Here is a 144179-nt window from a genome sequence, read left to right on the forward strand (position 1 = left end):
GGATGCTGGGCACCTCAGAATAGGACGCAAATCATATAGCATACAGGACATGAATTAAAGCATCTATCAGAAAAAAATATGAGGAGGAAAATGTGTCCTTGAGCATCTCTATTGCCTAAATTGTCCCCATCATGCTTATTTCAGTGCTAAGAGCTAAGAAGGATTTAATGTTTTGTTCCACAGAAATACTGAGAATGTGATCCTTCCATGTTTTATTGATTAGTGCACACATGTGCGTGCACACTCAAACACCCCTCGTTTAAATGGGAAAGACTCCACTTTGCTCTTCACTCTGAAGGGGCCTCACATGCACTTACAGACACATGCACCTCACAGTGACTCAGGTAGTTCTTGAAGAGTTGCGGCTTTGCAAGAAGGAAAGATGCTCTGTATATCTCCTTTAGACATTTTCTACATTGAAGGATTTAAAAAATCAGTCATGTTTTCAAATTTATGAAAAAAAAAGACATAACACTGTTATCAGGTGGCTAGGACAATCTACTTGGAAAGAGGAGGGCTGTTTATTGAAATGGTAACAGTTTAGTATAAAATATAGGAAGTGAATGAGGAGGAGGATTAAAATAGATTTGCCTTAGCAGAGATGCCTGGTCACTAGGCTGTGAAAGCACACTCCATCCTCCAGGCTCTCTCTCTTTCTGTCTCTCTTAATCTTGAACTCCTTTTGGAATGGCAACACAACTTCTGAAGAGGTGCAAATTGCCTGGTCAACATCACCCAAAGCAGCCTTAAAATAATATTCTCATGGAGATGCATTCTCTTGAACTGCATGGTCCCCCCTTGGGCTGCATATGGCATACAATTCAGGTTCTCTGCTTTCTTGATGAAAGCTATAACTATGTGCTACTATACAGAGGGGAAGAAGGACTGGACTGAGCTCAGCTGAGGTTGGCACAAAACTGTACTCATGTTTACAAAGGCTTCTATTTATACAGGGTGCCTTGTGCCAACTCAGCACCAATCCCAGCCATATGGTGGAACAGAAGTAAAAGATTTCTGCTCAGAGTTCTCTACTCTTCATCTAAATGCTTTAAGCATGTACAAAATGAGCAAAATGTAGGAAAAGGGAGGCTGTGTGTTAATTTAGCATTTAGGCCATTAAACTCTGTCTTTCCTAAAGAAATACAACAATGTGGTAAAAGCTGATATAAGAAAATCAGTTGTGGCACCATGCTACTGACTGCAAAATTGGGTGCAACTGTGAATTTAAATAAATTTAAATAAGGAAAAACTGATGGGTTCAATGTGGGGAGAAAAACTGGTTGCATAGAGGTAGGGCAGTTGGTAGGGTTAATGCAGTTATTTTACAAATGAAGACTAACTATGATTGATAGTTATTATTTCTGAGTAGAGAGCTTTGCACATTTAGACTATAATGATGTTAATCCCTTCATCTCATTTGAATACAACTGGAAAATCACAAGTATTTCTTGAAATAAATCTGGGGTAAATATTAAAAATATGCATTACTATGTTTTTATTTCTAAATAAATCTAAAGATGATGACTCAAGTCCAAGGGGCTTTTGAATGTTGGAGGAAATATTTTGATAGGCTTTGACAAGAAAAGAGTATTTTTATGGAGTTTAAGAGGGCTATATGTTTTACTAAATGCTCTCAAGACCAGAGACTCTTTGTTGATAAGTGACAATTAAAGAGCCCCAAACTATGACTGAACTTCATCATGCTAAGAGGCAAAGACATAAATAAGCACCTGCTGCATCCTAGGAGGTCTAAGTTAAATGTAAAGACTGTGTTCATAGCTCCCCAACATGAACCCCCTGTTGTGCAAAAAAATGGTTCTACCTAAAGATTCTAGAAGGAAGGGAGATCTAATAAAAATGAATAATTCACATTTAGATACCTAAAAACAACTATAGAAAAATTATCTTATTTGTATTCCAAAGTTACATAATAAAAATTTCAGAAATATCTACATTAATATTTCCTGTGTTATTTCAGTTTAACTTCTTTACGTTTATTAAATGATCATTTGTGTTTTTCCTAAATTTATTCAGTTTTGAGTAAATCATGCAATGACACATCCAATTATTATTAAGTACAGAATCAATGTATATTTGTAGTAACTTCAGTTTGTTTATTGACACTGAAATTGAGGGTAGAATACCAGTCTTGAGATAACTTTATTTTCAGCACCTGTTAGCATGCTGATTTTACGTACGAAATAAGTAATTCTTACACCTATGTTCTGTTGTTTGTGATGATTTTTAGGGAAGGGAGGTAGAGAAACACTATAACTGAAGTAATTGTAAAACAAAAAAGGAAAAAAAACGCTAATAAAGCACTGTAATTTTTCATAAGATCTACAAGAAGCCTTGCAGTTAGTTCAACCAACCAGTAAGTTATCATTTTAAATGTAACGTATATTGGTAACATAAATCTAAATCTCAGCATCTAAAGCTCTAGCTCTCAATTATTCAGAAATCAATGGGTTTTTTAAACAGTCAGAAAATAAATCTAAATTGGATAAATTACACAATTTAGGTAAATTAAGGAATAATTTTAAAACTTGGTATTTTACCATAGTACATAATACATATTTGTGAATAATTTACCATAGATAAGTGAAAGGCAGCACTTTATGTTGGTATTTTATCCAGTAACAATTTCAACAGAGTTCCTATAGAAAAACAAAGAAATAAAAAAACCCCAAACAAACAAACAAAAAACCCACCAACCACATTTATTTTGTCCATGAATTCTAAGATTTTTGTAACATTTTTTTATGAGTGAGCAAAAGAATGTAAGTACTTTTAGTAAGCACAAATTCTGGAATAAATAGTCCTTTTGGGCATGTTATGTCATTTAAGAACTCACGCATGAATAGAAAACACAAGGAAGCATCTGTGAAAAGATAAATGCTAAACTCTGGTACAGAAAACATAACACTATTTTAATTAAGTTTGGCTACAGCGTACTGACTTTTTATTCTGAAGGTGGGCAGCAACCTCATTTATATGGTGAATTGGGGATGAAAAGTCTGTTGTTTAATGCGTATGGGAACTTCTGACAACATTTCTTTCAGACCATGGAATATTTAAAAAATTATATTATTAGGAAAAGAAATTAATGTATTTTGTAATGAATATATATATATACACATGTATAATAAAGATGTGTATAAAAGAATACCCCTGCTTCATACAGCTTTTTCTTAACTAGTCCACAGGTGGGAGGGAACCTCATGATGCTCTTCAGAAGTAAACTTACTACATATCAGAGGCTTAAGAGGCTTATAAAAGGTGGAAGCAAGGACAGGTGGCCTGGGAAGAATACAGGGATGCTGTCCAGTAAGCTAGGAATCAGGTTAGGAAAGCTAAGGCCCAGTTAGAATTAAACTTGGCTGGGAATGTGAAAGATAACAGAAAGGGATTCTATCGATGTATTGCAAATAAAAGACAGACTAGGGACTGATCTCCTGTCATAAAATGAAAAAAAAAAAAAAAAAAAAGTAAAACCAAAACAAAACCAACATAAATCTAACTGCAATAAATAACCTTTTTTCACCAACAATTGATGATAGGTTTTCCAAGTCCATCCCTTGTCTTGGCTCAGAAGTTCTTGAACCATACTGTAACCAGCTTAGCTCTAGAGGTCTCACTTTATAGCACCTAGTCTTTAAGCATAAATATGCCTTTAAATAAGATATACAATCTGAATCTGTCTCAAATCTATGGAAAACCCCCTTGCCTCTACTGCTAAATATTTATCCCAGCTTTTTGAGACATTGTAGTTCCAGTTCCAGCATAAACATAGATTTTGGGTATCTTCTGCACTAATCATTAACCAAGACATCAGCCCCTACTCTAATCTTAACCACAGTTTTCCTTCAAATACAGGTGTTTGTTTTAGTCAACACAGGGTACAACAATTAACTTTTTTCAGTCGCTGATAAACTGTAATACTTCCTTACAGTCATTACAGCACCTGTCCTAGATTTCTGTGAAGCATATTCAAACCAGAAATAAAACCATTTATCCAGGCCAGCTGCGGGATCATCCTAATTCTGCAGGCATTAGAAAACACAAAATTCTCAAAACTTTTCAGCACCTCTTGTACAGAACTCGTATTTAACCCTTTCCTCGACTATGCTTTAAGGACATATAAACTCCCAAAAAGAACTTCTTGGCCCTGTATGCTCTGCTCAATCTAACACTAAACTTAATTTCTTCATCTGATTCTCTCACCTTATTTCTATTTGTAAACCTGATTAAAATAGCAAATCCTCCAAAGGAACCATCATATCCAAAAAGTCAAGAGAAGTAATTTTTTTCTAGCAACATTTATTCTCATTCTGCCTCCACAAAATACATCTGAAAAAACTTCATTACCTGCTGTTCCTAGTGCTACTCCATACCATAAAATCAGCCCCACACTTTACCTTTTCCACAGAAGTATGATCCCTTCCCTTGCAGAGCTAAACTTTTCATTCAGATCAAAACCATCTAGAATTCTGGTCCTACAGACCTTGCAGGAAAGACAAAGCATTATGCCAGCTCTGCAGGCACTGTTATGATAATCCCCCTCATTTTTAAACTTGTTGACAGTAGTCTGATCTGTAGGAAGAAGTCTCTAATCACTACTGTCTAGGAGATAACTTTGTCACTATTCCAGTCTGCTAGTGTGCAGTTAAGATAAAGGAAAGGTTGTGGTTATGGCAAAATGCAGAGTTTACTGCATTATGCTGTCAAGGCCTGCTAGTTGGCCAACTGGGACTTGATCTGGGCCTGGCAAGGTTACAGACCAGTTAATTCCTAGGTTATTTTAGGCTGAAAATAAGACTGAAATTAAGGTTTGAGTTTGGTGTCAGTAGTACTACTGGGGAGAGAAAATTATAGAAATTTGGGGATATAGCCATATTATGAACGGTGCTTTTACCTCCCCTCCTCTCACCCCTTTTGCGTTCCCCTCAGCCCCCCGATTTTGAGGTTAAATTTAAGAATAGAAGCAACTGACTTCTTAAGATTATTGCTGGATCTTGCTAAACATGAGAAATTGGATGAAGGCTGGGTCTGGAATACCTATATCCTTTTCCTCCTTAATCTGAACCTCATCTCGAAATGTACATCTACATTTAGCCAGAAACAAAAATTGTTTGCCTTGGTGATTTCAACACTCATCCTAGCTCTGCATGGCTTTCAAGATGCCTGCAAGATCAAATTCTTCAGTATCTATCCTGCCAGCATTAACTGCAGCACTGCTCCTAATCTTTGCTCTCAATTTGCATTTGTTAGTCATAACTGCCACAGAATGAACCATGAGACCCCCACACCTGTTGATACCAGCTTTACTTCCAATAGCATGAGCCTTTATTCCAATACAGTATTATCAGCCACTTGGTCTCACTTTATGACACTTTGTAATGATATGAAACTGGTTGGCACTTTTATCTTACCTGAGGATTTAGGGAGGCCAGAGCTGACTGCCTAGGCTTTTGGAAAAGGTGTGAGGTTCTTTTATAAGACACAGTAAAAACTTAACTTTTTAGAGTTCTCAAAGAACAGGAAAACCAAAGTTTGAACTTACAGAGGTGGATGGCTCCAGTGTAATTACTACCCAGCTATAATTCCCATCTATTGAATTCTTAGGATCATTGATTTATTGAAAATTAAAAGTTTATAATTTTAGTAAAGATTCCACTTAGGAGCATAACAGATATAAAGTCAAAATTAGATGGGTGCTGGATGTGACACAGGTAAATGTTTTACAGCTGTTTCTCTAGCTACTACAGGTACCCTTTGGTATGGTGAAAGTGTATTTAGGGTGAATGTAAGGGTTCAATACCTACCAGGGACAAGGGCCTAACTGAAATTCATCTCCCAAGCCAGCTGAGGACTCCAACACAGCTTCTCACAGCTCTTTCACAACTCCTTTCACAGCAGTCTTATCTCAGGTGATATGGCTGCATTATATGAGAGCTGGCCTTGACCACAGGCAGTCAAACTCCTCAGAGAGGGGAAAAGAATGCTGTTGTTGGTGCACCCATGGCCCTGACAGCAAGAGTAGGTGGGAAACTCCTGCCATGAAAGCTGAATGCATGTATACTAACAGGGAATAGGCACATACAAAAACAAATCAGTCTCAGCTCATTTCTCACTTATGCTTGCACTATTATCCTCTGTCCACATTGTTGCAGCCCATGCAAGAGAGAAAGGTTAGCTCACTGATACTTCAGCTGAGATAAAGGCAACAAAACGTTCCAACACCCACAAAAGATAATTGTGGCACCAGATGTGTCATAGTCAATAGAGTCAGATCTGTCACGCTTTGTAACTAACATGGTTGATCTATCCTGTTCACTGCCTAACTCTTTAAGGTTGTTAACACCCATCTTCTGTTACTCTTTTACTGTATACTGCAGGCTTTCTATATTCAGAAGTTGTACAAGCTCCTCTATAAGTGTCCAAATAGATGTATGTCCTGAAAATCAAAACAAACATCTCTGAAAACTTTCCAGGCATCTGCTTATGTTCCCGTATTATCCTGAGGATAGAATATCTGCTTCTCTGATTGTGCCTCAGTTCTGAATCTCAGAAGCCAGTTGAAAAAATCAAGGACTTACTAAACATAAGACATCCAGGCCCTGTATATTATAGTAATACTACACAACATGCCACAGAATCCCATGAAGATCAACAACTTGATCTTTCTTAATGAAGCAAAATACACTACTGGTTCATGGATACTCTAACAGATCTTGAGAATGCTTTTCATATCATATTCATATCAAGTAACCAGTAAGATCTAGCCTTTAGTTTTAGTCAATGCTAGACCACATTTTGACTTCTGATGTTCCATTCCTGCAAGAATTCCTGCAGCAAGTCTGGGATTTCCTAAACTGCCTTCCACATATTGCATGGTTTGACAACCAAAGGTTTTTTGGATCTCAGTGAGCCATAGCCATCGCAGGACTGCTGGCATCACTCCACTGAACAGCTCTTGATCATTACTTCAAAACAGTGCAAGTGTAGCAATTCCACCCAGGGAAAAAAAAACAACAAAGCACTTCTTCCTCAAGTAAAGACATTTTTTCAGTTACTATGGAAGAATCAGGACATACACAATGGCAGCCCTGCTCTTTTAAAATCTACAAATACTTGAAAAATTGGTATGCAAGCTCTCATAATCCTTCTAGCCTGGACCTTAATTCACTGAGGTAGGAATTAACCTCTGGGGCTTAATTCAGAAAAAAACACATGAACTCTATTTGAGGGAGCTAACAAAATTAGTCCTTCTGAGTCATCACAGCATTGCTGGTAAAGTGAAAGTATTTGGAACAAGAAGGATAGATTGATTAGCTTTAAACTTGAACCCTGCAAAGCTTGCAGGGTTAGGATAAAACCAGGAACCAGCAGGCATATAATGGTTTTTATTTTATTTTCTAGAAAGTATGGATAGGTGGTTTATGAGGGTAACAGGGCTGAAGAGCAAAGCATATGCATCTACAGGATTATAACAACGGTCAGAGATCATACTGGTTGTGGGTCTTGGCTTTGGTCTACAGTAAATTCTGGTTCCCATTGAGGTTTCTCAGCAGAAGCTGCTATTTTATTTATTTGCTTGTTTATTATATAGATTTTACGAGATCTCTAGAAATAGCTGGAGGTTTGGAACCATTAGTGATATTTAACTCTGAAGCAAGTATGATCACAGTATCGCATAAGAAAAATAGTTGGTTTTCAGCAACTCAAAATAGGTTATAGTGCATGATAGGATCATGATCTACTGTTAAGCTAATAGTGTGGTTTGGAGATGGGCTAGGGCTCAGGCCTACAAATAACTGGGACGAGTGCTGTACAGTTAAGATCTTTGGTTGAGTACTGTGAAGGAGTTAAATGGCTTATGGTTAACATTTTCTGAATTTACTTCTAAATATAAAGTAACTTGTTGCTGTCATGAGTAGCAGCATAAATAACCTATGACTGCATTTCTCCACCTCCCCCCATAAATAAGTAGAGTAGTTGCTGTTAAGTAGTTTAATACTCCCAAAACACAATCACAAAAGATATGGAAAATCTGAGGAAGTGTCCTTGGGAAGAGAAATAAAAGAATATTACAGCTACTGAAGAAACAGCAGCTACTGAAAATGGAGACATTACCAGCCTCAGTCAAAAAAAAAAAAAAAAACCAAGAAATATGTGAATGCTTTGGACTGGTGAACCCTTTGAACTTAAAGGAACTGAATATGTGCAGAACTCTGAAGTATCTCTTCTTCAGTTATGAGAGGGTTTCCCAATACCTCTGTCCCATAAATCACAAGCAGATCTTGTTGTTGGAGGCTACCTAGCGCTGCCTAGACTTTTGAAGTAAATTCAGACTCGTGTTGGAAGACAAACTATCCAACTTCCCCTTGCTGACTGCTCATATGTACCCTTTTCAGGTCTATCACTTTGGCAGATTAATTGCTTTGTAGGCTTGTAACTAAGATTCAGGTGAGAGGTGGGATTGGGACTGCAGGTTATGGCAGCAGTAGTGAGAAGCTAAACCCCAAAAGCCTACAAGTGGGCTGGTTCCTGTACGACCAAAATGTTTATGACTGCAGGTTTCCATGCTGTTGTGTTATGGTTTGTTTGCTTGGGGTTGTGTTAGGGCCCCTCAAAACCTGTGTGGTTAAAATGAGGGCTGTATGCAATGTGGGCAACTGATTTATCAAAAATTATAAGGAAAAGCTGGTTCACTGACTTTTGTTAAATGCAGCACTAGGCATGATATTCTTATTAAAGTCATCTTATAAATGATGACAGAAAGCATATTTATTATTAGATTCTATTAAATTTGCAGAGCAAGGATGTTGGACACCAGCAAGGGTGAATTGACTAAATTCTGCAGTTGATATAAACCAAATGAGTTAAAAACTATGGTTAGGTTGGAAATAAAGTTATAGTTATAAAAATAGGCTCTGAATGATAAGTAACTGCTATTTTTAGGGTGTCCTCAGAACTTGGAGAAAAGTTGGAGCCAGGGACACAATTTGTAGTTGATTCTGAGATAACTGAATGCAAACAGGCTCTGGGTAGACTTAAAATGAAGCACCAACCTACAGTCTGCCAATTTGATTCTGATAAATCTAGATTGCAATGAATACATTTCTTAAATATATTTAATTAAATTTCTTAATGGCTTACACTGAATTTTCTCTCACCCATAACATTCCTGAATAGTGGTCATGCCTGTTGAAACCAAGATTCCACAAAGGCCAGCACCCAGACTTTGACAATAGGGCACATAGGAAATAGCATAGAAGTGCATGCATTTAGGGATAGATTTATCAGAAAAAAATTACTCTCGGAATCCCCAGGAGCTCATTCAGACTTCAGAGAAAAGAGGTGTCAGCTTTTTAAATTAGGTAGCCTTTTGGTTTATTTTTTTTCCATAGATTTTTCCAGTCACCTCTAAATACATTTAAACCTTTACCATTTGGATCATCCTGTGTCAGGGTGTTTTGCAGATAAAGCAGACTTTTTGTTAAGAATCGCTTCCTATCTTCTCTTTTGAATCTAAAGCCCCCAGACCTTGCAATGGAAAGCACAATCATTCCTATTCACTACTCCACCCACGGCACTCTTGATTTCACAGACTTCATCTATCACATACCCCTTATTCATATTGTTTACATGTTGAAAGTCCTAACACACTCAGTTGCCCCCTGTAGAGAAGCTATTTTACACACCTGACCACCTTTGTTAAAGTTTTCAGAACCTCCTCCAGTACTAGTATATATTTCTGCAGTGAGGAGGGAGGAGGGAAAACAGCTGCAGATTACTCTGCTCCATGGAGAGGGAAGGAGTTGTTCATACTGTGTTCTCTGTTCTTTTTTAAGTAGTTCTTAATACTGACTTGATTTTGAGCACCAGGATTACATTTTAAACAAAACTATCTATTCTAATTTCAAGACATCATTCCAAAAGAATAGTAGTCAGCTCAGAGATCATACTACTTTCTGCATAGTATTAAAGTATTAACTTTAGATTATTTTCCCCCTATATTTTCATTAACATTGGATGTATCTATGCTGAGTTTCATTTCCATTACAGTGACCACTCAGTCTTCTGAGACTCTGTTTTGATTTTTCGTGGTCAGGATTTTCTGGATAACTTAATATCTGTAAACACCACCACATTTTCCAAGGAATGCCTCATTTATGAACATGCTGGAAATTACCAATCTTGGCACAGATCCCTGAAGGGCTCTACTGGTAGATAACCTTCTTGTACTATGAAAATTTACTTCTGACTCCAACCTCCATCTTCTGTATTCTAGGTAACTATTTACCTATATAATGACTTTGGTTCTAATTCAGTTAATGGTTTATTTACATAGGAGACTTTTGAGAGATTTTGTTGACTGCATTAGATAGATTTCCCTAATGCAATCTGATTCCTTCAAAAAAAAGCACATTAGATTCTGAGGCATAATTTTCCTTTACAAAACTCGTGTTAATAATACTGAAATACAATGATAGGTAGCTAAAACCACCTGAACTATAGGAAAGCTAATAATGACAGGAAAATATCTATTTGTAGCACAGCTAAGAGTGAGGAATTCTACTGCCCTGAAAAAGAAATGAATCATAACAATGAAACGGGCCTTTTAACTAGACATGAATTGTTAAATTATTAATAGTGCAGAAAAGGAACAATTATTCAATTAATACTTTTGTTCTGTCTTTAGAAGAAAGAAGATAAGATACATGGATCACATAGGAATAAATGAAAGACTCTTAATTCACTAGTAACTGAGAAAAGATATGAGACAACATCAAAAACACATAAGCATTTTACAGAAGGTAAGATGTTTCCAGTAACACTTAATTGTTTGCTGAGGAAATATCTGGCCTTCTGATTTTAATTTGATTTATTTATTACAGTGAGAACAAAACTGTAGAAGATTGAAAACACTCATTACTTTTTTTGTCACCATTCAGGATGAGGAAATGGAGTGATGTGGATGATAATTGATTAGTCTGATTCCGGTCAGAAGTAAAGGAATACAAAAATTATTTTTAAATTTATAAATAAAGAATTAAAATATGGGAATCTACTGAAACTCAGTCAACACAGCCTTTACAAAAGAAGATAGGTTTTGTCAAACAAAGTGTGATGGATATTTTTTTAGGTAGATTTTTGTTGCCAAAAGTAACCGCAAAGATATATTGTTAAGGAGTTAAATTATGTGCTACAAATACAAAATCCCAATGCCATCTTGTAGGAAAATGACAGAATGAATTGTTACTTGAGTTTACTAACAAATCATATACAGCTGTAAATCCAGATACACCAGTAGTGAAACTGTTAATGGCATGCAAGAGAAGGCTACGTGGAGACCTCATAGCAACCATCCAGTGTCTGAAGGGGGCTTATAAAGATGCTGAGGAGGGACTCTTCATTAGGGACTATAGTGTTAGGACAAGGGGTAAAGGGTTCAAACAGGGGAAGTTTACACTGGATATAAGGAAGAAGTTCTTTACTGTAAGGGTGGTGAGGCACTGGAATGGGTTGCCCAGGGAGGTTGTGAATGCTCCATCCCTGGCAGCGTTCAAGGGCATGCTGGACAAAGCCTTGAGTGACATGGTTTAGTGTGAGGTGTCCCTGCCCATGGCAGAGGGGTTGGAACCAGATGATCTTAAGGTCCTTTCCAACCCTAACTATTCTATGATTCCATGCTATGAACTCTTTTGATATTTCCTTTTACAAAAGGATGTGTGCAGGTAGGAAGTGGAAGTATCACCAAAAAAAAAATATATATAAAAACAATTTAAGGACTGTAGAAAGTGACAAAAGAAACATTCTAACAGAATCTGGAACAAGTCAGTTGTTCTTTCCTTGAAGAATATAAAAATCTGTTAAAATGGGCAAGTAAACACAATAACTTACGTCTGTTTTCTTCCATTAGCTACAATTAATCTGTTGATGTCTGAATGGTTAATTGGGGCTGGCTTCATTAAGAACTTTTCTAGAGGCATAAAGTAAATGGATATTTCATCAGCTGAGAGAACTAGGACCAAGGTTAATGTGGTTCTACTGAGTTAAGTATCACCTGAATTTGATCTTCTGTAGGTATTCCTTTGGGTAAGATAAGAAAGAACAAAGCAATTTTCCTTTCATAGCCACAAAAATGTACCTGTTTTCCACATTATCCAGAGCAACTAATCAGAGCATCTATTTACTCTGGACACATGTATGATCAATATTGAAATACACTTTATTTTCCAAAGTATGCTACAGAAAACTGCCAGATCCATTTGCCATTCTCCTGGGATACACTGATGACAGATAGCTGCTCTGCTGTCAGGGTTATCTCACCTTGAATGCAAATTACTATGAATAAAATGAAAATAACTATTTCTGCAATGCACATAAAACCCAGAAGTTTTCCTGTTGTTTTTCCGTGCCTCACTGTTTGTCAGGTAACTGCTTGCTGAACACAGAAAGTTTTACCTTGTTGGGGGGGAGGGGAGGGAGGGAGGGGGAGGAGAGTGCATTAATTAGAATTTGCTACCAAGAAACACCCTAAATGGATCATGTTCCTTTAATTTCTACTCTTTCACCCCATTTCTCAGACTGAGAACTTGCTCTTCCTACTATATGAAGAAAGCTAGTATGAAGTTTTCAAGCAAGGCAATATTTCATCAGAGGAGCACTCCTTTGTTAAAAAGAAAGTTCTGCTGGAATATTTTACTTTCTATCAGCCACTGACAAATCACAACACAGCTCCCTAGTAAGCTGCACCAAAGAGATTGCTCTACAGACAGGCAACTGGGGACTTAACAGACTGAACAGCCAATCTTAAGATCAAGTTTCTTGGCACAGTCAGGAGTCGCAGGACATCAAGGAGCCAAGAACATTGTAGCCTTGGGAAATCTAGTTACATTCAAGCTTTAAAGACCCTGGAAGGCCTTTCAAGACTTGGTTTGTTAAGACATCCTGTTCCACATATTCCCCACGCTAGTCTCAATTCAGGGGAATTCCCAAGAGTGCTCCCACTTCTGTATTAGCTGGGTTCACCATTTAATTTTGGAAAAATCACAGGATATTCTGATTTTCTGAAATCCTTTTAGTATTTATTTTCCATTATCAATATTTTGGAGGGGTTTTTATTTGATTTTCAGATTGTCTCAAATCGAAAGATGTTTTGAAATTCTAGTAGTTTTTCAGAAAATGGAAGTTCCAGATTTCATCTAGCTCCTAATCACTATTACTTGTTCAAAACCCTTTTCCTTTGAGTATTGCCCTCTTGATCCTCTAACAAGTGGGGAATGAACAAAGAACAGGAGACAAATAGCTCTGTCTGAAAGAAAGGGTGTTTTTTTACTCTGAATCCTTTGTTTAAATAAAATAATTGCTGAGGTCACAGCTGCATTGGGCAGCATTGACCAGGGAACATTCTCCCTCGATGAGAGCCTCTAACAGAAACATCTGACTGCAGTTCCTGACTTAACTGAAACTACAAAAGTGATATTTTTGCTAAATTAGTAGGGCAAAATAAGTATGAAGATGGGCATAAATAGTCATATCTATGTGCAATACCTGATGGCAGCGACAGAAGCCCATCTGCATGTCCTTAATTACAGAGACAAGTTCTTTGGTATATCAGAACAACATTTTACAAAATTTGCATAAAAGAGAAATAACCTCTTGGTTGAATATTTTACTTGGAAATTAACATTTTAAGACAGAAACCTTTCCCTTGTGGTATTTGTCCCTAAATCATTATAAAAATGCATGAAGTCTTCCACAGATGACTGTGCCAACTGGAAAAGGTGAAAACAATTGCACTGCTTCTGTTATTCAGGCTAAGCTCAATGTAAAATCTAAATGAATTACATAAATACTGAATTGTCACTCAGATTTTTATCTTTAATGATAACAAATTGGTACTAATTCAGCAACATAACGTCTTCTCATAACTATACCTATTGTTGGTTCTTTTAGCTGTGTTTCCTTCACAGGAACAAGTTAGAGCAAAAATTGCAGAACAGGCTACTACAATGTGATTTTTTTAATACGACACTTCAATATCAGAGATGGAAGAACCCATAAAAATTGAAGATTGGTCCCGCTTCACGATAAATGTCAAATCCAAGTCAATTTTCAGTTTCAGAACCATTCGGCATTAATATTCTGTGAGCCAAATTTGGAAAAAAATGACATTTTAGCTTAGAATAAGATAAAAACATGAAGAAGAATAATAGTAACAACAATAATAATATTAATCAACCCTGCAAATGAATAGAACATTTTCACTGGCTTCAAAATGGTACTATTAAGTGTGAAAACTTATTAAAAAATAGACTTATAATTTTTGGGGAAAAATCAGGTGAGGAAAGAGGCTGAAGAGATCAATGGCAAGTAGCAAACTATTCAGGAATTATGTTATAGCTTGCTAAAAATAATGTAATGTGAGGCAAAGCCATTTTCTGTCTTAGGAGAAAGACCAGCTTGTAAAGGTCATACAATATTTATTTTTAATCTTTTCTCTTCTTTTGGGCTAAAACTAAATATATTGATAATTTTGGTCCATTGTCATACAAGATCTAGAAGCTCTTGCATTTATACAGACAAAATCTTTTTATTCTGTTCTGTAACCAAGTTGATTTCACTGTGATTCGGCCCAATTTACATTGATTGTTTGCTGCCTCCAGTGGAAGCCTTGTACAGCTGCCTAACCATAAAGACATGGAACTCTTCTTTTTAAGCTGATTTGAAGTTTTGAAGCTGTTTTTAGAAGCTGCTGCAGTTCTCAGATTCTGATGCTTATTTTATTCCAATTTAGGCCACGATGCAAAAAAATGTCCTGTCAGTTCTACCAAATGGTAAAAGTCCGCAAAGAGATGGCCTGTTTGCCACTGCCTCTATCCCTTTCATCAAAGGAAGGTTGTGCCTATACCAGAAGACAAAACTGAATGGTGCCAGGGAGGGCTCCTGGCACTGGAACTGAGCTATTGAAACTGTTAAATCCCTGCCATGTGGTTACCCTGTGACAACTGTCCCGATCGATTCCAGGGTATTGTTGGGAAGCTAGACAGTCCAGGAATTGTTCCTAATGAGTAGTTTGAGTAAGGCTGTCCTCTCACAGGCATTAAGAAGAATGGACAGAACGGATGTGGTCTATCCTGTGCCAGCTGGCTTAAGTGCCACAGACTATCAATGCTCTTGAGCACATTAGATTTACTCCCACAGATGATGCCTGTGTATGCTAGGTCCTGGACTTCCTGCAGTATGGCTGACTCAGGATGTTTTTCTCCCCCTAAAGGACAGCAGACTTCCACACAAGAAGAGACACCATTCACAAATCTGGGCTAGTGGTTGTACAATACATTATTTTTAAAATATATTCTGCATTTTTTTGTATCTTTGCATCATTTCAAGTGCAAAATCAAGAAAGGCTAGGAGTTGAAATCTTAAATTTATAGACTGGTCTTTATAGTAATCTGCTGCTGTTGAGTAAACCTAACTCTACTCTGGAAGGAAGCTTATTTCATTACAGAGCTGGTCTTAAGTTGGGACTGCAATGCTTGTTTCTGGAAGGAGAGAACCACTGGTGAACAGTGAACGTATATAGTAGGCTCACTGCTGCACAGTAGCTATAGAGCTGCTCATGGTTTCTTAGAATTGGATTAACCTCCCACCCTCCCTTAGCTGCTTTTGTAGGCACATGATCTTGCAGAGTATGCTTGCTTACAATCAGTCACTAGACCATGATCATGCCAATAGGCCCACCCTATATCTGATCTGTACAAAGCCATTCAGCTCTCCACCAAACAGTCATGGGGCTTGCTCACTTAATGAGCAACATGCCTGCCTACTGGTGACCCACAGAAGGAAAGACGTACCCCTGCTCTTTAAAGTTCCCAGTGCTTGTGCTTATCATTCAGATGATGACAGTGAGTCAGATGGGATATCCTTATGTTGCCTGAAATGGCATTTGTTTTTCAGCATAAATTTTTTAAGAAGTGGTGCAAACATACTGTGAGATAACATTCTCAAATTTAGGCTATACTATCAAAACATGTTATCATTTATCAGCAATGGCTCTAAAAGATACATGTGATCCACTTGTCTCCTCAAGCTGAGAACTGTGGCTGGGAATGAAAGAGGAAGCTATCTGCCTCTGAAACTGTTGAGTTCTTATGTACACTAAAGATATTCTCCTCCTGGCACAGAGAGATCAGAGTGAGCCAGAAAATGTAATGCACTCATCAGCTAATGAGACATCAGCTAGGGCTTTTACTCATAATCTTATTTTGATGGGGAAAGGCAGTTTCTGCAGCTGCAGCTATACAACCCTAAGCGAACAAATAGGAGTCAACAGTGAACACACATATAGAAAGCTCACTGCTGCACTGTAGCTGTAGAGATGCTTATGGACTGAAAGACAGTTTCTTAGAACATGATTAAACCCCCCTACCATCTGTTAGCTGCTTCAAAGTTAGGGGTTACCTTAGTGTCCTCACATAGGCAACAGTCTACAGCCAAGAGAGGTTTGACTTGCTTCACTGGGGCATTAATTTTATTGTGCAAAATATAGTATCTCTGAAAACCTAAATATGGAATAATTCAGAGTGGTAGTCTCTGGAGATTTCAGGCGATACTTCAAAGACCATGAGAGGCAACTAAAAAAAGTGAGACTATTCTGGTGAGATTTAAATGGTCTCCTACTAGTTCAGTAGGATTTCCACACCAGCTTTACACTGCTGCAGCATTGCAAACTTGACTGAAGACAATTCTGAAATTTGTTCAGTAACAGATGCATTGGAAAACTTAGAGCTGTCTTCAGCCTTGAATTTACATGCAGAGAATAGTTATAGCAGAAATCTGGTTTGGGGTTTCTCTGGTGGGTTTATTTTATATTTTTTATTTTTTATTTTTTTACTTTTCACCAAACATCAAACCATCAAGCTGTCCCTGGTCATAATACTGATAAATCATTTGGGAACTGTATCAAAGTTCTTCAGGTTTGGTTGCAGCAATGATTGATGGGATTTTAATCCTGTTGGCATTTGCCTCAGTTAGGAAGTGGGGAAAACCCTTAAAATGCTCAATTGGCTTTAATATCCCTAACATCTGTTCAAGTTTTCGTTTGAGTTATATACGTTCTCTGGCTGATTTTAGTGATACAGGAATTCTTAATGCCTCATCTTTACTCTCCCCAGCAGCTGTCATTGGGCATTGCCTCTGAGAGTTGGAGGCTGACAGAGATGACTGAGCCAGGTACATAAATATTATTTTATACTTATGTATAATACATTATATTGAAAACGTCTTCTGCATTTTCCTAACTTACAGCAGAAATTTTGAAAGGTATCATCTGTTGGATGCAATGTATATATTTTTCTATAGAGATTTGAAAAGTAACTGTCACACATGTATCACACACAACCATGTGTGTTGTCAGTATTTTGGAAGTCCAACTGCCATGTCAGCCCACTGATAACCACTCAACCCAACAGAATTACCAGCCCCATCTCATTCCATCACATTTATCTCTAACAGGACTGATGTATAACCTGAAGATTAAACACTGATTTTCTTCTGTGAAAAGTGGAAAGTCTGGATTTTAAACCAAAAAGAGAAACTTGACTTTTTAAGATTTTTGTAAGCCGATGTGATGTTTAAGGAAAAAAGAAAAAAAAAAAAAGAAGCTTATTTAAAAATATCATTTTGAGGTTCTGAATTCAGTAAAGAGCAACAGAAGCAAGATTTTTGTAGTCTAGCTATATGAATGCTCATTGGAATTTTATCCTAAGTGTACACTCAGTTCCTGTATTGGTTATGAGCCCGATTTAGACAATCAGCTCTGCTCTGCAATCACTTCAGAAAACGTTGCACTTGCTTTTATTAAATATAGATAGGAACGCTTATGTCTGTTATAATCAGCTGAAACAAGAGCATGCTTGAAACTGTAGGGCTCTTAGCATGAAAATTTCACCAGTCTTAGGACCGAAGAGAACACATTTTCTTGTTTTCATGTACACCATGTAAGTAAGAGAAGTCAAGACATCTTTCCTTTACTGTCTCACCATGGTGTAATAGGATGGAATTGGTGAAAACAGTGACTAATGTGTGTTATTTAACAAAGCTAGAAATTCTGCCTGGCATTTGCTCCGAATACCAAATGTAGTGCCTCTGTTTCATAACCAGCAAGGGAACATGGGACACTATACCAGTTAAAACTATTCACCAGATACTGCATTTGATCTTCCCATTCATGTATGCTTACTTCACAGGGCCCTTATTCTGAGGATCATGAATTTTACTTTAAAGATGGGGCATTTTTAATTACAGTGTAGATTGATCTGCTCACAAATTTTAATTGCAGAAGAATTCACTAACTCAGAATCCTGTGAAAACACGACAAAAAGTCACAGCAGGTGTTTAAAAATGAAATCTACCCCTCCAGGACAAGCCAAAATACTCATTGTATAAACATTACCTCCAATGATCTGCTCTCCCAGGTTTATGCTGCTTTTGGACACTAGGTTTCGTATCTCCCGCCTCCATCTTCTTTCAAGGAAAGCAAGCAGGTTTTTGTCCTGGCTGGGAAGGTGTGTTTATCTTTCATCTCTGCCTGAAGGGATTAAAACTAACATCTTGTAAACCTTGGAAGAATGCTTTCTTCACTATCCTGGCTGCTTGGTGTTGACAAGAGTCAGGTGCTTCCCAGTATCCAGGGAAGAAGTCCAAGAACCTGTGAGCAGTCACGGCAGACAGTGCATCTACTCACATTAGAAGCCACAGGAGTTGGGCAGAAGCTGGGTGGAAATCTCAGGTATCACAGTTCTGGCAATATACATGCAGAGTAGGAGCTTGGTAACATTTAGGTAACTAACATGTAGATGTTTAGCTCAGATAGAGCCCTAAGAAAACATCCTTAAGAAAACACAACCTATTGGAACATCAAAGTACCATCCTAAATCTATCTGTGTGAATTTCAGTTAACTCCACTGAAGCCATGAGAGCTGTTTCATACCTTATATAATCCAGAGTCAACAAATGAGAATACACCCTTGCTGCAGTTTCTGCATGCATAAAAACGCAACAGACTGTTTATCTATCTGCCTCCTATCCCAGTATTACTATTATACTTTGAGTCTATGTGTGTCTATTGGTAAATGTAAAGGGAATATTCCTGAGCACTGGAATGAAATTTTCTATGATGTTAACTTGTCCTTGGTGCCTCTTGGGTCTGTGCCAGCCATCCCATTCCCAGACTCACGGTGGAGTTACCTCGTAAGAGGGATTAATGCAGTTTCTGATAATGCCCACTGTTGCCTTAAAAGGAAGGAAGCTACATAAGGCATATTATTCATAAATCACAGGTCTTTCCATACCAGCTGGTCTCTGTGCCAAACATGACAGGCATGTCTAGATACACCTAACTTACTATGAAAGATGCAGCCTAATGTTCCTAAGTCAAACTGGTGTGCATTCAAAACACAGGCTGCTCCTTCCTTATGGGGTGGTGACCAAACATGACACAGAAGTTGTAGATGTAAGCTAGGTGAGAACCCATCCAGGTGTTCAGTCGACTTCCCAAACACCTCTTCCAGTTCTGCAGCTCTATCTACCTTTTTTCCAAAGAGATTACTGTGGGTGAAGGATTACTTGAAATGTAATCACAGAAACAGAACAGAAGGCTGTATACTACCTGGCTCATTTTGCACCTTCCCTATCTCCATTCCGTGACCCTAATGTGTCAATATTTGGTATGACTAACTTGTAAATACAGCCATACCAAGCTATTTCATGCAAAGGGCCTCTCTTTCCCATTTGTTGAACTGCTCATTCAATTTACGTGTTTCTTCATGAGCCTTAAGCTGACTGGAAACAAACCATGAAGCCAAAGAGAAGGAAGGATTCTGGACTCCTGACAGAGCCTTCTTGCTGAGTCTTGCCTCTGGGTGTCTTTCTTCATCCTGTGCTGCATTTGTCCCTTTTTCTTTAGTAACTTCATTGTGACAGCATGGGCAAAGATTTTTGTGAAAACACACATACATACCATTTATATGTTATCTTGAAAGAGAAATTGGGTAATATAGGTAAGAATAATAAAGCAGTAGTCAGAGAATATAACTGCATAAAGTAAGAGGGTGAAGGCTCTGGAGCACAATTCTTATGTGGCACAGCTGAGGGAACTGGGGGTTGGTTAGTCTGGAGAAGGCTCACAGGGGACCTTAGCACTCCCTACAACTACATGAAAGGAGGTTGTAGTGAGGGGGGTGCTGGCTCTCCTCCCAAGTAACAAGTGATAGGACAAGAGGAAATGGTCTCAAGTTGTGCCAAGACAGGTTTAGATTGGATATTGAGGAAAATTTCTTCACAGAGAAGGTGATCAGACATTGGAACAGGCTGCCCAGGGCAGTGGTGGAGTCACCGTCCCTGGAAGTGTTCAAACACTGTGTGATGAGGCCTGCAGTGACATGGTTTAGTGGTGGACTTGGTAGCCCTGGGGTAATGGTTGGACTTGATGACCTCACAGGTCTTTCCCAACCTGGTTGATTCCATGGAGGCGTGCAGGGCTGTGAAGCGCTCTTCGCCGTTGTCGTGCAGTCCGCCCTCCCCGCTCCCTCCGCCCGCCCTGTGCCCAAGGCGTTACGGCGGCTCCTGCGGGGAGCGGAGGGGTGGTCACAGTTATCGGCCGCACAGCAGGCCCCGCGGGCGGGCGGCGGGCCCCTGGTGGTGGCCGCGCCCCTCAGCGCCGCCCGGCGGCAGCGCCGCGCCGAGGCTGGGGACCGGCCGCTGGGGGCCGCTGTTGCCTCTGCCTGAGGAGGGGCCGGCGGTGCGCTACCTGTCCGCGGTGCTCAGCGGAGCCGCGGTCCCACCGCCGCTGCCTTCGCAGGGGGCGGGCTCCGGGCACCGCCCGCTCGCAGCCCGCCGTCTTGCGGGGCTTGAGAAACGAGCCCGCGGCGCGGTCCAACTCCGTGTTTGCCAGTTTCGGCTGCCAAGGGAGAGGTTTATCCACACAGTCAAAGTAAACAGGAAAGTTCAGGCGGATCGTGTTTCAGCCCCTCCGCTCCGAGGGGCTCCGCGGGGAGGTTGGCAGGGGGTCGGGCCGCTGGTGTTCGCTGAGGGAGCTCTCGCTCCCACAGGGAACCGCCTCTGCTCCCGGGGGGCTCTCACCCACAACGGCCACCACCTCCCCTTCCCTTGGGCTGTCACCGCTCCCGAGGGAACCGGCTGAGGGGCCGGCGGAGCTCTCCTGCCGGTGGGGCTGACTTCTCCCTCCTCCCCACCACACCCGGCCCCGATGGGAGCTCTTCCAGGCAGAGCCGCGCCGCAACCCCAGGAAGCCGCTTGGCCACCCGGGACCGCCCGTGCCAAGAATCGGCGGGCAGGGCGACGCGCCCGCTTCTGCCTCCCGCCCGCCCAGACCCTGCTCCAGCCACCTCTCTGCAGGCTTCCCGGCCGGTGGGAGCAGAAAATAGCCTTCCTCTTCCCCGGCAGCGCGCCCGCGCCCCAACACCTCCCCTTCCCCGCCGCGGCCGGGCGCGGAGTTCCCGGTAAACAGGAGTCTTCCCCGCCAGCCCCCGCCACCGGTCCCCCGCGGGGGAACGGCGGGAACGGGGCAGGGGACCGGCCGGCCGGGGAGCCGCGCCAGGCACATCAATATTTCAGCGGCTCCTCAACTCGGTTCTAATTAAAGGCTCGGGCGAGGCGCACCCCCCCCCCCCCCCCTCCCTCCCGTCCCCATCTTCCCGCCGCCGCCCCCTCCACTCCACACACACACGCTTGGGACCGTCTCTTTACGTCGGAGAGAGACGAAGGAGTGACTGAGTCCTACCCGGGAGAGCCGAGCGAGGGGGAGGGACGGGGGGACCGGGGAGGGCGGGAAGGGGGGGGCTTGTGCAAGCAGCGACGCTCCCGGGGTTGCCAAGTGGACTTTTATTGTTTTCCACCCACTTCCAAGTCGATACTATCTGCCGTCTCATGTCCATCCTATAGCATATATAAGCAGCTGCGCCGGGGCTGCCGGCGATGGAGTAGTTTGTGGATACGCCGGAGCGCAGGGACGTGAGGGGGGCGGGCGGGCCAGCCGCAGAAAACTTGGGACTCCGCGCCGCTCGCGACCTGCTGCCGTCCGGGGAGCGGCTCCCGGGGGAACAACGCCTTGGCTCCGGGGAACCGAGAGACAGGTAACTCAGCCGGGAAGGGCGAGCAGCCCTCCTTCCCCCCCGTCTCTGTACCCACCCCTCCCGTCTCGCAGGGCCAGCGGCCCGGGGGGGCAGCGCCGGTGACAGCCCCGCGGGCCGGACTCCCGCCTGAGATGGCAGCGGCGAGCCGCCGCACGGAGCGCGGGGCAGCCGGTGCATGGGGCTAGCGAGGGGGCAGCTGTTCGTCCGAAGGCGGGCGGCCCTCGGGATGAGGTCCCTCCGCCGCGGCTGGCTGCCTGCCGCTCCTTGTGGAGGTGGCCGGGACCGTCCGCGCCCCTTGAGAAAGGAAGGACGAAGGGAAGGCCGGCATTGCCGCTCCCTGCCCCCGGACGGCTGGCCCCCAGCCGCGCACCGCCCGTCCGCCGCTCCTGCCCACACCCCCAGAGCGGCGCCCCGCAGGGGCGGGGGACTCTCGGTGCACGGCTGCCGCCGCTCTTCGGCGACAAACTTCGTGGAAAGTTGTCGCCCCTCGCCCGGTTCCTCAGCTCAGCTCCGAGGCGGAGCGGGACGCACCGCTACGTCGCCGCAACCGGGGAGTTGCTCCGGCAGCGCACCGGGCAAGGGGCTCCCACCGAAGCAGCCCGCTCTGCGGCCCTCTGCTCACTTGCGCAGCCCGCCCTCCTGCGGGGCCGCGGCTCTGCCCGCGGCTCCCCCCGCTTCGTAAGCTGCGAAGCGGCCTCCCCGCTTTCCTCCTGTAACGTTTCCGATTTCACCGCCATGAGTCTCCCCACCTCCGACCCACCCCCGTTTTTCTCTTCCAGTGAAAGAGGCGGCCTCCCGCGGCAGCGGATCCTTCTCGTCTGCTCCTGCACCCTTCGGGTCAGACCGCAATGAGTGGACTGAGGTCTCCTGGGCTGCTGGGGCTGGTGCTCTTAATGCTCTCAGCAGGGTACTGCAAAGAGAAAACTGACTCCTCAGATTTGAAGGACAGGCAGGGTCTCCTAAATCTGATCATGGAGATAATTCAGGAACTGAAAAGGTACCACCTGGAGAAGGACAGTGGGATGCAGTACTTCTCCAAGCACGACTATAACTTAGATAGAAGGGAAGTGGCCGACTACGGAGGATATCAGGACGAGCAGAGAGTTGGTAAGTCACAGTCTATGACTTGGGAGATCTTTTTCCCTAGGGTGCCTTGGTGAATGAGACATCACATCAGGTTACTAATTTTATATCAACAATTCACTGCTCAAAATACCTGCAGATTCCCTTTTGCACCAGAAAGAGACACAGGTGGCTATTTGGGATAGAAAAACTCCATTCACATCTCAGAGTCTCTTAGTCTCTGGATAATGTGCTGAACTGAAAGTCCAACTTTGCTGGCTTCAAATAAAACCTATTATTAATAAGGAAAAAAAATCGAAATGGGCTGAGATCAAAGAAGTAAGGGATAAAACCACTCTTTTTCCTGAAAGTTTACCACTTATTAAAATGTTCTTCATTTAAGTGTTTCTTGGAAACAACCCTAGTAAGAATTTCCCCTGCAGGACTATAGTATGTCCTCATAGATCTCACAGCTAATCTTTCCTGCAGCTCAGCTTCTTTAGAACTTTTTGCCCTGCTTATGAGCCCCTTTTGTACTACAGAGATAGCACCTTTGAAATACTAGAAAGGGAAACAGAATACTCTGTCACAGTGCAAGCTATGACCACTTTGGGACTTTCCTCAGTCATCTTCTTACTCGTTGGAATGGCTCTTCTGTAACCTTCAGTGGAAGCCCCAGTTGCTTTGCAAGACCTTGTTCATGGTTGTACAGAGCAGTCCGGAAACAGTCATACTAAGCCACACAGTGATGGATCGTTACCACTCAGTTTTGTGATGTGCTTTTGTGCATCTAGCTGAAAGTTGATGTGGATTCTCTTACTGCCACCTGTAATGTACCATTTGCTGTCACTCTCAAACCCCTACAGCATTACTGCTGCTCATCTTACCCTTCCGACTGAAAGGAACATTAGGAGTATTTGCTAGCAGATGTCTACTTGCCTTTGCCCAAACTGGCTTTCATTTGTTAGTGTGCTGTTTGAGTTTATTGGTAGCAGGAAGCTTCATTGTACCTCTTCTTCATTCTCATTCATATATCCTCATGACTTGCACGTGTTGGTGGTTGTCATGAAAATGTTACTTCTCCATCAGATTGATTAATGAATATACAAAAGAAATCAATTTTGTTCCACTTGAGATCAGCAGAATAAGAACATTCTGTTTTATAAATACTGAAAAGTTAAGCAGGCCCAACTAAGCAGGGAACCCTGATCTGCAGGACTCTCAATCTCAGCCTGGAACATGGGCATAGTTTTTGGTCACCCTGCATCAGCATATTGTTGTGAAACAACTGGTTTGTGCTAAATTATCTGTAAATAATAAACCTACTTGAGAGCAGATTATTTAGTAGTGGTGTTACTGACTCCTAAGCAGGATTTTTCATTCTGTTATTATAATGGAGTTATTCCCAGCAACTCTGAAAAGGAACTACTGCTTGGAGTCTTTCATTTCAGTTTTGGCATCACTTTCCCAGTAAGCCTGTCCCATGGGAAATTTCTGAGTAAAGCATGTGTGTTTTTAATGCTCTTCACAACATAATTAGGTCAAATATGATAAGGTCAATTTTACTTACACTGACTAAAGTTAGAAGTAAATGAAGAATGACTTTCGAGAAGTGTCTAACCTCACAAGTGATTCAGATCTGGATGGAAATGCTCTCTGCCTTATATCTGATAAGAGGTACCAGGGGAATGAAAAAAGCTGCTCAGGCATTTTTTGTCAAATAAATAAAGCACCGTTTAGTGTATCATACACAATCAGCACTATGCTATCAGCATACACTTGGTAACGGAAAGCAGTCAAAGATAGCTGTAAATCAGGAAGACACAAGCGAGGGTTAGAGCTAAAATGGATTTCAGTAAACCAGTTTCATTTTGCCATCTGCTGAATGCAAAACGCATGGCGGTAAACCACAAACGTAGGGAGCCAGAAGAGAGCAATTTGCTTGGGATCATTTCCTGTGAATTTTATTTACTGCTAAAGGAGGCAGGGGGAGATTCCTGTAAGTAGATCAATCCAGCTTCATGACTGCAGCAGGACAGCGCTTGTACAAACATGCCTGTGACAAAACGGGATATATTTGAATATACCTTTGAGTCTTCATTACTAGCAGTATATGCAACCATGAACTAAAGTTTGTGGAAGAATTTAAATCTAGGTAGTCTTGATAATGTAATTCACAGAGCTAAAATCTGACTCTTACTTACTTATCATCATCATTAATGAGTGCACACCTAACAGACAAATTCTTTCATCATCATAGTGTATTTCACATTGCATTTTACTTGGCTTCTTATGCAAAACAAATGTTTGCAATCTGGCCTACTGTATGCAAAGGACTTTTGACCCCTGTGTGTCTGTCAAGATGGAGTGGTGATGTTTGCTGGACAGTTTATTCTCTGTCCTCATCCTGTGCCTGGCAAGCACAGTTCCAGTGCAGCAGAGTGACTGTTCTCTTTTTTTTTCTTTTTTTGTCTTGACAGAAATAGTTCCCAGAGATCTGAGGATGAAAGACAAGTTCTTAAAGCATTTAACAGGTCTGTTTTAATTTTGCATTTGTAACCATCGTTTCATGTACGTACCACAAGCTGCACTACTCTTCTTGTGAGTTCTGCTGATTCATAATGTATTTTTTCTTTCTATTTCAGGTCCACTCTACTTTAGCCCAAAATGTAGTAAACACTTTCATCGGCTTTACCACAATACAAGGGACTGCACCATCCCAGCATGTAAGTCCCAAAGCCAGGCCTTCATAAAAAACCTAGAAACTAAAACTTAATAGCTCTATAAGGTACCAGTAGCAATACAATGTTATATTACATTCTGCGCAATGAAGAATTTGGAGCGCTCTAAAATGTACCAGGTATGCTTTACAGTGTTGCCAAAACAGCATCAGTATTACAGTGAAGAAAATGGAAACACAGCTTTTTCACTGCAGAAACACAGCTTAGAATGGCTGTAAACGCAGTACTGATGTACATGACTCTGGTTCAAAAGGTGTTTGCTTTTTGTAGGAACACATAACTCCTCTCAAAAACTTAATTTCTAGTGCTGCAAGTTCAAGGTAGGGTAAGAAATCCAAGTGAGGCTATTTTGTTTTCAGTGATCATATAAGTTGAATATGTTTTATAGACATTTTATTTGACTGGTCAGCTACCAATCTGCCAATAATGTTGCAAGTGAACCTTTGCAGCCTCTGTCATAGTAAATTCAAAAAGTGTAACTTGCTTAGGCTTAGCTGATGGACACAGATAAGCAAATGCAACTTACAAGATCTCATCAGTGCTGACAGCACAAAAGAATTAAAAAAAAAAACCAAACATTAACATTTATCAGTCAGTAGATGTGACTTCAGACTCATACTGAGGTGGACCTGTTGAGTAAGCAGATGCTATTTTAGTACAGCCTTTTCAGAATGGAAGCACACTTTATTTTACTTGTCTGAGGTCAACCAGTTGGGTCAGTAGCAGAGCTGGGAATAGAAACAAGCCTTAGAGATTCCAAGTTTTAAGTATTAATAAATATTTCAGCCCAATACATTTTAAAGGCATATTTGGTAATAATTGCAGACTTTTTCCCTATTTGTAAGGCTTCACATGAGGAGTACTTGGGAAAGATAAGGATTTACACAAAACGGCTAACTAGATCACATTCAATTTACATGGATGAAGTTGGGTGTGAGGTGTCCCTGCCCATGGCAGGGGGATTGGAACTAGATGATCTTACGGTCCTTTCCAACCCTAACTATTCTATGATTCTATAGCTAGCCTGCTCTGAACCATCAAATGGTCACATTACCTTTTTCTTAAGAACCACAACGCAAATGTCATTTGACTCAGCACTAATGAGTACTCAAAGTTAAAATCTAGCTGGTCTTAAGAGTCTGAATTTGCATTTTCCTCTTGGCAGGTAACATACCCACCATCATGTCTGGATAATAGAGAATAAGTTATATGAATGGCAATTATAGTATACCCATGCTGTGAGTTAGGGATTGTTAACACTGCATCTCTAGAAAATATTAGATGTAGATACTCATTAATGAAATAATGCCTAATGAAAATCAACATTAGTCACCAGACTGTATGACTAGCATCCCCTTAAAGTAACTTTCTTCTAAGAAAATGAGTTTAACAACCTGCTTGAATTCCACATTCATACTGCATCATACATAGTATGATGTTACTTTCTGAAAATATTCTGATTTCAGGTAACTGTTCATTCTGTGTAGAAATTCAAAGGCCAAAGAAACTAGAAGTGTCTATGGTACTGCAACATGGTGGTAGCCAGTACAAAAGCTTACCTTCTAGGACTTTGTACAGAATAGCAGCATTGGCCACCTAAAAAGGAATTTACTCTGCTATCTGTCCATAACTAAATTTCACAATATTTGCTTTCAGTTTGCCATGCTGAGAAAAAAACCAAAACAATCCCCTCTTAATTTTTTAGTTTTACATTGTTTCTGCCCCTTATTATGTATCAAAAAGCAGAAGGTACACAAAGTAAGGACTACTAACAATAGGAAAAAAATAATTTTATTAGTTTTAAGATGAAGCTCCATACAGTTATGAATTAATTTGTATGATGTGGTCACCTACTCAGGCTGGAATTAACATTCCTGTTATTTGTCTAATTTAACAGTTTTTCCATGAAGAAAATTTATTGGAGTTGCATTACTTAATATTAAGTTGATAGACTTGCTCCCTGAGGGCTAGATTTTAAAGATGAATGCGCCCTACTTATTCTTCCTCTAGTATGGAAAGACTGCAGTCACATGTTTATATCCCACATTTAAGCACAAACAAGGATATATAAATTTTTGTAGGTACATACATTTGGAGATCCTCCTAGCACATTCATGCTATTTGTTTATAGATAGTACATGTGCAGAAGTCAGTTGCGCAGTTATATGTGCCACTGGACACGGCTTTCAGTAATGCAATTTTTACACACTTTCTAAGTATAAGGATCTGATTTCTATACTGTGGCAAACTAAGGGGTTCATTTACGACAACAATTTGAACAGTTACAAATTTTTACTTTTAAAGGCAAAATTGGTTACTTTAGTAATTTTATTTATGCTCTCTTTTAATGACAGATTACAAAAGATGTGCCAGGCTTCTTACTCGGTTGGCAGTAAGCCCAATGTGCATGGAAGGATAAAGGTAAGCTTTTTGATAGCAGTAATGACACTCTACTGCATAGAAAAGCACTGAAAATTTACACATACATGAACATTTACAGGAGTGTAATAACACTTGTCCTTTGGCTAAGGTATTCCCTTTCAGAGTACTTGAAGTAACTGTCTCAATCTGGCAAATACTGGCAATAAGTAAATGATACCCCCTACTGGAAGTCTTTATAGAGAAGTCCATGTGCCTCAGCTGGGAATTACTCATAGCAGCTTACAGTTATCAGAGTGAATGTGTTGTTACAGAACAAAACACAACAGCTGTAGCTTATTTTTCAAGAGTTGACTCAGTACACAATTGCAGCAGCCTTTTTATGTGTGCAGCTGTAGATCTATGGTGTGCATTTTAGGATGAGTTAATATATACATAGATATACACATGAAAGCTTTATAAATGCAGATAGGTTGCAGGTGCTTTCAAGCAATTCCATTAAAATGTATTATTAGTAGCACTGATAAACCAACTTTAAGCTACTCAGACTTTTTGGCATTTTCGTTGTGTTCACCTCTCATATCTACGGGTTTATCGATTCCCTTTTTGCCTAGATGTACCTCTATCTCCTACAAATACTTGAGGAATTTCACCACACACCAAAACAAAACCAAAAGCCAACCAACCAACGACAAAGGGATAAATAATAACCCCTGTGGATTTGTCAGTAACAAATGCTATCAAACCAAGATACTTTGTCACAAAATACACGTCTTGTAGGGAGTCTGTGAGAAAAAGCAGTAAATGTTAAGCATCTTAGTTTGTTTTTTTTTTAAACACTGACACTGTTCAGACTGAATAGTCTAAAACAGGATATAATTTAAAGAGTAGAATTATGAAGTCATGCAGGAGTAATCAACTGCAGAAATACATAGGATGTTTTGAATAGGCAGACACAGTTCTGTAGAAAATGTATGAGTTGTAGTAAATCACATCCTAAGTGTGACAACCATGTCACACTTGAAAAAAGACAACGTACTAGAATTCACAAATAGAATAATTGTTTATAAACCACCTGAAATAATCAGTGTTGCTACAATACTGCATTTAAGGACACCACACTTGAAGACCTATGGGTGCTTTTTGTGAGAGTCTAAGGAAGTGAAACATAGATGACCAAAGACCTAGAAAACTCAATTTACAAGAACAGCTGAAAGGATTTGGGATTATTTAATCTAAAGACAAGATGATTGCAGGAAAACATGATGGAGTTGTTCAGTTTAATAAAAAGTAGCTACAAGCCATTCTTTCTATCCAGTGTTGATAAAAAAGACGTACTTTTTTTTTTTTTAACTTGGCAACAAGAGAGGATTCCAGCTAGACAAGACTTTTCTAGTGGCAAGGGCAGAGGTAATACATTAGATGTAATTCAGCATCCTGAATTTACCCTAAGCTCCTCAACATTTCTTTAAGTATTTTTTGCCTGACTTCCTAAAATAAACCTAAACTAGCCCAGCTTCAATGTGGGATGTTTCTAACATTCAATAACTTTTACACTACTTGTCTTAATTTGAAGCCTGCACCTATGGAGAGGAATCTCTTACTCACAGAATGGTTTGTGTTGGAAAGGACCTTTCAAGATCATACAGCTCAACCCCCCTGCCATGGGCAGGGGCACCCCCACTCGCTCAGGTTTCTCAAGCTCCATCTAGTCTAGCTTTGAACACTTCTAGGGATGTGAATACATCATACATCATATGTTCAGGGAAACAACTGCATACAGTACTTGGACAAATAAAAGTCAGCAATAGGTAATTCCTTTTATCTAACTGGAGAAAGCCTAGTAATTCAACCTTTCAATTGTGAAATCCAGAAAGCAAGGAACAAATAAGCCATTATATAATGATACTCACCTGTGAAAAGTAAGTGACTAATGTTATTGCCAATACTAGTACGCATACATCAGACTAGGGAATTCTTTTCTCCCTTTCCTTAGAAAGTTTTATCTGTACCTTTACATCTTGTCATGTAAACACAAACTCATAATATGAAGGAACAGTAACTGAAGTAGTTCACAGCTCAAGCTGGGAGTCTATTTTAAAAAAGTCCACCTCATTTTGCCAGACAATGCCCTGGCTCAACCAGCAGGCATATTTCAGCACGAATAGCAAGCCTCACTTCTGTTATTCTCCACACAGACACAAATCACTACTATCAGCACTTGTAAGTAACCTCCACTGGTAAAGAGGAAGGCTATTATCTACCACATATGCCTTGAGATCTTGTCTTCAAGGTGTCTTCATAAAATTAAACACCATTCCTCCTCACAGCTTCTCCATTACATCAGTTCAATTTACGTGTGTAAGACATCTCCTCTCACACAGTATAATGCAGGCCTTGTTTTTGTCATGTCATGGACTGAATTATAGAAAAATGGATTCTTTTGCATTTTTCAATTTACCTTTTTCACTGTGAAGCATGTAGTTACCATTAGTCCAAAATATTTTCAAGAAGTTGCAAACTTTTGAACATGGTATCACTTGTACGTAGCAAGAAGAGATTTCAAACCCATTTCATATGTAAGATGGCTTTCTGGTATATGAAATTGATCTGTAGTAAGGCAATAGGTAAACACTTAAGAGTTTCTGCTATAAGGCTACTACTTAATATCAGTTCTAAAGCTCAGACTAATGTTTTAATATTAGTTAATAAAAATTTCTTATGTGATACTGCTCCACAAAGGTCTAAATTAGATTTCCTGTTTTGCTCAGTATGTGATTTTCATTTCATTGGATGCTTATGTGTGGCCTGGGCTACAGATGAATGATTGCTCTCTGATACTTATGCAAACTAAGAGGATGCATTTTTCAGATACACAGATATCTGTCCATTGGTTTGGGGGAAAGTTAAAAAAAGGATGGATTTGGTTTTTATTTGTATTTTAAATATATTTTGGACTATTATAGCTTTAGAGCACTCAAGACATTGAAACTAACTGTTAAGATCAAACAGGAAGAAGTGAAAACAGGAATTAGGCATCTGTTACTGTCACAGTACATACCTAAAGGTATGTGTGATACAATGCGCATTACGGAGTCTTCACTTTTCCTCATTTATCCTACACATATGTAACTGGGCTCCCTCTTCTCTTTAAGAGTGTATGTTCACATTTTGCCTGTCCCACAGCTGTAAGCAATGCAGGAACTTAGCAACACTGAAAACACTCTGATAACTGAAATTGTCTTTGGCACTCAATCTTTGTAAACCCCTCAGGATGTATTGACCATACTAGTAATGTATGTTAAAAAAGCTGAAAATACAAGATAAACTTAGAAACTTTAAATGCCTACAGGTAAAATTGCAATACCACAATAAATATCCCATTCCTATACACCATTTAATATAGCCATTAATTCAAATTATTCTTAAACCAAAATAGTATTTCAGCTCTTATGTGTTGCTTCAGGTGTTTTGTAACAATGGAACCAACAGCCTTAATTGCTTTCTCTCTTACAGTTTCTCATTCAAACTAGTATCAAGTGCCCTCAAGAAATGTCAGATGCTTTCATTTCACAAAAGAAGTGAAGGTAGAATTAAGACGTGGGGTTTGCATACTATTCAGTGAAGGCAGACCTTTTTCTAGATCCATCACATATTATTTCCCATAACATATTCTATCACTTCTGCTTGGTGACAGGAAGTACTTCCTACAGTCTTTTATGATAACTACTGTTTTGAACTAAAGAGGCAAACAGTGTATATTTGTAAACACTGAGAGGTCACCCCTCAGTCTCCTCCAAGCTAAAGAGACCCAGCTCCTTCAGCCTCTCCTCATAAGGGAGGTGTTCCACTCCCTTAATCATCTTTGTGGCTCTGCGCTGGACTCTTTCAAGCAATTCCCTGTCCTTCTTGAACTGAGGGGCCCAGAACTGGGCACAATATTCCAGATGCACCTCACCAAGGCAGAGGGGGAGGAGCTGATGGTACAACATCTCTTGCCCTACTAACCACACCATTTCTAATGCACCCTAGGATGCCATTTGCCTTCTTGGCCACAAGGGCACATTGCTGGCTCATGGTCATCCTCCTATCCACCAGGACCCCCAGGTCCCTTTCCCCTTCACTACTTTCCAGCAGGTCAACCCCCAACCTGTACTGGTACATGGTTACTAGTGTGGTATAATCCAACCTTTAAGTGGCAATTCTTCATTTTCCTTACTATGGGGTCTCTCTGTGGCTATCACCAGATGCAAAATTATGAGCTTTATCAGCTTCAATGCACGGATCTCTGCGACCTGTTGACATTAGAGCAGACTTCCACCTGGATGTTCAGCTAGGGAAGGAACTATTTTATAGCATGTGGAGGCTGAGCTACAAAATCCTACTGGCACAGTAAAGTTTATATTAATATTTAAACCACTAAATTCTTCTCTACTATAGATCAGCTTTATCTTAGAGAGTTTAATTCTATCATCATGAGCTGATGATAGAGGTTCCCAACAGAGACTTTAGTCAGAGAGCACTCAGGATCTTCATTAAGACTACCTGCCATTCTCCAGCTAAATTCCAGTCTAATTTTCCTAAACTGACGTATATAACATAACTATGTGAAAAAAAGTACAACAGATTGATTGATGCTAACAAATCTGGTGCCTTTTCAAGGGTTTCTGAAAATGCCAGGGACTTAGAAAACTGCAATTTAGCTGAGAATCTAAGATCCACAACTTTTGATCCATACAAAGGCAGGTATGGATGAGATGACAAATGAGCATCCTATCTACTTCCAATTTTTCACCCTCAGTGAGCCGCACATTCCCATTAGTATTAGCAATGAAAAAAACCTAATAAATTCTCAGTGTTTAACTTGTCAGTTGTACCACACACTGATCAAAACAGAAGCATGTTTAAGTATCACTTTTAAGCATCACAACTTAAACAGGGCACAGTAGGCGCACACATACAGAAAATAAGCCAGAAGAAAATGCAAGACAATTTATGTCATTTTCCCCACTAAGGAAGGATATTTAAAAAAAGTATTTGTCCTATCTGCAAAGCCAGAAAAAAAAAACCTAAATTACATTAAGTTTTTCAGTAACATTATTACATTTCTCAATAGGCTTTAAAAATTGCAAAGCTAAATGTTTAAATACTGTTAAAAAGTATTTCTGTATGCACCAGTGGCTTGATTTCCAATGGATTATGTCAAGTCCAACTGACTCTGCATTCAAATGATTCTGTTACCAGATACACTTCAGCAGTAGAACATGTAGAGAAACCCAAATCAAAGAATTCCTACTGATCCTGAGAGAGATGGTTACATAGTCAGATAGACAGTATGAGAGTTTTTTTTCTGTGAAAAGTGACATCAGCAGAACTCTAGTAGCTCTGTTTTATCTCCTACATGGACTTTTGGGGCCCATGAAACACAAGCTTCAGCTGAAATCTCTTGGCATGCAAAAGCATAGAACCCATGCAGGTCCTGTTGACCAGTAAGACACAGTGCATTTTTTACTTTGAAATAATGCCATTAACAGGTTGTCTTAAAACCACATGAAACTGGGCAGACTTGCTGCAAGTCTTGTAGATGTTGTCGCTGAAAACAAACTCAGCAGTTACTAGAGGGAGGATGAATTTTTAGATAGGTATAAGCAGAGACAGTTACATTTTCTCAACAGGCTTAAAGATGTGGGAGAAAAGGGTTGAAACCTGTAATTTTCTGTCAGTGATTCTGATACCACTGACATAAAAATGGTTTTGATTTCATTCCAAGAAATTATTCTGGGAAGAGTTAACAGAACGGGCAGCAAATCCTGCACTCCTACTCAGTTTGTGCTGCCTTAGTGTTTGTACATCCCAGCGGCTGCATTTATATGATCAAATTGTAGAAAGTTCTGTTTGTTTCTTGTCTGCATAAGTTCAGATTTCTTCATTAATGGGCCTAATTAAACATTAAATTATTGCTAGGTCCTTCCAGCCCTACCTTGACAAATTTGTATTACTGGCCATTGTACCATCAGCTTCAAGACACAAAGGCATAAAGATAGAAATTTGCAATATGTTAATATCATCACTGAGGCTTTTTGACTTCACAGCTGCATTTTTTAGAAAAGGCTAAACATAACCATAGCACATTTTCAATAGGTAGAACTGTATTTTCCAAATCTCTTTACCTAAAATGAACCAGTGCAAAAAGGGACCCTTTCCAAAATTTCAGCCTTGATTAACAAACAAAACAGCAATTTAGCAGTCAGGGTGCTAAGAACTAAAATAAGTTAAATCAGAACGGCGCTACTGGATCTTTCCAAAGTTACTACTGAATTCTCCGGTTCTATTGATTCAATATGATGAACACATTCTTAAAACACATGTATGAAAGTATAAAAATGATGAAAGGCAATTTTCTTTCTTTTAATCCACCAGATGTTATTACCATGAAAAGAAATACCAAGAACCAAGAGAAGTGCCTTGGAAACCAACAGGGAAACAGAACTTACTACCTTTATAACATATTCCATTGTGAACAAGAGATTTATTTTTGCAGATTGACAGACTACTTCCCATAATTCTTTTAACATGCATTTTGTATGTCATCAACAGTTTGCAGTGACATTCTTTACAGTAGCGTAACTGCCAGTAGTACTTGTTCCATCCTTTACAGAACACACTTTACAACTGATGTGTAATGCTGCCAAAAATTATGTAAACACAAATATTTCACCAAGAAAATTGATGTTCTATTGCTTAATTCTACAATTTCAAGGAATGTTTGTTTGTATATCTAGAACTACTAAAGATCTGCTCCACAGTAGTTGTGGTCACTTCATAATATCCTTCATGCTTATGCAATTTTTTAAAAGTTTGGTTAAAACAAACTTGCATTGGGGTCACATTGTACCCTAGGAGTACAAATTGCATGACAAGAAGGAATGTGATTCCAAGCAGACATATTTTTTGGGACAGTGGAGCATGGATTTTGTACACAAACACAAGCTGCCATTAATTTACTTTATATAATAAATGTATAAAACATTCCAGCGAACGTGCAATATGTAAATACTGTAAATAATAAGTGTAAGTAATAAAGTGTTTGGTATTAAGTTGTTCTCACTTTGCTTTCTGTTCACTGAATCCAGATAAACAAGCTATCTTCTGGTAGCTACTATCATTTATCCACACTCAAACCTTTTTCTGTAAGAGATCCGAGTGTAGATGGAGTTTCCCTAAAATGAGAAAGAAAGGTGTACCCACCTCAGAGGAGTCTGGTCATGTGAACACTCTGTATGGATTTGTGAGGACGGATCAATCTGTGTATTCAAGTCCAGACCACAAGGCTGCTCCAGTTCTCTACAGCCTCATAATCTTTTTTATGACCAATGATTGTTTCAGGGTTTTGTTTGCATGTTAAAAAATAAAAAAGAAAAATCTGCAGTCTATTTATGCTATTGCCAAGCAATAAACATCAGTAAACGTCCAGTAAATCATTTCAGTGTCATAACATTTTTAAGGAATCAGTGAACTCAAGAAACCTTAATACACATTTCCCTTTATTCCTTAAATCAGGTATTAAATCCAGTTGTCATAATAAAATAGTTTAAACAGGAAGAAAAATTTCATCTGTGAACTGCAGATGAACCTCAGGTACTCTTATCTTAATACTGTCATTTAGCTTCCATTTTACCCTCAATTCAAACCACAAAATGTAGAAACAGAACCAAACACACCCCTCTCCACCCTGAGAAACAACTCTAAGCTGGGATACTGGAAATGCACACTTCAGAGGCTTTATCATCTAGCTCTTCAGAAGAAAGAAAAGGCAGAAGTACAAAATGCCAGCCTAGAACTTGGCTGTATTTAGTAAAGGAGAGGTACATATTTGTTACTTGGTTTCAGTGATCACTAAATGCCGAAGTTTCATTGCTCAATGGGAGTAACACATGCATATTGAAAAACTGGTAGTTAAAGGAATCTACTGCTACACAATTCACTTGGCTGCTCACCCACAGTAAACATATGGATGGGTGGAACTCACCGTGGTTCCATGGGCTGAGATCAGATCACAGCATATGACTGAACATGAGTTGTAAATTAGTACAAATATTTCTTTCTGTTGTACGACACTTGAAATCCAGTTCAATAAAAATCTTCTAGAAAATTTTGCAAAAGGAAAAAAGTAATTTATTTAATTATTTAATAGATTAATATAAATAAATCAATCCCATGGAAGTCTTCTCTGGATTTAGCAGAGATTTGTGTGCTTTGAAAGAAGATATAACTATACTATACTTTTTTGTATTTAGTCTTGGATATAACCTTACTACCTGACATAAAACAAGCCATGGGGGAGAAGAGGGAAGGAGAAGTCTGTTCCGTAGTTTTTCATTCATCATTACATTTTTCATGAGGGGTATTTTAAACCTGTAAGAGCTTAGTAATCTGGATGATAACTTGTGTATTAATCCAATGTTCACTGCTTCTCTTGGAACCCAAATAACGGTACTGCACAACTGTCCCTCCTGAAGGCAATCCCTGCTCTGTATTCCTGTCTTCTACAAGTGGTGTAAAATACCATGCCGCTCTCCTTCCCCTTCTCCAAAAGGAACCCACTAAGGGTAAAACCAATCCATCAGCTTCTTCCTCCTAGTAGAGCTGGTGAATGATTTAGCCAATACATTACTTGCTGAAAATACACCCTAAGGCTGAAACTTTTAAAATCTTAACTGAATTTAACACAAACAGTTTTGACTTCATGTTACTTTGCAGAGAGATTCCTTAGCCTAGTGAACTTAAACAACCATACCTTTTTATTTCCCTTCTGTTACCCCAGCAGCTCAAAAATTTAAGACTTTTAAATCTTAAGTTTAATATGTAGGAAACTATAGGCTCAATTCCATCATGGTCCTACTCAGCCATGAATGGGAAAGCACAAACCATCATGTTCTCAATCTTCTGAATTATTTTATTTTCACTGGAGTATTTTAAGTGGTCATCATACCAGAGAATAACATTAGATTACACCTAAATACTTCTATTTCTGAGGTCAGTGCATAAAACCATATTTAAGACGGTTGTCCCTAGCTGCTCATCATTCTCCCTCATTTACTTTGTCAAAACATCCATAAAACAAATGGAAAATAATTTATTCCAGAGTCGGTGCTTCATCTCACATGAAATATTATATATGTCAATTGCTCTTTGTCCTGAAGTGAAACATCTATTAACTTGCAAATCCCCAGCTTGTTCTTTTAAAGTCAAAGATACTGGTAATGCAAAAAAGCACAAAGATCCAGATTTCTGTATGTAAGTGTTCCACCTACCACTTGCCTTTCTGTAAGCAGGTTAAGTTTTATGTCTGATGGAAATTTTAGCACAAAACAGAAACCTCACTAACACAAACAGCTGTTCTACAGCAAGGGTCCAAGGATGGATCATCCCCATTGTGCAGGCTGCTGCACAGGCAGTGACAATAGGATTCCTTCCTCCTCAGGAAAAACAGGGACCTCTATCAAAATACACCCCTCTATCAGAGGTGAAAGTGAGTGACAAATACAGAGGCTACTCCAGTAGCTAGGAAGGCAGACAGAGGGAAAAACACAGCTCCATAGTAAGAAAGCAAGTTTTACAGATCCAGTTTTACAGACAATGTGGTAATATGAGTTCATACCAATGTTGTCATTACTGAAAATAGGACAATTCTCCTGGTATCAGTTACATTACTGATCTTACTGATTGCAGTACACTTGTATTTCTAGGCAGAAATTAAAGGTGATATTCAGACAAAAAGACATGGATTTTAACAAAGCATTCAATTTTTGTCCAAAAGCAGAACTTTCTACTTACTGGCCTTCTGTTAACTTCGCATTACATTACAGATGGACTGTCTTTGGGCTAAACTATGCTCTCAAAGAACACTTCTGACAAGACTATCAATTCTCCTGAGTAAATCTGAAAATACTGTCTGACACCCACATAGGAACTAGGATTGCAGCCAATCTCACTGAATATATTGCATGGATTTAAGTATTTTTACTACTGTGAGATACAAACTGTATGTTTCTCATTTAGGCTTTTACGTTGACTTGTTCTGTCCTTAAAGTAAATACAATATTACATGTGCTTGCATCAGTGCACTAGGAATTGACCAAAAGACCAAAGGAAGACCAGCTGGAGAAGTCCTATTAACATCAATCACTATTTCTGAACTGTGTTCTTCTTAATTAGTGAAAATGTACTAGAACAAATATTACTTTTTCTTTAAATAACTCAGCACTTAAACTGACACAAAAATACCCATTTTCACAGGATCTGTTAACACACACAGAGGTTTTGGTTGCTTAAGCTTTGAAATAGTGCTAAGAGCAGTGTCTGTCTGGGGGCACGCAGTTCTTTTAGTCTAGTAGGCTCAATATAGAACAGCCTCAGTCCAAAGGCTGTCTAACAACACTAGGATGACATGCCCACATTATCATATATGAACTATTATCTTACAGACTCCCACTGAAAGTCATTTTTATTAACTCACTAATGGCACAATAAGAAGACCTCAATTTAGTTAGTATAGCAGATAAAGAAGCAAGAAGTTACTTTTGCAGTGCTTGTGAGAAAGCACTGGAAGAGTTTAGAGATAAATTTATTCTGAATTACATACTTTACTACAACATTGACGTGTGATAAAACAGTTGATCATCCAATCCAATTAAAACTTTTCTATGCTTTTTAATTAATGACAGAAAGCCTAAAATATAAAATGATACTGAAACAGTTTTGAACCCAGTGAGGCATAATTTTACAATTTAAATACATCAATCAAGTAAACCTTACATATTTCAGAAGCTAATTATTTTCTTTCAGAAATAAAATGACAAAGCATTAATGAGACTTCTCCAAAAACACTTTACAGCATCTAACACACTGCTCGTAAACAGTTTCAAAGTCCTTTTCACTCCCCTAGAAAAGAACAGAGGAAAAGAAAACCCGTAAGAACAGCAATAGTGGCTCAAACAAACAGTTTTTGCAAACTGGTTTCCCCATGGTCAGCAATGGTAAATAAGTGACATGAGGAGAGAATAAGACAGTACAAATACATAGTGATGGTTTATGCATATTTCTCCCTGATCTGAACTACCTGCAGCTCAGGAGTTTCCACAGCTAAGCACTATAACTTTGTACTCAGCTGTCCTGGATGAACTTTCCCTTTTTTTCTTTTCCCTTTCTTTTCTTTTTCTCTTTACTTTCACAGTAACCTGTTTCTTTGAGATTCAGAGTTTGATGAACTGCTTGGTGGAAAAAAAAAACAAACAAAAATCCACCAACCAAAAAAAACCCCAAAACCCCCACCCTCTTTCTGTTTTGAACCCACTTCCCACATATGCCATTTGATACTCTGTTCTTCTTGGGTAATGAATAGCAATTCCTTACTCACCTTTTCCCATGATATCAAGATTTTACAGAACTCTCCTGAACCTTCATCTACTTCTCTTTTCTAAACTGAAGAACTTTAATCTAATTGGTTGCTCTCAGTTGATGTTATTCAACTTCTTTGACCATTTCTGTCCATGTCTTTGCCTCTGTCTTGATTAGGGCCTATTTGCTAGGAGGCTGAGCAACTAGAGCATCATCCAATATTGAAAAAATAGATGCACTGACTTATTTAAATTTAGACATGCTCTCCTTTCCTATCCCAATACTTCATGTGGTTTTGTTAAGCCATAGAATCATAGAATTTACCTATTTATTCTAATTTACCTATTTATTAGGCATTTATTGTTTCTTATTATTTATTATTTATTTATTCTAATTTACCTATTTATTCTAATCATAGAATAGTTAGGGTTGGAAAGGACCTTAAGATCATCTAGTTCCAACCCCCCTGCCATGGGCAGGGATACCTCACACTAAACTGTATCACCCAAGGCTTCATCCAATCTGGCCTTGAACACTGCCAGGGATGGAGCATTCACAACCTCCCTGGGCAACCCATTCCAGTACCTCACCACCCTAACAGTAAAGAATTTCTTCCTTATATCCAATCTAAACCTCTGCTGTTTAAGTTTCAACCCGTTACCCCTGTCATTTAAAAAATACGTCTACACTTGTTTTTGTGTAGCATCAGATCATATATCACATGTCAGTGTGTGGGATCTCAAAAGATCATATGCCATTTACACTTAATTTTTAATCAAGCCACCAGAAAAATTCTTTTATACATACATAGTATGGATCTTCAATGATAAGTTGTTTCTGTGGATCGTAAGTCCCAAGCAGCTCAATTTTGGCCTTGCAGTCCTTAACTTGGTTGCTTTTCCTTTTCAGATCTCTGTAAAAGAGAAAATAAATTTTTTCTGTGAATTTTTCTTCAGAACTTTTTTGGCATCAGCATGAGACGCTGCTCAATGACCGTTTCTAGAGAACACAGGAAAACAATATGCATCTGGACTCTGTCATCTCTGTGGACTTTCTACTCTGCTGTTTGTTTTCATTTGCTTCTTGTTGTGGGGTTTAGGTTTTTTTTCTTTTAATTGAGTATGGAGAACATGTACATACAACTTAATTCAAAGCATAAACAAGCAGTCAGTCAGTCACTTAAGGCTTAACAGAACTTTGTAACAGTACGTTTATCAACTTCCTTAAATCAATTATTAGTACTTTCAAAACCCACCTTTAGATTCTACTGAACAAAAATAATGGAAATTGTCTAGATATTTTTCCAGAAGTATGAGTAAGCTTCTCCCATTTGTTCAAAATCAGTGTTTTACATTGGCATGTTCCAAGTATTGCTCTCCATTCTACCCCTGTAACTCCTGTGAAGTCCTATTGCATTTGGTTATCCAAAAATGGTAAATTGGTGAGCTAGACTGGTCTTCCCTCTGAGACGCTATAACATTCCATGAGTTGTCACATCCCGTTTCTTTTACATTGCCTCCCATTGATAAAACATACTTCGTTTTGAAATGGTATTTTCCCCACCTACTTATAAACAGCGGTCTATTAACCCAAATGCAGTTATAATGTACCTCTCATCATCTTCAGTTTAAAAGCAGCTCAATACTATGATTTTCACAATGCTAAACAGACAGACTTATTAAATTATTTTAAGATTACACATCTCCATAGCAGCTCATTTTACTTATCCAACATTGAAAAAGGTGAAAAACCCTGTGAATACTTAGTCATAAGCATAATCAATTTTAAGAAATTAAATTCTAATTCTTAATTCTGAGTAAGAAAATAATTTTAGAAAGTCTAGAATAGCAGTGAGACCAAAATAGTTTTTCCTTGAAAAATAAGCACTCCTCTATGAAGTTACTGCTTTAATTTATTGATTCTCATTAAATTCTCTCATCTTTTATTATTAAAATAATGTCTAACCATTTTCTTCAAGGCTTTTGGCATACTTCTTAATGAACAGGAGAGGGCCAAGTGGCTATGGTACTTAGGAAGAGGGATGTTCCAAATTTTTCTTTTCTGTCACTCCATCAACACTTAGAATCAGACTCTGAGTGCCACAAAACTGTACATTTCCCAGGGAAAATGGCTGAAGTGGGTACAAGTTTAAGGTGAAACGTAAGTGTAGCAGTAGCAATATCCCTATTATAGTTATGACATTTCTTCTGCTCTACAGCTCATATTATATAAATTGTTAATATAGAATAAGTTTCATTCAAGAATTCAAGTGAAAATAGAAGTAAGCCTAGTCATGTCTTTGCCTGACACGCTGCAATCAAAGTGTTTCATTCATGCAGGCTATGTAAGAGAGGTCATTCCACACATCTAGAAGATTCAACAAAATGATACTTAGTAAAGCAGTGCTGCTTCTGAAAGTCTGTGTGCTACTAACATGGTTTTATTTGGGCCTTGGGGTTTTTTAAACTAACTTTACACGTAACAGCCCTTACAAGCACTTTTATATTTGTGCTTTATTAAACCTCAGCTCCTTAGCCCCAATCACCAGTATGTATGTAATTAAGTAAAAATAATGATATCCAAATTCTCACACTAGGCAGCTACTTCACCAAATCTTTCTAAAGCATAAGTTGTCTCAAAGACACACTTAATTAGAACATGGCTAACAGCAACAAACAAGATTTCCCGAGCTAACAACCTTACTTATCTCACAGCTTTTTTAATTTCTATTAAAAAAATAAAAAAACCCACACCATATTTAATCTTTTCCAAATTTCCACAGTGTCTTTTAAATCCCGTGCAATTAGAAAGCCAGATCACTGATCAAGACAGTACGTCCTCATTCTTAACTCTACAGGCATAAGCTGCTCATGTATAGCAAAAGCATACTAAATTTCCACATCCTCAATTGGTGTGGATCACACAAATAAACCATTGAGTTCTAGCTCACTGCACTTATTAGAAGTGAAGAATCTATCTATTAGGATATCATCCACATAAACATACAAAAACCCTAAACCAAACAAAGAAACAAACCATACCCCGCTCACTCCAAAAAACCCACAAGACAAGCTAAACAGTAAAATGTACCATCTGCCTTCAAAGTTACTTACAAGGCATCACTAGAAGTAATCCACATGAATTTGTTTCATTTCTTCATACATTACCTTAGATTGCTCTCATCCATACAGAGTATATAATCAAAGGTCTGGAAATCATCTTTAGTAACCTAGAATTAAAAATACATGCTTTAGCATATAAACCATGTTTGATTTATGAAAACGGGAAAGAAAGTGCTTTCAAATTCTGTAGTTCTGATTTATTAAAAGAAACACACATGGAAAGAATAAAACTGTGTACCTTCATCAACTTTTACAATAACTTAAGACCTTTTAAGTGTACTCTGCCATAATTACCCACTTCTGCAAGTTTTCCACAAAAAAACCCCGAGTTAACTATTTCACCAATACAAGTCACATTTCTAATGCTTTCCAATTACTAAAACTAAAGTAGGTTTCCAGTTACGGAAACCATGCAGTGAAAATGTAGACAAATTACTTTCTTGATAGGAAAACAAAAATGAAGGTGACCTGGAATCACCTGCAATAATTCTGATCTAGAAATTTGTCATTACGTACACAGAAAAACATAGCAAATGAAATTCAAAGCTAAAGTATGATGGTATGGGTTACAATCCCTTAAAAACAAATGTATTCACAGTACTTTAGGCCATATAAAGTTCACAAAATTTATAGTGTGATGTAAAAAACCCTGGGATCTATTGTATATCTTCCTACCACCATACCATGTTTTTTCTCTTTCCTGTAGCAGGACTACTGACTCCTAAACACAAATATTAACTAAATTCTAAATTCAAGATCCAAGTTCAGAGTCAGGTAGGCAAACATTGCAGATAAACCACTAACTTAAGTACTAATGTTATCTGTATTGAATGAGGATGGCTGCAGATTTTTACCAGCATAATTGTATTTTATTTTACACTTAAGCCTTAGCATAGACCTTCTCAGACCATGTCTACAATGCACAGTATGTTAGTATGAGATATCTGAACAAAGTGTCCATAATGAGGATGCATAAATGGAATAAAACCTGTAATGAGTTCACATTAAGACTGCATTTCATGTATAGTCTGTGGAAGTTTGTTCAGTACAGGTTTTTCTGGCAGGCATCTCTGGGAAGGATGTGCCAGGTGAGTGAGTAAGTGAACAGGCAAAAGGGCAAAACACTTTATCCTTTAAGTCAGAGTTTTAACTTGTAAAAATCATTTATGTATTTTGAGAAAAGTTTTAGATGGCAAAACACCCACTTGTTTTTTGTGCAAAAAGCAGACAGATACTGATCAAGTTCCCATAACAGCAGTAAGAAAAGACATAGAAATCACCACCAGACTAAAGCCATTAAATGAAATATTCCACACAAGGAGAATTGAGCGAGTGAGGTGTGGGGGAGGGAACATTTGAAAAGAAAGGGTTAATGGTGAAAACTAATGCAGACTTGTTTATTTTCACTGTAAAAATATTTGCTGTATTCATGCAGTGCCTTTGACCTAAGAAAATATTTTTGCAGTGGAAATAGCTCTGTTTTCCTGGCAACTCTAAGCAATACCTCTACAAGCTGCTTCTGATCACTCTACAGGGCTAAATACTAGCCCCCATGAAAATATGTGCAGTGCAGACGTATGTAGGAATAAAATAAAAACCAGTGAAAGGGAAAAGCATACCTGCCACACTTCCCACACTCCCTGTGTACTTGACAACTTGATAGTTACTTCCCTGTGAACCAGCACTAGCACAGCCCTAAAAACAAGATTACTGGCTCGCTTGTGCTCATAAACCTCATAGTAATATCAGATACAAAAAGCTTAAATGAGCAAACTCCAATGAACTGAAGATACTCCTCAAAACTATGAAAACTAGTACACTGGGGGAAGAATTTGAGGATATAAAAGAATTATGCACATTTTGAAGAGAGTAGTGGAGAGTTCAAGTAGTCAAGTCTGGATGGAACTACACAGACAACAATAACTTTACATTAAAAAGAATCCCAAACATATAACCATTCTTAAAGACCATCAATGGAGAAACATGTCATCATTCTAATTTAATTCTTAAAAATTTCCCTTTGTTTAGAGAAGGGAAATCTTTCCTCTGTCTAAAAAACAAAGAGAGGCAGTGGTCCTCAAATTTATCCAGTTGTGAAACAGTGTTAAATATCAAATGGAGATTAGAGGAAGGTTGTATTAAAGGCAAATCCACGGTATGAGTCATATAGAAATCAATTTTGGTCTCAGCATGAATAAAAGTGAAACTAATTAATATCTATCTGTTTTGTGCATGAAGAATAAAAGCTTAGAGAATTTCAACTAGTGCATAAACATACAGCAACCTACCATCAACTAAAATGTTAAAATACTCTTTATTTTATATATGAATATATACATTTACTGTTATACTTCACTTTTTACTTAAAATTCAGTTATCACTGTGTATGATGGGAGGATGTAAAAAATTTAACATTCTCTCTTACATAAATCATTCTTGTAGCATTTATGCCAGTTTTGAATTAAAGATACAATCCATGATTACCATAATTATGCACAAAATTACATGAAAGAAAATGCCTTTCACTGGATGGGTAACAGTTTTCCACAGGAGTAAAGAGGATAATTGCATGAAGTACTCATGACAGTATTTAGAAGGCAACAGAAGATAAATCCCTCCTCTCTACTCCTGCAGCTCCTCTATTAAATCTTTCTTAATCTATTCTGAAACAAGCCACATACAAAATTCTAGCCTTGAGTTTGCCTCTAATGGTGAAACAAATACATTTCCATTTGTACTAACCTGACCACTTTGAAAATTCCTATTCTACACTGTTGAATCTCCCCCCTTTCCAGAAGAACTACAAGACCGTATCAGGTCCACAGTTTAGAGAATCAGCGGAGAGCATCTGACAGAAGTTTGAAAACAGTTATTTGAGTTATACAGTTAACATCAGTGCAAAAATAAGTTACCTCTAGTTCTGGGATTTGAAATTTTCTTCATGAAAGAAACTGCTTGTATTGGAATGTTTTAGAAAAAAAATCATCCTCTTAGTCTTTCATTCTATTGTCTCATTCTTGTTAATTTTCTATCCCTTTATATGTAAGGTTTTAGGCTCTTCTGCTTTAAGAAATTCTTAATTTGCCAGAATGTTTAAGCAAATGTCTTCATTACAGTGTTTTCATTCCCTCTCTGCCAAAGGAGATTACATAAATATGTTTCAAAGCAGAGGATCAACTAGTTTTGGGTGCTTTGCTTTAATTTAACTACTTATAATCCACCCTGGTAATACCCAAGAATAGTTCTCAAGTTTCCAGGTCCTGTCTTTTAAGAATGCAAACAAATTGCACTGTTTTGACAAACACCAACTGATTAGTTTCAGTACCATTTAGCTTGTGTAATGATATGTATTATTTATCATTACACAATCATGTAATAATAAAGCACTGATAAAGAGTAAATACAAAACTTCTAAAAGGAAAAGAACAGACTTCCCTTATAATTATTCCAACAATAAAACACTGAATATCTGAAACAATGTTGTGCTCAATCCTGTTTCTTATTATATAACGGAGATCAACATAAGGAGGGGTCAGCAGAGGGCAATTGACTAATTGAGGGAATTTATTTTTGGAAGTTAAAAACCTAAACATGTAGTCTTTGAAAGTGAACAAAGTAAATATGACCTCAGTGAGGTCTAGGAAAATTCTGAAGGGAACAGAAATGGAAGGTAATAACAAGATTACTTGATCTTCTTGTCAATACAAAAACTAGTGGCATAAACTCAAGCTAACTAAAGGTCAAGCCCTAAAGGACTATCTTATATCCAGAGAACAGTTAACCAAAGTAAGTTATGTGCATTTATTGTAGTGTCAGAATTATTTAAATAGATGCAGACACATTTATTTCCAGTCTCTCCGGAATGCAGCATGTAAATACACATTCTTTTGTTCATGAAAACTGAGATGATTTCATTAGAAGACAAACCTGCATTTGAGCTAAGAATGCTTCAAGAGTACATTTTCCTCTGAATTTACCACCAACCATGCTATTAATCTGGGGTTTGAGTGCCTTCATTATAACTTAGCACTCCTTTTTTATTTTTTTTTTTGTAAATGGTCTTCATGCAAGAGTAGCAGCTTTTTGTTATGGATGAACAGGTATTCTACTCCTTTTTGGACCTGTTAAATAAAAATACAATTCCTGTCTCTAAGCAACATCACAGATTACTAGAGTAGGTCCATTTTAAAAAGCATTAAAAAAAATTCGTTTTTCATAAAAATTCCCAAAATACTAAGTACTTGAATGCAGGATTTTTCCACAGTTGCTCCTATGTTCCCTTGTTATACTTCCATTGAAGCTTAATAACAGGAAACTCACTAAGCTCAACTTTAAGAGTTAGGCCACTTCAGAGTCCTTTGAAAAATGAAACATAGTATTTGTTACTTGGTCCTTAACCATGCATTGTTCAAATGACTTATGTGATTGTAATGGTTAGGACTAAACAAAGCATGGGTATGAATAAGAAAGAAAATATACTCTCTTCTACCTGCCGTGCCTTATGTGCTGTCTCAATGCCATGATTTCTTAGACAGCTTAAAGCCCTTGTATCTGGGGAGCGCCCCACGTTCCAGTCTGAAACAGCAGCGCTGTCTGTCATCCACTGTAACAACAAAACAAATATACACATATATTTAAAGAAAATTAAAGTACAGTACCTGCCTGGCAATATGATTCATGGTAATGCCATGCTTCTTCATGCAATTCTGTCCTCGATAGTCAGGAGGGCTTCCTATTTCATAGGCAGATGTTGCTGCACTGTCTATCCTCCACTACAGAAAAACAGATTTATATTTTTATGTTTCCTTTCTCACTGTTTATATTTCTAGTAAACTGGCTAGGAGACAGTTATTTCTTAGGCAGGAACAGAAATAAACAGCTTACCTTATTTTCAACTTTTTCATCAGTTACAAGTTTTCTAAAAACTGCTTCAGCTATTGGAGAGCGACAAATGTTTCCTATAGAAACAGGAGATTAAAGTGAAATTTAAGACAATTAAAACCAAATAATCAACAATTGTGTGGATTTGTCAGCACAGATCAAAGATTTTTAGTTACTCAGGAAGAATGTGGATTGCTTACATTATTATAACCCAAAAGATTCTGTAAGGGTGGAAGCCCAGAGTATTGTACCTGGGTTGCAGCCATCTCCAGTATCAATACAGACTGAGGGATGAAGGGATTGAGAACAGCCCTGTGGAGGAGGAATTGGGATACCTGTGAGTGAAAAACCGGCTATGAGCCAGCAGTGTGCACCCACAACCCAGAAAGCCAACTGTATCCTGAGCTGCAGCAAAAGGAGCATGACCAGCAGGTCAAAGGAGGTGATTCCCCCCACTGTACTCCGCTCTGGTGAGACCTCTAGCACAAAAAAGACTGAACAAAAAATGGCTGAACAACCTGCAGTAGAAATGCTCTGCTGCTGAAGGTGTAAATAAGTTAACCACCTAAGGTAGGCCTCTCAAAAATGCACACAAAATTACATAATCTTTGAAAAAGAATAAAGTATTTCAACAATAAAAAGTCTATTCAACTTTATCACCTGCATTTTCGTACTTCAGAAACCAAGTAACTAGATGACTATTCATAATATTTGGTATGCCACCCAGATGCACAATGAATCATGCAAACAAATCTTCACTTTCCAACAAAGAGAATGTATGACTTTGCTCACCTCTTACTTTTGAGCAGGTAAGTATAAAAGACCACAAATGGCAACACTAATTTCTATACCTTTAAAAAAATCACTCTGCTACTACTGATAAAGGTCTTTTCAAATCTCAAACAGTAAAAAAAAAAAAAAAAAACAACAAAAAACAAACAGATCAGGTATTTGGCCTCATTTTCATTTTCATGCCTGTATTTTTCAAACTAAGTATCAAGGTAGATACTTTGGTGCTAAAGAGAAAGAAGCTTCTGCGATCTGAGCATTTAATAACTTGCCATCAATCATACCACCTATAAAAGCCCAGCATGGGAAGTGAGCCACTAATAGAAATTTGCTGTAAAAGTTTTAGAAAACATCAAATCACTAAATGGGCAAAAGGAAATGGTTAACCATTGAGAAACGGATTTTGCTGAAGCATTCAGGGAATTTTGATGGCAGCAAATCTTCTTCCAGGAGAAAGCATACTGTTTCTTTTGTCTGAAGTAAGTTATTCTAAGCAGAGAAACTAAATCGGTTTTACAAGAAAAATAAAGCATGCAAAGTTGGTTTTCTTTGTAAAGTAAGCAAGAAAACAGGTAGCACTTAATGATAAAAACATTAAAGAATGTGGTAATATATTAAAAAGTTAATCTCACTTCTTTAATTGAATAAGCGAGTTAAGCATTAACCAATATAATTTTAACAGGAAACAGAAAGAACATGTAACATACATGAATACTCCCTTCCCACGGTAGCCTGAAACCTCCAGATTCCCACTTAGTATTTATTCTTGCAATTCTACGCTCATCTGATCTTTGTTAACATCACTATCTAGGTTTCTTTCCTTTAACAGATAACAGCATAGCTGTGCTAAACTAAACAAATCAAGCTTTTGGTCTCCTCATGAAATTAACTGACTCCTTATCCAATCAGTCCAATTAAGCCAGCTCTGCGCTTGTTCTAATTTGAATTTTTTTTCTTGAATACAGGCAAATAAAGCCACAGACTACACTGCAAGAAAAGTTTTTTACTTATTTGTTTTAGAAAAGAAAAAAAAATCTTAAATACTTAGGTCTTTTGAAAACAACCTGAGATAACTTCTACAATCACATCTGACTCCTTCATGGGTATCAGATCTATGATCATAATCCCCTACTTCTAATTTGTCCATTCTCTCTTTCTCCTGTTGCATCAAACAGGTTACATTTAAGTCTTCTTTCTAACCTATTAAATTCTGTTTCTATTACATGCGCTGTTGAGGACATCTACTGTATAATATTTTTCCTCTGTATGAATGATCCCACACAACTCATGCATGAACAGTAAGTTTTATTACTACACTCAAGATTTGGGTAATAAACAATAATTAATACTAATGGCCCTACTAGTTCATTAACCAGCTGCCAGAATTCCAAAATGGTACTTTTGGAATAAATCCTTCATTTTTTTTCTGCTTGTTTAACTTTCTGCTTTACCTGGATAGAATGACTTACTCCAGATTTTCACCTTTCTATAACCTGTTCACTTACTAAAATACCATTGTTGATGGTATCAGATAAAAAAATGTCATGAATGGCACCATGATCACTGACTGATTAAATATATTTATTACTACTTCTAGCAAAAACTAGAAACTGTAGTTACAGTATATCTGAAACAAACACGTAACCTAGTTTGTGACTTAAAAATTAATGTATTCCATGATGACACATTCCAAATATTACCAGAATTATTAACACTATTATGGAACTGCAGTCATCATTCAAATCTATTCTTGAGGACTATGGCCAAATCCTAAAGCTGACTTAACCTCTTTTCTCCTCATGCTCTGCAGTATTATTTTCATCCTAACCAACTCTGCCTATTCATGCTACTCCTTGTGACTGTTAATAGTTCAGCTCATCATTAATGCAAAGCCCTATCTTTTTGCACTGACATATGTCAACCTCAATCTTTGATTTCCAGTCACTGTCCCTTTCCAACTCTAACCTTTAACCATTTTGGATTTCATTTTACATCCCACATCTGTCTTTCCAGGCTTTGCCAAGGTTCCTTACAGGTGCACAGTATTTCCAAAGCTATGGATTGACAGCTGTAACTGGGGAATGAGGGGGGATATCTCAGAAAAATATTTGTAAGGAGATTACCTTCCTCCTTGGTATTGAGCTTTATTTCCTTTAAACATTATCTACACCCTATCTGTGCTCTCTGTTCTCCTCTGGTGTTCCTTTCTCCTTTCTCGTATTTCTGACTGATGTGCTCATGCTCTTTTTATGTAGAAGATAACAGTACTAAGTTCTCTGAATCTCCATCTTCTCTGTTTTTTTATATTTCAACCTCTTTTAAGTTGCAGTGACATTTTCAACCATAGAAAGACAGTACCTAAGGTACCAGACAGTCTGCCCAATGAAATAAATCCTACAAACATCTCCAAATATGCTTCAGAGATAAGAGACTTAAATTTCAATCACAGAATCAGTACTGGAATCATTTGTTGATCACTTTTATGGAGTCATGCTTTCTTACTCATTTGCTAGGAACAAGGACTCCACTGATGGCTATTGAAGCCAGTGCTTGATTTTTAGACTTCTTACTCCAGTTTCTGCTTTGATCCATTCCTATACAGAAATGGAAGCACTGCTTCCACTGACAGGAAAGACAACTTGAATCCATCTCATGCTCAGGTCCGTAACTCATCTCTAGGTACTGCTGATCTAATCATCTATTCTCTCAATCTTCATTGTTCCTTATTCAGCTAGCTTTTTCAGCGCTTCCCTAAAGCAAACAAAGTTTTTTCTCTTCTTCCCTTGTTTCTCTGTCTATTGTGTTACAGAAGTTTTACTAGCTTTCATCCTTTCACATTAAAAAACCTGCTTTTAACTCTACTTATCTTTCCATGCACAGTTCATCTAAGTGACTGTAATAATGCTTCCTAGTGCCATTTGCACAATCCATCAGGTTCCCTTTGTAAGAAAGTATTTAAAACTTAACTACTCATTCATTCAGTTTTATACTGAGATTCCTGTCTGAAGTTCATAATGAGTCCTAGTTCTTTATGGTTAAGTCTATCGCATCACACTCAACATTCAGTTAACTTTGTAAGGAACCACTCAAGACTGATGTTAGTACAGATTCCCTGGCTTTTACATTCACAGTCAATTTCCTTGAATACTTACACTCTATCTAAAATACAGCTACCAAAACAACATCTGACTTTCATATATTCCCCCCCACACACACTATCAACACACAGTGGGATTTCTCTCAGATGTAGAATATTAGCCAATGCATGTATATGTATCTAAGAAGAACTCCATTTTGGCTCAAGAGATCTAAATAGGGATGTCTACAGGAGCACTAGGTTTCAAAGTCCCTTACCAATCAAGGCTTAGTCAATGTAATCAATATAAATAGCAGTATGACTTGCCAGGATTCATGGCAGTCAAAACATCAGCTATTTGCTCATGTTCACATTTTTTAAATTTTTCCCTGCAGCAAGATTAACGATACTGAATTACCAAAGGAGGAGGGATCACGCCCAAAAGTGAGTATGTGAGTGAGGAGTGAAAAGGGGCACTCCTCAGTTCAGTGGAGCTGCCTGCTGTGAAGGAACTCTGGTCTTAGCAGCTGAAGTCCCAGGTATTGTGAACACAACTCCTTGAATGGTGTGTGAATGCTCAGGCAGCAGCATCTCCCTAACACAGCCAAAGCTGCATGAGCCAAAGCTCTGTTCAGCCAGGCTTCTTCCTTGCTGGCTCATCTTTCAGCACATGTGGATGGTGATTACTGCTGTCTTTAGAACACAGTGTTTGGAAAAAAAGATGCATATTAATTACATATTTTTCTGCAAAAAATGTTTGTCTAGACCACTGGTTCCCAAAGATAAAGCAACTGGCAATGCCTTACTAAATAATGTTTTTCTTTAATTATTATTAGGAGCTGATTTTTCTCTAAGGTAAACATCAGAACATATTTCACAAAACTGAACTCTTGTTTTGCTATTAATCTTCACTTCTCCTGTTACAACAGAAAAGCAGGTACTAAAAAAAAAAATATATTAACCAATGGTTTTGTAACAAAAATGTCAAAATACCAGGGATTCATAGGGATCAACTCTCAGCACATAGGTAAGATTAGAAGAACTAGGAAAAAGATAATGTTAAAATCCCTCCTAGATCAGTGCAAAGAGCTGTCTTGGCTTGTTATCCCCACGAGGGAGCGGAAACAAATGTTTAGAGAAAGCATGTACATAATGGGCATGGCTCTGTAATCCAGGTAGTCAAGTCAGCAATTTATTGATTTTGAAGATGCAGATCATCTTGCTTATGAGTAACCAATTATCTTAACCCTCAGGAAAGCATCCAAAACATTTCTGATCCCATTTACACTTCTGTTTGTCATGACCTCTTATGACATGAGAGTCACAACTTAAAGCATACAGAACATCTTTAAAAAAGTAAATAAATACTTAAAAATCCTAGTTCTTCATTAACAAAGTCCTTCAAAAAAGAAAAAAAAATCTTTTTTTTTTCCATGATGGTCAGAATTCCATAGCTCAAAATGACTTCCACCTCCAGCAAGTTCCTTTTCTTAGGTACCATATGTACCCTCTTCTTATAGAGACTGTTCCCTGAACTTCGGTCATTCTTATCACTGTTTCAGCTCCCTTTTTTGTGCCAGATGCTCAGCCCATGTGGCACTGTTGCAGTATTCCCTCCCTGCTGTTCTAGAAGCAAAGCACTGAGCAGCCTATTTCAGAAAAGTATTCCTCATCACACTCCGTGCAGCAGTATTTAACTCAGAGCTCACGTTGATTCTCCCCACACGCAACCTTCGTTTTTATTAATGCTGAGCTCCCCGTGTTATTTCCTACTGATTGCTGCTTTACTACCACAAAGAGGCAGGCGAAAACGATAGATACTGATCTATGTCTCCCTCCCCGAGAAAGCAGACCCGCAGAGCCACCCTCGTCCTGCACGCCTGGGTTGCGGGCCGGGCCTACCCGCAGTCCGCCGATCCTCGCCTCACCGCGCTCCCTACACCCCCACTCGGGACCCCTGACCGAAGAGCGGCGGGAGGAAACCGGAAGATACGCGGCAGAGCGCAGACCCGACTCTCCTGTCCCCTCGCCCCGCTCACCCAGGCACACGAAAAGCACCGACTTCACCTCCCCCGCCGCCATGTTCGTTCAGCCACCCGCAGAGAGGACCTCACCGACTGTCGTGCCGCCTGCGCCGCACTTTACGGCACCGGCCGTTACAGCCGACCGCGCTTTTTGCCTGATTTGAGTCAAAATTAAAAGAGGTGAATTGCGGCACTCTGCCGAGCATCCGTGCATGCACTGGCGGGACCAGGACCGACACCGGGAGGGAGGGGGGGACGGGACGGGACGGGACGTAGCCGTTGGCGGGCAGGCGGTTGGCGGCCTGCTCGGCCCCGCCCGCCTCACCTGCGGCAGGTGTGCTGCTTGGTGGGGCCGCCCTGGCACAGTCCAGTGCCGCGGCGCAGAGGAGGAGCGAGGTGAAGGGAAGTGAGGGCTGTCCGGCCCAGGCAGGAGTGAGTATTGTTGGGGGGGGGCAGGTGGGCTCCTTAGCGAGGGAAACCTGGTGGGGGGCTCCCGCTCTCCTCGGCTGCTGCCCGGGCTTCCCCCGCTGAGGCGGCGGCTCCCTTCGCCCTGCCTGCGGTTCCCTCGCTCCCCTCCCGGGCAGCCGGGTGGGCTAATCGTTTGTCTGGCGGGCCAGGCTTGGTGTACTGGAGGGAACCTCCTGTAGCTGTACTGGAGGTGCCTCCCCTGTAGCTGCGGGAGGTACCTAGAAGGGCTGGCTAATAGGCTACAGGGCCGGTCAATCCCTGGCGGGCAGCTTGGGTGGCTGCCCCCGGTCAGGCTGTTGCCACGGAACAAAAAGCAGATGAGCAACAAGTAGTTTTGTCATTAATTTGCCATCTCGCCCAACGCTGTGGCATGTAGCCCATCCTCCAAGAAGAAATTTCAGAGGTGTCAAATCTGGTGTCGGCCCCACCAAGCTGCTGGTGAAGTTAAGAACACACAAATGCTTTGTTTTCCAGAAGAGGTTGAGTGTTGGGGATTTTTTTGTACATGGCTTTTCCTGCAGGGTTATCCGTGTACCTGGCTGCGTAAGGTGTGGCCAGGACTGGATTCCACTGCTGCTTTTATGATTTGTTTACCTTGGTTTTCAGTCAAAATTGATTGTACTGTGACTGTATCCTGGTGGCCAGTTATGCTAACTTGATGGCTTCTTCAAACCAATTCAGCAGCATAGATAGCTGGTAATTGAGAAGAGAAATAAGGTCTTGAATTGTGAAATGACATAGCATGACAGTCATCTGCCAACATTAAAAGCAAAATCTTTGGAGGTTAAACAAAAATAGCAGGTTCTGAAAATTGTGCCAGATCTTTGACTTACACATGAGAGCAATGATTAAGTAACCTTATAACCTGAAAAGCTTGTATAACATTTTCAGTTGAGTGGAACAGATAGCACATTTCCATTTATGCAACTTCATATGCTTACCTGCATATGTCACTTGTTTGTTTGTTTGTTTGTAAATGCAGTTGTACAACTGCATTTTTAAAATACTTATTTTGCCTTGAAATGCAGTTACTGCTGTTCAGAAACATTGACTCTATATCCATTGCTCCCCTCCCTGTGCACTGCAGCATTCTGCTGTCTCACAGGCCTGCTTACTAGTGTGAGGAATTAGAGGTGGTGGACCCCAAAGGGGACCATGGCACTGCTCAGTTGTCAGATGTGGCCTTAGCAAAGGAGGGAAGGGTGAGATGAGTCAGTTGTGTAATTCTCACACGTAGCTCTGCCATGTTATACAACCTGAGAAGTGTAGAGTGCCCTTACCCCTGCTTTCTGTCAGGTGGGTTGCCTTGAGGTGTCAATAGAGGAAGCAGATTCGCCACCAACAACTTTCTTTGCATGTCTGGGTCAGGGGAGATTGAAGCTGTGTATAGAAGCAGATGCTTTGAAAGGCCATTCTGGAGGTCTTCTAAACCCCAGTATCTGTGTGTATGTAATGCGTAGGTGTATGTCTAGGTCTAACTTTGAGATGAAGTATTTCATTTTTTGCAGTCCTGGGGAGGATTGTTATCTTAAGCATTCTCCTGCATTCTCAGCCCTCAGCAGGGGAGGAGAGTCAGAGTCTATACCTTCTCCAGTTAACGTCAATTTCATACCTTTGGAATGAACTGTAACAGAATTCACTATTATTCTTTGTCTTATATCATGGTTTCTCACCACTAAGAATTCATATTTCTGATGTTATAAGCTCTCTGTATTTCAATTGGGGTTTCTTAAACATCCATTACATTGTTATAAACAAGCCTGTAATGCAAGGCTACTATGAAGAGCAGGCAGTATTAACTTAGTGGGAGAGCAATGCTATTGTGAACAAGACAATCTAAAAGCTTAGGTAGAATGAGGGTTCTTCAAACCCTCAAATAACAAATATCAAGCACTTACATTTCTTTAATGTTTATTTCTTTTAGTTAGAAAAAAATTCCTGTGTGATTAATTGTAGAAATTAATTCATTGTGGGAATTGGTAATTTCTTAGATTTGATGTGTGCACGTAGAGAATTGGGACATCTATGAAGTGGGGGCATGAGAAGGTTAGGATGATAGTGATGGTTTTACTGATAGAAGTTTTGAATGTTTTATGCAGTAAGTAACTGGAGTCTGTATTTTCTTAATGTAGCTAATTTTTTTCATGTAGGTTATTGTAACACAGAACTATCATGTACACATTGGGGTTGTCATAAGTTACATTTTTGTTCTCTCTATGCTTCTATCCCTGGTGAGGATATAAAGGATGTTTTTAGGATTTTTTTTTTTTTTTTCAGAAAAGCAAGACTTTGTTTTTGAGCTTTCTTGTGCAGAGGTTAATGTATTTGTTTACAGGCTTGGATTGCCCTGAAGTGTACTCTTCATTATTAAAATGAAGTTAGCAAGCATAAGTTGGGATTCCTTTTGGTGTTTCTCCCTTACTCCCATATATAAATTTCATATATCATGCCAAATCTTGTATTCACACAAGGAGAGACAGGCAGAACTGAATTCCTAGCTCTGACTTAGCTTTGGCTATGCTACGTATCTTGCTTGCTGGGCAGCACCCAACCCCTTTGGTACCAACTGCTTACACATCAAACATATTATGACAAGTATATATGAAAGACTTGCTAAAAGGGTTTCACGTAGACGGTCACCCAGGGCCTAGGTGGCAGGGTGAATAGGTGTGGTGGCATGTTTTGAACAAAAGCTTGCAATTCTTGTAGTACAAACTATTGGAAGAGTTTACTTGTTAGTCTCAGACAACCCTCAGGGTAACTTTGCCTTTGGCGCTTGTTGTAGAGCACACCACTGGCTCTATATGCTTGAAAATGCTGTTTTCTGACTATCTTTGTACAAACTGAGTGATTTCTTCTTCATGACCCTTGACATTCCTTTTTAATATTAGAGTTCTTGAAGGCTGAATTTAGTTGCAACTTTATTTTGCTCATGAGGTTTTTCCTGTGCGCAGGCTGTCATCAGTAGCTAACTTTAGTATTTTATCGCAGGTACACCAAGGAAAAAGAGGCTAGATTTAACATGGATTGGGGTGGTGTGATGTTAATTTTCAGGTCTAAGTACCATTTCACTTTCTCCCATTGTAGTGTTTGGGAATAAAAATATGATTTCTTACATTTCCATCTGTCTTATGTAAACCTTAAACTGCTTCCAACTCCTTGTTTTCTGTATGCTGAAGGCTGCAGGTTCTGCAGAACTTTCAAATCTGTTCTCCCTCCCCCACCACATTCCTGCCAGCACCGACTTAATGTCATACCATCCAGTAAACTTGTTATGCAGGGCAGGGAGGCGGGAAAAAGTAGTTACAGTAAGAGTGCAACACTTCTAGGGTTATGAACCAAGTGCAGCTCAGCTGTTGCTCTGCAAGGCCATGTAGTTCCTGCTGTAGTACTTTTACCCTGCCATAATTCTGTCTCTGACACAGCACTGACTTCACGCTCCAAGCCTGTTGAATCATAGTATCATAGAATAGTTAGGGTTAGAAAGGACCTGAAGATCATCTAGTTCCAACCCCCCTGCCATGGGCAGGGACACCTCACACTAAACCATGTCACTCAAGGCTCTGTCCAACCTGGCCTTGAACACCGCCAGGGATGGAGCATTCACAACCTCTGGGCAACCCATTCCAGTACCTCACCACCCTTACAGTAAAGAATTTCTTCCTTATATCCAATCTAAACCTCTGCTGTTTAAGTTTCAACCCGTTACCCCATGTCCTATCACTACAGTCCCTAATGAATAGTTCCTCCCCAGCATCCCTGTAGGCCCCCTTCAGGTACTGGAAGGCTGCTATGAGGTCTCCACGCAGCCTTCTCCAGGCTGAACAGCCTCGACTTTCTCAGCCTATCTTTATATGGGAGGTGCTTAAGTCCCCTGATCATCCTCGTGACCCTCCTCTGGACTTCTTCCAACAGTTCCATGTCCTTTTTATGTTGAGGACACCAGAACAGCACACAATACTCCAAGTGAGGTCCCACTAAAGCAGAGTAGAGGAGCAGGATCACCTCCTTCAACCTGCTGCTCATGCTCCTCTTGATGCAGCCCAGGATACTGTTGGCTTTCTGGACTGTGAGCGCATGCTGCTGGCTCATGTTCGTGTTCTCATTAATCAGCACCCTCAACTCCTCCACAGTGCTGCTCTGAATCTCTTTTTTGCCCAACCTGTAGCTGTGCCTGGGATTGCTCCAATCCAGGTGTAGGACCTTGCACTTGTCATGGTTAAACTTCATAAGATTGGCATCAGCCCACCTTACAAGCCTGTCAGGGTCCCTCTGGATGGCATTCCTTCCCTCCAGCATAACAATGGAATCACATAGCTTGGTGTCATCGGCAAACTTGCTGAGGGCACACTCAATCCCACTGTCCATGTCACCAGCAAAGATGTAGAACAAGACCAGTCCCAGCACCGATCCCTGAGGGACACCGCTCGTTACTTGCCTCCAGATGGACATTGAGCCATTGACCACAACTCTGCGTGTGGCCATCCAGCCAGTTCTTTATCCACCGAGTGGTCCACCTATCAAATTGATGTCTCTCCAATTTAGAGACAAGGATGTCGTGTGGGACAGTGTTGAGCGCTTTGCACAAGTCCAGGTAGATGACATCAACTGCTCTACCCCTGTCCATCATTTCCTTAGCCCCATCATAGAAAGCCAAAAAATTGGTCAGGCAGGATTTCCCCTCAGTGAAGCCATGCTGGCTGTCACCAAGCACCTTGTTGTTTTTCATGTTCCCTAGCATGCCTTCCAGGAGAATCTGCTCCCAGATTTTGCCAGGCACAGAGGTGAGACTGACTGGTCTGTAATTCCCCGTGTCATCCATTTTCGCCTTCTTGACAATGGGGGTTATATTTCCCTTTTTCCAGTCGTCAGGAACTTGACCTGACTGCCATGATTTTTCAAATATGATAGCCAGTGGCTTTGCAATTTCATTTGCCAGCTCCTTCGGGACCAGGGGATGGATTTCATCAGGTCCCATGGACTTATGTACGTTCAGGTTCTTAAGATGGTCTCGAACCAGATCCTCTCGTACAGTGGGCCCAAGGTCTAGATTTTCACAGTCCCTGCATCCGTCTTCCAAGACTTTGGAAAGTTGAAGAAAGTACTGCATGAAAGCTGGTAAAATTTCAGGCATTAAAGTGATGAGAGGAACATGGTAGAACATGACATCAGCGTAAGGCTTCCTTGTATGGAGAGACCCCATTTTCACCTTTTCAACTTTGCTTCCATTGCCTTACACTGATGCATTTTCTGTTGTCTTCTACCTCACTTGCTGTTCTCCAGGTGCCTATGGCAGAATTGTACAACATAGACAATTGGCATGAACCTTTGTGTCAGTAATTATTACTTTTTCATTCTTGGCTACTGCTTTCGTAGACTCCTTTTAGCCATACAATTAGTGTTTTCCAGCAGAATGATCAAAGTGTGTATTCTGAGGCTTTCCTCTTTCATGCTCCTTGGGGTCTTGGGGAAGAAGTATCTGCTTGTTGCTGTTGGCTCCAAAACCATGAGAAAGATGCTCAGGCTCTGACAACAGAAGTCTGCTGGATTTCAACTAAAGGGAGTGGTTATTGTTTTTAATTTATGCCATCCTTTTCCCCCAGATTTCTTTTCAAGTTCTGCCACTATGTCCTTGGACTCCACAGACTTTTCTTGCACTTTCATTGACCTTGATTCTTTGCTGCCTACCACTGGCTTCAAGGGTTGGAAGTAGTAAATGCAGGGAAACTGGAGATGTGTTTAATGTAGTCTTCTCCTTGTCATCCAGCCCTCTATTTTGTCTCACTTTTCTTGGGTTAGGCAAAATGCTTAAGATGCACATCTTGCACACTTTTCTAGGAATTCCAAGTACCAGATGAATCCCAAGGCTGGAGCTGGCTACCACAGTGTTACACATTCATGAAACCAAAATTACTTTAATCTCTTTAATTGTAGTGCTGAATGGAAATCTCTTGTTTAGGCTCTTTTCTACCACTGCACTGTCTTGCTTTTCAGGTTCTTCTTTCCCATTAGATGTCACGTAACCTTTCTTGACTATGCTAGTTCTTATGTTTACAAATGTTCTTAATTATAGATTTGAACAGTCTCTGTTCATACAAGCTTTTTAGCATTGATGTTGCTGCTGTAACCATGGGTATTAGCAAACCAGGTATGCTTTAATGTAATCTTGTGCTTTTACTAAACTTTTTAGTGAAGTGAAAGCGAAGACTGAATTACTGTCTGAGGCTGAGAGAAAACAGCAAATACCACCTTATTTTGTAGCTAAAAAAAAACCCCAAAGCCATTACCCACCCATATAGATCCTATATAGATGAGCAATGTATGTATGAAATCTGCATGTGAGGTGTTGTCTCCACTTTATCATCGATCTTCTTTGAAACTGTATTTTTGATGTTCAGGTTCTCATAACACAACCATGCTTTATTTCATCTGTTCGTATTCAGCAGAATTTTGATTATACCGGAATAAGTTACAGATTTAAAGTAAAAAGACTTTATTTATTCTTTATTACACCTTGCTCAGATAATTTCACCAAATGTTCAGCCAACACATTATTACTGTTAGTCAGAATGTAAATTAGATGATGACGCACTTGCCTCATCACCTTACAAATTAAGCAGTTAATCAATTTTGGTGTGATATTCCCCCATGGGGTTTGTGTTGCTGACTCACATATGCTCAATCTCTTCTCCTTTCAACAGCAAGCAGGAGTGCAAATGAAGCTTGCTCCCAGCTGAACATTCACTGGTCATGGCATTCCAAATCCATCAGTCAGTATATCCTCCTGATAGATATTATTGTCATATTGCTCCTGGTTACCTCTTTCCTGAGCATTACTTGCATACAAACCAGAGAATTATATATGCATATTTAAAAGCTAATAGTGAAGACAGTGCTACAGTATTATTCCTTATGTTATTGAAGGGTAAATTAAACATGGATCTAATGTTTATGCCTAAATATTTCATACAGTATTTTTATTTGAAAGCAGATATTTCTGTAACATCTGTTGAATAGATTTGCAATATTAAATCAGTTTTTAAGAAAATATTTTCATTGTTTAAATTTTAAGCTAAGCTTGAGGGGAAGAAGACAATTTAATAGTTGAACCGAAGCTTAATCCATTTTTCATGTCACAGAAATCCCACTTACACTGTTGGCTGTTTATACAGTGATTAAAATAAGTAGAAACAAGATTTTGTTCCTAACCTTCACTATAATCTGTAGTAATTTTATTTCTATTGTATTCTGGGACAGACACCACCATTTCGGAGTACAAACCACCACTCACTTTTTTTTTTAACTACATAAGTAGTTTTGAAGCCTTTGACATATTTGTGTAATTTTCCACTTTTTACTGAAAAAGCATAACATTCTTTGTTTTTGAACAAGGTTTTATGAAACTGATCTAAAACTTAATGATACAAGTGGGGCCTCATCCATGCTTTATAGCTAACCATTAACCTTTGCCTTTTAAGTGTTAATTGTTGTCTGTGTCCTTAATTAATGTTTAATTCTGTCAACAAAATACTGAGTATGGCATAGCCCAAGAGGGAGAGCCAAGCCTCCCCCTTTCTTCAGTGATAAAAATATTAGATTTCTTTTGCTATGGCTTTAGAATTTGTAGCAAAAATGGGAGTCCAGCCAGGCTTTATCAAACATCATATTGTATATAATTAAGCTCAGGGTGTTAGCTTGTTGTTGTGAGGTTTTTTTAGGCAATTCATTAGTTCCTCAAGACCCCTGTAGGCATCCTGCCAGTTCCTTAGTATCTGTGTAACATTATGGAAATAAATAAAGGAACTCAAAATGTGTCGCTGTGAAAATAATCATATGGTAGCCACTTGGAGTAACTATTGGTTTTCAGCAATGAAAGTGTTTAATCAGTTGGCTTACTGATCCTGTCAATTGTTGTTGAAACCTTTCTGTGCCATGCTTTCTTACCAATTAGTTTTAATTTTATACATTCTGTTGACTAAATTAACATTGGGGCGTAAGTCATCTTTCTTGTAATCCTTCTCTACAGGGTGTAGCTTTGAGCTCTTCAGTTGGCAGGCATTCAGCCTCCTCCTTTTCTCCTTGCTTCTCCCCTGCCTCTGTGCTTTAGGACAATCACCTGTTTCTTAGACCACTTATGAAAGTACACAGATCTTGCTCCATGCAAAGTAACTGGCTGAACATTGTTGTCAAATCTGCTTGTTGTTTTAGTCCAGAAAAATAATCCTGCATTGCTTCAGTCTGCGGCAGGAAGGGAAGAAGCAAGGGACAATGGAAGTGTGAATTCTGTGCTTACCCAGGGATGCAGAAGCAATATTGGTATTGGAAACAAATAATATAGGGAGAAAGTGGAGTTTCTGCTATTATTGTGAGGTTGGGAAGTTAGGCTATTCTCATACTTAGTTATATTGCACAGGTAGATGAGGCATCTCTCTCCATCTCTCCTATTTCCTGGTAATAAAGGAACTCCACATTTTGTGGCACAAAAGAAGATATTGGAGTTGAAAATATGTAATTTTCGGTTTGCTTGAGTAATGCTATTTTTATATGCAATGCTTTCATTTGAAATGCAATATTTGGAATCATAGTGCATATAAATCATAGAATAGTTTGGGTTGGAAGGAGGCTTTAAAGGTCGTCTAGTCCAGCCTGTCTGCAATGAGCAGGGACATCCTCAACTATGTCCGGTTTCTCAGAGCCCCATCCAACCCAATCTTGAATGTTCCAGGGATGGGGCATCTACCACCTTGCTGGGAAACTTGTCTGTAAAAACACCATCCTTATAGTAAAAAAATTCTTCCTAAGTAGCAACATCAGGATAAAAAATAAGCCAGGTAGGAAAATCATGGAGTCACCCTAGGTATCTTGTGAAACTTTGAAAGTACACTGAGAAGGGTTATTGTGACATCCTCCCTCCTGCCCCAAGGTGCAACCAAAACATGATTCTGAAACCACTTCTGTGTTGAGAATTGAAGGAATGGTGAGATGGTAACAATATTACTTTTGATGGCTCATGAAGTTCAACTTTGAATGGTCTTCAATTAGATAATAAGGCCTACATGCACATAAACATGCAGCTACTGTTTTCTGGTAACCATCAAATCTTTCTGAAGCAATTCTGAATTCTAAATTTTTTTTTACTCTTTCAGAATTTTAGGTGTGAAAATATCTCATTTTCTTAATAGACTTAGCTCAGGATTTCTCTTCTAATCCTTTTGAAATACGAGCTTTTTTCTTCCTTTTTTAGTAGTAAGAAAAATAAATTGGAGATATTCCTCCAAGTTCTGAGATTGGGCATAGAGAAACAAAGGAGAAGAAGGAATGCATGTGAAGATAAGGAAGAGGAGAGTGAGAATAGTACAAAGTTTCTTTGTAATCTAGAAGCTGGTTAGTGCTTGCTTTTGCTCCACAGAATGTTTTTTTATCTTAGCCATGTGTTGGGTTTTTTTGTTTGTTTGTTTATCTCCAGTGTATACATGTCTTATTTTCATTGTCTTTAACTCTGCTAGGAATCACACATTGTCAAGCATGTAGCTGTCCATTCTACAACAGTAAAAGGGAAGCATGTCTTCCGCATTAACCTTACCAAATTGTAAAAATAATTAAGTACCATAAAATGTGTACTCAAGACATCTATACCTCTAAAATATAAGTGAAAACCTACATACAAAAGTGTGCATCTGACTATGTAAGTGGACAAGCACTGTGTGTTACAGTATTATGAGCTATAATAGGATCATAGAATAGTTAGGGTTGGAAAGGACCTTAAGATCATCTAGTTCCAACCCCCCTGCCATCACCAGGGACACCTCACACTAAACCATGTCACGCAAGGCTCTGTTCAACCTGGCCTTGAACACCGCCAGGGATGGAGCATTCACAACCTCTGGGCAACCCATTCCAGTGCCTCACCACCCTTACAGTAAAGAACTTCTTCCTTATATGCAATATAAACTTCCCCTGTTGAAGTTTGAACCCATTGCCCCTTGTTCTATCACTACAGTCCCTAATGAAAAGTCCCTCCCCAGCATCCTTGTAAGACCCCCTTCAGATACTGGAAGGCTGCTATGAGGTCTCCACGCACCCTTCTCTCCTCCAGGCTGAACAGCCCCAACTTTCTCAGCCTGTCTTCATATGGGAGGTGCTCCAGTTCCCTGATCCTCCTCGTGTCCCTCCTCTGGACTTGTTCCAACAGTTCCATGTCCTTTTTTATGTTGAGGACACCAGAACTGCACACAATTCTGCAAATGAGGTCTCATGTGACCAGAGTAGAGGAGCAGGATCACCTCCTTTGACCTGCTGGTCACTCCTTTTGATGTAGCCCAGGATACGGTTGGCTTTCTGGGCTGCAAGCGCACACTGAAGCTGGCTCATGTTCATTTTCTCATTGACCAACACCCCCAAGTCCTTCGCAGGGCTGCTCTGAATCTCTTCTCTGCCCAACCTATAGCTGTGCATGGGATTGCTCTGACCCATGTGTAGGTCCTCATGCTGATCCCTGAAGGACACCACTCGTTACTGGTCTCCAGCTGGACATTAAGCCATTGACCACAACATTTTGTGTGTGGATATCCAGTCAGTTCTTTATCCATCAAGTGGTCCATCTATCAGACTCATGTTTTTCCAATTTAGAGACAAGGATGTCATGTGGGACAGTGTCAAACGCTTTGCAGAAATCCAGGTAAATGATGTCAACTGCTCTTTGCCTGTCCATTCATTTCCGCAGCCCCATTGTAGAAGGCCACCAAATAATATACTAAATAATAATAATATGCTAAATAATATACCAAAGTAGTAGCTTTATAGTAGTAACTTTAATATACTAAAGTGTAGCTTTTGTATGTTCTTGAGAAGAATGGCATTGCAATTTGCTTTTTGACTCCCTTGGTGTATGTCCATACAAAAGTAAAAATCTTATTTTTTTCTCTTATGACATTGGTAATATTTTGTCTCAGACCTTGAAAATCCAATGTCAAGTGCAAAAAGTAAGTAATGGAGATGTTTTCTCCAGCCCAGTTTGTTAATCAAAAAAATCAAAAACAATTGTTCATGTTTTGTTTGGGCTACACTAGCCTCTCTCCTTCCTGTGTCTGCATAGCCAGGATCCATCCTGGAGAAGGTTTCCAACCAAAGAGGAAGCGCATGTTCAAAACTCCTGCAAGCTGACTTACAATTCTAGGGTTATAACTGTTAAGAAAAAATTGTATATGCCAATAGATTTTTCTGAAGGTCCTCAGAAGCTTCAGTGTTTAATGTTTTGTCTTCCCGTATTCTTTCACACATGGAGATCAGGCTATCATCTTAACTTCCTGAAAACAGAAGGTATTATTAGGGGATAGAATTAGTATGTCTTCCCTCTGTTGCTGCAATGCAGTTTAGAGCCTGTGGCATGCTGTATACTTATTTCCTTCCCTTCCCAGAGGCTGATACTTCTGCACAACCTTGTGATGTCTGCTGTCACTTCACACTCTCCAATGTTATACCTGCTGCATTTTCACCAAAGCCAAACGTGTTGCTTCGAGTTTTTGCAGGAGAAGCTAGTTCAGAGATTCATCTGTCAAAACCTTTCTTGTTCTGGCAGTCTTCCTTCTTGCTTGGAGAACATACTGAGGAATATAGCTAATTTTAAAAAATAGAGGTATAATTCCTATTCTAGGCAATGGAACCTGGCCAGAAACTTGGCTGACTTGCCAAGTGTTTCACTTAGTCTGGGCTGAATTGCTGCTCTCCACACTTCATTGATTTAATCTCAAAATGTATTTAGGCCTCACCTTCATGGTTTTGGGTGGGAGTGTTGCCTAGAGTGAAGAGCTGAATTAATGTTCAGGGAACACGCACTAAAATAACTAGGCCACTTTTGACTGAAAGTTCTCTACGCACAGTCTTTTTTGTGCTTTCGTGAGTTTAAGAACAGTGGAATTTAATGGAAATACTGTCGATAGCTGTTTTTAGGGACAAGGCATAAACCTAGATGTATCTTGCCGGTAAACTTTGAAGTTGTGGGTGTTGATATGTCCAGACAGGACAAGAAGAATAATTTAAGTTGTAGATTGAATGGGCTGTAGTAGATAGAAGAACCAAGACTAACTCATATCTTTTTATCTGCAATAAGGCCTCTTTTTGACAATCTACAGGTGAAATGTTACTGTTCATACATAAAGTGCTATTTTTACTATAGCAGATTATTACTATCTTATCATCATTGATTCTGTTCACTACTTGATTAATGACAGCTGATCTGATAGATCTAAATGGATTCAACACTTTTCTGTTGAATTTATAATCTCATGGATTTGGGAGGTAAATTTCAAGATCTTTTGTGTTTGCTGCTGTAGTCTCTAGCTTTATAAAGCAAACAATCTATCCCAAATCCCTGCTTTTTCCTGCGCTGAAATCTTTAGAGGTGCTTATGTTGGGTCACACTGGCGAGAAAATATTGATAAGCCCTTCAAGAGCAAGTAGATTTCTAAAGAAGATGTCTAGGTTTGAAACAGAATTTTGTTCCTTTTGAGAACATACTGCAAGTTTAGCTCTGTAAAAGAGGTTCCCTGAAGAGCTGGTAACTTTTTGGTGGTTGCCAGTTTGAAGGACAGCAGAGTTGGTGATGATACAGAGAAGAGCAGATTGATCAGAGTGATGGACCAACTACGTTGAGGAGAGACTATGAAGGCTGGGCTGAAGAAGTGGAGAAGGCTGCGGGGCTGTAGCTTTTTGTAAAAGCATGAAGATAGTGGATTTGTTAAATAAAGTAGTTGTTCACAAGAATTAGCGAGACTTGAACTAGCAGGTGTTCACTGTAACTAATAGATTATTCTAAATCAAGTATTTAAGTATACTTATACAAGTATAAGGTAGTGAACTCCTGCTGCAGATGTTCATGGAGGTGAAGAGTATCAGCAGGTTTGAAAGGTATTAGACAAATTCGTATGCAACAAGCACATCAATAGTCACAGGAAAAACAGGACTGCTGCTGCAGGGGTTCTAGAGGCAAAGGGTATCAGCAGGTTTGAAAGGCATTAGACATATTCATATGCAACAAGCACATGAATAGTCATGGGAAAAACAGGGTGCATCTGCTACATCCTTTGCTGTTACCAGAGTGGACTCTGGGGAATTACAAAGGGAATAGATAGCGGAAAAGAACTGGGCTTGTGGCATCTTCTGTTGCAGCCATCAGAGAGAAAATGTAGGTCTGATGCAGAAGATCATTTATTGTATTTGCTGTTTCCCATTTGTTTGGTTTACCCTTTATTTTGTGAAGAATCACTTTTCTCATACAAATTACACTTTCTATCTTTATATGAGCTACACAGAACTGACCATAGATATAATTTATTTTTTTTATGTTTTACAGTGAATAACCCTATACCATCCAACCTGAAGTCAGAAGCTAAAAAGGCAGCTAAAATATTGCGAGAATTTACTGAAATAACTTCTAGAAATGGACCTGATAAAATCATACCTCGTGAGTAAAGAAAATGTTCTGATTCGGCTAAAACCTCCAGCACTTCCCTGTGTTGCACTCATGCTCTTTTTACCAATTCCGTCTGTTTTTACTGACCATAACTTAGAGAGGAATGAAGATCTGCAGTGCCATACCTCTTATGAAAGCATTTTGGAAGTGAAACAGATTCATTTTGCTGTATTCTAGTCAGACACTGTTAGCTGGGAAAGATCTTTTGTGTGTTTACAACCACAGGGTATCTGAACAGGAAAGCTTCTCTCTAGGGTGGAGAGACTGTCTCTCGTGCTTACCCTGTGAATGTGTTTTTAAGGGAGAACCTGGAAGACTTGCTCTAGTTCTTGAGAATATCTGTGTTTATTAGAATTAGCTGGAAGAAAATAAGTTGAAGGAGAGAGATCAGAGTATCTTTCTCCTTTGATACTCTGATTTTCTGCTGTCCTCTTTATTTCTGCAGTTGTTATTCTGTGTTTCTACTAGTGCCCTCCATCTGGTACTGTTGGTTGTGGCTTTGAATTAATAACTATTATGTTCCAGCAGGTCTGTAATAAGACTTGCAAGATGATGACACTTTGCTTGCCACAATATATCTGACGATATAAGCTCATTAGGCTCCTGTATGTCATTGTGATTTAAATTCAGACTGCTTTCCTTCAAAATCTGTGAAGACGTGGATGTCAACTGTCTTGCTAAGGGTACTCACAGTGTTCATGGCAGTATGCAGACTAATTCTGTGTGAGCTAACCAGGATAGATGAAGCAATTGTGACAGTTTAGGGGCCAGTATGCAGGCTAACATGACCTGTGACAAGTTTTGTGGTTGACTGTGAAGATGTGGGTTTAGCTCCAGCCAGCCACTCGCTCAGTCCCTCCCAGTGGGATGGGGGTGAGAAATGGAAGAGTAAAAGTGAGAAAACTCATGGGTTGAGGTGAAGACAGTTTTACAGGTAAAGAAAAAGCTGGCCATACAAGCAAATCAAAACAAGGAATTAATTCACTTCATTCACTTCCCATTGGCAGGCAAGTCTTAGCCATCTCCAGGAAAGCAGAGCTCCATTACTTGTAACAGTTGCTTGGGAAGATAAATGCTGTAATTCCAAATGTCCCTCCCTTCCTTTTTGCTCCCTCAGCTTTTATTGTTGTGTATGACTCGGTGTGGTCTGGAATTATAGGTTGAGAAGGTTGGGGCTGTTCAGCCTGGAGAAGAGAAGGCTGCGTGGAGACCTCATAGCAGCCTTCCAGTATCTGAAGGGGGCCTATAGGGATGTTGGGGAGGGACTCTTCATTAGGGACTGTAGTGATAGGACAAGGGGTAATGGGTTCAAACTTAAACAAGGGAAGTTTAGATTTCTTTACTGTGAGGCTGGTGAGGCACTGGAATGGGTTGCCCAGGGAAGTTGTGAATGCTCCACCCCTGGCAGTGTTCAAGGCCAGGTTGGATGAAGCCTTGCGTGACATGGTTTAGTGTGAGGTGTCCTTGCCTATGGCAGGGGGGTTGGAACTAGATGATCCTTTCCAACCCTAACTATTCTATGATTTTAGGAATATCCCTTGGGTCAGTTGGGGTCAGCTGTTCTGGTTATGTCCCTTCACAATTCCTTGTGTACCACCAGGCTACTCTGGTGGGGTGAGGTGAAGAGCAGCAAAGGCCTTGAATGTGTGTAAGCTCTGCTCAGCAATAACTAAAACATCTCTGTATTACCAACACTGTTTCAGCACAAGTCCAAAACATAGCTTCATACTAGCTACTACAAAGAAAATTAAGTCTATCCCAGCCAAAATCAGCACAAGGCATCATTATCGGTTCAGCTCTTGGCAGTTTTCTTTAAGCTTTTGCTTTGAATATTTGACTCTTCTGTGTTCAGAATCATTAAATGTAAAGTTTTATTTTCCCCTTCTTTTAGAAGTGTTCTTGCAAGATCTTGAACAAATTATTTTGCTGTTTTAGCTCACGTAATAGCTAAGGCCAAAGGCCTTGCAGTTTTGTCTGTTATCAAAGCTGGATTTTTGGTGACTGCTCGAGGCGGAAGTGGAATTGTATTAGCTCGTCTTCCTAATGGAAGTAAGTGGATATTTTCCTTTTGTACTTCATGGGATAATTAAAAGAGAATAATAACAATAAAAAAAATCTTCAGTAATTTTTTTCATAGCATAAAACACAAGCTGTGTGAGGAGTCAAGCCAGTAGGTGACAATGTTTGGTTTGAAAGCTATTTTCAAAATATTGTACATAATTTTTAAGAGATGTAAATGCTTTCAGTATCTTCGTAGAAAAGGTTGAGATATAAAAGCGTACAGATTAAAATTCATAAGAATGAATTATATCCAGTTATGGACAACTGTATGATAAATAATTTGTAATAAAGGTTTGTTTAGATCACAAGGGTTTGTATTTCTTAAATTCATTCATGTGGGATAAAGCAGTATAGTTACGTGATTCTATTATAGTGGTTTTGAACATAGTTTTAAAGAGATAATTTGCTAGCGGTTTTTAATTGTAATAGTAAAATTAGTATTCCTTGTAACATGTGGTAAAAAATTTGTAAATTTGTCTTGTTTTGCATGACAGCCTGGTCTGCTCCTTCTGCAATAGGAATTGCCGGTCTGGGTGGTGGATTTGAAATTGGAATTGAGGTATAATTTTTCATTTGAAATACTTTTTTTTGGTAACTTTTTTTTGCAAGAAATAAAAATATGTTGACAAAGATCTAAATGTTAGTGAGCTAATAGAATCTATTTTTCTATGTTAAAAAGCTGTTACAGAATTCATATATATAAAAGACAAACAAAATAGGGATTTTGGTCCTATCAGTCTAATTACTTGAAGAGATTTAAATGAAAACAAGTGATATAACAGCTATTTACTTGATTTCTCACTTCTAAAGACTGAATTTTTCCCTTATAGAAAGCTTCCTTTCAGTATTCACATGTAAGCCGATTGGAATTAATTAAAAGTATCCTAGACTTTATACAATATCAAATGCTTTATGAAAGAGTGCAAGGACTCCATCTAGCAAGAAACAGTGAAAGGAATTGAAGGCTAAGTAAAATAGAGCCTAGCTAATGTTACTGTTCTTCATGCATTTCCCACTCAAACTTGGGATTACTGACTTTGGGAACACCAAAACTGATTGTGCCTCCTGTTTAGGAATGCTGCAGAAAACAAGCCAGCTTGCAGCCAGAAGAAATGATCGAGTAAGGGACTCTCAACATGTTCAGAGAAATCCTGTTGATCTGAGCCCTGTCAGCACTTTGCCTCTGCTTCCTGTCTCTTCCTCCTCACAGCTCTCACCCTTGCTTGTTTCCATCTTTCCTCCTCTTTTCCACCCTAGCCTGCAGTCCTGCCCTCTTTTATTTGTTTAGCTTCTTTTCTGCCATTCCCACAGAAAATCAAAGTAACAGTATGTTTCCAGCAAGATCTCTTGTATGTATGTTCTGCTCTTCAAAAGAATCCGTGCATAGCTGACATGTGTGGTCCACACCAGCTCCCAGTATGTCTCTTACAGCTAAACAGCTCTTGACAGCCAGTCAGCCAGCACTCACATAATGAGCAAAAGATCAATATTTTGTTGTATCCTCTTTGTTTGCTGTGTGATCTCAGGCATTATTGCTGTGCACTTTTAAAGGATGCTGTGAATATGAAATTATTGATTTTTTTTTTGTAGGGATTTTTCTTCGGTGTTCATGACTACAGGTTCTGAACGCATTGCAAAACATTGAGTTTGAGCTACAACATTCAGGGGGTTAGGGGGGTTGGAGGGAGGGGTTGTTGGGTTTTGGTGGGGGAGATAGTTTTGCTTTTATGACAATGAAACAGATTTTTCACATGTTTTGATTAATTTATGAAACTTTTCCTTTAATCATCTCCATCTGATATTTTAGATAATGTAAACATTATTGATACTTACTCAAATAATTTTGATACAGAAGCTGCTTCTGAGATGGTGTGTTTTTTTTCTGAGCAATATTGTGCCCTTTATTTGAAATTTTAGTCAGCTTACAAAATACTGTTTCCTTATTGGCATTATAGTAACACAATCTTATTTATTTCTTCTAGAGAAGAGATGCTATTCAGAAATACTTAAGTGGCTTAGGAGCCCAGAGTCCAATATCAGCATCCATTACCATCTATAAACTTAAACCTTGTAGAAATCAGTTGAATTTTATTCCTGTAGGAGAGATTATAGTTGGCACAGTTGTAGTGGTAATTACGAGTGGTTTTAAGCAACAAGGAAATCACAGACTTCAGAAGTCACTGTAAGCAACTTGGTACCTCAAATTAAAGACCAATTTTTAAACTCATCTAGATGCTTTCCTTGAAGATTTTCTCACTATAGATTAATTTAGCTTTAGCTGTGGATTCAGCATCTTAATGGGTTAGAGGAGGTAACAGCATCATGAATGACATTCTCTTTCCATCCTTGGATGATTCAGAATGTACTCATGTCAGCCATCTTTTCTTCTGGATGGGGTGGAGGTTATCGGAGGCTAATAGTAAAGGCTTGTCTTACATTGTGTGATATTTCTGGGCCAGCTTTGTTTTGCAAATAATTTGGTATTTCCTCTTGTATTCCCTGCTGTCACTGTTTGGAATGTGGGGTAAGTTGAAAGTTTTTTCTGAACCTGGCATTCAGTCAAGTCCATCAGATGAAAGATCAAGCACCTCAGTTCTTGGATAATCAAGGTATCTCTTGAAAAGATATTCCAACACAATAAGCTACAATAGTGTAATATACTTTGTTGATCAGACTTGTATATTTTTGAATACATGTAATGTGTTTACTGAGCTCTCAGATAAGATATTGATCTTTATAGGATCATGCTTGTGTTTGAAAGACTTTTTTTTCTTTAAAATGCTTCCTAGTTTGAGACGAGTTGTAGGAGACTTTTATTGAAATTTGTTAAATCATAGAGTCGTAGGATCATAGAATAGTTAGGGTTGGAAAGGACCTTAAGATCATCTGCTTCCAACCGCCCTGCATGGGCAGGGACCCCTGACCCTAGACTATGTCACCTCATCAAAGACAGTTGTAGTTTTACAGTGCTGATGGTAATTGGCATAAGCTTAAATACTAGTCAAAGTTCTTTGATGTAATTTTCTGTCACACTCCAGGTAAATAAAGTCTTCTAGAAACAGTGATTTTTCTTTTTTTTTCCCCCATTCTGCATTTGAACCTGTCAAAAATACTTTGTTAGCTTTTCAGTTATTTAGGTAGGTTTCTTGGAGGAACTGGCTACATCTCATGTATTCAAGTCTTAAAAAACTAAATATAAATTTATATATGTATATACATATACATATATTAAACAGCTAATTTTCTCAAGAAAAAAGTTTTGTCAATAATGGGATAACCTGTATCCTTTTTGCTATTTATTCTTTGAACAGTAATTTTATTTACTAAGATCTGTCTTGCTATTATTGATTTCATTATTGAAAAATCAAAATTATTTTCTTAATCTAATCTCCCTTCTCATCTGAAAATGCCTTCATAACTGCTTGCAAAAGCTATAGAAAATAAAAATTTGTTAATTGGGAAATTTTGAATTAAAACAGAGTTTCTGTTGCAGCTGTTGCTTATCACATACTGAGCATATCAACTCTTGGGAAAAAATCAGTCAAATTTGCTTTTTAGTTTAAAAATACCTTGCAGAAAAAGAATCAACTTTATTATGAAAACTGTTTTGAATGAATCCTTTACAAGTAAAGAAGTAATCCTCTGAGAGAGTGATTCCTGCTTGAATTAATGCCTTAAAAAAGCTGGTGCTAGTTTTCATTCGTGGCTTCGACCTGCTTTCCTACAAAACTGAAGATAATCCTCCCATGATGTTCTAATTTTCTTCTTAAAAAGCATACTACTTTTATTTGATATTTTATAGGTTTCAGACTTAGTAATAATACTGAATCATGAAAGAGCAGTAGAAGCTTTTGCCAAAGGAGGTAATCTTACACTTGGAGGAAATCTTACTGTGGCAATTGGACCTCTGGGGAGGTGAGTGAAATATTTTCCTAATATATTTAAATATAGGGTACAGTTAAGTAAGGAAGATAGTTTTTAAATCTATATATAGACATTAATGTGGCTTTTTCTGATATGTTACAAAACAACCTGGGCAACCTGTATGTTGACTGGATCATATATTCTTGTAGTGTTACACCTTTTAAGTCACTTGTTGCCCTCGTTTGTTTGTGGGGGTTTTATTTGTTTGGTTTTGTTTCTTTTTTTGATAAAGGCACTTATTGGTAGAAGGAAAGTGTTCCGAGGCTTATTCTCTTTTTGCAGGAGGTTGCTTGAGTAGGCTCAATAAGGAGCACAAGCATTATTGTGCCTGACTGAGCTATCATTTTGTTAACTATGAGTCTGTGCTTTCTGTCACCACAGATCTACCTGACAGTAAATAAAAATACACCAAATAATTACTTTTAAACCTTAAAGCAGGTTAAGCCAGCTCACTTTGAAAGTTAAGATTATGTAATCACAGGATTATTTAACTTGGAAAGGGACCTTACAAGAGCTCTGCTCCAAACTCCTGCTCAAAGCAGGGTCTGTTTTGATTTCAGATCTGTTTGCTCAGGCCTTTATTGCAGCTGGGTCTTGGAAACTTCCAAATATGGAGACTACTTCTGCTCTCTGGGCAACCTGCTCGACTGTTCAGCTGTCCTCATGGTTAAATTTTTTCCTTACATCCTGTCAAAACATTTGTTGCTTCAGTTTATGACAATACTTTTTTATCCTTCCACCATATACTGCTGGTGACTTCATATTCTGGATTGCCTCTTCACAGATATTTGAAGGCTGCTAAGTTCACACTGTCATCTCTTCTCCAGGCTTACCTAGCCCACTTGCCTCAGACTATTCTTATAGGACATGTGCCTCCTTATGCCTTTTTTTTTCAGTGATGATTTTTTTACTGACCTTTTTTTTTTTCCATTGTCTCTGACAAAATAAAAGGATAAGATGATTCCTGTTCCACAGGTGAGAGAGATCTATAGATCAAGGGGAGCAGCAAATGTCATCTGCTTTTCAAAGGCATTCAGTATAGCATTCTGCAACATCTCTGTGTCCAAGCAGGGCTATTGTGGCCTAGGTGTCAGGGTGGGACAGACTAGCAAATAGATGAAAAACTAGATAAACAGGCTTAAGAACAGTGGTGAATGATTCATGTTGTACTCAGAAGCCAGGTTTCTGTGGAATTCCTCAGAAGATTCTTATGAGACTGCTCCTGCTTGATATTTTGTCAGTTACCTGGAGGAGCAGATGCAAAACATTCTCTTCAAGTTTGTGGATGGCACCAAATCAGGGGGTGCATTTCAGGGTAGGACCACCATTTTGAGTGGTGGACCTGGAAGATCCAACAGGAAACTTCATGAAGTTAAACAAGGACAAATGCAAAGTTCTGCACACTTGGTTGTATGAACCCCCTGCAGTTATGTAGGCAAGCCTGCCAGGCTGGGTAGCTGCCGTACTGGGAAAGTGCCAGCATCCTGGTGCACAGTAAGTTGAACATGAAAGCGTGCTGAACAGAAAACAGCATCCTGAACAGTGTGCAGCTCTAACCAAAGGAAAAGGGACATGATTGTTCCCCTTTACTTGGCATTTCTTAGACAGCCTAGAATATTTTGTCCAGTTTCAGCCCTGCAGTACAAGAAAGGTGTTTATAAATTTGATTGTGTGCAGACAGTGGGTACCAAGATGGCCAGGGACATGGAGTACATGTATAATGAGGATGGGGGAGCTCAGCTTATTTAACCTGGAGAAGATCTTGAGGTCTTCCCCAAAAGGGAATCACCAAGAAGACAGAGCTCAGTTTATTACTGAGGTCCATGTCAAGGCAGTGGGAGATGATAGTCATAAATTAACACAAGGAAGCTTCTGACTGTTTATGAGAAAAAAAAAATCAACTTGATTATGACCAAAAAAAAATGGAGCAAAATTATTGCATTACTGGCAAAATCTTGGAGCAGATTCTCCTGGAAGGCATGCTAAGGCACATGAAAAATAACAAGGTGCTCGGTGACAGCCAGCATGGCTTCACTGAGGGGAAATCCTGCCTGACCAATTTTTTGGCTTTCTATGATGGGGCTAAGGAAATGATAGACAGGGGTAGAGCAGTTGATGTCATCTACCTGGACTTGTGCAAAGCGCTCAACACTGTCCCACACGACATCCTTGTCTCTAAATTGGAGAGACATCAATTTGATAGGTGGACCACTCGGTGGATAAAGAACTGGCTGGATGGCCGCACGCAAAGAGTTGTGGTCAATGGCTCAATGTCCGTCTGGAGGCCAGTAGCAAGTGGTGTCCCTCAGGGATCAGTTTTGGGACCGGTCTTGTTCTACATCTTTGCTGGTGACATGGACAGTGGGATTGAGTGTGCCCTCAGCAAGTTTGCCGATGACACCAAGCTATGTGATTCCATTGTTATGCTGGAGGGAAGGAATGCCATCCAGAGGGACCTTGACAGGCTTGTAAGGTGGGCTGATGTCAACCTATGAAGTTTAACCATGACAAGTGCAAGGTCCTACACCTGGATTGGAGCAATCCCAGGCACAGCTACAGGTTGGGCAAAAAAGAGATTCAGAGCAGCCCTGTGGAGGAGTTGAGGGTGCTGATTAATGAGAACACGAACATGAGCCAGCAGCATGCGCTCGCAGCCCAGAAAGCCAACAGTATCCTGGGCTGCATCAAAAGGAGAGTGACCAGCAGGTCAAAGGAGGTGATCCTGCTCCTCTACTCTGCTTTTGTGAGACCTCACCTGGAGTATTGTGTGCAGTTCTGGTGTCCTCGTTATAAAAAGGGCATGGTACTGTTAGAACAAGTCCAGAGGAGGACCACGAGGATGATCAGGGGACTGGAGCACCTCCCATATGAAGACAGGCTGAGAAAGTTGGGGCTCTTCAGCCTAGAGAAGAGAAGGCTGTATGGAGACCTCATAGCAGCCTTCCAGTATCTGAAGGAGGCCTTACAAGGATGCTGGTGAGGGACTTTTCATTAGGGACTGTAGTGATAGAACAAGGGGTAATGGGTTCCAACTTCAACAGGGGAAGTTTATATTGCATATAAGGAAGAAGTTCTTTACTGTAAGGGTGGTGAGGCACTGGAATCGGTTGCCCAGGGAGGTTGTGAATGCTCCATCCCTGGTGGTGTTCAAGGCCAGGTTGAACAGAGCCTTGCGTGACATGGTTTAGTGTGAGGTGTCCCTGGTGATGGCAGGGGGGTTGGAACTAGATGATCTTGAGGTCCTTTCCAATCCTAACTATTCTATGATTTTATGGTTATAACTGAGCAGTGATCCAGTTTGCTCAGAGTGTCTGTGGAATCTGTATCCTTGAAAGTCTTCAAAACAAAGCCCAGAGCAGCCTGCTCTTAATTTGATGTTGTATCTGTTTTGGACTGACTGACTGCCTGAAGTGTCTTGAAACCTAGAATATTATGTGGTCCTGTGTAGGACAGAAGTTGTAATCTTCTAATTCTGTTGAGGTCTGATAAGGTCTTACTTGGAATACTTTGTGTTGTTTTGGGCACTGTAAAATCAGGGAAGATTTGTATGTATTGGATAAGGTCCCAAGTCACCACAAACATCATCAGATAATTTTGAAACATGATTAAAACATGGGTTAATATTTCAGACTTCTGAATGCAAGAGGAGGTCTAACGTGGAACATTCACATGAGACAGCATTGTTCTGTGTGCTTCAGAGGAACCAACTTAAATTATGTTGTACTGGAACCTGCCTAAAATGAGAACTGAAAGTGGATTTCAAGTCTGACCCACTTGAATATATTCAATAGAGTTTATGAGAACAGAGGGAGGTGAAACGTTTACTTTCTTTTTATAGGATAAAAAAAAGGACAGTTGCTATTCATGTTGAAAAGACATATTGAAGAATGTTAACCAAAATTTTTTTCCTACTAGAAACTTAGAAGGGGATGTTGCCCTGAGAAGTTCTGCGGCTGTCTATACATACTGCAAATCTCGAGGTCTGTTTGCAGGTGTATCCCTAGAAGGAACCTGTTTAATTGAAAGGAAAGAAACCAATCGCAAGTAAGTTCTCTTTAAATCTGGAAGATTCAGTGAATGCATAGTGATAAAATTAACTAGGACACATTCAATCTGGAAAAATCTTTGTTGTGAGAACATACTGTGCTGAGTTTAGAGTTTCTTGAGGGACAAGGATTTCTTCAGTTCGGACATCTTGCAGTGGGTGTTGAGATGATGTTGAATGTTAGAGGTTATATATATATTAGATGCTTATAGCAGCTTCTCCTAGTGGCCACCCTTGCAGCTCTGCCCCTTACCAAAACCTTTCCATCTAAACCCAGCACCATACTGTAGAAGATAGGTATTGAGGTATTTACTGCATAATAAAATTTTTTAGGCAACTTGAAACAAACAAACAAATATATTTGGTTTAGAGCATCACTGAATTTGGAAAAATGCCCAGTTTATGAAATGGTGCTTCCTTTTTGCTTCCTGTTAAGCTTAAAATCCACAGAACCTCTGAGTGTCTTGCACTTCTATGTTCTGTGTTTCTGAAAACTTTGATTCTGGTAATATCCGCAAAGACTTAACACTGATTTTAATCACAGCATGTCAGTAACTTCTAGCTATCTTCATAAAATTCCATTCAGGAATTCTTTTCATTAAAGAATCTATTACAGTGTTTTGGAAGAGTGGTGTGGTGTTTATTGGTGAGGCACTGGAATGGGTTGCCCAAAGAAGTTGTGAATGCTCCATCCCTGGCAGTGTTCAAGGCCAGATTGGACAGAGCCTTGGATGACATGGTTTAGTGTGAGGTGTCCCTGCCCATGGCAGGGAGGTTGGAACTTGATGAACTTAAGGTCCTTTCCAACCCTAATTATTCTATGATTTTATTAAGTTTGCTGTGTGACTGGATTTCAGAAAGTCTAGTTGATTTATACTGTGAGAACAGGAACAAAATATTACTCACAAAGAATAGATAGAAGTAAGATGGTAGGTAGGCGTTGAGGTTTGCCCTAGTTACTTAGTATTCCATATTTACATCGTTGAATTAGTTCTGTCGCTTCTCAATATATGATCAGTAGGAGAAATACAGGGACAGGGAGGGGGGCAACATTTGCACAAGATTAATTTATCTAGACATTGAAATGTAATGATGATCAAATACCTGGCATATTTTCTTCTGTATCAGGTTTTATGGCCAGGATATTCGTGCAAGTGCCATCTTGCTTGGTGATGTGCCTTTTCCTGCACAAGCAAATGATCTTTATGAAACTCTAGCATCCTTCACTGAAGTATATGAAAATGAAGAGCAAAAAAATAATCCAGGAAAAGCTGTAAGTGAACAAAGAAGGGTTTGGGCACCTCTCTTTCACATAGGCTTTCTCTGCTCCTGAGCTGTTCCTAGTCGGTGGTAATGTTGATGTTCATGTGCCATTCTTCACTATTGGATGCTTAAACACATTGCAGGTACTTCATATGAGTAATACTTCCATTCAAGTATTGCCCTGGTAGGCTCTTATGGACAAGAATGTTGTTGGTTTTGCTTTGAATCCTCCAGGATAATAAAGTATGTCTTTGTTTTTAGGGTAGTGTGTAATCAAATCTGAGGTGATGATTAGAAAAGTTTGTTCAACTATTCCTAATCAAGTTAATCTGCTAGTAGCATGTGGGTTTGATGTGGATACCCTTTTTCTATTTTTCTTCCATTTAAACAATCACATTTACAAGGTCATACTAAGACTGTAGATGTTTTCTTGTAGATGTTGATGTTACAGATAGACAGTATTTACTTCCATCTTTATTAAACCATGGTGAATTACATTACAGTTACGTATGTCACTAGTTCTTCAGTGTGCTTCTGGAGTTCACACAGTTTCAGTGGAGAAAGAGTGACTTTTATGTTTTTTTTTTTCCCAGTGTAACTTGTTCTACCTCTAGGCTCTGAAGTTAAAATTTACTTCCAGGCATGATACAAATTTTTTATTGAAATTTTTACATTTTAGGTAAATGACCCACCTGCTAGACCGTCGTTGAGACCTGAACCACCTAAACCCACTGTTAGACCAACACCACCAGGTTAAAAACATTTTGATAATCATTAATTTGTTCTCTAAATAAAATTAGACACTGAAGCTAATTAATACTATGCAATTATTATAGTACCTTGAAAGCATGTTGGGATAATTCCATGAGCACTAAAAGGTAAATATTTTGTTTGATTTGCTATATATAGTGTTTGTGTACTTACTTAAGCATGTAAGTGTTCAAAGGGAACCATTCATGTTATTGCATGCTTAGAAGCCCCATGGTACAATGAAGCTTCTCAGTAAAAGCAACAGTCCTACTAGAAACTGCTAGTCCTAGAAATTCTGGTTTCTGGAAAACTTAGTTTCTCTTTTAGGTTGTAATTATCTTTTGATAGGTAGATGTCTCCCAGCAGAGCAGAGAAGGCAGAGTTTGATCTTTGTAACAGTTTGACTACTAAAGTGCTATCATTGAAAGTGAGGCTTTAATGTGCAGCTGCTATTGTTAACTTGATTTATTTCTCCAGACAAGGATAGAAGGCAAAGTCCTTATTTCTTTCTTGGGTACTGCTCCTTAGGTAACTGCAATCATTTTATAACTATTGAACATGTATTACAAAAGCAGCATATGAAATATAATAATATATGACAGTATGTTATATAACTTGTCACTTTTTCTCTTTCAGCTAAAAAGAATACAAACAAACTTTATCCTGAGCTTCCAAATGATTATGCCTCTGTGGGTAAGTACTAAGATTACACATATTTTACTAATGCAATGTGCAGTCTGAGAAATCCTAAAAGTATTTTGAAAGACATCTAACAGTATCTGGCCATACATTTTTTTTTTCATTGTCCATATATTAAAATGAGATTCAGATCTTGTATACTTTTCTGAAAATATTTCACAAATGTGAATCTTATTTCCTGCCCTTATATTCCAATATCAATGTTCTTTTTCTGAACAGCATAAGTTCTTTTGCTTTATTCAGTCAGCTTGAAAAATGAACTGAAAGCAGTAAAACTTTTATATTACCACCTAATTGAAATGAAAAAGAAAACTGATATAACAAGCTTGTGCCCAACTCCTTATGCAAGGTACAGTAACTGTTGTTTTAATTAAAAAATGTTTCCACAGGTCATATCTGATTATGCTGGCATAAACACAGATTTTCTTGCAGTTATACTCCTTCAGATTTATGTGCTGAGTTCAAAACTTTTTATTTTTTTTTTTTAATTCTGTTCTGATTCTCTTAAGTTTAAAGCAGTTTTGGCTCTAATGGAGTATTTTTACTGTGTAGTACTTGTGCAGTACTCTTGAACTGTGTGGAGCCATCATCTGGAAATTTGTGATCTGTTAGAAAAAAAAATCATAATAAAAAGTGCTTATGTTCACTTGGCTGCTATAGTGTTATCTCTCGCCAGGATCTCATCTTTCACAGGTAAAAGACTGTTAGCTGTTTAAAGTCAGTGAAATAAATTATTTCTACCATGAAATATATTGTCCCTTTGATTCACAAATGTTTTAAAGGTCTCTGCTATGATCAAAACCAAGACCAAGGCATTATATATTACATACATATATGTTTATATATATTTGAATGCGTACGCACAGTTGCACATATTGCATGCACCACTTGAAAGTAAAATCAAACTTTTGAAAATGGAGCTAAAATCAAGCTTCATAATAGATCACAGTGAAAAGTCTATTTTAGGTAGAGTACTGTGATTTAACACAGTATTTAAATAGTTGTCTGAACATCAAATCATCATTGTATTTTTCATTTCTTGGTTAATGTAATTAGAGATTTTTCATTATAAAGTAAGGTAAATTATATGTGTCATTGTCTTTACATTCTCCTTCATACCTTCTCTGTATACATGCTGTTGATGTGTGCATCTCTTGAGGGGACCAACATAGCAGGATCTTAAGCTCAGCTGTTGATGTGACTTCTCCAGATTAGAGACTTTCTGAGAATCAAAATTTGCTGTTGTGCTCTATGACTTTTACCAGGAAAAGAGTGATGATTCTAGTGATCTGTACTCATCAGCTGTCATCCAAAACCAAAGAAAAATTAGTCTTCTGGCCACTAAAACTAAACTTTCTCACTTTTCTCAGACCAATTGAGAAGAGATCACTAAAGCAGCAGGAAAATCTTGCACACACATTTGCTCTATTAAAGGGAGTGTTCTTTCTCAGGTGCAAGAGACAAGGTAGAAATCTTCAAGAACTATCTCTGATGGCTTTCAGGATTCTTTCAAATAAATATGTAGACTTGATCAGTCTACTACTGAGGATTCCTAACAGTTTCTAGAAATACACAAGCTTATTTTTGAGGAGTGCAAGGGGCAGTAGGATCTGTGTAAATGTTACTCCCTGCAAGAAATGATGTCTCACAGTAAATCTGTTTACTTTACAAGCTTGGCATGGTATATTTTGCTTGCTATTGCAGACTGTATTTCTATAAGAAACAGTTCAAATGACAACTGAATCCTCAGAAGTACTGTATGTTTCTAAAGGCTAGAGAGTTGTTCTTATCACGGGGAAAAATCAAGGTTAAAGTCATTTACCCTGAGTGTTTCAATACCATAGCCTACATGCGCGTTGATGGGAAGCTGGAATAGAGTTGAAGCCTCTTTTACAGCAGTAACATAAGAGTGTATTAATGCTGGATGGTGGAATAGAAGGATGCTTAAGGCCATACCACCTGTCAATAATCTCTTTCTGCATGTTTATAGTCCAGATGATTTCAATAGAGCTGCCTAGCAGCTATAGGTCATACTAGCCAATTTTGATTGCAGGATTACTTGTTGCAACTGATGTTCTGTGGTGATCTGAAAAAAAAAATCTTCAACATTTTTTTGCATCTTCCTAATTAAAAAAAAAAAGATATATATATATTAGTTAACTAATAAAAGAGTATATGAAGCTAACCTTTAGGAAGCTACATTTTATGTGTAATGGCTGATGCAGGGCAGTTTTGATGCTGAGCAACAAGCTGGTCTGGATTGCCAGTAGTAAGGACTTGCTCTTGGATGGGAAGGGAGGAGAATGGCATTGTGTTATGAAGCTTTGGTTTTGCAACAGTTACAAAAGTAGTCGAAAGGTTAAAGCATTAATTTTTCTCATTAGATGGAAGAAGAGCTAGACTTCTGGATGAAACATTTTTAATTATTTTATGTGAGCTGTATTATCTAGATAGGTAATGTAATATAACCTACTTCAAATTGCAAGAAGAATGTTAAATGAAAAACATGTTTTTCTTAACTGACAGTGTGATAACTGAACTCAGATGCAAGTAGATTGTTTTCATGTAACTGAATAGTACTTAAGGTAATGCATTTAGTTGTAGAATTAGGTTCAGTAATGCTTTAAAATGTTTTCAGAAACTTGGTAATACTACAATTTATTACTTTTTTTTTTAATTAACAATTTGCAGAAGCCTTTTACAATTCTGAGGAAAAAGAAACCAACCAACCAACCAAAACCCAATAGTTGATACAGTTATTGAGATTCAGTGAAGTGTGAAGTTTCTACAGTAGCAGAGATTTTTCTGGTGACTGTTCAGATAAAGAACTTTTTTTTTTTAAATATATTAGTTTGATAGCTTGTCACACTAGAATATCTATTCATACATGGTAGTTTTACATTAGTGTTATGATTTCTAATTATTTCTGCTTGGGGTACTGCCGTGGGACAGCAAGTAACCAAAAATGTAGATAAATGGTTACTTGACTTAGTCTTCTATCCTCCTAACATTTTGTTGAATACTGTAGGATTCTGAAAACATTAGTGACATGATTTCCCAGCAAACTGGTAGTAGCAGGGGTAGCAATCTTCTAGCAAAAGTAGAAGCTGGGTTAAAGTGAATGTTGGCGAGAAACGAATCATGAACAGACAGATTGCTCAGAATTGGAAGTCAGGTATTTTTTTACTTTTTCGTTAGCTCAGCTAATCAGGGAAGGACTGGTTCACATTTGGAAAAAAATCCCTTCAAGTTGCCAAGATGCAGAAACAATCAGGAAACAGACATGAGGCAGGAAAGGGGATGAAAATGCAAAAAAAGGTTTTTCATCCAAACACTGTTCTTTCACTACTCATTCACAGTTACGAAAAATCATTATGGGCTTGAGTTCTCTGGCCTCACAAATGCGTGCTTGCTTGGTGCTTCATTCTGCCTTTGCTCAGTAGTGTGTTTCCTTTCAAAAATGTTTATATCAAGGGCTATGGCTACAATACTGTAAGTCCAAATGCTCATCGTAAATCCAAAAGCAGTTCTTTTTGAAATAATAATTTTGCCATAATTTGGCAAAAGTAATGATGCTGTTTGCATCTTTTAAGCAGTCATATGATTTGCTTAAGAAACTCATAAGAACTTGTGCTCTAAAGCCTGTGTTCAAGGTTTTCTTTAGATTTCTCTCAAACTCTCTCAGAAGGCTTTCTTACTATCCACAGTTAATTGAACTAAGTAGTTTTAAATTTGGTTTTATCTTGGGGAGAATGTGTGCCCTCTGATTTTGATTTTTGAACTGAATAAATTATCTGCAGACATTGAACTCTTAAGATTATTATTGTGCATAAAGTCATCACACCCAAGCGTGATTACAGTAAAACGTTAACAAAAAATGTCTAATTTTTTAGCAGAAATTGTCTACTTTGAAAAAAACATGAAAATATTAACAGGTTGTTACTGCCCCATTAGGCATATACCTGTATTGTTATGGGCTAAAAGAAGTGCTGTATCAAGCTTACTGATGAAGACACAGAGGCAAATGAGAAATGTTACAGGCTTCCATCCTTCCTTCAGTGATAGAGTGATTTGCCAACCTCATTATTGAAAATTCATGCCTTCCCATAAGAATTTGTCTACATCTTTTAGACAATGATGTTTGTTGTGGCTTTCTTCACTATATTATAGAGTCCTTTCCGACTCAGGTTTTTTTTTTTTGTTCCCTTCTTGTTCCCTTTGAGACACTTGCACTGTAATCAAGTCACCTTTTGATCTTCCTTGATCTTTCTTTTGATTGCTAAATAGACTGATGAGCTCTTTGTCATAAGTAATTTTTTCTTTCCTCTTCAGTTTTAAATAGTGCTACAAATAGCAAATTCTGAGATGTAAGCTCAATAAGATTTGGGCTCCTAAAAGCCATAATGAATATAGACAAAACTCCAGTCCTTACCTTTTTTTTTTTATTTTAACCTTCTTACATATTGCTACTCTATGTTAAAATGGTTGAGAAAATGTCACAGTTTCACAGAAGGGTTTGTGTTGGAAGGGACCTCAAGATCATCTAGTTCCAACCTCCTTGCTGTGGACAGGGTCACTTTTCTCTAGACCAGGTTGCTCAAAACCCCATCCAACCTGACCTTGAGCACTGCCAGGGATGGGGCAGCCACAGTTTCTCTGGCAACCTGCTACAGTGTCTCTCTATTCCCATAGTGAAGAAAACCATTTTGATTAGGCAGTACCATGAAGCTGCGGTAAACTCAATTTGTTCAAACCCTCTCAGAGATGCTGCTTTTCATGGTTATTGTTCTGTTTTGCAGCTCTCTGAGGGCAATAGCATAATTTTTACTTGTAACTTCCTCTCCCATTTCTTATTTTACATGCATGCTTATTCTGCAGTTCAGTTTCCATCTGACTTACGATCTTAGTATTCTTAGAGCTGTTATCTTGTAGAATAATATTGATCAAATTCAGGGAAAAGACAAAATATAACCTGGAACATGGACAGCATTCTAGCTATCTCTTCATTAATTAGTACTTCAAATCATGTGTACTGCTGAGCTTATTTAAAAACAGTGTAGTGAAAAGATGTAATTTTTAGTTCAAGCTGCTGAAAGAGAGCATCACTCTAAGCAAAGCAAGCCTGTTTTAAAGTTGCAAGCACATAATGTGTGTTGAAGCAATCACTTTGTTTTTCTAATGTGCAGCTCAAATTAGTTTTAACAAAACTAGTACTATTTTAGGACAATGCAAACTTAACTGGAAATCTAATATGCTGCTATTTATATCAGTTGTGCAGTTCCATATTTAGAAATGCCCACTGACAAAAAAAATTCTGACAACTAAACTGTAAGAAAAAATGTAAGTGTTCCCAAATCTCCGCTTGATGAGTGACTTCTGAGTTAAGTATTTTTATGGTAATTAAAACTAAACACTGCAACAGTAAAGTAAAAGTATCTCATCAGTTTGGAAGCCAGTAAAAATCAGGTATCTCTGTGGTCTCAGGCTAACTTTTTCTCTGGTGTAATACCTGAAGTTTTGCTTTTCCTTTGTTGTCAGAAAACATATACTTAAAGCCTGTCTTTCTCGAATATTGACAATATTGTAGGTCTTGCTTCTTTCTGTATATTCTGAATCAAGATTATTTAAAATAATGTCATCATTCTGGAGATTCATTTGCCAATTTGAAAAAAATTAATCAAAGCTTTTAACTTCTACTTAAGTGAGATTCAAAAATGGGTTTTGTACCATGCTATCTGCGTAGACCTGGAAGGGACAAGGAATCCAAAATCTGTTGGTTTTACGGATGAAGGAAGGCTCCATGGTTCACAATAAGGGAAAAAATGCATTTTGTTTTTGAACTGGAAATTAAGTCATCCATGGAAATATGGTTTATTTCTGTCACTGACTGATACTTAGAAATGTTGGCCCTGAGTCATTTTCATAGGCATTAGACTGTACACTTTAAAAGTCTATTCAGTAATGGATGTTTGTTAACATGGAGATAAATAGAAAAATCTGCTCCACCTGATGGAGCGTTGATAAAGGAAGCCTTTCAGTTGAATTTTCCATATTTTTCTGTGGTATTTCTGGGCTGTTAATCACTCCTTGTAGATAAGGAAGTTAACTGGTTAATGAAATTATTCTCCCATTGTGTGTCTTCGTGGGGTGGGGTAGACATTTTTTATGGTGAATAAAAGATAATTATTTCAGTAATTAACTGAAAACTGAATAAAATAATAAAATCAGATAGATGCATATTCCTTTAGATGCTGTGTATCTGGAACTGATAAAAAGCCACTCTTCATTATTCAGTTCATGAACTTTTCCAGGAAAAGCAGAGATTTGCTGTAGGATCAAGTTGAGCTATTTCACATTGTAAGCAAGAACCCTCATCAAGCTGTGCAGAAATCTGTTCCTTCTATGCTACAATTTGAGGAGGAAGTCTAGGAGATTATAAACTGTAAAATCAGTTAAGACAGCTCAGTGTGACTAATAGATATTTGCTGTAGAAATTTTTTTCAAAGTAAGATATATGATGTATCTGTCATAATCCTTCGTGACACTGTGTAGTAATTTAGTAAACGTGAAGAAGTTAACTCCCAGAAAAGTAAAAAAAAATACCTTTTATTTTTTTCTTTGTGGGTTTTTCTTTGTGTTTTTTTTCTTTTGTTTGTTTGTTTGTTTTAAGAGTTTTAGCTAAGCTTGGGTCTATTTTTGTTTTTCATGGCAAGGCTTGTGACATGTTTATATTTAGAAAAATAAAACATCCATCTGGAGGTCCCCCACAGTATTAATTTTCTTGCTATTATGAGCTCTTTCTTAATGCTAACCGAACCCAGGAAATCCCAGGAAATTATTTTTGAGACTATTTTTATCCCTGATTCACTTTTACTAAGTTCATACTATTACTAGCGTGAATGTAATAAATCAGATAATCAACCTGTTTGTGGCTTATATTGTGACAAGCTGAGAGGAAAATATGTAGCATGCAGAACTTCACTGGTCATACTGAAACAAATAAATTACTATATTTAATCAACTAACTCAAAATACAACAAGGCACAGAGAGATTGAGGTCAGACATGCTAGGATGAAATTGGTGTCTTTCTGATGTTTGTATGCAGGGGCAGAGAGCTGTTGTGCTAAATATGAGCCAGATATATTGGCAGAGAGAACAGTATTTTTTCATGGCATTTTAGAATAAAAATCAGGTAACTGGAGCTAAATCACAGGAAAATCTCAGTGTAATCTATACTTATTTTTTAAGTGTGGTTCACAGCAGTTAAAATATGAAAATGTTCATGTGAACATATAAATGTTAAATGGTATGGGTTAAAGTTTTCTCTGAAGCCCTTGTCAATCAGACAGCTTAATGTTTTGGCATATTTGTGAAATAGATGCTTTAAAAGTTGTTTCAGTGCTGTGTCCTGCATTAGATAGTATTTTCTTTCTTTATTATTCAAGTAGTAGGACAAAGGCAAGTTTAAATTGCTTCCTTATCTATTTATTTGGAAAAGTCTTTGGGAATATGAGAGCTTTTGCTTCATTAAACCTGGTAGAAGCCAAACAAGATTTTCAAGTACTTTAAGGAAGTGATAGGTATACAGGATTTCTATTCAGACTCTGGCAAAATGCCCTGTTCTTGATCAACTTGAGATGAAAGCTAACACTGATCTAAGAAACAGAGACAATTTTGCAATAACGGTAAGGTGATGCTTACAGTTACATCACGATAGCAGGGACAAGAAGTTTTGCTGCATCTGAAAACTGCATGTTTGAGAACATCTTGTTTTTTACATAGTCCCCTTATCTCTGCTAAGAGGCAGGAAGGAGATGGAAGGAAATACTGTGTACAAGTCCCTGGAAGGATACTGAACATCTACTTTATACTAAGTGCTAACGGAAAACTCTGATACTACTTTCATTGGGAATTCTTTAGATGGAAAAACCACTTTAAATATATATTTCCATGACCAGTAAAATTAAGTGCCATGATTCCCAAAAAAGTGATGTGTTCTCTGTCATGGAGGGACTGGGGGTCTTGCCTCTAGTTTGGCTGTGCTAGTTCAATATTAGATTGTACAGATCAGCCAGCTGGATATTGCTGATTGCACCAAGAAGGTCATTCACATATTGTAGAAAAAAATGGCAGTTTCTGAATAAGAAATAGGAGGCCTTGCAAAAATAAATCAGTAAGGCAAACACTAATACAACCTTAAAGTAATGTGACAAATAACTGTTCTAGAGCTGTTGTAATAATGCTTCACACTTTTACAAAAAGTTACAGTTTCAAGAACTTCTTACCTGATCATGGGGAGGTCTGGCAAGGATTTAATTCAGGCTTCTGTGGTTGTATTCCACTGAGTTTCACTTTCTCATTAACAATTTTATCACCATCTTAGGCAACCTTGAAATAGTCCTTTTCCAGTTGTTTGTTTCGTTAAGAACCCCAACTGCAAATAACCTCTAATGGAAAGGAAGTGTGAGGTATTATTAATCTGTTCATACACTGTGAAGCTTGAAACAGTCTTCCCTCTTACCTCACTGGTTCATGTTTGTGTTCTTAGCAGACCCTTTGCTATTAGGAAGGAAGATGTCAAAGGAAAATAAAAAAAAATAAGAAAATAAACTCTTCTGTAAAGAAAAATAGAAGGGAAAACTTACTCTGGTACACAATTTCATGTACTGGTCCCTTGCCATAAACTTCAGACTATCTCTTCCCTAGTCCTTCTGCCAGTTCTGTTATTTGTCAACTACAACAGAAGGATGAGGAAGAATTTAGGATTAGTGGTACAGCTGTGTATAGAGCAGCAGAAGAAGTTCATGGTTGTTGCACATTGGATGAACTTGAGTTAGTGACTGAATCCCACCTGCATTACAATTTCCTCATATTTGAACTAAGGCATGGTTTTTGGTTTTGGTTTGGATTTTTTTCATTTTGTTCCTTTGGTCTGGGTTTTTTTTGTTTGTTTATTTTGTGTTTGGTTTTGTTGTTTTGTGTGGGTTGTTTTTGGGGGGGTTGGTTTGTTTTTTTTCCTCCACAAATGTAGTTACTACAAGCTTTTTCTTTTGAAGGAGCATCTACACATCCAGTATTTCACTTCACCTAGAGCATATGTAGCATTGCATCATGTTCACAAAAGTATGAAGAATACTGTTGTTGTGGTTTAAGCCCAATTGCTAACTCAGAACCACACAGCCACTCACTCACTCTACCCCCCTTCATGCCTCCCACTCCCAGAGGGATGGGAAGGAGAATCAAAAGAATGTAACTCCTACAGATTCAGATAAGAACAGTCCAGTAACTAAGGTATAACACAAGCCACTACTGCTACCACCAATTATAATAATGAAAAGGGAAATAACAAAGGAAGAGAATAGAAACACCACCGGCTGACCGATACCCAGCCTGACCTGAGCAATGATCTAGCTCTTCCAAGTAGCTGCCCCTGGTTTATATAGTGGGGATGGCATGCTGTGGTATGGAATCCTCTTTGGCTAGTTTGGGTCAGGTGTCCTGTGTTTGCTTCCTCCCGGCTTCCCTTCCTCCCTGGCAGAGACTCAGAAAGTCCTTGATCAGAGTAAACATTACTTATCAACAACTAAAAACATTGGTGGTATCAGCATTGTTCCCAGGCTGAAAGTCAAAACCACAGCACTGTACCAGCTACTAAGAAGGAGAAAAATGACTGCTACTGCTGAACCCAGGACAAATGTCAATACCATTTTTAATTTTAACTGAAAACTTCAGAACTGTTAGCTATTTCATTTCATGAACTTTGTCATAGCTGTGTACTTTTTGGCCAGACTGATGCAGTGAGTATTCAGCAAAGGCTGGCAGTGCTAGCCTGGGAAGTGCAGCGTGAACACAAGTTAGGTGATGGTGGCAGTCCAAGATCCTTCATCCTCATGAGGGTGAATGTTGTAAGTTGCTGCGTTTGCACTCATCAATTTAGGCATCAGTTCATGGATATGTGCTGTTTCTAGCCTCAGTTTACAGAAATTGTTCTGTGATGAAGTAGGGGTGTCTGCCTTTCTCCTACAAGTTCACACTGTAATCAGATGATGCAGGGTTGTGCCATGGGATACTATAAGTGGAAGTAAAATTGTGTGTCACCATTTGGCAGAGCAAGGAAACATCTGTTGAATACGTTTTGAATTTAGAAGCTGATGGAGACTATGGTATAGGTAGAGTTAATAATATCTGTACTTGCAGTAGAGTAATGTAACAGCAATAAGTAATTGTCTCAAGAATAAATTCTAGCATAGATTTCAACCGCCCCTGAGCCCTTTAACCCAACTAGCATTAACAAGATTTTTCTATATATTGCAGGTGTTCACATAAATTAAAATAGTCATGAGATTCCAGCTTTTTTTTCTTTCCTTTTCTTTTTCTTCACAGAAAGCAGTTTCTGAATCTTTAATTTTGAATTACTTGACATGTCTTTATGCTTTTCATTTAAATTTTTTCTTAGCAAGATCAAATAATATTTGTTTCATGCTCTTCCACTAAAATACTTTTCTGTCTTATTTCATCTGGTAGTAGTAACCTCTTTTGTCTGAGTTTTATTCTGTAAAGCTCATTTTCATTTCCTCTTGAAGACAGGTTTTCTGTGCCTGGTCATCCTGTTACTTGTCCAGTATTGAACACTGGTAATGGGGGTTGTCAACAGCACTTCAAAAGAGGTCTTGTACAATGATATTATTTTTGTTATTTTTTATATTTCTATATGAGATGCTTCTTTGTCTCATATAACTTTGCTATTTTTAGCTATTTTTTTCTGATCAATGCAGAGACGTTTTCCATGAAAGGCTGAAGATAATTTTAAACTGGTATTCCCTAAGAAACTGACAGAAACTGTATGGAATTAATTTGAGTTTAGTCTTTTTGGTTTGGGATTTCTGAAGGTGTTTGGAGAGTTTTTTAGTTATGAGGTTGTTTGGGTTTGGCTTCTTTTTTCTTTACCAGACTGGGATAAAATCTAAGACTTACATCAAGAATCATGTACACGTAACTACTTATCAGAATTTTGAATCTAGTAGTACAGAGATTTGAGAAGCAAAATACAGGGACAGTACACAGTACAGTGTATTCAAGTTGAGTTGTTAACTCAGTATATGTAGAGAAAACATGGAGAAACTTGTCAATGTAATAGAAGATCCACAAATCATTCCTATATTGTCAGTTTGACCTGAATAAAACAGTGCTTATTTCTTTTCAAAATATAAAGGTTATACTTAGCATTGCATTTCAGCTTTTGCAGTATGATTTCAACACAGGCATTATTTGCATTAATGTAGTCTTGAGCATAATAAAGCCCTTGGTACTGATATAGTTTATTTGACCATTTCAGTTTGAATGAAAATTTAAATGCTTTTTGAAAAGACAGAAAAATCCAAAAAATAGTCAGCAGAAGTACTATTATGGAATTGACTCTTGCAAGCAGGAGGGGGGAGGGGGGGGGCTATACCCTAAATATCAAATACATCCACAGATGCTTAACAGAAAAGGCTCTTCTTTAATGCAGAAGCTGACTGTGCTGAAACAAAGATAGAAAGCATTCCATCAGCAGATGAAGATGATGAGCCAGCATGTTCCCTACTAGGCCAGAAACTCAAAAACAGTGAAATATGTTTCATACTGAATGAGCTTAATTTGCACAGTAACTTAAACGTTAAATATAGTAAAGTCTGTTTCAACCACCAGTGAAACCACTGTTTTTGTTTGCTAGACTTGACACTATTCAGTTAGTGACACATGTTGGTGACCTGGAAGCTGCTTTTAAATTGCCCATTTCTAGCGTATGTGAAAGAGGTCAAAAATACTTGATCCTTTTTCTCGGTTTTGTGAGTCTATTGTAGAAGTGTGTATAATACCTCTGTTCTGTGCATAACAGATTTGCAGCTAGTGATTAATCTGCTGAGGCTCTGGAGCAAAATTAAGGGGGGCATTCCTTGTATGGAACAGCTGTGGCTAACTTTGATTTGTACTGGCTTTAACAGCATGGAATATTTTTTTCCAGCCGCCATTTCTTTGTTAATGTAGAATGTAGTTATTAAGTTATTCCAGAAATCAACTGGAGGGGTTTGTAACACTGGCAATCTGAAGGAATTACCTAGTTGAAGTAATACATAACATTTAGCTCTGCAGCTAATTCAGAAAATAGGGTTTGCTGAAGCAGTTCCCATGGAAGTCAAAGAGGGCTTAACACTTGGTTATGCACCCCTTTCCATGACTGGTGTGCATTTATTATCAAGAGGTATTAAAGAGTGTAGTTCCTAGAATGATACAGGCCTTCCTTGGTATTATCCAAGGTATGCTAAACATTTTGAAATTGCCTTAAAGCTACAGCTGCTGTAACAAAACAGACATCAGGTCTTCTGGATATAGGACATTTCTTTGCCTGTGATTGTGGAATAGAGCAAAGCAGCTAGTGCCTGACCTCCTTTTTCAGAGCAGGTTTGTGTAACTGATAGCACAAAGACGATTTTGTGTAGGCATTTAGGGAGTACTCCTTTACTGCAGAGTCACTGAAGCTCAGGTTCCCCAAAAAAATCCATCCTTGTTTTCTTAGTTATGAAGAAGGAATTATTTTCGAATTTCAGTGTTAACTTTAGATACTTTGAGAATCTTAAGAAGTTGTTTGGGTTTTTTTTCACCAAGTAGAGAAAGACAAGAGGTTTTGTTTACTTACCCAAAGCAAGCTATACTTAGTAGCAGAGCAACAGCTAAGGCAAGAAATTATTTGTTCTGAACATGATTTGCTGAGTATCATGTCTCCTGACCTTTGATCAGATGAGCATTACTGGAGATTAATTGAATCAGTGGTGGCATATGACATGCTTCAAGTACCTGTACGGAAAGATTTATGTTTATTATCTGATTATAGCAGATTAGTGCCTGTAGCTATAAAATGTCAAATCTACTGTGCATATTTAGGCCTTCTCAGACATCTGTTCAGTGAGATCTGATGTTGTTGTGCTATGTATGCTGAGGGTTTTTTGAAGTGAATCTCCATATAACAAACATAATAAAAGCCATTACAGAAATTAGTAATTTAATGTCGATAGGACATTTGAGATTTCATTTTTAAGGTTGAACAAACACTTTGTAATTTGTCCGGAAACAATTAAAATGAAATTTGTAAGTAGGTATATGTCTGTTCTGCTCTAAAAGTTGAGATGAAACCCTTTCTTTTTAGTTTAAAGGCTGAGAGGTGTGATCCAAGAATACAGAAAAAAAAGTACATTAGATTCAAAAAGAACTTATCTGTATACTGATATTATTCAGGAACTGAAATTATTTTCATGACTTCTAGTATTTAAGATACAGTTGGGCTACTGTTTTTCTTTCTGAATAGGAGCTGCATGGAGACTTTCTTTCTTTGCATGTTAGCACATGTAATATTTGGTTGCTATGCAGGACCTGAAAAGGTAATTTCTTCAGAGTCCCATTGTGTAGCATGCTACAGTATACTGCTGCTTTACTTTTCCCCACTCCCCTAGCTGATGTTTCATCTTGTCTTCAGAAGAAACCCATGACATCTTCTAGTTTGCTGCCAGAGTTTTCTGTTATAGCACTTCCTCATTGTCGTGGTTTAAGTCCAACCGGTAACCCAGAACCACGCAGCAGCTTGCTCGCTCCCCCCCCTATTCATTCCCCCACTTTCAGAGGGATGGGAAGGAGAATTGAAAGAGTGTAAATCCCATGGGTTGAGATACAAACAGTCCAGTAGCTACGGTATAATAGAAACAACTGCTGCTACCACCAATAATAATAATGAAAAGGGAAATAACAAGGGAAGAGAATACAGCCGCTCACCACTCACCGACCAATACCCAGCCTAACCGAGCAGTGATCTAGCCCTTCTGGGTAACTGCCCCTGGTTTATATAGTGAGCATGACATGCTGTGGTATGGAATACCTCTTTGGCTAGTTTGGATCAGGTGTCCTGGATCTGCTTCCTCCCAGCTTCCCCTCCTCCCTGGCAGAGCATGAGACTCAGAAAGTCCTTGATCAGAGTAAACATTACTTAGCAACAACTAAAAACATAGGTGTTATCAGCGCTGTTCCCAGGCTGAAAGTCAAAAACACAGCACTGCACCAGCTACTAAGGAGAAAAATGACTGCTACTGCTGAACCCCGGACACTCATATAGCACTTCCTTTCATCCTTTCTCTGACTTACCTTACTTCACTTCCATCTTAAGTCTTTAAACACCGACCACTTGTCACTTTCCAGAAATGCTGCTGGTTTATGCCACTTGATAGGAATGGTGAATGATAAAGCTTGGGAGCTGATGTCACCTAATAAGAGAATCTGACCTTATCAGGTATTATTTTTTTTCTGCTTATCATGACATTGTAACCTAAGTAACTCAGTAATCTGCTTTGACTTCTGTGCAGCCTAGTTGTGAACAGGAACTCAGCATCACTTTTGTGGGTCTGAGCCCCAGGTTTGAGCCAAATTTCACATTATCTAAACAATATTTGTTAGAAAATACTTAAGAACAGTAGAGCGTTGCAATTCAAATATCATCGAAGCATGGACTATTAGTTGCATTAAAGTTCTCCCATCCATAAAACATTATGAAGATCCACTGAACTATACCTGTTGAAGTCTTAATCTCCATGCTGCCTATTTTTCAAAAGTGACATGAAATCAGATGTTGTATCTGTTGTGTTTTTATTAGTGTATGTGATCATAAAGTGGATGTTTTAAGGCAGTGTTTTTTCAATATTTTAGAACATCACTGATACATTTTTTTATAATTATAGAAAACTTAAAATATTTTTTCTTGGTTTACATTCTAGCAAGTAAATGAACCAGTCCTTTTTAAGGAGTTACGTATGCAAGAGTTTTTTAAATTTGAGGAAATATTCAAACTGGTAGTCACATACATTGCAAGCCATATATTTTCTGCTTCAATAACAGAATCCTGTTTTCTAGTGTAGTTTTAATGATCTTGATCACTTTCTAAAATCTGAGAGAAAAAATAATCCTTTTTTTTCTTGGATTTGTGCATGTAGTTAGTAATAAACATAAAATTATGTACTTTTGTACCTTTATTTCTTTACATCCTAGAGTATCTTTTTCTGCTTTTTCATAAGTATTATTTGTTCCAAGTCATTCGAGTGTGATTCATAAGAACTATTATGATGAAAACCACTGTTAATTCACATACCAGGAATTTAAAACTAGTATTCATTCTTGTTTAAAACTCTTAGTTAAAAGCAATTACAAAATGTAATAGTGATACAAGGCATGAGATCCATAAAATTAAAGGATTGAACAGCTTGCAGGAAACTAGCATGTATTAATAATTAGTGATTTCCTCAAAAATATATGTCTAAGCTGTAGGTTAAAAAAATAAAAAGAGGTTTGACTATAAAAGTATAAGAAAGATAACTGTGAAGAAAGCAGGTTTTCAGCCAAAGGCCAATGTCAACAGACAGCAAACTAGATGTAAACTAGTAGTGCATTGCTTGAAGCTGGACACAAAGAAAACAATTTTGCCAGCAGGGGGAATACAGCTCTGAAATAGCCTCTCCAAATGAATAAAGGGGGCAAAAAGAGGACAGGCCAAAAAGGTGGTTTGATGTGTGGCAACACACCAGACTCCAACCTGTGTCTCAGAGAATGTGCTTTATTTAGTTACATGCTCCCAGTCTCACTGCATGGAGGTCTTGCATTACTATACCATTCTTTAGATCCTAGCCAGTTCCTGTCCTTCCTTAGCAGTACATACCAGATAACTTTCAGGAGTATGCTAATACAGATATGATGGTTCTACTCATCCTCAACTCATATCTTCTATAAACTTTTGAGTTTCCACAGATTCAGGAGATTCTCATTGTTTTATCACTCCTCTGTTCAAGGTTTCTGTCATATCTTGTTGCTCCTTTCGACTTTTGAGCTTTCAGTCTCATCTAGCAATATCTCTTCCCAGTGTTAGCATCTCATGCTCTTTTGTCTTATAAAGCCTGTAGTTGATCACAATCCTGTTTTTTTCCTAATCTTTTTTTACGTTGTTGTTTTAGAGTTTTTCAGTACTATGCTGGACCCTCTTTAAAACAGTTTTCCTTGCATTTGGTTCAAGACATCAGGTCTACCTATGCCGATAAACATGCCAGAGAATGTGCTTTGGCACTGAAACATTATCATTTATTCCATTAAATTGCTAGCAAGTTCACAGTGTGATTTTGGTCTAGCAAATGTAGTGGGCTGTTCTTAGTATTTTGGAAGTTTGATGTGCCAGAGACTGTCCCCAGTAGTCAATGTGAATGAAACTACTCTGATTTGGAAACATGGAATTTAATAGCATGGACAGGGCCAGACTAGCAGTTGGCCTTGGTACTGTTCCATTCACTGACATAAATGCTACTTCCAGATCTCTGGTGACCTCTTTATTTTATTAGAATATATATATTTATTAGATATATATATTTATTAGAATATATATATTAGAAATCACATTCCATCCTCCCTTGCCCTAATAGATAGATTAATCGACACCTTCAGTTTTCTTCAGTAATACTTGTGTTCCCTGAATTCCATTGCTGACCTATGTCTATAATTGCCTTTGTATATATATTTCAAAAGGATCAAAAAGCAATGTCGCTATGAATGCTTGGCTGCCACAAGCCAGTTATCCCTGTGGTAACTTTTCTGACACCTCCTGCTTAAAATCCAAAAAGCCAGAAGGATTGTGAGGCCCCGTTTTCACGTTCTGTATTCGTACTGAAAATCAAGATCAAGCAAGCTTTTGCCCTTCTGCTCTGCGGGAGGTTTCTGTCCTCCCTGGGCTCACCTTAGGACACCTGCGTTACACTTTGACAGGTGGTACTGCCCCAGGCAAACTCCCCACTTGCTGCTGTCCCCAGAGCGGGTTGCACCCAGCATGTGCCAGGTGCTTGGCACCAGAAGCGAGAAGCCCCCCTTGGGGCTCACCCCCGCCTCACTGGGTAAGTGACAAAACGATCAGAGCAGTGGTATTTCACTGACGGCCGGGACGCCTGTGGGCGGGTCACCCTGCGTCACCGAGCACGTGCCTGGCATCCCACTTATTCTACACCTCTCATGTCTCTTCGCAGCGCTAGATTAGAGTCAAACTCAATAGGGTCTTCTTTGCCTGTTGATTCCGCCAAGCCTGTTCCCTTGGCTATGGTTTCACTGAATAGTAGGTAGGGACATTGTAAAGCAGAATTCACCAAGCGTTGGATTGTTCACCCACTAATAGGGAACGTCAGCTGGGTTTAGACCAGCGTGAGGTTAGTTTTACCCTTCTGATGATGTGTTGTTGCAGTAGTAATCCTGCTCATTACAAGAGGAACCCTGGTGCATGCGCTTGGCTGAGAAGCCACTGGCGTGAGGCTACCATCTGTGAGCTTATGACTGAATGCCTCTAAGTCAGAATCCCACCTAGATATAGTGATACCGCAGCGCCGTCGGTGCCTTGGTGGGCTTGCAATAACAGTCGCTCAAGACTGACTCAGGAAATTACAGTCTTGCTCACTGTGTGTGGGTTAAAGCCCTCCCTGAATCTTCATTAGCAAAGACAGGCCCTCCTCATAGGAGAAGGAAAACTCCTATATTCAAACTCGGGCTGATGGAGCTCATCTAGCCTTGTATGGTCTTCCATCTAAGAGGACACTCTTACAAAACCTACGACCTGCAGACTTTGCTGTCACTGTCCTAGCTAGCTAGGCTGTGGCAGTTAAACCTCAGGTGTAAAGGGTGGAGCCAGTTCTGCACAAGCTGCCCTCACCTAAACAATCCACTACACAGGCTGGAAGGGCTTGCTCTCACTTGTCGGTATGGACAGGCCAGGGTCAAATCAGTAGGTGACAAGGTGCATGGGAAGCTGCAGATCCAACCTTGCATGTGGGCGGACCAGCACATGGGTAGCTTGAGATTACTCAGGAGATGGCAGTCCTGGTCGGACACTCCCTGATTGCCTAAGCACCCTTTTCCAACCAGGTTTGCATATCCCACATGCCCTTGGTCATCATGCTTGTAGTAAGTGTGGTTAAAGCTCTTCCCAAAATCTTCGCTTGTGAAGCCAAGCCATCATCATATATATATTTCCAGTGTCTCAGTGGGAAGGCATTCTTATCAGCCCTCTATTTTTCTGTTAAGATTTCCCTGCTAGCTGTCCTTTGTCCATTTTCATTTACTAAATAACATTTTCTGCAGACAATTCGTAACTATCTTTGTTCTAGATCTATCTCTTCCTCCCTTACTCTGGTACTCTTTTGTTAATTAATTATGAATTCAAGCTAAAAATTATCAAATAGAATCTGAAACTGCCTGTTCCTAACCACTGCAGAGCACATGTGATCATCAAGTTGGAATTTCACTTTCTGAGCAATAAGTCTTATAGATTGCTCTTTACCATTTCAATACTGTTTGAAAGATGCTGCCTTTTCTTTCTGTCTCCACTTTTGTTCAGGGTTTTGTCTTGTTATGATTCAATTGTTACAACATCCTTCTGTCTGACCTTTGCAAATTCAATATTCCTTTATTTTTATTTAGATTTGGTTGTTGCTTCAAAGCTAATTTCCTGCCCTATCACTTTCCCCATCCTTTACATTCCTCCACTGACCCTCGCTTAATGCAGCTCAGGACACTATTCACCTTTTTTGCTGCAATGATGTGTTGCTGGTTCATTTAAAGGTGTTGAATCAAGCTGATGTTTGTCTTCCACTTTAACATGTCCATTTTGGGCCTGATAATAGTCTTCCTTTTTAATATGATAATGTGGGACAAATATCCTTCAGGCAGTTTAGTATAATCAGTGTATGTATTTGATAGAATCATAGGATGGTTTGGGTTGGAAAAGACCTTAAGATCATCTAGTTCTAATCCACCTGCCATGGACAGGGACGCCTCACCCTAGACCATGTCATCCAAGTATTTATATTCACAATAGTATCTTAGCAGGTGGTGTTGTCCAGACCATTTGCTAAGGATAGTAATTAAAATCTCCTATAAACTTTTCATTGTTGCTGGCACCAACTATCATTTTTTACTTGGAGATCTGCAGGATACTGTAATTAACTTAGTTCATGAGCCTGCTTTGAATCTTTTCCTGAGCTCTAATTATAAACTCAGTATTAATTCCTTCCAAACAAAAGCCCAGTGTCCCATCACAGGTAAAGAACTAAAATTTCTGTCTGTTCCCTGCTAGATACAGCTCTCATTCTAAACCTACAAACAATACTGAGGCTTTCAACATCTCTGAACACTGTATTAGTGATAGTAAACCTTTTTGATACTTGATATATTTGTTTTTAAAAGCATAGATGTTTGCGTCTGCCTAGATTCATTAGTTATTTTCTGTGGTTTGGTCTGTTTGTCAGTTTTTTCTTACTTCTGCTGCACAAACAGCATTCACGTGGTTGTTTAATTTTCTATGTCTCCATTTAACCAATGGGAATTCTATTGCAGCTTTTGTGTAAGCTGACACTTTTTGGTTGAGCTTTTATGGCAACTTCTGTCATCTCTGATGCTGAAGACTCATCTGACATTTAACATTTTGTATTGCACTTCCAGTCACTTCTATTTCTTTACAAAATGCGGAGAAAGTAGAATTTAGTATTTAGAATGTGTTATTCATCCACACTGTTTTTTAAATATCAAAAACTACTAGCCATGCATTCTAAAGATTGCACAAAAAAATTAGTATGATAGACTATTCAGTTCTAAGGAAAAAATATACCTATCTAGACAATCACATTTCCATATGGTATGTTGCATCCTAATAGAAGCAATGTTATGACCTTTCAACTTCAAACGAAACCAGTTCCATTTACCAAAGGAGAGATGTAGCAGAAAGTGTGTAATATATGGACAATCAATAATAGGATTACCCTGTCAGTCATCAGTTGCCTTGATCAGATGGCTTGTTGGCAGTGGCAGTTGAGTCCCAGGACTCCTTTTGTGCAAGCTGTGTAATATGGTTTAGATTAACCCAAAGCCAGAAGTACTAGTCTGAGTTAGTACAGTTATCATTTCTATGATATGGATTGTCCTGGTTTCAGCTGGGAATTAATTTTTTTTCCTAGTAGCTGTACAGTACTGTGTTTTGGATTTAGAATGAGAATAATGCTGATAAGACAGCAATGTTTTAGTTGTTGCTGAGCAGTCCTTACATTAAGTCAAGGACTTTACAGCTTCTCATGCTCTGCCAGTGAGCAGGCTGGGGCTGCACAAGAAGCTGGGAGGGGACACAGCCAAAACAGAGGACACAGCCAGAACAGTTGGCCCCAACTAGCCAAAGGGATATTCCATACCATGTGGCATCATGTTCAGCATATAAACTAGGGGGAAAGCTGGCCAGGGGGATGCTGCTTGGGAACAGGCTAGGCATCAGCTGGTTGGCAGTGAGCAATTGTTTTTCATTCGCACTACTTGTTTTTCCTGGGGCTCTTTTCTCTCTCTTCTTATTTTCCTTTTCATTACGGTTATTATCATTATACCATTATTTCCACTAGTAAACTGTTCTTCTCTTGGCCCATGAGTTTTCTTGCTTTTACCCTTCTTTCTTCCCTATCCCATTGGGGGAGAGTGAATGAGAAGCTGTGTAGTGCTTAGTTGCCAGCTGTGGTTGAACCATGACATAGGTGCACACATGACCCACAAAATCATGCTAACTCTCTAACTGCTGATAATTAGTAAATTTTGCAGAGTGGATGTTTAGCAATCTCACCACTATTCTCAAGCATGTTAAATTTGTTTATTTGCTGTGCCAATGACTAAAAGCAGCACTTTAAAGTTTTTATATAATTATTCTGCAAGCTCTTCTAGATCAGACATTTAGTGGCTAGGGTATATGTACATCTATGCCAGTATAATTAAATTTGGGACCCACAGCTGAACTGTACTATTCTGTCCTTCAACTCAGATTTAGATTTTGGAAGCATAATAAGCTGAGCCTAAAGTGATATAAAATGACTGCTCTTCTCTAAAAAATAGTCTTAGAAACACCCAATGGTTTTATTAATATTTTGTAGGTTTACATTAGAATGTGAAACTAATGGCTACATCTACTAAATTAAATAGTGTGAAGGCACAGGCCCATGCACAATTAACTCAGTTACCTGTGTGGTTGTGGTGTTAGAAAATTCTTTGGTGTTATTCTCACCTGGCACTTTTCCAGATAATTCACAGATGTAATTTAGGAGTTACTCCAGTGTAGAAACAGTAGGTAGTTTGGATGTGGCTCTCCTCCCTGTATTGTGAGTATGTGGCCAGTCTGTGCCAATTGATCTGAAGTCAAAAAAAGGCTCCTGGCACTCTTCAGCCGATTATTAGAAATGCAGCCCATGTATCTGTTGTATAGAAACTTTCTAGAGAATGTTTTTGTTCTGTGCTAAATGTGCTCTAATTAAAGGTAATTTTATCACTCTTTCAGTCACTCTGGGACTGGTACTGCAGCAGCCAGGAAGCTGTAAATTCAATCTAGTTTATACCCCATTAAGTCCTTAATCTACAGCAGTAGGCCTTAGCAAAAGGTTCAAATCATTATGGTATGTAAAGATGAATAAAAATTAAAGAATATTGTGGTCAGAGCAGTTTGTTATCAAGCAGGTATGGTGTATGCTAGAGCATTGAGTATGTATGCTGGCTGCTGCACTAGTTGATCTTCAGCCAAAATTTCTGTATTTCTGTTTTGACCACTGTTTCTAGAAGTGTGCTGTGTTTATTCAGATACCATTAATTAATGATTTTCCACAATGTAATTTGTTTTTATTTCAGTGTGCATACTCATAAATCTCAATGATTTCAGTATCTTATCCTGTGTGTAGCGCTGTAGCACCATCTTGTGTGAGCTGCAAATGTGGTTTCAGTATATGCATGCAGCAGTCTTCATGTTGACTGTAACAATTTTATTTAAAACCCTTTAATGTAAAACTGAAATTGGGGAAACATGAACATTAAATAATTCCCCCTTATAATATATGTGGTAGATTTCATAACAGTGCATTCATTTAAGACACCCTATATGCCAGGATGATCCACATAAATATGAGGCATGGGATACTGCAATCAGGAGGCAATAAATATGTATTTTATCTGGTTTTATGCTACAGAAATACAGAAGTAAAGCACAGAGATTAAAATCTCTGTGAGAAATAAAATAACTATGGGATGGGAAAGAGCTGCTAGGGAAAATTAAATAATAATTGTTAAGAAATAGCTGACAGGAATAAAGTTGGAAAATGCTTTTAAATGGTAGCAAAGTAGCAAATGGAGCAGGGACACAGAACTCAATGTTCATAATTAGCTGTAGTGCTTTGAGGTTTCTGTATGCTTACACAGAGGCAGAAAATGGGAGGGAAATGCATAAACCAGTCTTTTTAGTATGACAGTGCAAATAATAATTGGAGGCAATATTGTGGTGCATTGAATGCACTCCGACACTTTAATCTGTCACATGCACTTTTTTATTCTGCCTTTTTACACTTTAACTTATGTCTAGTTTCCCTTCATTTTTCTCTCTACTTTTACCAAGCCAGTGTCAGTTTACTTGGTAATTTGTGTGAGAGGAATTATAGTCTTGCTATTAAAGCAAGTTTAGCCATGGATGAGGTGACTATTACTTGCTGCCATCGCCAAAAGTCCAGCATATTAACATGGTGGTGACTGCTCTATTGAATGTAATGAAAAGAAGCTCTCACCATCATTTTCAGTCTCTTGTGCTGACAATTATCTAATTTTTCTAAGTCTGTTAATATAGTTAGTACAGTTATAAATATATAATAACTCTAATTTTCCTTGGGTGATTATTTGAATGTTTAGGTGATGGAAACATATGATTAAGAACTCAAAAGCATAAGAACTTGTAGCCTTAGTTGTAACTTACAGAATGCAATTTTACCCATGTGTGCTGCCTGAATATGGCACAGGGATAAAACTCACCCTCTCTTCTTTTTTTATATGCAACTAAGTCATAGCGGTTTTCATGCCTTAAAACTCGGAATAAAAAGTTAAAATGTCTTTTACGTTCCTGTTTTTTGTTGTGATTTCCTCAATCAAAATACCTAGCCTCAAACTGCGCTTTGCATGAAACCACAGTACATCATTCTGACTGCATCAAGTGCTTGAATTCTTAGAGGAAGATCATGAAATTGCTAAATACTCAGCCTATCAGGGTTTCAAGTGTGAAAGTTAAAAAGATATTTAGAAAAGCTGTATTGCTGCCTTTTGTTTGTTTGTTTGTTTTTTGGTTGGAGTAACTGCTGGAGATAAGGACCTGATAAACACAGATATTCTCATCTGGTTTTGTTTTCACATTAAAAGAAATACTGGTGTCTGACTTTAGATCATGAATATAGATATCAGGAGGGAGAGTTTTTGATCAAAGAAAACAGGATTTGGCTTCTCTGCAACCAACACTCTCCCAGCACACAACCAAATAATTTTGCATAAATTTTTTGATGGTCGCTACAAATGCAGATCATGAAGGCAAAGAACTGGCCTATGGAGTGATTATATATATTAACAGATGCTGTGGGGGGAGGAGGGGAAATTTATGGTGTTCATGCATGTATTTATAGTCCATTATTCTTCTCTGCTTGTCCCCTTTTGGCTACTGTTTATATTTGTGAGGCCTGGGGGTAAGGACTTTTCCTCTTTCTTTTGAAATGCTAAAAGCAACTAGAAGAAAAGTTCTCTGGGTATCAGTTCTTTGGGTATCAGTTGTTGATAACAGGCTTCCAAACAAAAAAAAAAAAAAAAAAAGTTGTATCAGTGCTTCTCTCACCATCTTTTCTAGCTCTGTACTTGCAACGTATAGACTAAAAAGAGCTTGGGTTTCCTCTCTTGCAGCACAGTTTTGGCAGCAAGCAGGTGCAAGTCATGCTAGAAGCCTTTAATCTTCAGTGTTTGTGCAGCCATCATGTCCATATGATCCATACATCCTGAAATCTCTCCACTTGACTGTGTAGACATCTTTATTATTTCCTCTTAACTACACTTCCATTGCACCTTCCATTTTTCATTTTTAGATGCATTCATGCAAGAGGTGAAACTGCTTTCTACAACAACATTAAACAGACACAGCTACCTCTTATAATTCAGACAGTTGAAGGAGCTGATAGCAAAAACATTATTAGAAAATTAAAGATATTCAATTAGATTAAATTTCGATAGTAACAAACATTGAGATACTGGCTAAAATGTGTCAGCAGGAATGGAGGCTGGATGATGGTATCCAAGAATTTAGATCCCTTTAAAACTAGATCAGAAAACTCATGGCATGATTCCAACCTCAGCTAAGGACTGAAAGAGTTATGTAAGAGACTGGTGGGAAGAGAATAAAAGCCGCATGTATATGTGGTCTGAAACACCACAGTGCAAGCCAAGTCACTTCACGTACATCAAACCATACTCAGTTCTTTCTGCTAGCACGTTCTGTGTGTTTTGTTTAACATGCAAGGTATACCAGAATGTAGATGCTGCAAACCCCCTGGAAAGAGAAGGAAAGTGCTGTGGATGTTGTATTTTGCCATCTTCTATCCTGAGTATTGATAAAAAAATCAACAAATTCCCATTTTAAGTTTTGCAGATTCTGTGAAGAAAATGTCACAGAGAGCACGTACCAAAACTAAAATTGAAAGCTGCTTCTTTTCAGCAGTCTTTCAAAAAGTACTCGTGCTTTCTTCAACTCACTGCTTCTGTTCCCACTGTCTCTGACATATAAGGCATATAGAAAAAATTGCTGATCTTTATTTTGCATAGAATACTACATTATTAAATAGACTATGCTGATAGGCTGGAATCCATATTCCATTCACTAGTAGTTGAAATAGAGGGTTTTTTTCACCAGCGGTTTATATGCTCAGATACATTTTTTTGGTGTCTTTGTCACAGCTTTCTACTGTCATTTAAGAATATTGTATTTAAGGACTTACTGCATGTGTAGTTTAGTAATTTTATTTCATTTCTGTCATTTCAGGTAACTCTTGGAGTAAGCCTGTAGAAGTGACAGCACTTTATTCATTTGAAGGACAACAGCCAGGTGACTTGACTTTCAAAGCTGGAGACAAAATCATGGTCACAACCAAAACAGATTCACAATTTGATTGGTGGGAAGGTAGAGTAGGAGGACAGACTGGCATCTTTCCAGCCAATTATGTTGCCATAAGTAACAACTAAGTTCATATAGAAGAAAATGTTGAAGCAGTAGTATATTTACACTGAATAAATGTATTTTAACTTTTCAGATCTTGTTAAAATGAGATTCTTGATCAAGACTATTCTAACATAAAATTGAAATGCATCAAATGACCTTAACTTTCCTCTAAATTTATTTCTTAAATAAACAGTAGTTGATAATCCATTTATGAGAAAGTTTTAGTTTTGAGCAAGTTGCTGTATCTGCTCCAATTTGTGTCTTGTTATATGGATTTATTTTTCACATGAGGGAATAATTATGAACAATTTCAAACTAAACATAAATACTAATTTATTAAATTGTAATTTATGGTCTCTAATAAATGCTCTCAATTTTGCTTCAAAGCATCTCTGAGTTGGAGTTTGTTACTTTTAGTACACACAGATCTTTTATTCACAGGTGTAGCAGAAGAAATTACTGTTATACTTGGTTTTAAAAATCACGTTAGGCACTGCAGTATTTCTTAGTAGCTGCTGTAGGTCCTGTTCCCAGTATTTGTCCTTGTTAGGCATACAAAGACCTTTTTTTAGAGAATTCTTTAACAGTTAAGCAGATAGCTTGTTTATATTGCCCTCATCTTTGAAGAATTTAAGCACTTCTGAAAGTTTGCTTAAAAAAGTGCATGAATAGTCCCTCACAGAAAATTATACTTCCTCTGGCCTCATAGAGAGGAAGGCATCATTAGGAAATCATTCCATTACACTCACTGGAAAAAGTTTCTGGATTTCTTTCAGACTGGGCCACAGGTTTTTGAGAAACTCAAAATCAGACAGAAGAGACAGAAGGAACAGTGAAATGTATTTACTAGCTTTCAGTGAAAATCCTTCATATTCTTTGCCTCACAGACAGGACAGATCCATACTGTTGCAGGTATTTTTTTCAGAAGTTATTTTCCAACCAGCTGGAAAAAGTTACATAGGCTTACATAGCTGCAGTGGAAGTGCTAATATATACCTTTAGATGGACTGTTGTAGCATCTGCCAATTTGAGGTGAGAAAGCAAATTCTGTATTTACCTATTGCTTATTAAACAAGAAAACAGTAAATTGTCCAATATGAAGATTCAGCAAACAGGATTAATATCATAGTCCCAGAAGCTCAATATGCCTCATATTCATGAAGAATCACTCCTGCATTTATCGTACCATATTGCTACACTTCAGTTGTGCACTAAAAGCTAAAGCATACACTAGCTGAATTGTGCTGTAGTACCTCATTACTCGTTTCCAGAATTCTGGCTACTTTTTCAGCCAGTGTACTTGCCTTTGTGTAGGGTTGTTAAAGCTTCTTAATTCATCTCAAGTATCTTCTTCCATGAAGCTGTCAGTATTTAGGAACTTGCACAGTAAAATCTTTTTATTGTTTATGTAAATTCAGTTTCTTGGATTGCCTTAGCTGAGTTTGGGGAAAAATGAGGATTGGCTAATAAGTATTCATGATAGTCTATAGACTTTGCAGGATAGCGTTGATTAATTAGTAAATCCAAACTGCATTTTTAGGAGGAAATATTGAATGGGAAGTGTATTTCATACCTGGAACATTCCTTTCTTCATCTAACTATAATGTAGGAAAGAGAGGATTCAGTGGATTAGCCTAATGCAAGAAAAGGTATTGGTTGTCAAAACCAAACCTTCCTAAACCAATACAGAACTCCACTGTCTGATCCTACATGCCAGGCTGCATTGACCCACGTCGGTGGGATCAGGCTAATTCCAAAAGTGTTTTTACATTAAAAATATTTTACAGTAAAAGGCAGTCTGTGTGACTCAGTAAACTTAAGAGATGGGTAAGAAGCCAGTAGTTTGTATAGGAAGGTTCCCTGAAGCAGGTGTAGAAACAAAAACCTAAAGAGTCACCGAAGAGACACTTGTGTTCTGGTAAGAGAGGATTTTCCATGAAAGACAGTCTATGTATGTGTTCCTTTGCTGTAGGATGCCTGCTCAGATCCAGAAGAAAGAGAAGATATTGGAGAAGGTGATACCTCTAGCACAAGGCATCAAATGTGTTTGTAGACCAGCTATGGCCTGGCATCTGGGTTTTGGTGGGGAGTTGGGGGGCATAGATGTCTATAGGAGTAAATCAGTGGGTATCTGTACTAGAAGAGAAAAATGAGTTACAGAGCCATGGGCTTCCCTGAAGGAAATACTTTAATGAAAACAACAGAGATTACAGGCAAAGTACTGCTGTGGCATTGAGCGGTTCCTTTGTCATCATACTCTTAGAAGCAGTTACCTTCAACATATAAACCAACTGGTTTTATTGCTGAAGTGCAGTTAATCAGACAGTAGTAATTTATATATAATACAAGTACTTTACGTATTTATTTTGGGACTATATTTTATATATGGCAGCCCAATTTCCTGTCAGTCTGTTTCCTTCCTGTCAGTTTATTTTGATCAAGGTAATTCCCTAAGGGTCATAGTTAGGACTGTATGTACTATGTTCAACGTCAGCAGGTAACTCAATCATAATTCATCTTAACCTTAAATGTTTCACCATCCTAAGTAGTCAAAGTAGAATTCTTTCTTGGAGGAAATCTTACCAATACTGTAAACTTCAAATTTTGAATTTCATAGTGCCCAGAAATATTTTCCTTTGTATGTCTAAGTATTTTGCATCTAAGCATTTTCCTCAGCATGTGATTACTGATGGCTCACTAGATGGGCAGATCACTATTGTTACAGCTGCGTTACCAAGACTCTTTGTTCTGTTGATGTATATTCACTAACACATATTGATGGCAGGTTTACAAGTTTTAAGCAAATCTGGCCTTCTATAAATACCAAATTATTTGTCCGCTTCAAGCATTTGAATGCGTCTTCCCTTCTATCTGTGTCTGTTCATCCTTCCAGAAACCCAGATGCTTTTTTAAATGTCACAGTTGAAGGACAAAACAAATGAAAACTTTCTCACCCTCAGCATGAGTTTGGGTCTTGCTTGGTTTCTAGTGGGCTCAAAGATATTCCTCATAATAGCTTAGAGAACTAAGGTTTTTTTTTGAGGTAAATCCAAGATGATTAAAGCCTTACCATCTCTATCCATTTATGATAGCTTTCATTGCTTAAAATTGAAAAAGATAAAGGGAAGAAGATAGTGTTATTCCTCTTTTAACAGTTTCCATATTCTCCCTAAGCTGTTTTTCCCCACCCATATTTTCAAACCAGAGTTTGAATTCACTCCTAAGCAACCTTTATCACCTGTAGGGAGGCACTTCTAGAGCTTCAGACATGTTAAAATGACATACCTTCTCTACTGATGTGAGTTTTTTCAGTGCATGCAAGTTTTTCCTTGTAAGGGTGTTCACTGTTCATCACGTAAATTCTCTTTTTCCACAATGAAAGAGAATTACTACCAGGGAATATATATTGATGGTAATTACCAAGTCTACCCAGCAAGAGTTCAACTCACAGGAAGATCTTATTGCATATACTCTTCAGCTTTTGGATCCAGACTTGCTCTCCTACTTCTGTATTTTATGTGGTTTCAAGTCATATGACAACTTAGTTTCTTCAAATCTGTCCCTTCCAGGGAATAAAACTTCAAATGACATTATATCTGGTTTATATTGGGATATAGCAACATTCACATTAGCTGACTTCAGGTTCTGTCAGTTTTCCAAGAAGAATCCATTGAAAGAAATCAGAAGAAAAAAAAAAACCCAAACAATCATAATCACTAAATACACCAAGTTTGTATTGGTGGAAAAATGATATCTGACAGTTCCATTCTTCCAAAATTTTCAATGTTCAGAGTATTCAGGCAACCATCTGTCAACAAATTATGTAAATAAGAAAAGCATTCAGCTTTTATGAATAGGGCAGGATGGTACATTTTGAAGTTCACCTTTAAACCGTTAGGGTTAGCTTAAAACCCAAAGCACTCATTTTACCCTGATACCAGCCAAAGATACAAAATGCAGGGGAAAACTGAAAAAGAAGTTTTTTTCTTTCTTATAGGCATTTTGACAGTTAGCTGTTAGGGCAGAAACAGTGTGCAATTGTTACCAACAGATCTTTGTTCCATATCCATTTTAATTAATGCACACACTTTAATTAACTATTTAAAATTGTATCTATGCTTTGTGAAATTTAAAAAAGTTAACCTTATTCAGTTTATTCCTAACATCTGTTTGACAGCTTGCACGATTTTGTCCATTTATGTTCATCTGTGGTAAGTATATCACCGTAACCATAATTACAGTGTGCTCAGATTCTACTTTTCGTAATACCTGTTTTGCAAAAATCTGTTAATTTACTAATAATTTAATTTTAAATCATAATTTTAAAAATATCTTTGGTAAATAGTATAATAGAAAAACTTTTGTACTAACATATTCTTCCATTCTTTTTTTCCTTGCAGACCACTGATGCCAAAAAAGTATTTCTCTTAGGTGTAGGTGTAAATTTCCGTTGTGGCTAATAGCTCCAGCTCTTCAGCAACACGTAAACATGTAATCCTATTCTCCCTTCTCATAACAGGCCAAACATTCCTGTTTATCAACCCTTTCACAAAAACATCTCAGCACAGTCTTTCTTGATTAGCTGTTCTATTTCATTCTTTCTGTATGTACACACATGCACACATGCACTGAGTGCTAATTTTGGATCCATGTTTGGATAAGGACCAGCTCGGCCTGACTAAAGGTCATTCTCAGTGATGTTCTATTCTGTTTGCCTTATTAAATCGGGAGTAGGATGACAGAAGGAAATTCCTCAAGTTTGAGTACTGGTATCTCCTTGAAAAATTATGTTCTCCTTTAAAAGCTCAATAAATTTCTACAGTAGCTCTAATCATGCTTGCACAAATTTTTAACCAGATTTTTACCAATTGTATCAACCTTTACGGTCTTAAATGAGTATCACATATATTTCTATGAATTCTATATATAACTTATGTCAATAGGATCATAAGGAAGACAAAAATAGTTGTTTACTAGCCTTTGCAGTAAATCTTTTAAAGATTTGTCTGTTCTAGAGGGAGCTGAACTGCAGGTGTTTATGTTGGTTTATTGTGGATATGTAGATCCGCAGAACTTTTGAAATATACTTTTTTTCTGTGTTACCTAAATTTAGACATAGCATCTTACCTATAGGCATCTATTTCTAAGAAACTTAGCCAGAACATTTTGAAATCAAATTAGGTTTTCAGTCTGAACATTCATGGGAAAATATTTGTGAGTTTTCAATTGGTTCTTGCTCTTAACTGAATTAGAAATACTGCAGAAAAAAATCTTTTGGGCTTTTCCCATGTCATAACTAATGTAAGAAAAATAAATAAAAAGAAATAGCAAGCTTCATTCTTTGGAAAAGGTTTTAGCTAATTTCATCTAAAATTAAGTGCAGATAGTTCCTTAAATGTCAGGAGTGTATGAACTAATGCATGCTAACCCTAACACTAGATTGATATCCATGTGTTCTTCTATATCTTTGGTCCATCCTGTAATTCTTTGCCTAAACTGGTTTTTAGCAGTAGAAATAAAAATTCTGGTAACTATAGACTGCAGAGGAATTCTGCCATCTACATCATTAAGATGAGTCTTTGCATCTGCCTTCATAAAGCTTGCAGATAGTATCAGCTTTGGAGTTCTCTTCAATGGTTCCTGAACCTTTTACCTGGCAAAGTTCACATTCCGTTTAATGTTACGGAAAAGGCAAATACTCCTATTCCACTCATGCATCCTTCTGTCTTCCAGCTTGAGAATTTGTTTCGTACAAAGGTCTGTATGAGAAGCAGAGAAGGCAAGCCAGGCAGTGCATAGAGGAGCAGAACATAGCTGTCTACCACATGGGAGATCTGCCTAGCTGAAGGACCAGGAGCTGCTTGCTTGTTGAATGTGAGGATGTTGTCTGTTGTGGTAATACGAGCCTGAAGGTCTTTTTAAGTATATGAAGTGTTTATGTAAAGTACTGTAATACAATTAATTCACAAAAACAATAATCATAGTTAAAGTAATTTTATTGGTTAAGAAGTTTTGAAGAAAATTTTCCCTTCTCTCCTTTTCCACTCTTGTATCCTCCTCTAGTCTTGTACTTCTCCTGTGCTATCCATGGCCTTTAAGTATCTGACTTGCTGAATGATTCAGGACTATGTTTGACAGTATCCAGGGCAATTAAACCTGACCTTCCTATGGCCTCCCTGGAAACATCTGAGTAATGCTAGCTACTGTATCAAATAGGTGGGGCAAGGGGGAGAAGAGGCTACTTAACTAGCTTTGGCAGCCTAAATTCTCATGTCATTCCTGTAAATGAAAGTTGTTTTTCTGTCAAATGAGATACATGGTCTCACAACAAACATCATTAAAATTCTGAGTTTCTGAACATCCTGTTCTCACAATATTTGCAGAGCCTTTTATTCTTTTAGACATTTAATTTTATTTTCCAAATGCAAATACTAGTCAAATCCTTGTCTCCAAGGGTTTAAAATCATTTTAGACTCTAATTTTTATGCAATTAAATGTGAGTTACGCCTCACAATAAATTTAGATGATGCTGTTGAAGGAAATAAATAAAGCACTTGGAAGCAAAGGTATTGTCACAGATTGACAGTTCCAGCTGCTTGGGAGACATTTTTGGTTACTGAAGTATTAAGTCACTTAAATAGGTGCCATTCTGTAAGGTTTTATCACCTGCAGACATTCAGGGCGAAATTAACTTCTCTTAAGCAAAGGTGGTCTGTTAAAATATTGGTTTTGATTTTAATTATACATTCTGTGGTGGTCATTTTTAATGGAAACTACATCTGCCTATTACCTTTTAGAACCTGTCTCAGGCTATTACTTGCTCTCAGGCTGGTATTCCCTTCAGTGTGTCTTGTATTTTAATGTTCCAAATTTCCTTCTGTCATATTTTATGTCAAAATTAAGACCACAGTTAAGCCAGAAATTCAAAACATCAGTCTCTTACACTAATTGGTTTCTTGTCAGCCATCAGATTCTTACAAATGTGAACCAGGACAAGCTGCTTTAAGATTTTACAGCCAAAGGTTGTATTTGATGTGCTTTGGATCACTTCTTTTGCATATCCGATTTCATGCTTTTCATACTAACCCCTTGTTTCCTTCCTGCAGTGCTGAAAATACTTGGGCCTGTTCCATCTGATTTTACATCAGTAGAACTCTTTTGGTAGCTTTGAGGTAGACCTTAAACACTACATTGTGTTACATTTACCTGAAACCTACGTTTCTCTGCTGACTTTACTAGGAGCCAGGCTGCTGCTCAAACTGTGTATAAACCAGATTATTGATATATGCCTCCGAAAACAATCCAATCAATATTTTCTCCATGGCCATCACACTCTGAAGCAATAAATACTCTGAATGTAGCTTTCCAGTAGCTCATGTTTGTACCAGAAACAATACTGCTACAATCAGTCTGTGCTAAGTATGGGGTTTCTTCCTGTATTGCCATCTATGTGTTCTTTTAGTCAATTACTTTTGTAATTGAAAAGGCCACCCCCTACATCTCACATGTTTGAAGCCAGTTAGAACTGAAGCTCTGAAGCAGCCTTGGTGGCCTTTGCAGATTCCTGTGCAGGCTGCCAGCATCTTTTCGTATAGATGCCTTGGAGTCTGATCATGAATATGGCAACCAAAGGAAGCAGACTTTCTTTGTGAGGATTCCAAATCACAACTGCTCTTTGGATTACATATTAAAAAATAAATAAATGCTATATTAAAAGTAAAAGCCTATAGCTATTTCCTTGTTTTGCCTTTTCAAGGTTTGGAACATTACCTCAGCTTAAGTTAGAGTATTTCATGATGTCAAGAATTTAACTCTTGTGGCAAGGCTTTTTCTTCTGATACACAGAGGTCCCCTTCTGTAGAGTAGCACTCATTGACACACTACTGATAAATGTTAAAAAACAGGGTAAGGTTATTCGGCACCAACCAACACATCATCCAAAGAGCATTTTTATTTTTGAAAATATATCTATATTTGTGCCATCTGCTTTTGGGAACCTGTTCAGGTAGGTTTAGGAGTACTGCCAAGTAAGATGTATGATTTTCCAAAGCAGTCAGTCAGGTGAGGTAGGTTGCATGAAATGCCTTCTAGAATATGTACTAGAGAAGATTAACTTGTTCCTTGAAACTGTCATCCTAATGTCATTTTGTTGACAGTCCTTCAGGATGATCTCTGTATATAAATACTTTATTCTCTCATTTGAGAAATAGGGATGATTTTTTTTCTCCATGACCTACTAAATTAAGCAAGGAGACACAATTTCAAATCCTATTAACAGAAAGTTTCAAAACTGGAACATGAACTGAAACTATGGATCACTGCTGCTGTGAGTGAAGAATGGAAAAATCTAAGAAAGGGAAAGATATAGCTAACAGCAATTTAAGTTTATATCTACTTAGGTAATAGGAATTAATATGGGATATTAATCTTAGTTGCTAGTTTTGACACACCCAAGGATCTGCTTATTTCATCATTCTGTTTTTTGGTACTAAGGCAAATGCTGGATAAAAGTGCATGTCAGTCTAACTTCATATTCAGAGAATTGTTTTAGATCGATAGAATAGCCTTCAAATTATTCTTCTTTTGATCAGTTTAGAAATAGTCTTGGCAAAACAAAGAGATTGAAAATAGTGATCTGAAAAGAGAACTCCCTGAACTGAAGAAAATACAGATCTCATGAAAAGTTATTTCTTAAATCTGTTCAAATCATACATTGCTAAATGGATTATCTTCATCTAGGGCTCTTAATTTACTAGTATTAATTGTTGATCATACCTAACAACAGAGTACATACTAAGGAACTCAGGTAGCCTGGAGTATCTTTCTTTCACATGTTATCATGTTAAAAAATTATATTCTCCTGGGGGTAATGTCAGAATAAAAAGCCTAAATGTTACTCACTTGCATTTTAAAAATGCCAGTTTTCTTAAACATGAAGAGTTCTCTGTTAACAACTGGGCTCCAGAATCCAAATGAACAAAATATTTAACATGAAACTCAGCAGTTTCACATTAATAGATCCTGGTTGACAGTATGCAACTTGGACATTATTGATTGCAGCTCCAATGAGATGTACTAACTTTCATACAGTGTACAAGCAACATGTACAGGCAAGCCAGATGCAAAATTGAAACATTATCTAAACAGAGTTGATTTCAAATGTTTCAAATGTAAATAACCCACTGGGTGGTCCTTGAGACTGTCAGCAGTCATTATTTTCTGTAGTGTAAACAGGGCTGTCAGCTGGGATTTGTATCACAGAGATAAAAAGACATTCTTCCTTTGCAAAGCCTGGGCTGTTGTTTTTAACGAAAGTTCTGCACCTCCATGATAGATGGAGAGTACCTTTCTGGATTTTAATGAAAGTGTTTTATAAGCTGTCGTGGAAACCAGAATAGGTGTCTGAACAATGTAGACTAGGAGGTAAGTAAAGGTTAATGGAATTACCAGATTAATAAGACTTAAAATTCTGACAGATCTAAATAAATACATCATTTTCATAGATGCACTCTGTTCATTCTTCAAAGTTCTCCACAGGTAGCAAAAGCTAAACCAAGAAAATAGATACCAATAGACAGCAAACATATAATTTTGGATGAAGAGAATCATTATATGTTTGAGGCTATTGCTTGAATTAAAAATATGAACATGATCAGTTTAAGTGATCTGAAGTATCAGTTGATCATTAGGATTCATACAATGGCTTTAATACTTAAATCTTCTAATCTGGTTCAGCTATTACAGAAGAGTATTATTCCACTCTCTGTCTCTACTTAGTTCAATGGCAGCTGAGCAATTAAAGCATTTTAACAAGTCTGATTTGATATCTCTTTAAGAACAAAATTAACTATGTAGCACTGTCTTCTGTATCAGCAGTCACCCCTTCATTTTGCAGCCACTGAAATCTTCAGGAACATTGACATTGGCTTCGGTAGATTTGAGGCAGTGGAACACATCAGTGTTTATTTCAAAAATTGGTAAAGATTTTTCCAACTGATTTCCTGGAAGAAAATAAGATTTTCAGGTTTTCCTCAAGACCTTTTTCATATTTTCTTCTGGACTTGCATCATCAGGGATCTAAATTTCTATAATTGTCCTGTTCATTGCTGAAAACCTAGAAGACTCCACATTCTACTGAACCACAAAGATGTCTTCCTATGCAGCTATTTTCTTGGTGTCTGAGGAACTGAATGAGGAACCTTCCATGATAGAATTATCCTTTGCAATCTGCATTTTTACTTGTTTACGTGGTTCAGTAAAAAGTAAGTGGTCAATTGAAAGCATTAACAATGTGGTTAATTACTCCTGGTGCCTTGGGTCAGGAATACCTATTACATCCCTTAGTAATTTTTGGAATAAGGAAGGAAAATTGAATCATTCCTCTCATATGGCAAGATAAACTCTGGTTTATTTGACACTGCAAAAAAATGTCTCTTCATCTAAGAACCTATGGCCTGTGATGTGGAACTGACTTTCTTCAAACAGTCTCTTATGCAGAGGTACATGCAGGAGATAGTTAAAAAGTCAAGAAATCTTTATTCCTCTCTCTTACTTAAATCTTTATCCTTTGCTTGTATGTTCTGCACAGTCTGTGTAGTGTTGCCTTCATGCTTGTCAGATTGCCTACCTGCAGTTTTTGCCTTTCTCCGTCATTCAGTGGGCTCCTCATTTCCTCTCAGGCAGTGGACACATATTCACCTTTCTTTCACAAGGGGATTTTGTATGGTCCTTGTGTTCTTTTCTTGGAAAACATAAAACCCCATCATAGCTGGCATCCTGCAATAGCACCTTCCCTTTTATATGTGGCACTTGTACTTAACTCTGAAGTTGTCTATAGTTACCTTTTTCTCACTACAAAACCTTTCAATTTGCATACCTGTGTAAAATAATATTGTGGGCATCCCACTACTTTCTACTGCTAGAAGGAATTTGAATAATACTGTGTGGTTTTGTTTTGTCAGAATTAACTTTAATCTAAATGACAATATATTTTAAGCAGATCCTTAGTTCAGCAGATGAGGTTAGCAGACGTTCTGAGTGAAAGAAAGCTAGAAGTGTCTTTGTCCCATACATGCTTCAGGAGGTACAAAGCAATGAGCCTTTACTGAAAGTATATGGACCTTGCCCAAATACCGCTCAAATGATGGCCAAATGTAAATAGAAAGATTGTGAAGAAACTAGTACAGGACTTAGTACTGAAACAAGGTAACCTTAAGTGAAGTACTGCACACAGAGGGATGGCTATAGTTTCTGTGCTTAGTGAAACAGGTCAATGTATGTTAGCATGAATTTCTGCTATTTATGTGGGAAAGATGAATGTATTAATTAGTGTTTATTCAAATCTGTTTTTCCCAGCTCATGAATTTTAGTTTCCTCAGAATAAAGGCTGTACAATTATAAGCTGAGCATGTTATAAGCACTTAGGCCAACCATCCACAGATCTTTTGCCCCTTTTACCTAAGCACCACCCCACACATACAGCTGTCTGCATACCGTGTGCAGACCTACTTAACTGAAATGATGACACAAGGGACGATTCTTGCATAAGGACTGAGAACTGCATGGAGGCCAATGTCCCAGTTTCTGGTTGCTGAAAGGGGAATGTGCTTTTGATATGTGGTCTTCTCTGATTCTTTGAATCACAGCTGTGGCTTTTGGTTTTGCCAAAAGTCGGTTTTTCAGCAGAATGGAATTTTCAACAAAATACACCCTTCCACAAGAATTGTCTATTTTTTTAACTCTTTGAAAAAGGAAGTCATTAGATTTACTTCCCCCCACTCCCACCCCCACCCCCAAGAAAAAAAGGTTGAAGGATAATTTCAGTAAAAATCTGGCAAAATTATTTTTTTTCAAATATGTTTCATGTGTTCCAGCCTCTTGATATTTTTCTTCTACAGTTTCCAGTAGTTTTGTCATCCTCCAGTATTTCTGTAATTTTCATATATATTGCTCTTAGCTTTGTGTATATGCATTTCATGGCTGTTCAGAGCAAAGAAACTTTACTGAAATAAAAAGGGATTGAAATCCTTGCAGGACAATTTGTGCATTGGAGATACAGAAAGCTGTAAATGTGCACTTTGTAATGATCTTTCTTTCCTTTTTTCTTCACCTGGCATTATTTTTCTTCCACTAACAGTACAACAGTCTAGTAATTTTCTGTATAAGGAAAATGCAAACTATCCCCTATGCACTGACATGTCAAATTTAAATGTTAGAGGAAAACATACTGAAGCCAGCTGAAAATGTTGTTGCAGAGAAAGAATATTCTTCTGAGTCCTGATATCGGGTATCTTTTTTATAAGTATTTATTTCATTTATTAAATTAATGCCAAAAAGCTTTACTGAATCACTAGGTAATAAAGTGGAGGGGCTGGGTAAGATAAGGATACATTCTGTGTAGCAGTTTTTATGTGTGCCTCTGCATGTGTATGTATCTAGAAGTAATATTTGGTGAAGAAGTATCTGGACTGAACCTTGTTGATTGGATTATATTGCATCTTGCACTTTCTATCATTATTATATTATTAGCTAATGTTTATTTTCATAACTATTCTTTTACAACATCTGTAAAAAAATAAAAGCCTGCTTTGAAGTTTGAAGTTCAGGATTATATTGTGCTGGGAATATTAGAAATTGGCTAAAACACAGCCATGGAGGGAGGGGGCTGAGCATGGGAATTTTAAGGCTGAGTGGAGCAAAAGCTAGAGATATTCTGAAGCCCTGGTCCCGTGACCTTTAGTAACATAGTTTAGTTTCTCTTCCACTCCACAAACAGAACCACTGATTTACTTGCATGAATAAGATTTAAAGGATCAAAACTCTAACTTGACACTGGTGGACATATTGACATCCTTTGGTTTAATCTACTGAAAGATCTATTTTTACTCTGATTCAGAAGAGAAAAATGAGAAGAGCAAACTCCCTACATAGTCACTGGAGAGAGGTAAGTGCTTCCAGGCAGCCACTTAGGCAGTGTCAGTAAAATGGCTAAAACAGGCAGCGTAGATAATGCGGTTCTGAAATATAACCGTACCATGTGGTTCTTAGAAAGCTAGACAGAGACTTGGGTGCATGTTAAGATTAGTCAAAGAAAGATAAACTTATGGTGGAGTTCTTGCTACTTTATTTTGGAATGTTAATAGCCCAAATTAAACAGTGGAGGGTACTCCAAATACCAGAGCAATGAAAAAGTTTACAGCAGTGATATCAACATTTGGAGTATCCGTATTTTTTCTCAAGGTCTGCTCACTTCCCATGACTTTCAAATTACTTGTATATAGCCAAATATAACTCAGGGTGCAGATATGATGTAGGACTGATTTTGAGTGCCTGGGTATAATTCCTTCACTGGTGTTACCTCATGAATACAAAACAGAACGGAACCAAATAATATTGCTTTCTATTAGAAGAAGTATATTTTGTCCCTATAGATGACAGGTTAGTGTACTCAGCAAAGAAGTCAAGTGAACTGGCACAAAAAAATTCCCCCTTTAAGTAAGAGTAAAGTGATTTTCTAAAGTCAGCATAGAAATTTAAGTAACCCCTATTATTAAAATGATGTCACTGCTGGGTAAAAATGGTGTTTGTTCCAAAGTCTGACAACCTTGTCTTTTATAGTCCTGAATTGTGGTGTTATATGTAGCTTTCACTTCAGAGAGGGCATGAGATAAAGCATCATCTGTTTAAGCCAGAAGCTGAAGTTTTGGTCATACATTTTTTGCAGACAGAAGTGATCAAGGACCAAGCTGCCAGGATGGGAAAATGGCAAAGCAGCAAGCAGAGAGAAAAAAGCTGGGCATTTGTGCCCACCCAGCTCACCAGTCTGCCCCTTGCTGGGTGCAATCTATTGTTTGAGCCAGCCTTGCTGCTTATTCTTCCCCACATGCAATATGAGGAATATCGTGTGTTTAGAACACTACATACACGGAAGGAACTAAACATAGGCATGTTTGAAAAGATCGAAGTGTATTTCTAAACCACTCCTGTTAGATTTTCCATATTGGTAACTTAGCAGCAAGGTTCAACTTACTGCTTGTGTGGAGTTTTTTTGAACTAGCCACTTATTTTAGGGGACAGCACAGTAATATGCTGAACTTCCTTTGGTCTCTGTGGTGCTAAAGAAACTGAAAGCAAATTAGTTGTAATGCTGCTATGTGTCTGCAAAGCTGTATCCTGGAGAAGACTTGCCATCTTGGGTAAACCCCAGCTGTCCTGGGCAGCCATCACTCCAAAAGCAAACCTTTAACCCCTTTATATTTTGATAATTATATGTATGTTATCAAAAAGAAGCAGGAACATGGGAAAGGGAAAAAAAGTTTAAAATAAGCATCTGTACTGTGGGAATATGGTGTGGTAAAAGTGGTGAGGACAGCATCTCTCCTTCACAGCAGAGTGCAAGTCTCTGCAAGGTTCTGTTGCATACATGTCGGTATCATTTAGAAAGGCGCTGTTGCCTGAGCATCTGCCTGTCTTACCCTAAAGCAACCTGAGAGCAAACAGGCCATAAAAATGGCCTTAGTTTGTGCTTTCTGGGTCCAGAGCCAGTGGGAGACCAGGCCAAGCAAATGCACCTTCTAGTTTGGCAAGTTTGGGTGCTGTCTGCTGGCAAGAGTATACATATCCTATCTAACTTGAAACATCTGAGGAAAGTAGAAATAACACATGAACAATGAATACAGAATAGGAGGTTCTCATGCAGAAATGAAAAAAAAAATAGAAAGAAAAGTTTCAGGTTTTGCTACTTTTCCACTGTGGTCCTACAAGTCCACCAGTAAATGCCAGAATGTAAAAAATATAAACCAACCCAAAAAAGAAAAACAAAAAAAAACCCCCAACATTGGAGACTATATTAAAACAGCTTATATGCTAAAAAGGTTTGATCCAATTGCTCTTGAAGTCACAAAGAATTAACTTTAGAGAGTTTCATACTGAATGCCTAAGGACATTCTTATAATAAATGAGCTGCCTCACTGAAAAGACTTGAAGAGGTTGGGGTAAAGTGAAAAGCATTAATTTACAGAGCTGTGGTCTAATGTATCAACATTCATAGAATTACAGAGATCACAGCTCCAGGCAAATCACAGATTAAAAGGTAACATCAATGTCAGCAAGAACAGTAGTGGGCTCAAGAGTAACTAAGTTTACCATCTTCTTACCTCTTGGGTTTCCTTTCTAATATTTTAAGTGTTCTAGATCAAAATAATTTCATTGGGATAACATGAGAAGCTGGTCAAAGTTTCTTGATAAGTGTTTTATGTGACAGAAGACACTACTGCCCAGATAGCAGTTCCATCGTGCATATGGAGCAGGAGGAGCCAATGCCCAACTTGTGAGGGACAAAAGGAAAGGAGAAAGGGATATGTCACTCCTGGAAGAAGATCTTGTGATTCCAAATAAACAGAGAGGATAAATAAGTATCTCACCAGCTGAGATGGTCTTACCAGTCTGCTTCAGTAAAGAGTAGCTGCAGTGGCAGGACCAGACATCACTGGAATTTGCGAGAAAATGAGAGATTGGGAAAGACAGGAAGAGAAAGCTTGGAAAGAAGCTGTAGAACAGAGAGAGTGAAAAAGGATTGTATTAGAAGATTTGCATCACTAGTTAACCACAAATGTTTTGTGGTTTGTGCATCAGCCTCATTTTATTTTGGGAGTTGTCCTTTAGGTGGAAGAACAGTCCATGTGCTCTCATAAACTAAGGATAAATGGAAGAGATGTCTGTTGTTCTGTTGAGTTGCTAGTGATATTAAACATCCTTTTATTTCTCCTTATCCTTTTCCCATAAAGCCAAAAGCATAAAATTAGCAGAACAGAAACATTAGCAAGGCACCCACACAGGGATTACACAGAAACCTGCAAAGTGTTCTACTAAGCCAGAAACATGGTCAAAACTTGGAAGCCCTGTCAAGAAAAGCGATGTTGCAAGCAAGGATGTTTGTAGTGTTTGATAACAAAACTTTCCCTCCTGTGGATTATTAATAGCTGCTCTGAGTGCTGGCCAAGGTGAGCATGCCACAATAATGGTATGAGCAGTAAGTAGTGAGCAAATATGTAAGCAATAGACTGTAGTAATCCCAAAGAAGCAGTTCTCCTTTCAGCCTTTGTGCATCTATCCCTAATGTGTGTCATTTCCAAAACCTATGAGAACTAAGTAGAAAGTCTTAGTCTGATTTTTTCACATTCCCTGTCCTGGAATTCCTCACACACACATTCTCTTCTGGTATATCAATTCAGTTCCTCTAAAAGAAAATTACGCTTTAAAGCTCAATACAAAATTTGCCACATAGACAAGAGAGGGAAAAAAGCAATTATTATTGCTTTTCTTCTTAGATACTTCTGTGTCACATCACTGCTATGATTGCAGGGGCCACACCTAGCTAACCAGGCATTTTCTTGGGAAGAGAAGCACAAAGAGTATCTTGACATCTCAGATGATTCTGTAACTACAGAAAATTAACACAATTCATTTGCTTACATGACCTGGTAGTCCTTTCTTCAAATTTATGTGATGTTAAAATGCTAACATTGGTACGAGCCCCATAGATTTTAATTTGCTTTTGAATTTTTATGTTTACCTAGCCATTAACTGCATATCTGTACTTCACATTAGGGAATAAAATTTACCAAGGAAATAATATACAGAAGAGATGAAGTCTTATGAAAGAAGCAAATATTGAGTATAGTTTGGCTGCCATTCAAAAAAGCCGAATTCTGATGCCTCAGTTCATTTCAGGGGTAGCCTTGCTCTCAATCGGTCTAAGCTGTTGTCAGTTGTAGCCAGCAGAGTAACAGCTAACTTGTCCTTTGACAGATAGAGCTTCTTGCTAGCTAGCTGTGTTAATAAACAGTTTTGAAAGCATTTTTATCTACTGTCACATTGACATAAACTTGCAATCATTGAAATTTAAAGTGAATTAGAAAGGAATCTTGCATCCTCCTGTCTGTATTGTCAGTGTATAAATACATTGCATTTAAACCAGCATTTTTGGATTCATTTTGTTCTCTTTGAACAAACATTTGTATATTTTCTTTGTTTTGAGCATACCATGTGTAAATGCTGCTTTTTAGCATGGCTAAGTAATTGTTGAGGTTTTGCTCTCTGTCACAAACACAAATATCTATCAGTGAGAAAGGTTTAAATGACCTCTCCTGAAGTTCGGATTTTGTCCTGAGTTCTAACAACTAACATCTGACAAAGTAACTAAAGAAATATATCTTGCTCCCACTGGAGTCGAAAGAACCAAGTAGATAGTAGCAGAACCTAGAGTGAAGGTTCTGGATAGTGGCAGTAGCAATCTAAAATGCATAGTCTGATGCTGTATAGGTGAAAGATGTATAGATATATTCCATTTCTTTTGATAAATATATTTAATGTCTTAAGTCACACTAGACTTTAATAAATGCTTACATTTAACAGAGAATTAAGTTTCTTTGCTGAATGAGGACCTAAATGAAATAATTTTTAAAAATAAGAAATAGAGTTCTCTAGTCTTGTAGATTTTTCATCTCTAATTAAGCTACTGGGGAAATCGTAATTTTTTTTTAAATTTTTTTTTTTGTTAAGGAAAAATAGACAAAATTCAGACCAAGAAATTATTACTTATTTCTGACTTCCCCTTGTAGGTTTTTAAAAAGTAAGCCACACAGACTTTGAAAAGAGAAAGGATAAAAGCAATCCAGAAGAGTGCATAAAGAGTACAAGCAAAGAAATTACTAGAAACAACTGACCTTAAAAAAGTCTTTCAGAATAACAGGCAGCTAAAGTTAAAGGAACAGATGGACTAGAAAGGAATATAAAGGAAAGGACAGAAAAAGTACTCAGCCTTTGTTTCAAGTACTTTTAGACATTTCTCCTGCTGTTATGTTATTGACTTAAAGAAGCTAATGACTTCCTTCGCTTCCTAATTTCTATAAATTACGGGGTTTTTACAGGTAGGACAATGTCAGCTTCACCATGTACAGTGTTTACAGTTGGGAATGTTTGCAAGGAGAAAAGATAACTTTATCAGATTACTTTTCACAGTGTTTTTTTCTGCAGATCTCCTAGGCACTACAGGGTTCACTGCTGAAAGATTTGGGGTGAAATCATGGCCAATGGGAATTCTGCCATCAACTTCAAAAGAGTAAGATTTCATCCTTGATCTTATTTGTTTAGCAAGAAAGTGCTTATTTTTCTATTCTTTTTTTGTGCACAAACTGCCAACATTGCATGAAACAAACCATCCTGATTTCCAGAGGGCCTTTCAAAAGCCGGATGATTGCCAAAATTGCAAATCCAATTTGTTCACAGATTGACCAGTGTGTGATCATTCCAATTATATTTGGCACATGTCAAGTGGAAGAATCAAACCTCCCTCTTTTTGGATCACTTATGCGCATTTAAAAAAATAAACTACCAATATAATTAGCTGCCGAAATGCTTGGCAGGTTGCCCTGTAAAAATCCCCCCCCAGAAGAAAACACACTCCCTTGATTCTCTCTGAGCTTGTTCTTCAATAAGCTACTCAGATCTTGTCCTCTGCACCTGCACTGATTAGTATAATCCTCCTGACTGCCTGTGGGTACCTCCAGAAACTAGTTTTCCCACAAGTGAGGTCCAGGATCTGTGTTCCATGAGAGCTGGACAATGTGGCAAGATTATTTCTCCCCTCCCTCAGTCTCACCCTCCACAAGCTGCTGGTTAGGCCTGTCTGCATGTTAAATGTACTGATTGGCGCCTTTATTTAATAACTGTGTTATGGGTCCATGTTGAGGCTTTCTTTTTGTGCATCAGTGAAAATGCGTGACCCAATCGAGCTGCCTGAAACCCGATGTAGGAGCTACTTTTTCTAGCAAACATCTGCCTGACCTCTTAAAAAAAGTCCTTCTCTTCTGCCTTTTGCATAATCCTGCCAAAAGGCAAATTCACTGAACATGTTACTTATTTTGTTGCTAGCTTGAAAGACAAAAGCGCTTCCTTTTATTTCTTTATGGTTTCCATTTTCCTTCCCTGTAGTTGTCATGAGAATAGCTTCAAAACACTCAGAAGCTGAGAAACAGAAAAATACACTGCTGAAGAAGGAAAGCTGAATAGCAGGTAAATGTGTCATGAAACACAAGCTTATTCAGCAAAACCACATTTTTGAGAAGAGTTTGGCAAGAAACAAAATATACCTTTGGGCTTTTAAAGTCCGTTTATACTTTGTCATCAGAACACTCTGGACCATCCACTGCTTAATCTTTAGAAGACATTACCTCTGAAGCTGATTCACAGTCCCCTGATGCTCTAAGTTCACTTTGTGCTGTTAACTCTCACCCTACTTCTATAAACCCAAGTCTCAAGATTGTCCAGATCCTGACCCCCCTCTATGCTTGAATGCTTCTTAGTGTTCCACTTTTTAAGCAAATTTTGTAAGTACCCATTTTGTGGGAAGACCATCAATTAAACCATTAAATCAGCAGCCTCTCATGACCAATCTCTGTCAAAAAAAAGCCCTTTTTAGCTCGAAGCATACTTTCTCCCTAGTAAGTATTTCTGTTCTGACGATCACTTTCAGTTTTATACATCTTGTCCATCTCAGTTCAGTTCTCATGTAGAACATAATCAAAGGCTACCGCAAGTGTTCTAGACAAGTCTGGACAGTTTGTCTCTGGTTCATCACCCTTACCCAGGAACAGTTTATCACAAAAGCTGCCAGATAAGCCTTGCGTTATACATATTTGGTAAGTATTGTTGCACTTCTTCCATGTCTTTACTTATGTTTTTCTTCAAAATTGTTCTGAATTCATGATTACTGACAAATAGATCTGTAGTTGCCTGGTTTATGTTTTTCTTTCATTAAATATAGCTAGTAAGTTTATTATTCTCTAGTCAAAAGCTACCACAGTCAATGTGATGGGTGTATTTATAACAGTTTCTACCAGACTTCCAGCTCCATGTGCCAGTTCTCTCAGTGTCCTGTGATCGTTTGATCCCTCTGGCTGAACCATGGTGAACTATTGAAGACTGTCTGCCTTATTGTATACAGTAATGTTCCTATCCATAATTCAGCTCTCCCCATTTTCTATCAAATCCTCACATTAAAAAGTGATGAACCACTTCATTTTAGAAGTTTCTCAGCATGGGAAAATTCAATTCTGAATTTATGTTCACATGCACCATCTCATGAAATTGTGTGATATTGCTACCCAAAGACTGCATTATGGGGAGAAAAGCAGTTATGCTTGTAAGGATATGCAAACCCTAACAAAAATCTTATGAAAATAGTTTTTAGGCAAGAAAGCTTGATAGCTAGTAAGGTAATGGATCTCCCTCACTCCTTTTCATTTATGAGCTATTTCAAACTGAACAGATTACAAATTTATTAACATTTTCTAGAGGACTTTGTGTGTTGTGTTTCTGCTTTTTAAGGCAATGTAACAATCCTCACTTGTATGTATGGCATTGGGACACTCTGCTTCTTCTTTCTAAACCTGTATTTCTGGATGTGTGTAAATCAGCCCTTCATGATCGTTCCAGACAGAAACTTGGCTTCCAGACTCTTGGTGCAGAGGAGAAAGGTTTTCCTTTCTTCTTGCTTTTGACAAAAGTAGATTTGATAGTGTGTAAGCCACACCACTGGAATGCAATAAATAAACAAACATTTAAAAGACCTATTAACAGCCTCAGCCAGTTTGTTTATCTAGCTCTAACTCACATGACCTCCGTTTAAATCACAGTTCAGGCATTCAGCTGTGCCCTGAGTTTCTGCATCCTGCCCCCTCACAAGGACAAAGGAACTGAAAAAAGAGCATCCCAGCATTTGGGAGTACGCAGGAACAACAGGCACAGGGGAGAACCAAAGCCTCAGGACCACGTCTGAGTGCAGAGGGCACAGTAGGCACTGCTTACACCGTACCCAGAATGTGAGATTCTGGACAAGGAGATGCAGATCTTCCCATCCCAGAAGTCAAGCTGTTGTAATGCTCTACTGCTATTCTATTCTCTGCTCATTTTTATAAGTAGAAGGGAATGTAGGCCACAGAAAATGAAGGTAATGGGCCCACTATTACAGAAATTCCCCATTGTTCTCTCTTTCCAAAGGGATAAGGCACCAACATTGCATTTTGTGCTATGAAATGGTATTGCTATTCCTCAGCTGCTGGGGAGTATTTTCCCTTCCAAGCCCCTCCTGGGGTCAGTGCTATGAATATCCCCTCCAGCACAGCAAGCTGAGGCAGGCAGCAGACAGGGATGGCATTTGGCTTGGAGAATGTTTAGTTATGTGAACATCAGCTTTTTCAATCTGATTCATAGCCTGAATGAAGGTTGCAAGTTTGCAGGCTGGTATGTAGACATGTTCAACACTAGATTGTAGCTTTGCCAGCTCTTTTGCTTAACCTGAAGAGGGTCAAGTTACAGTGAACATAAAAAGTCTTTAGAAACCCCTGTACATTTAAATTTCTCCCCTTCCTCCCCATTCCAAGTTCCATTCCATCAGGAATCCATCAGGAGTCTGTGGTTTAGAGAAGTAATGAAGGAAAACAGTTATGTATACATTGTTCCTCTATGGTCACCTGAAATCTGTTACTTCAGTTATCTAAAGAAGGAAAATACTGCCTGCTGTCAACTACCCAGTTAATCAAGAATCTTAAAAGTTTTGTGTAGAAAAGAGGAAAAACCCAACCTCTGTCCCTTCTTCCCCTGTAACTTCAGCACTAAACCAGAGTCATCCAGCTTTGCTTGGGCTTGTCCCTGAGGCATCCAAGAGCACTCCATGGCCTCATAAGGAAACAGACATGACTGTAGGACAGTTATAGTGGCCTCACAGTGTCTTAATTCAGTTCATAGCCTAAAATTAAGGAGAATTAATTGAGACCACATTTTAATGGAAGTAGAGGTGTGAAAAAGACTGAAAAAAAATGCCTGGTGCAAACATATGTAAATAAAAGGCTTCAAGTACTTAATAATCATAGTGTTTGCATCACAGGGAGGATTTTCTGGTAATATTTAAAAACAAATGGGTAGTGTTTGTGTCAGAAGTGCACAGCCTAACCATGAAACAATGCTACTTGTGTTTGGTTGGGGTTTTTCCCCTCTGAGAAACTTCTTCAAATACAAGGCTGTAATTGTCTTATATGTCATGGTTTCCATTTATAGCAAAGTCAGCATAGATCCTTAGTACTGTTTAGTGGAAAAAGGGAAAGATTTGGTTATTTAAACAGGTGCCCTGTCTCTATAGGATGTGTAAATTGTGTGGAGTTTCATGAATAGGCATGCAGCTTTTATAGCTAAAACTGTTGATGAAAAAGGTTACAAATATGATTTTCCTCTAAAACAATGAGACCATGTATGAGGTTGTCTTAGATTAAGATTTGCTTTTTGATTACTTGTTGTCTTCTCCAAGAACAAACTGAATGTGTAAGGACAGATCCTGGCTCCTCACTTATCCTCTTTGAAATGCCTTGATAGAAGGTGAGATGCTGACCTGAAAACATTTGGATTCGCTTTGAGATAAAACACTAAATATCTCATTCTTATTTTGATTGTTACAGTCCTAACAGATATGTCAAGTGATGCCTTTTAAGTGTTAAAACCAGTCAACACCACTCTTCAGCCATCACAGTAATTGTCCCTTGCCAATAGAGCCAAAGAAATGTATAGATAGTTCACTGGTCCTTTTCTGAATGTGAAATGCTTCATCCAGGTATCAAGCAGAGAATGATGGGTGCTATGAGGACAAAACTAGCCAATCTGTTTATACCAAGGTGAACACAACCTCACTAATGTACATAAACATCAGGTTAGCACTGGGAGAATATATTTCATAAAGCAGACACTTTGAGCATTCAAAGGCTGAACTTGAAAACTAATATTAATAATTCCACTTGTTTTATAGACAATAGAAATACTTCTTCCCATTAAGCTTTCTCTCCCACAAATCTTTTTCTCTTTTTATTCTACCGAAACGAATGACCTTATCATCTGTGCTCTTCTAAAATCCTCAATCACTCCTTTTTTCCCCAAATTGTCTAATTCATTAAAATAAATAAATTATACTCAGAGCAGTTGTTCTCTTCTGAGCCTTTCTCAATCTGTTCTTGACTTTTCTTCAATTCAAATTTTCTTCTACCTCAGATCCAAAGAAAAACTGTTTATCTCAAGTACTGCTTGTATATTTCTTCTGTGTAGAAGTTTGCAGAGTAACACACAACCAGGATGTTTTGGTTTTTTTTTTTTTTTGAGGAATTTCATTATTTAATAGTACATATAAACTGGACTTCTTATAGTAGAAGAAAAAAAAGAACAAACAATGTTTTCATAGCATCATAGAATCACAGAACAACCCAGGTTGAAAAGGAACTTGAAAAACTATCTGGTCCAATCTTTCATGAGGAGTCTAGATAAGCCTAGATGTTAGTTCCTATAATACCTAAGGATTATAAAAAGTGGAAATAATGGGAATAATCTTATAAAGAGAACTGCCATTGAGCAGGTAATGTGATGTTTGATATTTGCTGTTCAGATTGTCCTTTATAGGCAATGAAAACCTTTGCACCTTCTGTCACTGATGATCAAAGACCTGGTTGTGTAGTGCATTAAATGAACCATCAGTCACCATTTCTTTTCAAAGGAGCATTAGTCTTGTGTTTCTAGACTGTTGGTTTCACGCAGTACAAAAGCCTTTGGAGAAGTGATTATCCTGGGACCTGGTGTTCCACACTTGGTGATGCATATGCTTCTCTGCGTGTTCTGTCGGAAATCTGTAATGTCACTTTTCCTGTTGTTGATCACCAGCATTTTTTAAGTGGACAGGAAATTGAAGTATATGTGTTTAAGGCCTTATTAGCACAAGAATATTTCATGCCTGTTAGCTGTACATATAGATAGTCTCAATTTTTATCCTTTCTGACTTATGGATTTGTTATTTTTCGCTATGTTTTTTCTGTGATAATCACCAGGTTAAGACATTTGTCTCTTCAGATTTAAGATTTTTTTAAGAATTTCCTAATCAACCTCTCTACATTTGGCTTCTTTTTGTGAATGATAAATATTTTGTCATTATTTTAGAAACTAATGATTATGTCTAAGTGCTTAACAAATAACTTGGTTTAATGGCTGACGTCTAAAATGTGGGTTGATGAAAGTTTATGGCCAGACTAATACAATTACTAATTTGAAGGTGGAAATATTGGCATATGTTTAAAAAAACACTTTCACTCAAACTAGGCATTAATCCAACCCAAAGCCATTTAATTTGATTCAAACTGCCCAGGTTTTATGACAGTGGCATTTTCCAGTTGTAATCAAATTTTAATTCATAAAAATGCACCCACCTGGTATTCTAGGTGACATTTACTGGTGCAACAATGTAATGGTAAGATGTGTCTTCCTGAGGATGCAGACTTGTGCTCTCATCAGAGATGAGAACAACACCTTTAGCTGAGTGGGCAGCCAGGGGCAAGACTGACAGGCAGGGGCAAGACTGAAAGCCAGCTTGTCCTTGTCTTGCTTTGGGGAAACAGAAACACCTACTTCTGCCACAAGGTATTTTCTGTCTATCTGATTAAAAGTTTAAATCTTTGCCTAGGACTCAGCTGGGCCGAATAAAGTTTATAAGGAATTAGGTCACTCACTTCCATGCTCTGGGAATCACCTCAGTGATTAGAGGTCTATTCAAGACCTAGGAGGAAACTAAGAATTTGTTCAAGAGAGACTAAAACTCAGATATTTTTCAGGGAAAATGGCAGTGACATTCTGGTTTCACATTCTCTGGGCTGAGCAGAGCTTCATGGTGTAATCAGGCTTCCATTTATTTTAGCTGTTCCCCCTGTTCTGGCAGCAAACATTTTTCTCTGAAAACAAATAGAAAAGACTTCCTTGTGACTGGTAACTGATTCTAAACAGTACAAATTGCAGGCAGGTTTTCAAAAACAATCTCTGTCAGTTCAGTCTATCTGTGACTTTGGAAATCAAAAACAGTTCCCTCCCTGCCCTCTGATGGCTTCTGTGAAGCTGTTTAAAAATCCCTGACTCTTTTCAGGTCACTGGCACTATTCCATGGATCTGAAGTTAAGCTCACATCGTCTTACCGGACCAAGAACATTCAAGTGGTTTTTGAATCAATAGTTTTCCCATCCTTTCTACATGCAAAGTGGTTCTTTTTTTCTCTTTAGTTTCTCCATAAATCTTAAAATACTGTCAAAATGCATAATTTATATTCATTGTACTTCGTATATATTTCCCAAAGGTGCCAAAACAATAAACCTTGGATAACAGATAAGTTATTGCTGATAACTCAACCAAGAGATATATGACAACTGTGATAGCATAGTTTGTTCTTAGCAACTATTTGTATTCTCTGAGAGATGGAAACTACTCCAGAGCCTGGGAACACAAAGCCTCTAATCCAGCCGTTAGGAAGAGACTATAGATTCACTAAACTGCCAAGCCATAGAGATTACTTATCTCTTTGTCATTACACTGGGACAAAGGCAATTATTTCTGTCAAGCCTGGGCATGGGTTTCTCTCTGAAGGAACCTCAGATGGGGAGCACTTGATTTCTCCAGGGAGAAATATAATTGATCCTATTCATAAGTAAATAACTAAGTTAGTAATTAACATGAGAAAAGCCTATATGAAGCAGATGGCAAAAGGGAGAAGAACTGGAACTTCAAGTGACCACTGAACAGCAGGGCAAAGGCATGTGGAGTTGTGCCTACAGCCTCATGCCCTCTCCACCTCCATCCAAGGTCAACCAGGCACAAGCTGCTTTGCTCAGCAATGTACAGAAGCCACATCCTTGTGTGAGGCTGTCAGTGGAGCAGCAGGAGAATAAACTGGGTGCACAAGTGCCCGGACCCATGGTGCTTAGCTGAGCAGTCCAGGAGCAGGCCGCATCACCACGGTCTGCCTGGTGTGTACTGAAAGCTGGGGTATCCCTGTGAAGATGTGTAATATGAAATTCAAAACAGAGCAGGGTTATTTAGTCAGCAGTATGTTTGCAATAGCACAAATGGCTCCCTGGTCATAAGCATGTGTAGTAAATGCTTTCCAGAGACTAGCAGAGTAACTACAGATCCGAAAACCTCAAGGAATGACAGGCACTGGGATCCCTCCCAGCCGTGTAGTGTTACAGGCAACACTTAAAAAATACATCCAAGTTTAAAAATATAGCAAATAAACAAGTAAGCATGTCACCCACCACCACTCCTTGGTATGTAGCCTCTTACTGAGAAATGAACTGTCAGCAGAGCAGGTTATTGAGATTGCCACACCAGCAATGTAGGTTGAAATTCATACCATGTGTTTGGAGATTGAGGTACCAGAGATACATATCATCTCAGCTGAGCTCCTCTGATAGCCAGAGAAAATGCTGCCCATCACGTATCTAAATCATTTACTGGAAGAGACTCTTCCATGGCTAAGATAGCTGAGAATCACTGAAATGCTCTGATGTAGAATCATAGAATAGTTAGGGTTGGAAAGGACCTTAAGATCATCTAGTTCCAACCCCCCTACCATGGGCAGGGACACCTCACACTAAAACATATCACCCAAGGAAGGGGGATAAATATGGGATCTAGTGCCCTTACGTAAAGCCTAATCTGGAACTTTAGAATACAAGGGCCTTTTGTGCCTCTTCTTGCCCTTTCTATTTAACTAGCAGACTTCTGCTCAGGAACAGCCTCTGATGCAGTTACCAGGAATCACAGGTGCTGGTAACACAATTACTATGACAGTGTAAGTTCCCACAATGTCACTATGGCTCATCTCACTGTTCAGCCCACCAAGCATGGACTCGTTTGCTTTTACAGCACATCTGGTTCTGTGATCCCTAGTTTGAAAGAATCCTGTTGTGAGATCTAGACCTCCAGAGTATTTTCTTTGTGCAGTATGGCATGAACAAAGGTCTCTGGCTTTTGCATTAATTTCTCTAATCCCAAGTGGGTATGAGTGGGAAAAAAGGAGGAATCTTTAGTAGACATGTCTTAGTTCGGGCCATATCTTGCCTTGTTCACACTGGCTCCCACAACAGTGTGTTTAAGGAAGGGACTGATGGCTCCAACTCCTGTGCTGCCCATGACCTGCTGCTGCTGCATTCCCATGGCAAGTACAGCTGGGACCACCAGGAGCCACCACTCCTCAGGACAAGCATCTCTGTGCTAGCCCTTCCCTCTTGTCCTGAAATACCCAACATAGTTCCTGCCATGCCACCAGGAATAGTTGGTGGTGCAGTACAAGGCTGTAGGTTACATGATGGTCAGACCTGGTCCTTCAGCTCAGCAGTCACTTCCTCAGGGGCTGATGCCTTACAGTACCAATGGCAAGGGTCTCAAAGGGTAAACTGAATTAAAAACAACTTCCCTTACTCGACAAAATGGGATTGAAAGAGGAGAAATGCTTGTTAAGAAGAAACTGATGTTTGTGACTTATTGAATACATGCAAATAAGAAGTGCATCAACAAGAATACTGTTTCTTAATAATGCTTCAAGTTATTTCATAACTTAGATACTCTAAAATGTGATCTAGCACGCTCTGCCTGCACACACACACACACACACACACACATGCACACACTTATTTGTATTTACTAAATCTCTCCTTGACCATAGTGCCTTGTGGAGGGGTGAGCACAGCCCAAGGCAAACCCAGCAGAGTCTGGGCCATCTTTTGCATCCAGGATGGGACACTGCTCGTGGAGGGTTCCTGGCCATCCACAGACACCAAGGGACAGATGCCACCACCAACACCACCCTGGGACACATTGCTTCAGCCTGCAGAAGTGCAGGGTTTGAGCAGGTAGTTGCCCTGCTCTTCTCTGAGCTGCATTGCATGGTTCATGTGTCCTGACACCAGTGTTGGTGGGAGCAGCATGAAAAAATGAGGTTAAACAACATCCTTGCAGGCATATAACAAAAACCCCAGTAGCACTGGTGTTAAATTTAGGGGGTTCTGGTCTTTATTTTGCCCACAGAAACACACCACCACTCTTTCTTAAAAATACTCTGAATTTTTAAACTGTTGTGTAGTTTTAATATAGATTGAATGCTGATAAGTCCTTACAGTCTTGCACCAGCTGTACATAACAACAGTTTCCAAGTTAATAACACCTAATTCATATAACAAAATAAATAATGATTATTATTTACTGCAGGAATAGATGTAAACATAATGTCTCAAGACCATTATATTTTGTAGTCTTCATTTCTGAACTGAAGAGGAAGGCAATAATGACTCTTCATAGGGATGCACAGTAAGCAAATATTTGGATATGAATTTTTAGCCCAGCAGCATGCCCCTGCAGGTCCAAATTCTGGTAGCAGGTTTAACTTTAGAAAATAATAATTCATCAGCCACAGAGTTTTAGCTTTTTATGAGAAATGATTTACTTTTATGTTCATCTCAGTGAAAAAGCTGCCAGGGCAGCCTTCATCAGAGTGCCACCCTGGCACTGTTTGGAAAAGAAATCACAAGTGGTGAATGGCATGTAATTTCGTAGGAGGAAAAGGGTGTAAGCAGAGTTATGACAAAAATTTCCGATTCTGGTGAGAATCTGTAGTATCTAAGTAACTCAAAATGTTCCATTGGAAACAAAGTAGTGCATTTGCATTTATTTCCACAGCTCGTGACCCATTGCATTTCCCAGTCACTTAAAGATGGAAGTGCCCGTCCTCAGAGCTCAGTATTTACCACCACGTCTGGAAATAATAGTTCAAACCTCTGTTTGGAGAGGCCGGGAGATACATGGTTTCCAGAAAATGCAATACTCAAAGATGGTCCCTAGATGTCACTAAATACCACGGCTGGTTTAAACATAAACCAAGGCGCTTTGCAACAGATGAGCCACTTTAGCTCTGGAATCACGATGTATTCCCACTAGCTGGAAAATTACAGCTTTCAATTTTTTAACTTTCTTTTGCATTTCGTCCTTCCATTTCGGCGGTGAAATAATCACATGTTGAAAATTACCAAAGCTAGTGCACACTGAGCTGCTTGGGCACCAGTACTAGTGGATGGCTGGGTTTGCTCCTGGGCTCTGTCAGACCTGCCAGGTGGCTTGGGCCCATCCCAGCAGCTTCTCAACCAAGAGGAAAAATTCCTGCTCCTTCGGTGCTTCTGGAAATCCATCCCTTCATATATCTTGTATGAAATTCTTCCCCACTGCAGCTTGCCTACACTTTGTGCTCTTTTCTATCTCAGAGGTGCCTGGTCCCGTAAGAGCCACCCAGGGCTGGGAGCAATGGAGATCAGCAGCCAGGTAATGTTATATGATAGTGCTTTCTGCCCTGTCCCAACACAAAGATGCTGGGATCACGCTCCAGCACTGAAGCCAACTGATACAGAGCAACCTGTGCCCGTACTTTCTACTCTCTCCAAAGAATTGTGAGCATGTGCAAGCTGCTGTTTGGTAGCATCCCCCCAGCCTGTGATAACACCCCAACCACCCCTGAAAATAATTTAGAAGATTTCTGGTTGATCCAGACCAAAAGTATGTCAGAGACTGTTCTCACAAATCAGCAGTGTGGGTAACCACGCTGCTGCTCATGAGACCCTGACTTGGCACTGCTACTCCATAGCTGCAGAGATCCTGTATCCTTGCGCTCTCCAAACAAGGAATACAGAAAACAGACGGAAGAGTGCCTGAGTTATTCAAAATGTTGATTACTCTTTTAAACCTTTTCATTGCTCAGAAGTGTAAGGGCTACGCATAGCTGTGCATGTTCATTATTAATTGCTTTTTCAAGCGTGTTTTAAAATCTTATTTTATCTGGCAGCTAATCCTTGATCTTTCCTGATAACATTTCTTTTTTAAAAAGCTTGTTATGCTTTCCTGGTTTAATTCCATTCTCTGTGGAATTACATCTATATATTTTCTATATATTTCCTGCAGACAACTCCCCTCCATATCAAGAATTTGAGTTAAAAGGTTGCCTTTGATGAACTGTAGGCCTATGGGGAGGATTTTCAAAGGTAGGTATGACAGGTGATATTTTTGATCATCATTGCCCTTACATTGCAGTACTATAAACTATGCAATACTCTGTTATGATCTACACTTGCTGACTTCTAGCATTTCCTTGGATTCCCAAAGCAGCCCAAAAGGAGTGACTTTTTTGGCATGAAATGTGTTAGCCAAATGGCTTTTTCCTTATAAAACTGTAAAATACTTGCAAACATTAAAACTATCCCAAGTAGAGAAGAGATTCTGTTTAAAATTGTGACAAGAGAATTTAAAGTAAGAAGGAAATGCAACCAAGAAACTCTCATAAGGCTTGTGCTTACTGAAGAGGCTCTAAACCAGAAACATGATCTGGTACTACCAGGTAGGTGTTGCTTTTGCTGCTACAGTCCCCTTTTTATTCAAACAGCATTGCCTTCTCTGCCAGCAAACACCAGAGTCTGAGGATGTATTCTCAAGGTCAGGTCATCTAGTAACTTTCTGCAGGGTACATTAAATCACACCTGAACCTAAACTGTCTTGACAACGTCAGTGCTCTGTTCAGCACACTGGGATGACACAAGTTTAGCTCTCTTTAAACTTACCCCTTACCCCTCACCAGTAATTCAGCTACCTCTGATTGTGTTTATTTGGTACCACTGGAACAAAGACCACCTAGGCCCAGACTTTCTGACAAATCTTGGTCTAGGTGGACAAAATTAAAGCAGTATAATATAATTATTGTATTATTTCTGTATCAAATGGAAATAAAACAATACAACATATAACCGGGAAGAATTAGTCATGAGGTGAATCATTGGAAATCAAAGCTCATCACATACATAGGTGTGGATTTACTGTAAACGTCATCACTGCAAGAGTATACACAAAGCATGACTGATACTGCTGTCATGCCACCATTCCCTTGGGGCACTGTAATTATTAATAGTAGTTATTTTTTTGTACTGTAACAACACCTAAGAATCCATCCACAAGACTGGACTCAGCTGCCCTATGTGCTCTACAAACAGGACAGAAAGCCAGCTTGTCCCAGTGAGTTCTGAGGCCTTCAAGGACTCAGCACTGCACCTGTGTTAATCCTGCCTCACCTGTTTGTGCATGGGACAGCACTCATAAGGCATCTTATGAATAACAGGGCAAGTCTGATGGTATTTCTAGGGGGTCTTGGTAAGGTGAGATGGAGGCATCACAGGACAAAGTTAATGATTGCTTTAGAAAACATAAAAAGCAGCTAATAGAGACTTTCATTTTTGGCTGAGTGAGGAAGGCTATAGAAGAGCAAATATGTCACTAATGTGTTAGATATTATGATATTGCAATAATTGAGATATAGTAGGATCTTGAATGAAAATCTTACCTGGTTGGATGGACAGAAAAGATCTACCTTACAGATGCAGACAGTCACAAAAATTCAGGGGCAAACTCAGTATAAACATATGGATCCAAAGTCATGGAAGAAAAACAGTGCTACAGGTCTGAGTGATAGGGAAGATAAGTTCCCAATGAGTAAGGGTGAAGATGGAGAAAGGCATGAGTAGGGGAGTGTGTGTGATGGGCTGTACTGATTTTGACACCTGTATGTTTCCAAGAGATGTGAAAAGACCTGAGCATTGAGTTTGGGCAGGCAAGAAAAGCTCCATAGCAGAGAAGGTAAATTCTCAAGTCTCCAGCATACAGTTGTGTTCAGGAAGGAGATTGCCTAAAATTATTTGTGTCTACATGTTTGAAAAATGAAAGTATGTGGGAAACCTAAGATGCACTTGTCAGCTGGTGAATGCTGCCAGCTCCTGCAGAATGGTTTGAAAAGATCACCAGATATTGGTAATTGTCACTCTGGCACATTTACATCCAGTTCTCTGGCAACAGACAGTCACAGACACTTGAATATGGATTGAAACTTTTTACCTTTCCCCAGGACTCCTCAGGCTTCTATTTACTAAAAAAAAAATAATTGTATTTATCTTGTAGCACAACACAAGTTCAAACTTTGTTCTTTCATTCCAGCTCGTTTTGTTCATCTGACTGTAATTCAGGATGCAAAAGGTTCAAGAAATCTGTCCCAAAAGTTTTCCTGCTAGCACATAAAATAAATTATATTTCATATTTTGAATATGTAGTACAATGAAAAAATCAAGAACAATGCAATGTAGTTAGCATACAAAATGCACACAATAGAATGATAAAAAATATATGCAGTTGATTATTGTATAGATATTTAATGAAAGCAACCATAAAAGTCAGAAGAAAAATACCCTCACAAAATTAATGGTTACTTTAATAGGGTGCTATTAAAGCAGTACATCTTACCTCACTTAAGTAACTTTAAAGTTTTTTAGTATCTACAGATAAGAACAACCACACGAACACACCTAAAAAATCAGCACTGGACGTCTTTTTCATTATCTTAAGGAGTAATATAAAATTATCTTAGTCTATACAATATAAGTGGATATGATAAGATGACTTTAAATCAATGCAAAGAAGGGAAAATTATATCTCTTGGCTATATAGCAATCAATCTGGGTTTCTGATGTTTTGCTCACAGAAAGTTCCAGGTCATTCCCATCTCCCACAGAATAATCAATTTCACATTAACCAAATGAAAGCTGTAATGGCAGAATATGCTTACAATGGTTACCCATACAAGCCTACATACTACTGCTCATGTTACCTTATTTTAGCACTAATATTGTTTCCTATGTTACCTTATAGTAAACACACGCTTCAAGTAAGATAAAATACAATGCCTTGTGCTGGAGTATGTGTGAAAGATCAGGAGGCACAGGGAGGTACCGTGAGACCCAAGTAATATTTCAGGGAGGGTTTGACATTTCAACTGAATAGAGGTAAAAGCACAAGTATGTGTTGTTCCACAGTTTTGTCTTTGCCACCTTCCTGCCCCTCTCCAAAATTTTGATGAGTGTGTTTCAAAAAGTATTTTCCAAATCCCTGTGGCTTTGGGAATCATGATACCTGTGAACTGAGCATCTGTCCTCAGGGACCTGTAACGATTCTGGGAAGTGTTTTTATAAATCCTGAAGACAAGTTTCAGGTCCTGAACTGAGTCAGAAATAACCAGCTCCACAAATACAGGTAAGGCAACATGTTGCTACGTAACAGTACTGCAAAAGCTGAGCAGAGGCTTCAGCACCTCACAGGCTGAGAAAGTGGTATTGCAGGAGAAGCAAGCTCCTGCCTCGACAGGAGTTTGGCCTCCATAAGATTGAATATATGTCAAGGCCCCATTCAGAGTACTGTGTTTAAATTTTGGCTGCTGCACTTGGACCTATGCCCTCCTTAGAGATGGTCCAGAGAAAGGCAGTGAGAACAATGAAATTCTGGAAACCTCTGTCTTAAATAAAAAGATGGATTATTTGGAATGAGAAGAGCAGATACAAGAGACTTGCAAAGAAGGGAAGAATCTGTTCTCTGTGCTCACAATGAGCGGGGCATGCAAGTGTCCTGAACTGCACCAAAAGGATCATGACCAGCAGGTCGAGGAAGACAGGCTGAGGGGGTTGGGGTTGTTCAGCCAGGAGAAAAGAAGCTCCGGGGAGACCTTAGAGCAGCCTTCCTGTACCTAAAGGGGTCACAAGAAATCCAGAGAGGGACTTTTTACTAGTGCAGGTGGTTACAGGACACAGAGGAATGGCTGCAAACTGAAAGAAGGTAGATTTGGATTAGATATAAGGAAGAAATTCTTCACTATGAGGGTGGTGAGACATTGGAACAAGTTGTCTAGAGAAGTTGTTACTGTCCCATGCCTGGAAGTGCTCAAGGCCAGGTTAGATGGGGCTTTGAGCAGCCTGGTCTAGTGGAAGGTGTCCCTGCCCATGGCAGGGTGGTTGGAACTAGATGAGCTTTAATGTCACTTCCAATTCTAACTATTCTATGAGTCTATATTATGTGAATCTATACTGTGTTGAAGTTGCAAGAAAAAAAGTCGAGTTTACCATTAGGATTTTTTTTCTCTAATCATCACAGCTGTAAAGCACTGAATATGTGGAGGTTCATGGAGCCTGCATGGTTAGAGGTGTCTTGACAGAGATGTCTCTGAGGAGAGGGGGATAGACTAGGTGACCTCCTCCAGTCCCTTTCAAGCCTGGAAATAATAATTCTATGATTTAATGAATGATGTCAAATAATTGAAAATTTAAACTGTTTCCACATTCCACTGGAAATATTGTAACAACTTGTCACCCCCTGTATGTTTAAAGAAAAAACCCTAATTCAATCCAAAGAAAATCAGTTTTAACTACAGTTTGCTTCTATCTATAGTGGCTGCTTTTCTTTCCAAATTGACATCCATATTACTAAAGCCTTTTTAATCACTGTAAAATACAGTGAAGAAGCTCGAGTTTTACATAGTTCTCTCATTAAAAAAAATAAATAATCAAATCCCACTAATCCTCCCCCCTTATCCTTTACAACTGTTACCTTTCTTCTTTTTCAACAGCCACACACAGTGAGTGCTGTAATTTGTATGTGTGGCACTGTGTTTAATGCTGGACTCCAAGTCCTTGAATCAAAATCTTTCTATAGGCAAGACCAGCCATGCCACTTTGAGACTGCTGAAAATCTGGGATCAAAGGCACAGCAACGTACTGCCTTTACACCTGATTGCTACAGTGACAAATCAGATTTGTCTTTCAGTCCCAAATTTACCATGTGAAGTGCACCAACATAATAAAATTTTCATTAAGCAGCCTTTTTTTTCCATATAACCAACTTCAAAGGAAAAAGGGAATTTGGAAGAACAAGTGTGTGATATAAGAAAAAAAAGATACTCCAAATGAAAGGATACTATGGAGAACTGGGACATTCCTTTGCAGAAGTTTTAAATGCTTGCACTGAAAATAAGGCCATCATTATTTAACCAAGATAACTATTTTCCAAATATAATTTATCAGCACTAATCTGTAATAACCTTACAAAGAGTAACTAATTGCAGAGTTTGGCCTTAAATATTTCTGTTGCAGTGATGTCTTTTGCTTTTTATGGAGAGACTATTTCTCCCTTCGTAATATTAATATCGACAGGAACCAGCAATGAGACTGAAGAATGGCACAGATTAATTGAAAGGAGACCATCTTGGAACATTGCCAAGAGTTACCGAATTTTTCCTTTTTGATTTGGGGCAATAATAACACACTTTAGTTTCCCATTAACACCATGCTCAGGGTGAGGCATTCTAAGAACTGTTCAGCCCCCATCAAACCCACTGCAAGAAAACAGCTCAAGTCCCTATGACCTTATAGGCAAAACATTCACGCTGATATATGCAATCCCCTTAACTCAGATAACAGAAGACTGATTGCATCAAATTAAATGAAAGCAAATACAAAGATTTTTCACAACTCGAAATCTTTTTTTATTCCATAGTGTGTTGCATCTGTCTTGATGAGTAACATGTGAAATAAATCCCAACTTTTAAACTTTGAGTTAAGGTGGTGTGTTTTGGGGGATGTATTTCTTTGCACTGGAAGCAAATGTGATAGTTTGGTCTTCACTGTAATTTCTGGTGGTTTTGTTCCAAACTATTTCATGCCCATTGAATAAAACAAAGTCTGCCTGGCAGACAATAAAAAGAAAAAAGAAAACCAAACTAAGACAAAAAAAAAAAAAAAAACCCAAGGTTAAAATTAAAACAAATACAGGCAATATTTTCCCAAAGTGTCATCTTAAAATAAGTATTAGCTAGTGAATACAGGGCCATACAGTAACCTAAATCCTGTCTTTCTGGTCAGGTCTGGCTTCTTTGTAGTTTCAAATAAGACATATAAATATGGAAACAAAGCTTCACTTACATTTACATACTCAAACCTTATTGCTTATGTCTACAGCAATCCAGAGAGTAGACATCTAAGGTTCATAGCCATAGGACTTACATCTAAGGTGACATTTAGACTTCTAATTTCCATCTGCTAAAATGTGTGCTTGATACAAAATCCCAGCTAAATTTGAAGGATATCAAGGGTGGAAAATCCTGTGTCCTAGGGGCTCAGATTCAATCCATGACTTCATTTTGCCAGGCATGTGAGTACGTGCTTTATTTCATGTTATATTGGATAAACAATTGTGGTTAATGTTTGGCCTAAAAATGTTTTTGAAAAGCCTAGTCAGCATTTGGCAAGGTTTAGTTTCCCCACCTTGAATATATCCTATATAACCTGCTTTTGGAATTCAGAAAAAATCAGAAAATACACTAAAAAATTGTAAAAGGGAGCTTGTGCATCACCCAGAGAGTATCCATAATATATCTGGTCACAAGATACAAAAGAAGAGGTGGAAGAGTCCTATACGGTTGCAGAACTTTTTGAGATATTATATGTACTGCATTGGCCAATACAAGAGATCTCTACAGTGAAATTCACCATGCCTTCTTTGCACTTAGGGCTGACACTCTGGAGAGCAATTTTCTTTTACATAGATCAAACAGAAGGCATATAATATAGCCTGGGTGTAGTAATTACAATTTATGTCATTTAGTGTTCCTGGTGAAGCAAATCACCTCTATTGTAATAATACAGGCTTCCAAGAATTTTGACCAAAGGTGAACGGTGTTTATCAAAATCATTTTAAACATTGAAAACAGTAGGTTATGCATGCTACTACTATGGAGGAATTTCCTGTAATTCAGCCATGATCTCATGATACTTAGATTACTTTTGGCCTAACTGCCATTAGGAAACCTGATCTTCGGTGAGTAGCTTTTCCTGAACATTGTTCTGACATGTGCAATACATTTGCTGCCATGCAATTCATGCATCTGATACAAGATAAGAACCAGTTTTATACAAGCTGGTTCTGATCTGTTGGGATTTTCTACTACTCAGTCAAGTAAGCTTGATTTTTGTTTTAAAAGCTAACCTTTTGGACTTTTGACAGCCCCCCCAAACTTTAAGGGTCAGCAAGAAAATAGTACAATCAGTTTAACCAGGAGACTTTTATTATACAGGAAGTTGTGTCAATCTGTTTGTTCACTTTCTGCTATTTTTAAGAGTGCATTTTGGTCATACTTTCTGGCTTTTCTCTTAAGGTATAAGTCTTAGACATTTCTGGTTTTTAGTAAGTGCTGGGTTTTTTTTCATAATCCAATGACTTCCATATTTGAGGTTTAAGAAAGCTATCAGGTATCAGGAAACCTAAGATAAAATTGTAAGAGTTGTTACCACTTCAATTGCATGTAAAAATAGGGAGATAAGCTTGCTATGGATGACTGACTTTCCAGTCTTCCTAAAATCATATTGCAACATGACACCAAACCCTTACCATTCAACCTTATCGCCAAAGGAATTACTTAGTGTGGTCATTCATCACCTGTAAGAGCAGTATTTATTATGGAGGTAATTTTTAGCCTATCCTTGCTTTCCTGAGATTGGCTGGAAGAAAGAATAATTCTGAATTTTTACTTTACTTTTATCTTATTTTACCCACAAAACACACAGTCTTACATTTTTATATGGTCTTAGGGATTTGGGTTACCCGGCACAAACATGCCTGTCCATATTTTTCATTTTAGCCAGTCCAGTTCTCCCTGCACAGTTCTTGCTGATTGTGAAATTCTGAACCTTAAAAATACTTCACACTTTCTGGTTTTACTTTCTGAAGTTTTTAAAAAGTATTTTGTTACTTTTATTGATGCTTTTCTCTATAGGCAAAAATTTACTTGAAAGTGCCTACTAAAATTGAGGAAGCAGAAAAGATAATAAAATATGCTGTCCATTTCATGAGAATTTCTCCAATTACAGATGTTCTTACTCTAATGATTTCCTCTAGAGCAGTCCCTGGACCCAACAAAAATTGTTCTGCTGCCTGGCTTTGATGAGATTTATGGAGCAGTGATGAACACCTTACATTCAGAGGAAGGAGGAATACGCTGAGTCTGGGGAGAGGTCACTGATGGTGTGAGAAGAGATCCCTCTTTCCTGAGAGGATGGTGGCCACTGAGATGGCAGGGCTCTGAAACAAGGAATTCAGATGCCGTCATTATTGTGACCACCTTCATGTCACCTGCCAGCTTCAGAATATGAGGTTTGCGGTTGCAAGGTGGTTAAACTGTCTCATTGCTAAAACTATGATGTCCCCAAAGGTGGAAAAGAGAGCATAACAGATATCACCTTTGGGCAGAGCAAAAAGTACTTTGAGAAAAAACTGACTTTAAGATCATTGCTCCTTGCTCTAACCAGCATAGCTACCAGTACAAACTGTATTGCTTAGATGTAGAAAAAAATAGAAGTATTAAACAACAATGGTATCCCTGATACCACACTAAATCACTGAGGAAATTGTTCTTGCTGTTAACAGAACTTCCCAGACTCTGGGTGGACTTTCCACCTCAAGCTTTATTTACTTTAGATTGTGAGTTTGCGTTCAGGTGAACAAGCCTTAGCCTTCTAGGTAAGAGGCAAGGTGGGATGGCTTCCTCTCCTCCACCAGAGATAGTGATGGAGGAGTTAGTTTCTTTCTGCACAAGGGAAGCAGTAGCCCCCCAGGTATTTGGACATTTGTTATGTTCAGAACAAATGAATGGAGAAGGTCATCTAGCACATAAATGAGACTACTTCTGACATATTCTTCCTGAGATGACATGACAAGAAATTCATAAAGAATTCAAATGAGAAGTGCCATGATTAGGTTTTCTGTTTCATTCTTTTCTAATAGTACCTAATTTGCATTGTGCCTTTGCTATCAAAGCTAAGCACTGGGCTAATGTCTAAGGAGAACTAGTCATGACAGCTCCAAAACTTCACTTTTCTGAGCAGTAGAAGCTCATTTAGAATCCAGTCACTATGCATGTATAGTTGCTGAT

General features: G+C 38.5%; 3 protein-coding genes across 4 annotated transcripts; 2 read left to right on the forward strand and 1 right to left on the reverse strand.

Moving 5' to 3' along the window:
• Nucleotides 1-22072: 22072 nt before the first annotated feature.
• On the forward strand, nt 22073-35444 carry ALKAL2 (ALK and LTK ligand 2). Its single transcript, XM_031052636.2, has 6 exons — nt 22073-22169; nt 22949-23276; nt 25712-25765; nt 25877-25957; nt 28327-28393; nt 34772-35444. The coding sequence occupies exons 2-5, from the start codon at nt 23018-23020 to the stop codon at nt 28389-28391; spliced, it is 459 nt and encodes a 152-aa protein (XP_030908496.1). The 5' UTR covers nt 22073-22169; nt 22949-23017; the 3' UTR covers nt 28392-28393; nt 34772-35444.
• Nucleotides 35445-35876: 432 nt separating this feature from the next.
• On the reverse strand, nt 35877-53877 carry ACP1 (acid phosphatase 1). Of its 2 annotated transcripts, none has more exons than XM_005153217.3 (6): nt 53659-53877; nt 47758-47831; nt 47363-47476; nt 42919-42980; nt 40559-40664; nt 35877-39295 (listed from the first exon to the last, which is right to left on the reverse strand). In XM_005153217.3, the coding sequence occupies exons 1-6, from the start codon at nt 53699-53701 to the stop codon at nt 39218-39220; spliced, it is 477 nt and encodes a 158-aa protein (XP_005153274.1). In that variant the 5' UTR covers nt 53702-53877; the 3' UTR covers nt 35877-39217. The 2 variants fall into 2 exon arrangements, with proteins under 2 accessions (XP_005153274.1, XP_005153273.1); XM_005153216.3 differs by lacking the exon at nt 47363-47476 and adding an exon at nt 47532-47645 and having other exon boundaries at nt 53659-53870.
• A 64-nt stretch (nt 53878-53941) lies between these two features.
• On the forward strand, nt 53942-105834 carry SH3YL1 (SH3 and SYLF domain containing 1). The gene is made up of 10 exons (XM_034060513.1): nt 53942-54075; nt 67463-67573; nt 69518-69631; nt 70138-70202; nt 73446-73558; nt 77483-77611; nt 78741-78885; nt 79555-79627; nt 80262-80318; nt 105269-105834. Coding segments are annotated over exons 1-10 (1008 nt in total). The 5' UTR covers nt 53942-54074; the 3' UTR covers nt 105469-105834.
• Nucleotides 105835-144179: the final 38345 nt, after the last annotated feature.

The sequence above is a fragment of the Melopsittacus undulatus genome, chromosome 3 (genome assembly GCF_012275295.1).
Source record: "Melopsittacus undulatus isolate bMelUnd1 chromosome 3, bMelUnd1.mat.Z, whole genome shotgun sequence".
Classification (NCBI taxonomy): Eukaryota; Metazoa; Chordata; class Aves; order Psittaciformes; family Psittaculidae; genus Melopsittacus; species Melopsittacus undulatus.

Coding starts and splice junctions, on each gene's coding strand:
- ALKAL2 (XM_031052636.2), top strand. CDS start 23,018: ATGAGTGGACTGAGGTCTCCTGGGCTGCTGGGGCTGGTGCTCTTAATG. Junction 25,766..25,876: donor GTTCTTAAAGCATTTAACAG/GTCTGTTTTAAT, acceptor TTTCTATTTCAG/GTCCACTCTACTTTAGCCCA. Junction 25,958..28,326: donor GGACTGCACCATCCCAGCAT/GTAAGTCCCAAA, acceptor TTTTAATGACAG/ATTACAAAAGATGTGCCAGG.
- ACP1 (XM_005153217.3), bottom strand. CDS start 53,701: ATGGCGGCGGGGGAGGTGAAGTCGGTGCTTTTCGTGTGCCTGG. Junction 47,832..53,658: donor GGTGCTTTTCGTGTGCCTGG/GTGAGCGGGGCG, acceptor CTGTTTCTATAG/GAAACATTTGTCGCTCTCCA. Junction 47,477..47,757: donor ATGAAAAAGTTGAAAATAAG/GTAAGCTGTTTA, acceptor TTGTTGTTACAG/TGGATGACAGACAGCGCTGC.
- SH3YL1 (XM_034060513.1), top strand. Junction 77,612..78,740: donor AGGAAAGAAACCAATCGCAA/GTAAGTTCTCTT, acceptor CTTCTGTATCAG/GTTTTATGGCCAGGATATTC. Junction 80,319..105,268: donor AAATGATTATGCCTCTGTGG/GTAAGTACTAAG, acceptor CTGTCATTTCAG/GTAACTCTTGGAGTAAGCCT.